This window comes from Typopeltis vanoorti, chromosome 14 (assembly GCF_054136105.1).
Source record: "Typopeltis vanoorti isolate ZY-2024b chromosome 14, IOZ_Tvanoo_1.0, whole genome shotgun sequence".
In the NCBI taxonomy this organism is placed as follows: Eukaryota; Metazoa; Arthropoda; class Arachnida; order Uropygi; family Thelyphonidae; genus Typopeltis; species Typopeltis vanoorti.
The window spans coordinates 14,322,735-14,466,913 of record NC_143562.1 but is presented as its reverse complement, the minus strand read 5'-3'; the positions used below and the strand labels follow the sequence as shown (position 1 = coordinate 14,466,913).

Sequence of the window (144,179 nt, the reverse complement as noted above, 5' to 3'; positions counted from 1 at the left end):
CAAAGCTGTGTTTTATTGTTTCTGTGGCAGTGGTTCTGTGTATATTGTCCAGCATTTCATTAATCAGGTGCCAGGTTTCCTTTATGTCATTCTGTGCTGTTGTTAATTTGTTGCTGTAATAGTTTCTTTTTGCCGTTCGAATCTGGGTTGTTAGGAGATTCCGTTTTCTTTTGTATTCAGCTTTTAAAGCGATATTGTTCGGTGACTTCTTAAGTTGTTTCCATAGGGCATCTTTTCTTTGTATGTCTGTTAGTATGATGTCTGTTATCCATGGATTTTGTTTCGTTTGGGGGCGTATTTTTATTTTTGTTAATGCTTTGTTGTATATTTTGTTAAATGCAAGTTTAAGATTATTATATACAGCTTCAGCAGAGTCTAAAGATGCTATCTGCATCCAGTCTGTTTTTCTGATTTCATCGTTCACTATTGCTTCGTTTACAATGCTATGATACTGTTTTGTAGTCTCAGTGATTTTTATGGGTTCTGGTTCAGTGTGTAACTGCAATGCTGTGAAATAATGGTCTGCTAGTTTGCATGTTATGACGGCTGCTGTGTGGCTGTTTGGAGGGGCCCTTATATTTATATGATCAATGCAGGTTGAGGTTGTTGTGTTTCCGATTATCTCTTCTCGTGTATACGACTGTATGGATGGGGTTATGTTATATGCCGATAATAGGTCTAGGTATTGTTCTGTGTTGTTATTTATGTTCCTAATGTTTATATTAATGTCTCCTATTATTATCAAGTATTTTGAGGTGCCTACTTTCGTGGCTGAAAGCCATCTGTTTAGTTCTTCTAGGAATTTTGTGGTGCTTAAGTTGGGTGGTCTGTATATTGCGTTTAATATCAGGGAGTTTTCTTGTTTGATGTTTTTAATTTCGATGCATATATTTTCTGCGTATTCTAATTTATAGTTTATTTCTGTTACTTCTAGTTTATATTTGGTAAATATTATTATACCACCGCCTCGTTTTGTTTGTCTGCAGTGTTTGTGTTGTTGGAAGTGTGGCATTTGGTAGGAGGATGCCTCTTCGTTTGTCGTAGATACTTCAGTCAGTATTAAAATGTCTATTTCGTCTATATCTTCCTTCAGATAAGCTTGCAGGGTCAGCCAGTATTTTTGAATGCTTCTGATGTTGATGTGGAGAATAGATAGTCCTTTTTTGGGGATTGTCAGTTGTTTCCATTCTGATATTGATTTCAGAATGTGGCAATTATCATGTTCCGGGGTGATTACGTCTGCTTGATGGTGTGCATTCATGTTGGTTGGGGTGCTGGTCCTTCTTTACGAGTTGTCAATATTCCTTTCAATGTGACAGCCTGTTGAGGTCATCTACGGATTTTATTTCGATTGGTTTTGAGTCTTGTGTCTTTCTAAGGAATATTTTGCTGTCTCTTATCCATATAAACTGGTAATTGTTTTCTGTTTTTACTTTCCTTGCTTGGTAGAATATTTTCTGATAGTGTGGAGTAAGGTATTCAGACAAGTATATTGGGGTGTTGTCGTGGTCTCCTTTCAGATCCTTTACTACTGGATTTTTAATCCTGCTAGCTTTTATAAGTGTAGTTTTTGTTAGGCTGTTGGTGAGTCGCACTACGACGGGAGAAGGACGGGTATTATTTTCTCTTTTCCTTTTTTGTGGTAACCGATGCACTGACTGGATGTCTCTTGGTTCAATGGGGGAGCCGAGTTTTTGGCTTAGTTGTATTACAGTGTCTCTTAGAGGTTCCGTAGCTATTTCTGGGAGACCATTTATGAGGAGGTCATTTTTGTGCTGCTGTTGGTTTGAGAGCTCGTACTGTTGCTTTAGAGAGTTTAGTTCTTGCCGTAGGTCCGTTGTCTCTTTAATTAAATTATGCTGTCTTTCAGTTAGCTCTTTGACGCAGTTTTTAATTTCTCTAACGGTCTGTAACATATCTTCTATCGAGTCATTATTAAATTTAATAAATGCCTCGTATTGGTTAAATTTTTCTGTAATTTGTGCGGTATGTTTTTTAAATAGTTCTCCAACAAAATCGATTAAACAGTCTTTTAGGTTTTGTAATCTATTTTCTAGTAAAGCATTTAAAGATGGCTCACCTGGGTTTCCGTTGTTGTGCGAATAATAATAATAATAATAATAATAATAATAATAATAATAATAATAATTTACCACTGGTATTAATTTCAGTCATCCTTGCAGATGCAAATCATTAATTACCTCCAATGAAAAACATGAAATACGCTGACTAGTGTCCGATTTTTCAAGGATAACCTCACCGACTATTTTCTTTTACCTGCAATCAGCTTACTTTACTTTTAATCCCTTTCTGATTAGGGACTATTAACGGATTAACTGCAAAGTAGTTGCATTATTTAAGAATACTTGACTGAAGCATTTTAACTGGGAATTTCTTTACCCCGGAATCTTCTTCCAGTATTTTTATTTCATTTTTTTAACTTTCTATTTTGTTTATTGATTAAGAGGAGATATGAATATGAATTTCTATTTTGGCAGCGTGAAGATGAGTGAAAAAAACTATTCAAATTGTATCCACTTCAAATATGTGAGATCGAATCAATCGCAGAAATAAATTTATTTATTACTGGAAATAAGTATAGAATTTTGTTTTTCAAATTATTGAAATAATTGTCAATGGAAAAGGATGTTTTATTCCAATTCTTTGTTCTCTATTACAAGGAATTTGAAAAGAAAAAAAAACGATAAAAAATTATATCTACTGGTAACCTATATGTCCCCTTTCAGAAGTTTATTCATGAATGAGAGATGTATCTATCTATCTATCTTTATAATCTACTGTTTCCTTAGCTAAACCACTGAGAATGGTGTGTTATTTGTAGTCACTTTGTAAGCTATCAGCATGCGTTTTGAAATAGATTTCAAACGTTATACTCATCAGAGCTAGCTTGAGTTTTCCAAAGAGTTCCAAGTAGAAAAACAGCATTTGATCAACAGTTAAATAAGTCATAATTGCCTGACTCTTCATAAAGAGAAAAAACAACAATAAATTTAGTTTAATTCTTTATCCAAGTGTGAGCAAACAAAGTCTGCGCCACTGAAGAGACCTCAATAAAGGTCGAAACTAGTCTGGGTAGTGGCCCTTCCCTTAATTCATAACATTATACATATCCGCAAGGAGATGTGTTTTGCATTATGGGAGATACTGGGATAGGAGTGATGTTAGCTTGCTCCACCTTTTGCTACGAGTTTCCCGGTGTTGTACTACCTTGCCTCAGTCTTGAAGATATTTTCAAGCGCAAACTTTGTTTGCTCACACTTGGATAAAGGATTAAACTAAATTTATTATAGAAAAAAACAACAGTTGTGGAATAAACGAAAGACAGTTGCATCATAAAATAAGTTCAATAACGACTACACAGAAGGTTACGTCTGTCTGCAATGAAGCATTATGATCTAAAGCTCTTGTGAAGAAAGATCATGCGTGGACTCGGTGCTCACAGCACTTACATTTATAATTATAAACAGAAAAGAATTTTAAAGAAAAACAATTCATAATACTCCAGCATGATCAGATAATTTTTAGATTATATTCCTCCCCCTGTAAATTACTTTTATTCTTTTCCATGCTCCTCTTCGTCTTCGATCTTTGTGACTTCGCGCGAACTCAGTTTTCACAATATAGGAAGAATTTGCAGAAATGCTTGTAATTAGAAATTCCACAAATATATGCTGCAAATTATTATTTGGAGGATGTGTTCAAATATTCTGTCATCCAGTGGCACTTGAAGATTAAAAAAAAAAAATAAGAAAACATTCATATGGGGAGAATAAGGAAGGTCTCAATAACAACTGTTCCTTTTTTGACCAAATATTGATGCATACACAAAGCAGAGTGAGCAGATGCATAGTCGTGAAGAGAATGCAAATCTGCAATTAGATATCGTTATAAACGTTTCGAAGGCGTTGCAGAACATCTAATTAGAAATGTTGGTTCACAGTTTGATTCTCAAGAAATTTGATGGACGACCTCTTCATTAACAGACTCATTGATCCAATTATATATTTGAATTGTTTTCTCCTAACGTACATGAAAGTCTTCTTCAGTTCCTTCCCATCTGAAGAAGACTTTGATGAACACGCGATTTTGTTTGAGAGCTGATATTTCTGATATTTATCAAGAAATTCACAAAACACACGGAAAGAATGGTAACTGAGTCCCACACACTCCTGTTGATGGTGAAATAATGGCAAACGAACATCTGATGAGAATGCAATAACTGCATTATCCAAATGTAGTTTATTTTAAAGATAGTGTGAAATAATGACATTAAAAACCATAACAGAAACGAAACTAACTGAAGAAGGCTGTCCTCAAGGTTTTTGCTGAGAATCGAGATTCTAGAACATCATGTACGATTCGTTATTTCAGCTTTCTCATACTACGAAATAAAAGTTAAATCACTATCTTTTGATGGTCATGATTCAACGACGATGGCTTGCAAATAAAAGTAATACCAATGAAGAATCTTTAAAATTGTAGACTAAAATGCTTCAGATGTAAGCAAGGACCTTCTAGGTGCGACTGTGAATAAGCAACTCTAAACTTGTGCTCCCGCATTTTATCATCATTGTACGTGTTTTGCATTTAAATTAATCCTTAAACTGAAATCTTAACAGCGGATACTAAGGAGCCAATTATACTATTGGCTCCTTAAGGAGTTGTAGTTCATTAAATCATTAAGTCATGGAGTCTAGTAACCGACGTCCAATCTTCAATAGACTGTCCATCACCTGCTCTCTGAATCAGTTACTGGACTCCATCCGGATGAGTCGAATACAGCACATCGTCGCTTCGGGAGACGACCTACCCAAAGGTGTTTTTCAAAAATGCTTTAGTTTTCAAACAGGATCATTTCTAATTGTTGTGTCCTAACATTTAATTATATATACTGTATATAATAGAAAATAAACATTCTACATTTCAAATAACATTTAGAGCAGTTTACATTTAAAAGGAAAACGGAAACAAAAAGTGTATTTTCATTTTAATTGTCATTTTCTTAAAATGACTTACCTTTCCCATAAAATGAATCCATTGTCAGCGATCGTCGGAATAGTATGTTGAGGATTTATTTAAAAAATAAAGCATATTTGCAATTGCACTTATAAAGCATTCTAAAAAAATAATTATGAAAAAGAAAATAAAAAAAAATACCTAACACATCAGCTATCAGAATATCAAAATGTGAGACAATTTATGGAAGAAGCGTGAGCTTAAAATAGGTTGTAAGATGTGGCCAGTTTACTAAAGATACCTGCCTAGTTTAATGAGGGTGGGGGGAGAGCTTTGAGCCTTCAGAACAGCCTGGAGCAGTCTTCACAAACAATGAGTTGGTTAGTTGGAAATTATATTTCATGCTGGATCATCTATTTTACGGTAAGAATTGAGTTTTAATATATATACTTATTAATATGCTCTGTTGGTCTTATCCTCAGGCAAGGTACTAAGTATTTGGAAACTGGAAAGAGTTTGAGTATACGGAGTTACGTTTTAGGAGGGTGGGATTAGATCAACAGCCTGTAATGCACTGACCTTTTACTTACAATTCCTTAAACCTCTAATTACAACGTTTACAATATGGCACGATTGATGATAATGATGGAACTCATCTGGACCATTTTCACGTAAGGATCACAAAGAACTCCACTTAGAATTCTCCAAAATATCAATATAATGTTTGGTATTAATTTTTTCACACTATGTTTAATACAACAACAACAAAAAAAAAGTATTAACACGCTGTAATACTACCGCTATTCCTCTTAACAGTTGTAACAGTTGTTACATCTGTAACAACTGTTAAGTTGTTACAGATTATATCTTTATTTACAGATATAATCTGTAAATAAAGATTTCGTTTCACCCTCCACAACCAAGTAGCTGTAGGTCAGAATCCCAAATGGTTCATTTGTAAATGTACACTGCTTGGAAAGAAGACAACGGTCACCCCCCCTCCGAACCCATGGGCAGGGTGCATCGTGCCATGTAACGTGGCACGTGCTTGTAGATGGTAAAAACTGGAAGAATATAATACTCCCAAGTCAGTGTAACTGTGTCCCAGTAACATAGCTGCTAAAAGGGAACTGACAGAGTTCGAACGAGGCGATGTGATTCGTTGCCATCTCGTAAGCCTATCGTTTCGCAAGTTGTTGACAAACTGGGCCATCGTAGTGATACTATACTTACATGGAAACGCAGAGAGCCAACTACAAGTGCTAACCGAAGTAGACGACTCATCACACTCACTGAACATGACCGTAGGGTGCTACGAAAGATAATATGAAAAACCACCATTTGTTGCGCGATATGCTGAATGCTGTGTTCCAGCATCAACTGGAACAGGAATGAGCAGAAAAAACTCCATTCCCCAGGTTCGCAATCATGGGTTTCCATGGTAGGATTGCTATTTGCAAGCCCCACATTACCCGAACCAACATGCAGCGTGTACAGCTCGATGTGGAAGCTTGGAAAGCTGTGCAATGGATCGACGAATCACGCTGCATTCTGTACCAAGCAGATGAACGTGTGTGTGTGAGTGTGGTGGATGCCTGGGGAACGCTTCTTACCTGAGTGCGTAATCCCAACTAGAAAATTCGGAGGTGGCGGTGTGATGGAATGGTCCTATTTTTCCTGGTATGGCCTCGAACGTCTGTTTGTGGTGTCACAAACATCGGACTCCGAGAGGTATCTGAACATTACGGACATTGCAATGCTTCCTACGGAATTGACCATTGTTTATTTGATTGTGCCATAAGGCTGCTACTATTACTATCTGGTTTGTGGGTTTGGGAACATGAACGTCACCACACTTGACGGGATTCTATAGAGTTCTGATCTCAATCCTATTAAACATTTGTGGGATGAATTGGAGCGTCGGGTAAGATCAAGGGACGGCCGCCCCACAACAACCCAGGACCTCGTTACATGCCTACAGGACTGCTGCAGCCATCGCAGCAAAAAGAGGTCACACATCTTATTAAGGTGGGGACCATGGCTGTTTGTTCCTCATAATGTGGTGTCTGTTAACTTTTTCCAAGTAGTGTATTTAGATAGGAGACGTTCATCGCTTCGAGCTAGATCTCCTTCCTACTTATCGAAGGTGTGAAGTGACTTGAGAAAAAAGTTTTCTGCTTGTTCTGTAGCGCAGGGGTTCAGCTTTTCCTAACCCTTAGAGAATAAGGAATGGAATAATCAAGACTAGTAACTACACATGATAGTTCCAGTAATGGAAATTAGCGCCCAGGGAAAGGAATAAAATTTTCCCCGTTCTGGTAATTTAAAGAATTATGGTCTGAACACTGAAGTGGAAGAGTAGCAGCATGCGTTTTAGCTAACTACATATATGCAGTCTTGTATTGGAGATTGTCTGGTTTGTTGGCAATTGGAAACTGAGTGGCTAATTTATTTATAATTAAATTAATTTTTTAATAATTAATGAAATAAAACTTTTATATATGCTATAATGTACTCTCTATTGCTATTTCATTTCTACTGTTTGTCTCAGCAATTCTTCTGCGCCCTCTAAAATCTTTAACATTTCTTATATGCTTTGTATATCTCACCTTTCTCATAGCATTTCTCGCGGGAAGTCAGTTATTCGCTGGTGCCCGATATCGGATTTCTTCTCAATCCGTAGTGTGAGCCAACCAATGCAACTTTTTTCTAAGCATTTCTTCAATTTGTTCCTATGATAATCTCAGATACAAAAAAGCAGGATTTTCTTCACAGAACTTACAGGTTTCTGATCCTGCAACCCAAGAAAATTGTTCAGAGAACCCACTCTATTTTAGGCAATAATATATTGTGTTAGGGTTAAGGTCACGTGGCGGTACTTGTCTGCTGTCTCTTCACGGGATGCCCTTTAACATTATGATAGTCTTGGGCAGAGTAACTTTGGCTAAGGGTGGAGACCCTTAGTCTACAAAAGTTAGACAGGGATAAAAACAGCTTCATCTACTCCATTTGGGGAATAAAATACATTAGCTGATTAGCATCACCCACCTTTGGATACAAGCTCTGGAAAACTTCGAAGACACTCGAATAGTCATCGATATTGCCAAGGCATTTGATCGAGTCTGGCATTCTGCATTTTCTTGTTTGATGGAAAGTGTCACTTGAAGATCGATTTAATTTATTTTATTTTTTATTCCCCCATGGTATTATTACACCAGATCATAGAGGTCAAGTTCATGTATTTTATACAGCACCTTTTCTGGGTTGTTATTGAGTTAACATTTGGAAATATTCATACAGTTTAGCAAATGCATTGGTGATGCTTCTTCGATGTTACAGATTTTGCAGGTGGGGAAGACTTTTATGCCATTGCTAAACTTGATTGGTCTTGAGGCGAGAGATCATGGTAGTGGCACTGTGATTAAACTTGGAGTTGATGGTAGCTCATGGATTTTCTGCTGAGTACCAGTGGTGAGTCATGTCCTGAAGAATTGTTCTTTTTATGTTTTCTTTTTGGGTGGTTTTAAAAAGATCGAAATCTGTGGTATCACTTGATGTTGATGTTGAGGCCATTTTTGCTACTTCATCTGCAGTTTCGTTTCCCTTTAATCCCACATGGGATGGGATCGATTGGAAGATTATTTTGGAATCCTTATGTTTGTTTATGTTTTTTGCTATGTCTAAGTATTTCTTGATGGCTAGTGTAGCAGTTCTTAATAGCTTGAAGGGCTGCTAATGAATATGTGAAAAATATAAACTCCTTCGGGTTTTGTTTGTCCAAATATTGCAGTGCTGTGTTAATGGCTATTAATTCAATTTAATTTAAATGACATTAGCAAATAAATCCCATCATAAATTCCAGCAGCGTATGCGATAATATCATGTTTATTGTTGCCTAGGGTGAGATGTTCCCGTGATTTTTTTTTTCTTTCAGATATTCATCATTTCTCCCTTTTCTTAATAACGTTTACTTAGTAGAATATAAACCTCCACAAAACTTCACGTAATTCCTATATATGTATGGAACTTCTTTAAGATATTCCGGTTTAAATTGTTCCTTTGTAAGAAAATTCAGTTCCTTGAATTTCAGATCGATTCCAAGATGTTTAGCTGCCATTTCAACAGCGAAGCAGGGACGACTTCCCTTATGTCTATAAAGCAAGACAGTCATACTTGGTGTCCTTATCTACTCAAAGAAGGATTGTGGATAAACTAGAAGAGTTGAAAACAAAAATGAGTTTCAAAGTAATCTCCATAAAAGCTTTTTTTTTTTTTTTGGATGAAAGCCAAAAAAAAAAAAAAATCAGCTAACGCCTTTATATTCCCGTATACGGGAGTAGGCGAGGCCATTTAGCCCTATCTAACTTTTGGAGACTGAGTGGGCAGTTCAATCTCCACTGGTACCCAATCAGAGACAGATGGCCCAAGGCTATCACTAATTAAGCGGTACGCAATGAAGAGAGACGGCTCAAATGTGCCGCCATCTCGTGGTCCCTAACCCTAACACAATATATTTAATGTCTGAAATAATGTGGGTTCTACGGTCGATTTTCTTGAGTTTTACAGGACGAAAAACCCGAGTTTCCGGGAGGAAAAACCTGCTTGCCCGTGCCAGAGATCGACTAACTCGGGAACCGGTCGAAAAAAGGCTTAGAAAAATTTCTTCTAGTCGCCGACTAGACTCGAAACCAAGTCTTCCTTCGTGCGGCCAAGCGCCGTGGTTGGCAAACGCCACATCCACTGAGCTACACAGGCTCTTGGATGAAAGCCAAGGACGAAATTCAATCGCTGTTGTCATCAACCATTGGATGGAGGTATCAGGTGATCAGAAATAAGGATGAAACAGGGATTGAATAAAATTATATTTTCCTTCTTGGAAGATTTCATGTTGACTGATTTGATTGTTTTATTTATTTTTTATGTTTTATTTCTTTATTTTTTTCAAATACAAATAAGATTAAATCACGAGAGACATAAACCAAGGGGTCCGACAGGGATATCTCCCCTCTCAGCAATTCTTTTTAATATCTACTTAATGAAATAATAATAAAATGGAATAAAACTTTACATCAAAGAATTAAACTCTCTCCGACTGTGGACTTAAACACTCTCCTTTTTGTCGACGACCAAATAATAATAACAAATTCTGAAGATAACTTACAGAAAGCCAGTTTAGATTTAAATGAGATAGCTAAAGATTATGGAATGATAATATCAACAGAAAAATCAAAAACTATGGCCTTTAAAGGACAAGATCCAATAAGAACTAAATTAGAAATAGATAACAATATTTTAGAACAGGTGAATTCATTTAACTACCTAGGATGTATGAACACATATGAAAATAAAAAAGATATAAACGTAAAAATTGCAAAATATTTAAAAATAACAGGTGTAATTAACTCTATATTGAAACCAAACCTAGTTCAAAAACAAACCAGACTAAAAGTATACAATACATTAGCCTTACCGGTCTTAATGTATGGAAGCGAAATCTGGATAATACAACAAAAAAGACAAACAATGATTAATAACAGCAGAAACGAAGTTTATGAGAAAAACTGCAAAGTATACCCTATTTGATCACAAAAGAAACGAAGATATTATGAAAGAATTAAACCAAGAACCAGTAATTGAAAAAATTAAAAAATATAAACATAAATGGATGGAACACGTTCAAAGAATGAAAACAGAAAGATTACCAAAACAAGCCTTAAAGTACAAGCCATTAGGAAAAAGAAAACCAGGACGTCCTCTTAAACGATTCAACGATGACTTTTAAGGCCTGAACAGGCCATGCTAGGCCTAAATCCTTGATACGCATGATGATGATGATGAAAAAATATATATATAATTACTGTGAAATTAATGCCAGGAATGAAAAAAAAAAAAACACATACCTGAAAAAAAAAAAAAAAAACTCATCTTACTTTTCAGAATTCCATACGCTAACCAATACCAAGGATTCCATATTCTAACCATCACCCAAAGTTCCACACACAGGAAGTCACACATACCAATGATAAAAACATCCCCTTTTCACTTCAACTCAGTGACATCACATTGCAGTAATTGAGTGCATTTTCAGTTTATTTACTACAATGTGATTTCATTCTTTCAGGCTGCTGATCTTGTGTGTGTGTGTGTGTGTGTGTGTGTGTGTGTGTGTGTGTGTGTGTGTGTGTGTGTGTGTGTGTGTGTGTGTGTGTGTGTGTGTGTGTGTGTGTGTGTGTTGCTGCACTGTGCTGTTTCATGTATCCCTTAAAGTAAAATAAAAAAATAACATGAAGGAACCCAAAGCCCTTTGGAATTTTTCTTTCTTCAGGAAAATAGCAATAGAGACAACTCATGTGAAATATTTCTAGGTGTATTTGTAATGTGTATTTGTAAACTTAAATGAACAATTAAGTTTACAAATGAAATATTGTTGTCCATGTGTTCTCCATATTTAAGAATATTTATTCTGCTTAAAATTTTGTAATAAAGGTAACATTTATGTTTCAATAAGGAAATATGATGAGTAGACAATAATTAAAATTATGATAATGGCATTAAATCATAAAATATTATTTATTATATTATATAATAAATAATATTTATTATGTAATTTATTATATAAATTATATAATAAAACATTTTTGCCTGAGTATCACTGGCATGTTGACAGTGATACTCAAGCAAAAATTCTACTAATAAATAATACTCTAAGTGAGTTAATTCCGTTATAATTTTAGGTAAGGTAGCATTTAATTAGTTTTAGAAAATGTGAACATGAAAGATAAAAATTGTGTGTGTGTGTGTGTGTGTGTGTGTGTGTGTGTGTGTGTGTGTGTGTGTGTGTGTGTGTGTGTGTGTTTTGTTTATGGGGGGATGAGGAGAACACCACTGATGACCTGTAATTAATTATTTTAAAAAATGTGAACATTAAAGAAAAAAAGATGAGTGCGTGTTTGATGGGTGGGGGTGAGGGGAACACCACTGATATCCAGTAATTAATTATTTCAGAAAATGCAAACACGAAGAAAAAAAATGTATTTGTGTGTTTGAGAGGGGTGAGGAGGTCACCAGTGATATCCAGTAACTAATTATTTTAGAAAATGTCTACTGGTATATTGACAAATATTTTCTAGTTCCACAATCGAACCAAAGACTCCAACACATGACCAAATATCCTCCCAGAATTCAAATCTCTAATCATTACCCATAATGCCACACATGAACAAAAACCTCATCTCACGTCACTGACATATACTGACACACCCCAGAATTTCACACTCTGACCATTACCCACAAGTCCACACTCGAACCAAACCACAACATGATGTGACTTATCTAATTCTTATCTTATCAACATTAGAATCTTATCAGAATTCCCTACTCTAACCAATACCCAGGATTCCATACTCTAACCATCACCCACAATTCCATTCTCGAACCTTTACCCACAATTCCACACTCGAATCAAACACACAATGTGACTTCAGCGATGGATATGTAACCCTTGTAAATTCCAAGCATTCCATACTCGATCTTATATTTAACATAACCGACAATTCTAAACGTGAAGACGTCAGCTTTTGCTGATGCCCTGGAGCTACAATGCAGCCCAAACATGAACATGCGGACTTAATATTGATTGAAAAATTCACTGGCACGTTTGTTGCGCACTTCTTCAATTCAGTAGCTGTGAAAGTATCTATCATACCTCACTTAATGAAGTTTTATACTGTCATTACTAAAGAACAATGAAAAGGCCCCAGGACCTTACGAGATTTCCAATGATTAGATTAGGAGGGTTTCGATGCGGATAGACATGTTTTACTTATTGTGAAAACCACACTCTTCTAGGCTGTACTACACAATTTACAGAGGTATTCTGTGAATCTTGCATTGCACTGGCTCTAACCCTCCCCGAATTCCTACTATCTCCAGATCCCTATACACGAAATGTGTATGAGGTCAATGGTCACGTAGGCTCCACCCACAGTTGATGACCAGTGGTCGATGTATGGTTTTAGGGAGGTAGGAAATCTGAGATGAGCCAAGCAACTTTACGGTCTATTCCCACAACACTACAACACAACACTGCTCCTCGATCTTTGCTAGTTGACATTTCTGTCAATAGGATTGTGCTGGCAGGTCCTTAGGCCTACAGGAATATAATTGTAGGCTCACCATCCTACTTTATTACCAAGTCTTTCACAGCTCTCAAATCCCCCTCGTCTCCCGTTCCAGGAGACGAGGGGATCTGTTCCTTGAGGGCATCAAGGAAGAGATCCAGACTCTAAACATAGAGGAGTCACTGAGTCACTAGAAGTGCTAAAGTTCATCATGACAAAGTCTGAGCCTGACTGGCTGGGTTATTTAAAACCTGCATGCCCAAACAAACGATCCAGTAGGAGAGGATGAGGAATCTCAAGGGGATTTCATTACTGTTCAGTCACCTAAAATCCACCGCCATAATAACTCACAAGGAAAGCATTCAGACAAATGGACTCACCCACACAGGACGTTCCGAAATATTCGAAGAAGTCATATTATAGGATAAGGAGAAATGGACTGCTGTCACATTGGCCCTCAGGGAGCACAGCATCACATACTCTTGGGCAAAAATCTCAGATTAGGGAGTCAAAATCCAGCCATATAATCTTAGTAAATGAAACACATCTCAGGCTAGACAATAACCTTAAATTATGTAGCTATAATACACATTGTACAAAACAGACAGATTCACCACCATTGGAGGAGGTACAGCCGTGTACATTAAAAACTATCTAAGTCCCAACGTCCTGACTAATCCACAAACCTAGAACCTAGAGATGACAGGTTTTGAAGTTCATACAAACAATGCAGGCAGTATCAAAATCTATGCTGTATACAATCAACCAAGCATTCCATTACTGGTATCTGACTTTGACTCCATTCTCGGCTCCACAGACTCCACCATCATGGCTTAAGACTTTAATGCCAAGCATTCAGCTTGGTTCAGCTCCACAATCAATGACAAAAATCGTATATTAAATCATTACTCAACGCGAAACACTATTGTTATAGCCGGACCCATAAAGCCCACTCATCACAGCTCAGATGTACTCTTCATCGCCATTCTCAGAAATATCAGATACCAATACCAGCTGGAAACGTTAAACGAGTTATCTTCTGATCACAACCCCATTCTACTTAAGTTCGGTATGCAGGAGCAATTCTTTTCTCTGCACTCCTTTATATCTTGGGACAAGCTCTCCAGAACTGTCTCAGATCACATCGGCCCAGTATACCTATTATCCACAAAAAAGATGAAATAGACATAGCCGTAAACAATCTTACCAGCCAAATCAAAAAAGCAATAGCATTGGCTACTCAAACCACAGACTTTCACCCTAGCGGTCGGATCCCTGAGGAAATAATGGACCTAATCAGATTAAAAAACAAAGCTAGAAAGTGGTACTATAATACAAGAGCCCAAGAAGATAAAACCACTCTGAATAATTTAAATACACAAGTCCGAGAAGCTGCCGTGTCAAGCAGGTCTTAAAAAAACAAAGGATAACTCAAAACCTATCACACACTCTTCTCCAGCAGAAGTTACAAATATCATAACCCATTTGAACAACAACAATGCTCCAGGTCTAGATGGAATCACAAACAAAATAATCAAACTACTCCCCAGAAAAGCCATTGCGCATCTAGTCAACATAATCAATGGCATCCTCAGATTCAATCATTTTACCATAACTTGGAAGAAGGCGGATATCACGCCAGTCAAAAAGATTGGAAAGAGCTCTCGACTCCTCGAAAGCTACAGACCTATCAGTCTTCTTCCAGCCTTGGAAAGGTTGCGAAAATAGTCGTCCTTACAAGGCTTTAATCAGCAACTGATAAATTAGGTATTATTCCAAATTAGAAGTTCGGATTCAAAAACACCATAGCGCTATACAACAAATACACCGATTGGTCGAATATCTCACAAAAGGTTTCAACTGGAATCTCCACACAGCTGCAGTCTTTTGAGATACTGCGAAGGATTTAGATAAAGTACGACATCAGAGTCTTATCTAAAAATCATCAAATTCAATATACCAATTATTCTAATAAAAATAATTCATGATATATGAAGGTCAAAATAAATGAAACTGTATCAACCAGATGGAAGATCCTAGCAGGTGTCTCGTGGGGCTCACTTCCGGCTCCTGCTATATTCTATCTACGTAGCTGATATCCCTCAAAACCAAACTTCAACATCACTGCATTATATGCAAATGATACTGCTTTATTAGCAAGATCTCTTAGCCCCAAACTGGCTATCAGAAGACTCCAATGCTGTATTCATACACTTGGGAAGTGGCTGATGGACTGTAGGATCCAAGCAAACCCCCAGAAGAGTTCAGCCATACTGTTCTCCAAAAGGAAGGTCCAGACCAAGAAGGACATACACCTGCTAGGAGTCGAGATTCCATTACAGACTAAAGTCAAATATATCGGCGTGATGCTTGTCAAAAAATTCCAATTCATCAGGGTCTTATCTAAAAAACCTTATCTAAAAACAAATTATTCTAATAAAAATAATTGATGATACATGGAGGTCAAAATAAATGAAACTGTATCAACCAGATGCAAGATCCTAGCAGGTGTCTCGCGGGGCTCACTTCAGGCCCCTGCTATATTCTATCTACATAGCCGATATCCCTCAAAACCAAAGTTCAACAATCACTGCATTATATGCAAATGATACTGCTTTATTAGCAAGATCTCTTAGCCCCAAAATGGCTATCAGAAGACTCCAATGCAGTATTCATACACTTGAGAAGTGGCTGATGGACTGTTGAAACCAACAGTCCATCAGCCAGAAGAGTTCAGCCATACTGTTCTCCAAAAAGAAGGTCCAGAACAAGAAGGACATACACCTGCTAGGAGTCGAGATTCCATGACAGACTAAAGTCAAATATCTCGGCGTGATGCTTGACAAAAAATTCCAATTCACCAGTCATATAAAACACACAAGCTCGAATATTTCCAAAGTAATTGCGCAACTCTACCCCATGATCAACAGAAAAGCAAACTGGATACTCGGATCAAACTACTCATAGATAGGATGTGATACGACCTGTTTTCATTTACGCATCTCCTGCATGCAGCCATATCTCGGATACAAAGATTCAAACACTGCAGAGGATACAGAACTTGACGAAGTTCAAGATGGCGGTATCGATCGAGTTTGGATTTTGATAGTTGACATAAAATGTGATTTAAGGAATTTTGACTAGCTAATTTACTAGTAGTAAATAGTTTTACTACTATAATCAATCGCTTTAGTTTTCAAAAAGGCCTTTTATATACACCAAAGAATCAGCTACCTAGGTAAGTCAACAAATTTCAAAATAAGGGCGATACAGAGGCCTACTGCCATTAGCATCGCCATTGTTTCATTGCTTCATTCACTTCATTAGAAACCGTATACTTATTATTGTTGAAAAGGTAAGACATGTTCTGCTCTACAGAACAAGGCTTGGGTCTAACCATGGATTCCCCATATGAAGAACTTAATTTTAAACAGCTTGTGGCAATATTTAAACACGTAAGCAATCTGCTTCACGCAAAATGGCCAGGAAAAGTGTAGTTCATGAAATAAAATAAGTTGATACAGATGACTCTCAACTCTTATAACTTCTTCAAGACCGCAGCGAAATAGCAACAACTGCTGAGGTAATCCCCTTACTGACCACCCCGATTATCAGAAGGTTCGCACTCGCAAAAAATGCAAAACTCCAGCTTCTGAACCACCCAATGCGGATGAAATGGAAGAAGATGGCCCTGTCCTGGACTCTCCTACCTCTTCAAGGGAAAAGATACTCCCCGATTATTCTGCGTGAAAAGAATAAATGGATGTCCCTAATGACTACGATGTACAACTTACAGTCTCATACAGCAAAGCGAAGAATGTCACAGACGGTATTAAAATCCAACCCAGGACAGTGATGGATTATCGACGGTTAACCTCTGAATTGAATACAACTCTGAATTGAATACAATGTGGTACTGAATACTGAGGTATTCAGTACCACACTTTCTCAGTAAGATCAGAAAAATACGTCAAGGTAGTGATTAGAGGTGTATCTGAAGATGTTTCCACAGAAGAAATCACTGCAGGTCTACACCAGCAAGATTTTCCACTTGTAAAGGTCAGCAGAATGACCAGGAGAGACAGGACTCCAATGCCACTGGTATCAGTAGAGATCAGTCAAACCTACAAGCACATATATGATCTGACGTCCATCTGTAGACTGAAAATTACTATAGAACCATTAAGGAAAATAGCTTCAACAGGGCAATGCTACAGATGTAAAAGTTTGGTCATGCCCAGAAAATGTGTAAGGCTGAATTTAAATGTATAAAATATGGGGTCAGCCACCTAACAAATACATGCTATAAGCCAAAATCCACCCCGACTAAGTTTGCCAACTGTGGCAGTCCTCACACTGCCAACTACAGAGGTTCCGCACACAATCCAAGAAATAGAAAATCAGAAGGAACATACTCTATCTCTCTTAGCACACCTACATCAGAGACTACTTCACAACCTCCGAAAGATCAACATAAAGGGTCAGAAGCCCATCTGCTGAAGTCAGAGGCCCCTAAAAGAACAATTCAGCAACAACAGTCTAGGACATATGCGGATGTAACTCGCCCTAAACAGACATCCCTAGAACAGGATGTGATGTTGTCCAAATCTGACAGCTATCATTACCTCTTCCTTGACAAATATGCTGTTGGATTTTAGCAGATCCAACCCCTCACCATGCTGTACAAATAGATTTCTAAAAGACACACAAGTCATTATCTCAGCGCGCACTCATGAACTGAAATAAAATAAAACCAGATTCTTTACAGATCATAGCATGGAATTCGAACGGATTAAGAGGTAAAATCCTGCAGCTCCGGGAGTTCGTCCAAAGCCGTCAGCCAGATATACTCTTGATAGGTGAAACCGATCTCCGACCATCCAATAATCCGAAAATGAATAGATATCAGCCAGATTATCCTGCAGAGGAGTCGGCACTGCTATTTATATTAAAAATTACATCAATCAGCACTCTATAAATATTCCATCCACCATTAATCTTGAGATTACAGGCATAGAAATTCCCACGTGCACGGTGGACAAACTAAAGATTTTCGCAGCATATAATCCTCCGCAAAAAACATTACTGTTTTCAGATCTGAACTGTACTGATCAACAGGGAGCCTGTCATCATAGCTGGCTTAAACGCCAAGCATCCTATCTGGAATAGCCGTTCCACTAACTACTCTGTATCCAACAATGTGGTTGTGCAGGCCCCACAGTGCCTACCCATCACAACACATACGGTCGGGCTGATGTACTAGACATAACTATCCTACAGAATGTAAGACTCCAGTACAGTGTAGTTACACTGAATGTTCTTTCATCTGACCACAATCCCATTCTATTAAAGCTGGGAAACCAGGATAACCTGTCTCCCCCCTACACACTCACACACACACGCATATATATACCTTGTGATAAGCTATCCAAGGTAGTCCCAAAATACATCGGTACTGTACCATTGATTAAATCGACAGAGGAAACTGAAACAGCTATAAAGGATCAAACTAAACAAATCAACACTGCCTTTGCAGCAGTAACTATTTCCAGAACTACCAACATTTCTAACCACTTGCCAGAAGACATTATGAACTTTATCAGAGAAAAGAACAGAACAAGAAAAAGATATCACAACACGCGAGCACCTCAAGATAAAAGATTCTTGAACAGATTTAACTCTGAAAGTTAGAGATGCCCTCACAGCGCACAGAAATTAAATTTGGGAAGGAAAATTGACTTCTATCTCTCCCGACAATCACTACATATGGAATCTTATCAAAAACATCAAGAATAAAAACAAACCTCTTCCTCCTCTCCAAACAGACACTGGCCTTATCCATACCGATGCAGAGAAAGCCGAGGCAATAGTAACATTTCTAAAAAAGCAATGCAAACCCTTATATTACCATCTCGAATTCAATCACACATACAAGGTCCATCGACATGTCAGATCTTCGCTCAAATTTTCTATCACATGCCCTAGTCAAATTGCACCCACATCTTCTGCAGAATTATACGACATAATCAAGAAGCTTAAAAACAAAAAGACTCCTGGACCTGATGGAATCACAAACAGGGTGATAAAGCTACTACTCCGCACAGCTATTGTGTATCTGACTAACATTATAAACTCCATCTTACACTATAAATATTTTACTTCCTACTGGAAAGTAGCAGATGTAATCCCAATCCATAAACCTGGAAATGACCAGCGATCACCTCAAAACTACAGACCAATTAGCCTCATCTCTAACCTAGGCAAAATTGCCAAGAAAGTCATTCTCACTAGACTCCAAGAACTAGTGCACAAACTAAACATTCTTCCTGAGGAGCAATTTGGATTCCGACAATTTCACAGTACTGCACAACAAGTATACACATTAGTAGAGTATGTCACCATGGGATTTAACTGGCGTCAATGCACGGGCTGTTTTCCTTGACATAGCAGTGCATTCGACAAAGTCTGGCATTATGGCTTGCTATATAAAATGATAACATCTGAAATACCATTGGAAGTGGTACATCTGATCAGATCATACCACTATGATAGGTGCATGCAAGTTAAGTTATATGGCACACTCTACATACAAAAATCCATCTTGGCTGGTGTCCCACAAGGATCACTACTGACACCGACTCTTTTCTTCATTTATATGTCTGATATTCCGCACAACCCACTGTCATCTATCAAATCCTTATATGCAGATGATACTGCATATGTTAGCCAGATCTTTAAAACCGCACCTAGCAATCAAAAAACTGCAGGAAAATCTACTGATAGTTGAACAATATTTCACCAAATGGCGACTGAAAATAAATCCTCAGAAAAGCATAACCATACTGTTCACCAGAAGATCAATGCTTTGTACTCGATATATTATCCTGTTTAACACAAAAATTCCTTTGGCAGTCTGAGATCAAATATCTTGGCATATTGTTGGATAGAAAATTGACTTTCAGCTCCCATATCAAGTCTCAATGTCTAAAGAAGTCAAAAATCATTGCACAGCTCTATCCTCTAATAAACAGAAACAGCAAATTGAGCACGAGAATCAAGCCACTTATATATATATATATATATAAATTGATGATTTGTGCTATACTCATCTACGCTTCTCCGGCTTGGAGTCATACTGCTAATACTAATATCCTTAAACTACAAGGTGTGCAGAATAAATGTCTCAGAATAATCCTGTACGCACCATGGTTCATATGCACTATGCATCTTCACCGGGACACATAAATCCCCTATATTTATACCTTCATGCAGACTATAGTAACTAAGTTCTTTTCAATAGCATCTGTGCATCCTAATAATCTAATTCACTAGCTGCAAATTACGACGCAACAGGTTACACCAAGTACAAATGACCAAAAGTTATTTTAAACTGCAACCTCAATGATTAATCCTCAGGGCGAGCAACAGGCTCATTAATATTTTCCCTCTCACAGTTTTCCTCATCAGATAGCGAGGAATATGAAAGCATCCACTTCACCCTTTAAGCCAATAAAGTTAAAAATTGAAAGGATACAGAACAAATGAATGAGAATGAATGAATCTGGACGCCCCATGGTTCATTAGAAACTCCCAGATTCACAGAGAAGTCAACATTCCCTACATCACATTCCTCTTTTATGATCTAGCAGAAAAGTTCTTCACCAAGACAAGTAATCATCTAAAGCCATTGATAGCAAGCTTCAGACTGAAATGAAGCAGAATTCTAAATATACAAAAGACCCAAGTCAATCCTAAGCCCAGCTGAAAACAGCTAATCTCACTGCTCTTCCAGGGAGAGCTTAAAGATCAATAACTCTCCACTTGAATAATTTCCCACTTAGACAAAGGGAAATATGAAAAGCATAAATGCTTCACCCATCAAACCAGTAACGTTCTGCGTCTGCATACGAGATTTTCAACAAAATTATAAAAGCTCTCCCTCATAAAGCTCTCATGCATATAGTAACCATTAATAATGCAATGCTAAGCTTCAATTATTTCCCCTGAAACTGGCAGATATTATCCTAGTCCACAAACCCTGGACAGCTCCTCAGTTCGCTTAGAACTACAGGCCCATCAAACTCTTATGATGCCTAGGTAAATTTGCCGGAAAAAAATCCTTAACCGTCTGCATGATGAGACTACCAAAATCAATTTTATCCCTGAAGAGCAATTAGGATTTCGCACAGGTCACAGCACAACTCAGCAGGTCCAGAGATTAATTGGATACATTACAACTGGGTTTATTTGGAGACCAAATAAACCCAGTTGTAATGTATCAAATAAACCCAAGGAATACTGCTCTTTTACAAGAGCAGTATTCCTTGATGTGGCAAAAGCATTTGAAAACGTTTGGCGCAAAGGCCTCATTTACAAATTTTTAATTGCTAATTTTCCATTATACCTCACAAAACTCATTGATTCCTACCTCAAAATCCGGAAAGTCCAAATTAAACTGCTCGGATCCTCTGCGAGAAGAATTACAGTAGGTGTCCCGCAAGGATCCCTGCTGTCCACGCTACTTTTCAATATCTACTTTGCAGAAATTCCAAACACAACATTAACCACAATGGCTTTCTATGCGCACGACATGGTGATTATGACCAGATCACTCAGACCGCACTTAAAAACGCAGCGATTATAAAAAGCAGCAACTAACTTTGAAAAATGGTTCAAGAAATGGAGAATTGATGTCAATGCTGATGAAAGCTCTGTTATACTTTTTTCCAACAAGAAAAACATCGCATCATTGAGAAATTAAAATGTGCAATGTTACACTCCCATGGCACACCAAAGTTAAATACTTAGGACTACAACTAGATAGTCTCCTTAGTTTTAATCCCAACTTTCTAAATGTTTGCAAAAAACCAATGCAGCAAGTACCAAGCTGTGTCTTCTCTTAACTGGGGAAGTAAAGTTAGCACTGAGACCAAGTTACGAATTTATAAAACAGTCATCAGTTGCACTTTAACTTATGGATCAGCTGCTTGGGGTCACACTTCCCCAATTAACATCAAAAAAACTGCAAATGCTACAAAACAAATGCCTCCAAATGATTTTTGAGACCCAGTGGTTTGTCAGAAACGCTCTCCTCCATCGTGATGCAGCCATACAGAGATTTGTACGCTATTCCATGAGATCAACTCCAAATACTTCGGACAGGTGGCTCCATCCCACTCAACTCGTTCAAGAGGAATCCAGTCACAGTGAAAACAACAGATGGAAACATAAGCACCCGAAGGCAGCTCTGCACGTTGGTACTAGCGCTCTCACACAGCCCTAATCTGGACGAGATAGGTACTCAATAAACCTTTCTGTACATAATCAACTCCTAAAGGATGAAGGGATCAAAATCAACGGCATTGTTTTCCGTGTTGCTAGAACAGTCAATAAATCTTGAGAAATTCGTGCAGGTCTGGCTTGGGATGAGTTCTGTGTCCCCACCTAGACTTAATATTATGGGTTGTGGTCAGAACCGAGATAATTTTTTACCTGTAACTGGAATTGATGTGAGGTGTTCCTGAATATGACTATTTACCTCGCCTACTCCCTATAAGGGAACAAAAAGCCGTTAGATTAGCTGATTTATTATTATTATTATTATTATTATTATTATTATTATTATTATTATTATTATTATTATTATTATTACCTATCGTCTTCAGGGAGTCCAAGGACTATACCCAATTCATCAGGTCTGCCTTAATGTCCCTAGGGCGTTGTTTGAACTGGAACTACAACGACGACGTTTCTTAACACAGCAAAGTTGTAGAGGCACGCTATTATTATTAAAGCTTTTACTTTTCCGCATGGGATCCACGATTATCGCTTCATTAGTGTCGAGGTGCTGAGATAGAGATCCGATGTTAGGAGTGGTTTGCCAGGAGGATTGCAAACTGAGTATAATATTTCAGGCTACCTGCGTTGTTGGTATCGATTTCAATTCCGGTTTCTTCTAGATATGTGGTTGTAGCCTTTTTGATTTCATTGCATGGGATGCTTTTCTTAACAAATATATCTATGCCACCTCCTCTGCTATTCAGACTCTCATTTCTTAGCAGTGAATAATTTTTGAGCTTTCGGTTATCACAGGGCCGAAGGTGAGATTCATTAATTAAGAGGATGTCAATTCTGAAGCGGTCTGCATATTTTTGGAGATCATGAAGTTTGTTACTGAGACCGTTAGCATTTCAGTATGTTATCTGTATGGAGTCATTTGAGATTGTCGGATTATCCATTATTAAGCATTGAAAATATGACTTGGGTATTTTTTAGAAACTTGTTTGTATCGCTCTGGTTGGGGTTGGTTTTTCTAAATGTGGTGAGCATCTCTCTCTCACTCTCTCTCTCTCCTAAGGTAGCAGCTAGGATATCAGCAGAGTTTTCACTACTAGGAATGCGTTCTGCAGGTTTAGTATGCGAGATAACCGCTGCGACATAAGAGGTTTGCATTGTTGACCACAGACGGTTTTCTGCTACAGGATGTGTTGCATGCTTCGGTGTTGGAGGATTTTTTGCTTCTCCAGACTTAGAAATATTGGTTGGGTGGAGTCTGAAGCGTTTGTTGTTCGCCAGATGCTGGTAACCGCAATTTGCGCATTTGGCAGAAGTAGTATGTGGTTTGGAGCACGTGTAAGGAGGATGCCTGTCTCCGCATTTGACACATTTGTATTCCATCCCACAGAGCTTCTGTGATTGTTCATACTTCTGGCAGCGGTGATGCATAATACATGACGTTACTGATTCCAACAGTGAAGGTAATGCGTTTTATATTCCCCACTATCTGATAGCAATACAGTGAGAGAAATTTATGAGCTGTTTGCATGCCCTGAAAGGGCATGGAGATTATACATCAATACTGGAAATTAGTATGGCTTCTGATCATTTGTGTTTGAATAGATCCGTTTTGTCGTAGTTTACAGTGTGGGGTGTTTGGACGTTTTTGGAGAACTTTGTAGCCTTCACGTTACACGCGAAATCTGCAGACAATCTGGAAAGAATTTAATTCTGTTAATCGATACGTGCAGTGAATATGGTTTGAGTTTCGTGTAGGAATCTTTTTGTTGAGGTCAATGAAGGGCTGAATTTGCTGAAATCTTTTAACATATATGCCAGAGAGGCAGTGATGATGGATGTTAAATCTGAATATGCTGTTGGTTGATTCTGCTCCTGTGTTGTCTTCTTTGAGCGGGCAACGTTAGTATATGTGCTTGACTGTTGATGAGAAATTAATCTCCTGGTAGTCTCAGACTGTGGTAGATGAGCATCTGTAGCGCTCTATACTTAATAATGGAGGGCTGTGGATTTGGAGTTTCTGAAGATTTCATTCTAGATAAAAGGGTAGAGTGTTTGTTTGGCTCAGCCGTCTATTCTTTGGGTGATGAGTACATCCTCTTTTGTTAGCACAGTGAGGCCCACTGCAGTTACCAGCCCTTGCAGGGTGGTTTTTGGCTTGTTGCTGGCGTTAGTGGGGTGGCTCTCAATGCATTTCAAGCACATGTACTCCGCTGTACATAACTTCTGGGCATGACTAAACTTCTGATATCTGTGGCACTGCCCAGTTGATGACTATTTTCTCAGAGATTCTGGGGTAACTTTAAGCCCACAGACTGATTTTAACTCATAAATGCTTTTATAAGAATTATGGATCCCTATTAGGACGATTTGCATCAGGCTCTTGTCAGCTATAACCATTCTGCTGACCTTAGTAGTTGGCAGGTTTTGGTAGCAGAGATTAGCAGTTATTTCACCTGTATTAAGTCCTGTGGTACAACTCTCAGGACTACTTTCAGATTCTTCTCCAATCCGAGGGAGATGGTGTGATATTATGTACCAATGGAGTGTAATGCTTTTGTCAATTTTCTGTAATCCATGACGGTGGCGGGATGGATCTTAACGCCATCGTCCACATTCTCTGCAGAAGTGTGTTGTATTTGAAGTTTAGTCATGGGTGACCTTAAGGATGTCATATTTGTTTCTCTTGGAGAACGATCGGGCACCCTATCTTTGGGGGATGCAGAGGAATCGGAGATGGGACCGTTTTATTTCAATTCCATGTCTTTGGGTGGCTCTGTAATTGTAGTATTGGCCTTCTTACGCACGTGAGTCGCTCCACTGTCGGTGGGAGCAGAGGCCAGCAATTCTAGTTTCTCCTCCATTTGGGCATTGTCTTCTCCTTCATCATCATCTTCGTACAGATAGTATGAATTGAGGATGCCAGGAACTCTACTTTAAACTTTTTAGAAGCCATTTTTAAAATGCTGAGCGCCAGCCCTTTGTCGAGCGACTCTATGTAGTCTGGATCAATCTCACTAGTGATGTTGACAGCGTGATTAGTAGTAGGTGAAAATTCGCAGGTTCGAGAACTTACCAGCACAATTCTGTAGACCCGGGAGGTCTACTTGCAGCAGTTGGAGAAACAGAACTATTTGTATCAGGCTCTTGTCAGCTCTAATCATTCTGCTGACCGTAATAGGTGGCAGGTTTTGGTAGCAGAGATCAGCAGTTATTTCACCTGTAGTTTAAAGTTCTACTTAGTGTTGTTTGTGTGTATGTGTGTGGTGGTGGTGGGGGGGGTGATTCCGTGAACTCGCTTGGCTCAGCTCGAATTACCTGCCTCCCTAGAAACCAAAAAAACACATCTGGTCCTCTTCTCGGGTTTGGCCTATGTGGCCATTGACCTCGTACACATTTCGTGCAGAGGGGGAGACTGTAGGAATTCGAGCTGTGTTAGAGCCAGTGCAATACAAGAAACAGTTAGTTAGCAGAAAGAAGAGAACACGCCCGTCCCCGTCAATCGTCCAAGCGAAACTCCTCAGAATTCTCAATATGCCAGAATTCTCAATCGGCAGTGGTGACATTGTCCTGCTGATGTTTTTTCCCTAAGTGTTTCAGTTTTTATCATTAGATTATATGCAGTTTTCAGATTGTAATCCACTCTCTGTTCCTTACTGATTTCCACCAGAACCAGCGGCATTGGACATTTGTCAGCATGATACATACGTAAAACCGTTATGGGCTCTACACCTTGTGACTTCAGGTAATTAGCTACCTCTTTTGATGTTATTGTTTCAACTCTTCCTCTTCTAATAACTACTTTAAGGTTTTTTCCCCCTCTTCAGTTCGAAAGTGTGGTATAGGATCTCCACTTCATTCAGAAGTTTAGTAAGCCGACCATAGTCCGTTGCTTTTTCCGGCTGAATGCGGACTCCTTAATCCGAGATTTTGCCGATGTGAATTTAATCTCGGAGTTTTTCATAATCTCTGCGACTGTCGACCATTGATCTTTCGCTCTGAGAATTACTGGTGGGATACGTTCTTTAGTTTATGCTGCAGTGTCCATTGGTGCTTCAGGCTCCACAGCTGGTGTCTCCTTTCGTCTCGTTTTTCTAGTGACTACCTGATAATCATCAGGGTCATCCAAACATTGAACTTCGGCTGCTGAAATGGAGTTACTTGTGCTATTTTAGGCAGTACTGATGAAAAGGTCAGAGGGGTTGTTTTCCTCTGCTACAGCTGTCGGTATCTTGTGGTGCTGCACTCTGCCAGGCCATTTGGTGTTGAGTATTATTCCGACTTTTCGGAAAATTGAAAGAAGTTCTACAAAATCTAGTTCATCAAAAGGAGAGTTCTCCTTATTGAGACTAATGATAATTTTGTAGATATATATATATATATATATATATATATATATATATGTAAATCGCTTACCGTAGGGTAGAGAGTGTTGTGAACTCACTTTCCGCTAGCTCTAATCCCTACCTCCCTAAGAAACCAAGAATCCACCACTGGCCCTCGTAGCGGGTGGGACCTACACAGCCATTTGATCTCGTACACTTTTCGTGCAGAGGGGGAAGAATGTAGGTTTCGAGTTGGGTTGTACCCAGTGCAATGTGAGCAACACTAAACTCCTCAAAAATAATTAAAATCACAATCACAAGAAATACTGTGCTAACTCTTCATCGGTCACATCCAAACTCCCAGTCAATCTAATAGCAGCAAGTTCAATGTGGTGACGGTTAAGGATGCATTCTAGATTCTCACCGAATTCCAAAATGTTACTTTCAGCTATAGATCCCTATTTACGGGAATAAAAATGTGTTAGCTGATTTTTTTCTGACTTTGAGCTAAAAGAGTTCCTACTATTACATTTGAAAATAAAAAGGTGTTAGAGGATTTTTTTTTTTTCCAATTTTGAAATATCATTTTGAAATTTAAGTCGGCAGAGGTCACGGGATACTGCTGGAAACATGTTGGTTGTTTGAGGTGTTATTTGTTGCCTTTTGCCGCGTTTTATAAAATCTATGACTAGTAACATCCTAAGGATGGAATAAATTGTTAATAACGGGAAGATAAAGAAATTACAATACTGGTTTTGAGAGTAAGTGATGTTACAGATTAAACAGCTCTTAGCTCTTTGTAAGAATTATGTTTATGAAGCAGTTATTTAAATCAAATATCACAGAATTATGTCAACATTATAGTGCTGCTTTAATATTGAATTGTTTAGGGTCATTCATAAATGAAATTCTAAGAGCAAATGACTAAATTTAGTAATAACTGCTAAGTTCACTTCTGTGGGATGCAATTCTGAATTTTTTTCGGGGAATTAAAAATGGGAAATCGTAAAAAAAAAAAAAAAAAAAGCCCGTATAACTATTCTTGCCATGACAGGAATCAAACTTGAATCATTTTCACATTTTCCACAAACCCTGTTGTAATAGCATCTGTAATATTACATATTGCATTCATCATGTTGAATGAGACTTAGATCTCTTCCGTAAAATTGTCATAATGCAGAAACACTTGTATTATGCAGAATGTTGCACACTAGTTGGCATTTATTTGTTCAGGCACTTCTTGAGTATTCTGCAATTGAGCAGGTTCTTCTTTTAGTAGCAGAATCTTTCCTTTCACTCTCTTCTGTTCTGAGCCTTCTCTTTCAAGGTTGTACCTGTCTCCATTCAGCATGTCATCTAGCATTGTTTTCCTTACTCTTCCTCTGGGTCTTTTCCCTTCTATTTCAGGCACTACAACTCCTTATAATGATACATGCAGCAAGATTCAACAGATATGCTTTCCCATTCATCTGTGGCAAGTAGCTGCAACTGGATAAGTAGATGACAAATAAAAAATGATAGTTTTTTTTTTTAATCTGATTAAAAATAACTTTCTCAACTTTTTTTTTTTAATTTTAAGAAAATGCAAGGAAGTATGCATAATGTAAAGTGATATTTTAGTAACAAAAACTAATGTAATAAATAATAGTTTCCAAAAAATCAGTATCATTTTCACTATGTTTTTCCTATTTTTTTTTATTATTGACTTCTCCTTGGAATGGTTTGCACCCAAGGGAAGTGTCTCAACAATGATATAGCATCACTTAATGGAATTCCTTTGACTTATTGGGACATATCATTAAGAATGGGGTGGGGTCTTTGGTGAGTATATTGTTTTTCATGGCAAGTATGATTTTATCTAATTTGTTGAGTCCTGATATTTGCTACTTTCAGCACAGAACCGAAACTGGTGTGTTTCATTGTCCAGAATTCTACAAAGTATAACTCTAGGTAGTACTGATAAGAGGAGGTAGTATTTGATTAAGAAGCTAGTGGATTTTCGTTCTATTCTTAGGAGCACCCTGAAGTCTCTTATTGTTATTTTTGTAATAGATTTCACGGTTTGATATGAACACAGATGGATAAGAAAATAACTATTTATTAACTTTTTATAAGTTAATAAATAGTGATTTATTAACTATTTATAAGTTATTTTCTTATCCGTCTGTGTTCATATCAAACCGTGAAATCTATTACAAAAATGTCTGACAAACACATAAGCCCATCCATGCATATAAATATTCTCTTATTGTTAACTTTTGGATTTCTTAGCTGACATGGCACTTACACTTCTACCTTCTAATGGTGCTGCCTCCCACTGATTTTTGGTGATAGGCTCTTATATCTGTCATGAGTTGATAGGGCATATTGATATGACATCCCATCATATGGTGCATCTTTCTGAGTCTTTTTTTTTTTTTTTTTTTTAAGGAATATACTTTCATCCTAAAACAAGAGAATGTTTCAGTACTTATTTTGCCCTATACAAAAATAAACGAGTAAAGTCTTCACTCCAAACACTAAATTTTTCTTTTATAAAAACAAAACCAAAAAAAAAAAAAAAATTAACTGGTACTGCTGGTGCAGCTAATTTTTACAATAATTTCATTTATTATTAACATAGTTACTCAAGGAACAAACAGGGTCTTAGTTTAGTTCAGGTAGGTCAATTACAAATGAACTCTTATTTATGGTGGATGTTTATAAAGGATTACTCTGTGGCCAGTAAAGAGTATTGTTATATGAGCTGCGTTAACTGAGTGGGAGAAAGTGATTAGGATGTTGTCAGGTTTCTCTATGGGTTGTTTGTTCTTTGGAGGTTGCAGCACTAGCTTCTGGTACTTAAGTATCTGTTATGTTAAAAATATGTAATCATGCACTTAGTGCCGGCATGGATGAAACAGTATTAGTTGTGCCAATCTTTGTTATGAGCTAATGCAGAGAAAACCCCGCAAGTTTTCTCATTCATTCATAGCCTACTCTTTTGATCCATTGTATGATTGATGTTTGCAATCTGGTCAAACATAGCTGGAGAATGTTTTATTTTTATTTATTTTTTTTATTTTTATTGCATATCCACCCATGATCAAGCCCTAACCACTGAACTAAATCACATCCTTAACACTTTCTCAGCCAATGGCTATCCCTCCCCAAAAAAATCCAAAAAATACTTAAACCAGTTATCCACAACCCACCTCCCCCCCTTCACAAAAAAGATTACTCTAAATCCATCACCATCCCCAACATCCAAGGCACCTCGGAAAAAATCAACAAAATCCTAAAAAAACATGACTTAACCGCCTGTTACAGACCATATAGAAAATTGACATCCCTTATCCACTCCACTAAAGACCAACCACTTCCCCTAGACCTACCTGGTGTATACCAGGTCCCTTGCAGCTGTAAATTGTCCTACTTTGGCCAAACAGGCAGGACAGCAAATATCAGAATCTCAGAACACAAGGACTACATCCGATTTCACCAGTACAGCCACTCAGTGCTTGCAGACCATGCTCTGGATACCCGCCACAGAATAAGGTGGAAGAAAGCCACAGTAATACACCACAGCAAGTTCAAATATGAAAAACTATTCATGGAATCAGCCTCAGCCCTTAGGAACATGCCAAACCTCAACAAATTTGGGTGCATAAGACTGCTCCAAATTTGGTAAGCATATATCAGAAGAACTTCAGCCCAAAGGCCAATAACTACCAATATCGCCTGCCAGAGGACACCATCAGGACTTTAGGAAAACGGTAGCTTCCTCGCTTCGTTTCTCATTTGCTGTTATGTAGTACTTGCATGCACCTGTTCTTTATTTTACGTTCCCAAGAAGATGGCAACGTGACGTTGCCGAAATATCGGAAAGTATTTATTAAAGTTGTTTTAATTTATATTTCTAATGTATGCTGTCAATTCCTTAATTATTAATTATCATGTTTAACCAGCGTATAAGCCTGTCAACAAGAATTACATATCCACCCAAGAATCAAATTTACGTAAGAAAAACTCAATTTGGCTCCTAGCATTTTTGAAAATCCTCTTTTGGGAAATAGATGCCTCTTTTCATCTCCACATGTTGTAAACCATTGTTTACATTATAAAACTTGGAATTCTGTATATAATCCAGGTGGCATAGTTAAGATCTTACTAAACAGAATATACAATTATTATATTATTCTTATTTTGCCTTTTTGCTAAGAGATGTTACCTCATATCTAGTGTGGCAACAAGGCGAAATGAATTAGCCAATTCCTGGCATTTACGAAAATAAACTTAACTACAAAAATGTGCTTAAGGCAAGAGAATTTTGAGAGGAAAATGAGCAACTGGAAAATAACCAACTCAAAAAACCGTAGCCCAAGACTAGCTACAGCAACTCCCACTTGGGCTATGGTTAGGAGAATCATATGATAGCTTGCAACTGTAATTCAATAAAACTGGCAGATAATTCAAACTTTTACTTTGTATAGCTGGCTTGCTTTAGAAAGTGTACAAGATTGGTGGAGACATAATTCAAAAGCAATTCTAAGCTGTTCAACTCAGGTGCTTGGTGAAACATCCAGAAAGATTAGTGAGCAGAAGGAGGATTGGTGATGGTGGAATAATAATGTACAAGAAGCGGTGATGGCTAAGAGGAAGGCAAAGCAGAAGTGGGATGAGTCAAGAGTGGAAGAGGACAGAGAGGAGTACAGAGAGAAAAAGTGAGAAGCCAAGAGAGTTATTGCACAGGCGAAGGCCATGGCATATCAAGACCTTTATGATCAATTAGAAACAAAGGAAGGACAGAGAAAGCTTTATCGATTGGCAAAATGTAGAAACAAGGCATCAAAGGGCATCGTACATATGAGGCAGATAAAAGACTCTGGAGGAAGGGTATTAAGGAGGGACGTGGATATAAGAAACAGATGGAGAATATACTTGCAGGGCTTTTGATTGAAGAAATGGCAAGGACTCACAGAGAAGATGAGGAGCCTAATGAGGGGATGGTGCAGAACATACATTAGTAGAGTGAAAGTGAAGAAGGCCATGGGGAGGATGAAGAATGAAAAATCGGTGGGCCCCGACAGGATCCCAGTGGAGGCATGGAAGGCACTGGGGGAAGAGGGAATTGACCTGCTGTGGGACCTGTTAATAAAAGTTTGTCAATAGGAAAATATACCCGAGGAATGGAGGGAAAGTACTCTTGTCCCCATCTACAAGAGTAAAGGGGATGCACAAGACTGTAAGAATTACAGAGGAATAAAGTTGATGTCCCACACAATGAAAATCCCAGAGAGGGTTCTTGATGGAAGACTGAGGAACGAGGTGGAGATTGCAAAGGATCAATTTGGCTTCATACCTGGTCGATCGACGACAGATGCTATCTTTGGGTTACGACGAGTGATGGAAAAGTTTTGAGAGAAGCAGTGGGAACTACATCTGGTATTTATTGATCTGGAGAAAGCGTATGATAGAGTGCCAAGGCAAGAAGTCTGGAGGTGTCTGAGGGAGAAGAAGTTACCGGAGAAATACGTCAGACTGTGCAGGAGATGTACTGAAATGTGAAGACAAGAGTTTGGACCTGCCTGGGAGAGAGAAAGTTTTCCAGTGACAGTTGGCTTGTACGAAGGGTCAGCATTATGTCTGTTCCTGTTTAATATTTTGATGGAGGTGGTGACGGAGGAGGTGAGAGAAGACGTGCCTTTGACTATGTTGTATGCAGATGACATCATGCTGTGTGCAGAATCAAGAGAAGAAGTGGCAGCTAAACTGGAAAGTACTGGAAGAGAGAGGCATGAGACTGAGTCTCATGCCTCTCTTCCTGATGAGGAAATATCATCAGGAAGGTCAGTGACTTGAGATACTTTGGTTCAACAATGAAAGAGGATGGTGAGGCTGAGAAGGAATTGGGATGCAGGGTACAAGCAGAATGAAGGAACTGGAGTGCTATGCGATAAGAGGATGCCGATCAATCTAAAAGGCAAAATCTACAGGACAGTAGTGAGACCAGTTGTGATGTATGCTATGGAAACTGTGGCCCTGAGGAAAAATCACATCAGCAGGATGGTGGTAGCGGAGATGAGAATGCTTAGGTGGATGTGCAGTGTGACCAGAAAGCATCATCTGAGAAATGACTATGTAAGGGGAACGGCGAAAGTTATGAACTTAGGAGCAAAGATACAGGAGGCAAGGTTGAGATGGTTTGGTCATGTGTTGAGGAGGGAGGAAGAGTATGTGGGAAGAAAGGTCATGCAGATGGATATGCAGGGGAGGAGGAAGTGCAGGTAGCCAAAGAAGAGATGGAGGAGGACTTGAGGATGAACAACTTGGATGTGGCTACAAGACAGGAGGTTGTGGAGGAGATTCACTACTAACAGCGACCCTACTTAGGTGGGAAAAGCTGAAGAAGAAGATAGGCTTGCTTTCTACTACTACAGTCTTGCTTTCTACTTTTACTCTTGTTGTTCTTTATATTATGGTTCTCCCAGAGGGTCCAAAGACTCATAGAGGGAGGGCCAGTTGAAATCAGTTATGGTTAAATACCTATCGTATCTCTCCTTAATTTAAGGCATAAATAACATATGCCTTAATTAAATGCGCTCACCAAAGATGTACTCAACTTCTAATGCTAACCCACTTATACTCTGCAGTGAGTGTGTGGTCCAGGTTCTTCTCATGTTTCTTAACCATGTCTTTAGTTATTTTCAGGGATAACCCCAACCATAACTTGTAAAACTCATTTGTATTTATACCGAAAGATCTCCTTATTACCTTCCCTTTAGCAAATGGACCCCTTATACTTAATTCTCTGTCCACTATAACCCTGAAGTCTAGCTTTATTGATTACTTGCAGAAAATTCTAATTATTATAGTACTCTGCTTGCAGCATTTCCATCCATAATGCATGGCCTTGCACTTAGCAACATAAACATTTTGAAGGATTTGACTTTAACTGCCTTTAACTTTTTGAAGGATTTTTCTATTCTTGCAAACGACCTCACTTGTTACCCTAGCTGAATAAGTGTTCTTCAGAATTTACCACTAAGATGCCAGTGTTTTTTTATTATTAATATTCTGTTTGCAATATCCTCCATTCCAAATGCATAACCTTGCACTTGGCAACAAACTACTCCTCAGTAACATGTGCATATTGAATCATTCTGTTTAATTCAGCCTGCAGGGATTCTTTAATTATCACATTCCCCATATCATTTGGATCAGTAACATCAGGAAATCAATGATAATTTCCACAGTTCTCTATGGCTCAGAATGCTGGATCTTAAGAAAAAAGAAATGGAAAAACTCAATGCTTTTGAAATGAAATGCCTAAGAAAAATCAATAGAACGAACTGGACACAAAGAAAAACAAATGAAAAAGTTAGAGAAGAACTTAACTTTAAAAAAACAATAATTAAGTGATAATTACAATAATTACACTAAAAATGAGTCAACTAAGCTGTTTGGACATGTTTCAAGAATGAACCCAGAAAGACTACCAAACATATAACCCAAACATATTAAATGGTTGAATTGAAGGACAGCCCAGCAAAGAAAGCACCCACTCCATAATAGAACTTTATAATAAAAACAGCAGACAGAAAGAAATGGCAAAAATTCATCTTTGAGGAACTCAATCTGCCATCAGTGGAAGAGAAGAAGACAACATCAGGAAATCACTATCTTGAAATCAACTGGATATCACCCTCTAGACCAGCGTTTCCCAAATTTTTCCTACGACAGAACACTTCACAAATCCTGAAATTTTAATGGAACACCTTGGTTAGAGTCGCAGCATTTAAAACCATTCCAGGCTCATATTAATATTAATTTTGATAATTTTTCATGGAACACTTATTCACTTTCACAGAACACAATTTGGGAAATCCTGCTCTAGACCAACCTCAATGTTATTAATATGCAAGTTAAAGAACAGTGGCCCAAGTACAGACCCCTGAGATACAGTAACTCCTCTTAGGCTCAGCATATCTATACACTTTCATTCAGCCACTATCCTGTCCATGTTAAAAGTCTGTTTTTTACACCACTTCCTTTGGTTTGTATAACATCTTTGTGCAATGAGATTGTTTTTTATTTATTCTGTCTCTATAATGAGATTTTTATTCTGTGTGTTTATTAATTACACAAGGGTTCAATTCCAATTGGTGCAATCACTTTTATTTCTTTTAGAATCCGGAAAATCACTGACTCAAGACCAAATTAAAAAAAAATTAAATGCATTTAATAGAATTAAAACAATATATATACACTTTAAATAAAATTACATAACTACAAAAATAACTGGATTGAAAGCCTACTAAAATAAATCTACACCTCAGAAATTTTCTTATCCAAAAATATTAGAATCATTCACTCTGTGACTCATTCTATTATTTCATTGTCTGACATAACTTAATCAAGTCTACTAGACTAAACACCTTGATTTCAGATCAAAAGAAATGTTCATCAGAGTTAGTTTCTTTGTTAGGTCCTTTCCAGAAATATAAAAATTTTCTTCTTTTCCATGGGATCTTTTTTTAATCTCCCTTATGTAGCATACAATATTATTCCTCTTGTGTCACTGAAGAGATAAATACTCTTACCACTTGCAGTTCAATTTGATGCACAATCTAATAATGTTTGTACTACAGAAAGAAGTTTCCTCTACTACTTCATAAACAACAGATCTGAGTAGAGCTCTTCATGTTAAGTCACTTTACAGTTTCAAATTTCACTAATTGCTTTTTCATAGTAATCCAGTGTCCTTAAGGCAGAAGATGAAACATTCCATTCAGTGTTATCTTGAACATTCAATTAGAACTTGGACTGCAATATTCTTTTATTTATTAAATATTTATTGACAGTCTCAACCCCTCCAGTTTAAAAACTCACAGTTCTATGATTCCTTTTCAGAATCTTCTATTAATATTCTCCCTATTGTCACGGAAAACTTAAAAACTTCTTAAGAACAAAATTTATCTGGTTGCCATCCTCAAATTTCCATTAGCTCAGTGTTGTTTTCCTCATTACCCCGATACCAAATGCTCTTTCTGTCAGCTGTCAATCACCCATCAATCTCCTCAGCAGGCATTCGCACTCCATGTAAAATGGCAAGCGATTAGTTAAGTATAATGGCTGATACATTGTCTCCGTTAGCATAATAAGAATGTCTTCACAAACAACAACAACAAATATCTTAAGATAACTATCAGAATCAGTAAGTACATCAATTTCAATGGTTTATATTTGTTTTTGACAACAATAATATCAATAACAGAACATCGCAAGTGCCAATATGTGTGTTATGAAACCAAAACTAATAATATATTAACATAGAGAAATAATTGTAAATTATGATTATTTTTACACTTGCATTAGAATACCATCAAATTTTTTGATAACATTCAAAAGTATCATATTTTTATTCTCCTTTCCAATTTTGCTGTCAATGTTATAGAATGTGAGCAGGTTACTAAAGCAATACCTACTTTTAACAAAAACCATGCTCTCCCTTCTGTAAGGTATTGCTACTTATTCATCTCCACTGTTGGATGAAATTCTGAATCATCCTTTCCAGTTCTCTGAAGACCACCCTAGAATTATAGACATTTGAAATGTATTAAATTATTATTATTATTATCACGAAAGACCCCTTGGAGTCAAAGACTCATCTAGGAGGTCCTTTTATCATACACAGCTCATCATACCATGTTTTAAACACACTCAAATTTTCTGCAGACACCACACTCTCACTCAAGGTATTCCAATCATTCACAACTATGAATGCAAAAAACCTGTTTGTTATTCCCCTGCTCATACCCTCTTTATTCAGTTTCCAGGGATGACTTCTGGTTCTCCCCTGATCTACCACTGTTTTCTGTAGAACCTCTCCAACATTCATCTATAACAACCCCTTACTAACTTGTAGGTCTCTATCATATATCCCTTCTTCATCCTATCCACCAGACTCTGTAAATTGCATCTTCTCAATCTTTCCTCATTCGACATTCCAGAGGTCAAAAACTACCTTAGTCACCTCTGGACCCTTTCCAACATCTCTTCATCCTTCTGAAAACCAGGTGACCAAATCTGGGCAAAGTAGTCCATGTGTGGCCTAATCAAAGCCTTATACAATGGAACAAGAATCTCCTTTTTAGAATCTAGGGTAAGTACACTCAGGAATTGCAGACCATGCACTAGTTTCCCACCACAGAATATGCTGGAAGAAAGTCACTTTAGCATACCATTGCAAATATACGAGGGTGGTCTGAAACATTCTTAGCTGCAACATAGATGGCAACACTATCGCCCCAGTTTTTTTTTTCCTAAGTTGGTACATCTGTGATGAGGAGGGAGGACGAATATGTGGGAAGAAGGGTCATGCAGATGGATGTGCAAGGAAGGAGGAAGCATGGGTGGCCAAAGAAGAGATGAAGGGAGCTGGTAGAAGAAGACTTCAGGATGAAGAACTTGGATGTGGTGACAGCCCAAGACAGGAGGATGTGGAGGAGACTCATCATCAACAGTGACCCCACTTAAGTGGGAGAAGCTGCAGAAGAAGAGAAGTACATGTCATAAGCACCCATGTGAAATTGCAAGTCATTTTATCAAGTAGTTTGTTTTATACAGCTGTCTGAAGCAAAAGTGTTGTCCGTATCCCTTGAAATGGAAAAAAAATTGAGTATGGTGTGGTTATAAACTTCTTTGTAAAAGAAGGCTTAACGTCAAAAGAAATTCATTCAAAGTTCATAAAAGTTTATGGGCACTCTTCTCTTTAGTTTTCGACAATTAAGAAATGGGCTATCGAGTATAAACGTGGCCACGCCAGCATTTAAGATGATCCATATGAAGGATGTCTAAAAAGTGTAACAACACCACTAGTGGATATGCTAGTGGTGTTGGAAAGGGCTGTAGAGCGTATCCGCTCATCATCCCTTTGGCTGGAGAGCGGATACGCTAACCACTTAATCAATGGAAATCATTGATTAAGTGCATGATATGGTATTGGATGACTGGTGATTCAAAGTGCGTGAAATTGCTGAGACTATAGGCATTTCAAAGAACGTCTAGGATATATTTTGCATGAAGAATTGCAAATGAAAAAGCTTTGCACAAGATGGGTGCTGCGCTTGCTCACAGCAGATCAAAAACTCTCATGAAAATCTCTGAACAGTGCTCGGAGTATTTTAACAAGAATAAACCTAATTTTGTGTGTCAATTTATTACTCTGGATGAGTCTTGGATTCACCATTACACGAAATAATCCAAACAGCGGTCAAAACAGTAGACAGAAGGCGTATGTTCAGCTCCAAAGAAGACAATTTGTTCCATCATCATCATCAGGAAAGGTCATGGCATTGGTGTTTTGGGATGCTGAAGGCATTTTTGTAAAACAATAACTAGGAAATATTATTCTGATCTTCTAACCAGACTAGACAAAAAAATTGGTGAGAAAAGACCCGGTTTGCAGAAGAAAAAAATCATCTTTCATCAAGACAATGCACCTGCCCACAAAGGTGTTTTGTGAATGGGAAAATTAAGGGATCTGCACTATGAATTGTTGGAACATCCACCCTATTCCCCAGATTTGGCTCCCTCTGACATATCTCTTTCTAAAACTCTTCCTCACTGGTCAGTGTGTTTCTTCGAATCAAGAGATGATTGCAGCTTTAGAGGGGTATTTTGCAGATTTTACTGAGACTACAGGGATGAGATATTAAAAATAATTTTGAAATTAGAAATTTGTTTTTTCATTGTTAGGCCGAGAACTTTTCAGAGTTCTCGGCCTAACAATGTACCACTTTTATCTTATAGATCTGAGAACTGTATTAGAAATAAAATACTGGAGACTTCTGATATGAGAGTTTTGAGAAAGATCAGTGGAGTGAACAGATGGCATCAATGGCAGTATGACATTAACAATGAGGATATTAGGAAAAAACTTGGCATTGTTAGCATTCAGAAATGTGCATGTATAGCTAATCTCAGGTAGTATGGTCACTTAAACAGAATGGGAGAGGATGGATTAACAGAACAAATGTTCCTTGCCAGGTTGTCAGGGAAAAGACCCATGAGAAAACCAAGACATAGATGGATTGATACAATGAAAAGCACCTTATAAGACAGAAATATAAGATCTTGACAGATAACAGAATAATTTGGAGGAAAATCATTAATCAGAGGTTAGTAATGTTGTAAATTTTTCATATGGTACTATCATATTTATCCTGTACACATCCTGAGGATACATATCAGGAATTTTTTAATGAAGATGAAGTCATTAAAGTTAGAATGGTATTCCAATTTTCAAGAATTTGGATTGGCAAAAATAGATGGAGAGTTTTAATCTACCTAATCTTACAGATTGCTTTTTGGCATGATTGATAATACTTTCCCTTGTTACAGTTATACTCTGAAGAGCATAATTGTAATTAGCTGTCCATGCCACATACATATGAAGTCTGGCTGCATATCTAGATAAAATGTGATTGGAAAATGGTGGCCAGTAACAAGCTAGATCACTCATAGTACACTTAGTTTCTCAGTTCAGTTTAAGTTGTTGAAGAAGAATAGTTAAATATCCTGTTAAATGAAAGATGTCAACCATTTCAACTTAAAGACAGGAATGGGCTTTTAAAACAAGTAGATAAAGTTATATAGTTTTATAAACTTATTGAATGTAAGAATCTAAAAATTATTTTTCTTCTAATATTATATTGAAAATATTAATAAATTCATCGAATATTCATAAAAAAGTTTGGTAGTGGAAATAAGTGGACTGCTGCACATCCTTTTAACTTGGATTGTTAGCCTCTTATCGAAGTCCATGGTATATATTCCATTTCTATGTCCTCTAATTTATTCAACCGTCCAAACCATTTGGTTGGAAAGACCTAGGTTCAAATCCTGTCTAAGACACAAAGAACCATTATCAGGACTTTTCAGCCAAAGAGGAGTTAGCTTGTTTTCATACAGAGATGGCATAGTTTTTCCACAAAACAGACAAACTGGCCAGAAGAAGAGACAGCATTTACTGTCATTGCATACGTTGCCGATAGGATCAACTGCCTTATCATAAGGAGTATGAGTTTTATAGTAAACTAAATTACTGGACTGTAAAAAGTCATTGAGCCTAACACGGAAGAATAGATCATGATGAAATGATATAATGTAAAATGTTACTAATTATTGAGATTACATCAACTGCACTGAGTCAGAGGGTGAGAGTTGAAGAGCATTCACTTATTCATGTCACAGCTGCTTTATTATCACAATAATTAGTCCATTACCTGTCTTTTATGACAGAAAGAAAGATATGTAACTGTAGCATTTTGAACAGCTTTTCAGTTGGCACCTAGTTATATAGTTTTTCAAGATTTATAAAACTTAAATATAGATTCTCGTAATATTCCCATGATTTCTCAACTATTTGTCTTACAGTGAAACATGATTCTGACAACCTGTATTTGGCCTGACCCCAGTTTTATACTTCTCCTAGCTTCCCTTCCACAATTTTTTTAGCCTTTTTCTCAAGTATATTTGCATAAATATTACCAAAAATATTCAGAAGGGAAATTCCTCTGTAATTCACACAGATTTATTCCCTCCCCCCTCCTTTTTTTATAATAGATGCATACTATGCAGCAGTGATGGCAAAACTTTTTACCCATGTGTGTCAAACATCTTTTTTTTTTTTTTTTTAATATTGACGTTGTTGATGTGCCACTTGCATACATGCATTATAAAGTTAACTACATAATTATAGATGGTGACTTATATCATATTAGGCTATTTATTTAATAGGACATTGATATAAAATCTATGAATTCATATTATACAATTAATTTAATAAAGTGAAATTACAAACTTACATTACATTTAATGATTTTTCTGTTGCTGAGTACTGGTAGAAAGTTGCTTTATAGAAGGGCTATAGTGTGTACATTTTAATGCTACACAGGCAGTGCCCAAATCATTGCTCAATCTATTTCTCCCTTTCAATTTGATATTATTTAAGGCAGAAAATAGTGTTTCACAAGAGTATGTAGAAGAGAAAATTGTTAAAGAGCTTTAGCAAAGATTTTAAGAGCATGAAAGTTTTTGGGAAGGCTATTTCACAGTCTGAATTTTTATTTACATGCGGTATCATGCAGACGTTCCCGCTCAAGTAATTCATTTCTAAGAGCAATAAACTTTCTTTTCCAGATAAGATTACACTGGAAGTCGGCTAGTTGCATTTCTAGATCTTTTAAATCCAACCACTCAAAGCCATCTAATTTAAGATCCATGAATTCTGTTTCATCAGATTACTTTATGAAGTGGATTGTTTGTTCCAACATTCGAAATTGCTCAAATCTAGAAGAAAACTGCTCAATTACTGACTTTAGAACTTTGATAGATTGGTTGATATGTTGTTCACTATTTTTGGGACTGGTTTTATTAAAAAAAAATTTTCACTCTTGGGAAATACTTAAAATTGTTACTTTCTAAATCACATTGAAATATTTTGAGTTAATTCTCAAAGCTCTTGATCGTGCCAAACATAACATCGACAGATTTTCCGAAACCTTGCAATTGTATATTAAGTTCATTCAGGTGCAATGAAAAATCTGTGAAAAACATCAGCTTACTGAGCCAAGCAGAATCGTTCAACTGAGAAAATTCGTGCTCCATGCCCTTCGTATTAAATATAATTTAATTTCATTTGAACATTCAGCAAACTGTTCAAGTACTTGGCCACAACTCAATCATCGAATATTATTGTACATTAATAGACCATTGTACATTAATAGACTAGACTCAACTTCGCTTAAAAGTGAATTAAATTCTTGTTTGTGTAAAGCCCTGGCAGTAATAAAATTAGTTTCCTTTGTCACAATTCTCATCACATCATCCAAATCCTTTAAGTCTGATTTCGCACACAGTGTCTCCTGATGTATAATACAATGGAAACAAACCAGGGGATGACCAACATATTCTGTAAATTGTTTGATAAAACCGACATTACGGCCAACCATCTTAGGCGCACCATCAGTTGTAATCGAAAATATTTTCGATAAATCTGTTTCTCATGGAACACTTTAACAACACAGTCACATGTCTTTACCTGTCGTGTTTTAAGATAAATTTTCTAACTTTATCAATTGCTTGTGCATAGAATCACCGTGAACATACCTTGCAATAATAGCCAATCGAGCTGATGACGTAATATCTGTAGTTTCATCTAGACAAATAGAAAAACAATGGCATGAGTTCAAGTCTTGTTGTATTTGATTTTCTATACTAGCATTCATTGATATAACTCTGTCTTTAATAGTATTCCTACTTAATGGTAACTCTTTCATGCACTTTACAATAGCTTCCTTATTATGAAAGTCCTCAAATAAAAATGGTGCACACTTTACGAAAGCTTCTTTAATATAATCGCCATCATTAAGTGGTTTCCCATGTTCAACAATAGTATGTGAAATACTGTAACTTGTGGCTACTAAATTTGAAGGTCCTGAAACAAATTTAACTAAAGTCCCTGATTGTGATTCTGCCAGTTTTAGATGTTGCGATATGTATTCTTTGCGTTCTTCAAAAGTTTTTTCTAGGAGCCATTTGTGCTTAGTTTCAAAATGTCTTCTTACATTCCAAGTTCTACTCACAAATAGCTCACGACACAATTTACAGAGAACTTTATCGCCTCTATCAATAACATATTGCTCAGTCCAGGCATCTTGGAAATTTCTTCTACTTCCTTTCTGTGATAATTTTAGTTTTTTATTAGTGCTAGCTGCCATTGTAAAAGCATTCACAAATTAAAAAAGAGCAGAGTACAATTATATACAGCAGCAATTAAACATTATTAATTAATAAGAACTAACAATTACTGGAAATGAATTATACACCAGCAACTCAAATTACTTAAGTGGCAGACAATGCAAGACTACCACTACTTCTTTCAGCAGGGTTGCCAGATTTATTACCGGTACGTTTGTAGCAACCGTGTTACGTTTTACTCTCTATCATGCTACAAAATAGCATCTATTTATTATTATTATTATTATTATTCCAGGCAACTCCAAAGAGTCGACAGACTCATCGAGGGAGGCCCTAACATCATGTCAAGAACAACTATTCGACATTCACACATTATCTATTGTACCTTGCCTTGAACTCATTCATGGTCGTAGCACGCACAACAGACTCTGGCAGCATATTCCACTCATTCACCACTCTCCAAGTAAAAAACCTAGCTCTAACACCCTTGTCAACCACATTCTTGGCCAGCTTCTATGGATGGCCCCTAGTCCTCCCACCACCAGTCCTATTTTCAAAGATATCTTCTGGATTAATCTTATAGAAACCCTTCAGTAACTTGAATGTCTCAATCATATCACCCCTCTTCTGCCTATCGATCAATTTCTGTAACCCACAAATCTTCAACCTATTCTCATAAGGTTCATTCCACAGACCTGCTATCATCTTGGTCACTCGTCTCTGGATCCTCTCCACTTCATCCCCATCACGAAGAAACCCTGGTGCCCATAATTGGGTGCAGTAGTCCAGATGAGGTCTTATCAAGGCTCGATACAGAGGAACAAAAACTTGATTGTCTCTGCATGTTAAAGTATTTTTCAGAAGCCAAGTGATTCGATGAGCTGATTTAGCCGCTTTTGCACTGTGCCTCCTAAACTTCAATTCCTTATCCACCAACACTCCCAAATCCCTGGCCTCAACAATCTCCTGGAGTTCCACCAATGTGATATACTGCTGCTATTCTTTTCACCCCAAAGTGCATAACCTTACCCTTTGCCACATTAAATTGACATCCATTTTTCCTAACCCAGTCGTCCAAACTATCCAAATCATCCTGTAAGATTTTGACATCCTGTGCGCTCACAATTGCTCTACCCAACTTTGCATCATCAGCAAACAAGTGAACACTTCCTCTCAGATCCTTACCTATGTCATTGATGAACAAATTGAAAAGCAGTGGTCTGAGAACAGAGCCCTGCGGCACACCACTAGTCACAAGCCATCTTTTAGACTCCACTCCTGAATAAACCACTCTCTGGTATCTCTCCATCAACCACCCTCCTATCCATCTCACCAACCCTATATCCATCCCCATCTGCTCCAGTTTACTGATTAGGGTTCCATGTGGTATCCTGGCAGAGGCCTTGGCAAGGTCCAGTAGAATCACTGTAAACCCATTACCCTTATCCAGTTCAGCCATCACTGTGTTATAAAACCTGAGCAAGTTACTGGGGCATGATCTACCCTTCACAAAACCATGTTGTCCCCCATAAAATATCCCATTTTCATCTATCCAATCCTGTATTCTTTCCTTGACTAATTTCTCTAAGAACTCGACAATGATTCCTGATATGCTAATCGGTCGGTAATTTACAACAGCAGTCTTGGAACCACCTTTATGCAGTGGAATTATTTTCCCCTCTTTCAGGGGAAAATAATTCATGGGACTAACTCAGACCCGAGATTCAAATTAAATAAAATGGTCAAGGGTACTGACAATTCTTTAGCCGCTTCTCGTACGACACGAGCTGGTATACCATCCAATTCCACAGATATATTGACATTGAGGTTATGCAATAGACTACTCACCTCCACTTCATTCACCACAATTCCCGTATAATCTACTGGTTCATTCGTTTCTGCAATGTCACCACCTGGATGATATATTCTTGCAAAGTGCTCACTCAGTAACTCAACTATATCAACTGATTTAGTTACCTCCCTACCATCGGCATTCTTTAAAATCATTCTGCCATATACATTTTTCCTTTTACTTGCCAGATATCTAAAAAACTGTTTAGGATTCTCTTTAGCCTGCATGGCCAATGTTCTTTCGTAATCCTTTTTTGCTTTTCTTACCACACTCGTTATCCTTCTGGCCTGCGCTTTATACCATTCATGTGCCTACCGGTCACCTTTCTCCTTAAATTCCCTCCATAGTTGTTTCTTTTTTTTGCAGCTCAAGCCCAATGGTGTTATTTATCCATTTAATCCCTACTTAATTTATTATTCGGACTCTAGGTATACAGTCAGCCATTGCTTCATGCAAACACTTCTTAACTGCCTCCCATGCACTATCAACTTTTAGTCCTTCCAGTTGTACATGCCACGGCACTGAACCAATCAATCTCCTAAGATTGTCATACTTTCCAGCCCGATAATTCCACACGTACCCTGTCTTAATTGTAAATTCCATACCTTTAGCCACCTCCCAAGTCAAGACCCTATGATCACTCTCACCAATTGGTGGTAATGTGGTCATATTTGTTACAGCCAAATCCTCAGATGTAATTACTAGGCCAATCACTCTCTGACCCCTAGTATTTTCCATTACATGCTGTCGCAGATAGTTATCCCTTAATAACCGCATAAAATCCAATTCCTTCCTCCTGGTCACATCTTCCTCACACCTCACAATTTAAGACCCCCACTCCAATCAATGCAACCATAGTTGAAATCTCCCATAATAATTACCCACCTTCCACTCATTTCTTCTATTTGCTTGTGCATACTGTCACCACCATCTTTTCCATCACCTAGTCTATAGCAGCACCCAATTGTATATTTTGTTCTGTTAGCCACAATCTCACACCAAATGGCCTCAAATGTGCTCTTTTCTCTATCCTCCTGCAATTCAACTTCTATTCTCCTTGGCTGTCAGCTCATCAGCTATCATCGACAATACTCCTCCCCCCCGTTTTATTCTCCCTGTCATTCCCGAACACACTATACCCATCACATTCAATCCCACTAGCTATATCATCTACAGTCAGCCATGATTCACTAACACTAATAACCTGTGGTCTGGAAGTGCCAACCATGGCCAAAAACTCTTCCTTCTTGTTCCTAATACTCCTAGCATTAGTGTACATGAATTTAAGACTCCCCATTAGCCCCAACCCTACCTTGATGCCCTATATTAACTATCCCATTCTGATTTGTTATCCTTATTCGCTCGGGCATATTATACTCATGCATACATTCAACTGCCTCCCTAAGGACTGTATATCTACTCCCCCTCCTTAATAAATCTAGTTTCCCTGATTTTGCACATCCACTACATTCAGCAACGCTTTTTCAAGTCTCCTCACACCGTATCCATTCAAATGCAAGCCATCCATCATATATAGATCCTTTTGCCCATTGAACTCACTCCACACATCCACAAATTCCACACCACTCATCATACATAACCCATGCATAAAGTCGTTTGCAATTATGGCCCCTCCTTTTAAGCATTTCACTGTCATACCGTGGCAAAAGACTAATCATTCTAACTCTCTCGCTCTTTTCTTTTGCTACCTTGAACAATTCATTCAGGTCCTCTATCATTTCCATTTTATCTCCTTTCAAATCATTTGTACCTGCCACAACAATCATTTCTTTCACCCTTTCCTTTTGCTCTCTAATAGACTCAGTTACATCCTTTATGGTCGCACCAGGTTGGTATGATTTTGTCAAATCCTCTACTAACACACCTCGTAGTAACGAGTCTCCATACAGCACTCTATTCTTCTTTTTTTCATGTTCACACTCATACGCTTATTTTTCTTATCATACTTTTTATTATTGGCTGGTTCATTCAGTCGTCTTTTGCTCATACGCTCTAGCTGCTGTTTTGCACTTTGTATCGCACCACTCAACAACGCGATCTCACTCATTGCATCTATCTCATCTTTTTTATTCTCTGTAAAACCATTAATATGCTCTGAATTACTACTATCATTCACACCCTCACAGTTCTCTGGTACAACCTTGCCATTTCTTGTCATATCACTATTTTCTTCATTCTGAAGTTTGACAAAAATATCACACTCACGACCGAAATACACTTTAATTCCTCATTCTCCCTACATTTTACACACACATTCACTCCTTTATTATCATCTAACCACACTCCGCAAAGCATACATCTCGCAGATAGTACACTGAATCATCTCCTTTATATTACCGTTCTTGAATAAAGATGGCAAACCATCATTACTGGCCGCCATTTTCCTTCGTACGGGAGCCATACTTACTTCTAACGTATTTTATCAAATTATAAAATGAAACACCAAAAACACACAAACAGGCACGCACTAAGATACTCAAGGCAAACAAAACTACGTAATCAAGTAATTTTATCAACGATAACTTAAAATAAAAAAAAAAAAAAAAATCAGCTAACGCCTTTTTATTCCCGTATATACGGGAGTAGGCGAGGCCATTTAGCCCTATCTAACTTTTGGAGACTGAGTGGGCAGTTCAATCTCCACTGGTACCCAATCAGAGACAGATGGCCCAAGGCTATCACTAATTAAGCAGTACGCAGTGAAGAGAGGCGGCTCAAATGTGCCGCCATCTCGTGGTCTCTAACCCTAACACAATATATTTTAATGTCTGAAATGATGTGGGTTCTACGGTCGATTTTCTTGAGTTTACAGGACGAAAAACCCGAGTTTCCGGGAGGAAACTCGGGTTTTTTTTAGTAGGTTTTTTTTTTTAGGTTTTATTTAGTAGGTTTTGTTGCGACGTCATCGTAAGTTATTACTATTTGCATTGTTTAACAAAATTTACTGAATTTATTGCAACTATAAAAATGTTTTCATTATTTACTCAGATAAAATCAATATTTAATGCTGTGAATTATATTTTCTGTTAAAGTGGTTTTAAATATGTTTAGAACTTGTATTACTCAGTCGAGAAACTTGGAATGCATGCATGAACGAATTTCACACAGAGGCCAAATAAAAACTTTAAGTTTATAATATATAAAGCATGTATTTATAAGTTTGTATCGTATAATATTGATAATAATTTTTATAAGTTTTTATAATATGACTATGCAGAAATTATAATGATTAAGAAAGAAAATATAAACTTAAAACGCTCGTTGTTTATAGGCTAGTTACAAAGTATAATAGAAATAAGCTAACCACAAAATAAAATAGAAATAGGCTAACTATAAAATATAATTCTTTCAATGAACTGAAACCTACTTTTGCCTTAACTGAGAGCAATCTTAGACGATTTATCGCAGTTTTCTCATCAGAATACCAATATCTTTCAACATCCAAGGTGTGTCACCTGAAACCCTCAAGTGTGTTAGTGCTGACATGCGTGTCATAGGTTCGCCATCACTGCTATACAGTATTATCATAACTTTAAATTTATTAGTGTAATAAATACTAATAGTACAATTACATAATATATTACAAATATTTACTTGTTAAAAGCTTTTTTTCTTCTTCTTTTCATCCTACACACAAATTGGATCATTTATAAATGGAGGCAAAAATGAATATTGATATCGAATTATAAGTTGTCCTAAATTTAGTGCAAAATAGTTCATTTGGTCTTCTATGAAGATATGAAATTAAATTGGTTTTTGTATAAAGGATAGTTATGGAGAAGTCTGAAAGTTGAGAATTCAATATTCTTTGCAAATACACAAGAGCAAGAGAAAAAGTTATGTCATGCTTGTAGAGAGACGTATAAACTGTCAGAAGAAGTGAAACTGCAATTTGCAATACAAGGTAATACTAATTAAGACACTTTTATTTGTGATGCTTGTAAGAAGTCATTTACACTTTGCAGTTACCTGGAACAACAGAAATTTGACACTGGTGAGCAACATCTATCATGCGAAACTATTGGAGAGTCATATAAACATTTAAACAATTTGAAACAGCACAGAAAACTTCATGCTACTCAGAGGCCTTTTACTTGTGAAGCTTGTGGTAAATCATTTATATTATATCAAGTCATTTGAAAAAAACATAAAAATTCACAAAAATGGGAGACCATTTACTTGTGATATTTGTGGGAAGTCATTTAACCAATCTGATTGTACACATGATGATCCACACTAAAGAAAAACCATTTATATATGAAGTTTGTGGCAAACAATTTATAATGTCAAGTCATCTGAAAGAACACATAAGAACTCACTCGAATGAGAACCCTTTTACTTGTGAATTTTGTGGAAAATTATTTTCAGAACCTGGTTATCTTCAAAAACATAAAAAAATTCACAGCAATGAAATGCAATTTATATGTGAAACATGTGGCAAGTCATTTGCATCATTACTTCAACTGAAAATGCACATACGAATTCACACAAATGAGAGACCTTTTAGATGCGAAACTTGTTGGAAATCATTTATATTCTCATGTGATCTGAAAAGACATATAAGAACACACACAAATGAGAGACCTTTTGGCTGTAAAATTTGTGGGAAATCATTTAAAGTATCAAGGCATCTGAAAGATCATGCAAGAACTCACACAAATGAGAGGGCATTTACATGTGAAACTTGTGGAAAATCATTTAAACAGGCACATCTGAAAGAACATGTAAAAGTTCATATAAATGTAGGTCTTTTTGTCTGTGAAAGTTGTGGGAAATCATTTAGGATATCACGTCATCTCAAAAAACACAAGAAATCACATGAATGAGAGATCTTTTATTTGAAACTTATTAAAAATTATTTCCAGTTGTCTGAAGCCAGAAAAGATTTCACTGTAAAGAGAAAGTTGTAATGGAAAACGTTTGTGAAGATGTTTAAGCAATCTGATTATCTGAAAGGAAACATGCATGCATCATCAAATTCCTGACATGTACCCTCAAGGGGTGCACAGGATATGACAGCACTACACAAAAAATTTACAACGTTACTAACTTCCTATCTACAATTTTCCTCCAAATCAGTCTGTTACTTGTCAAGACTACAACATTATCAGATCTTATATTTCTGTCGTCTAAGGCACTTTGTACCGTATCAATCCACCTATATCTTGTTCTTCCTCTGGGTCATTTTCTTGCCAACCTGGCAGAGAACACTTGTTTTGCTAATCTCTCCTTGTCCATTCTGTTTAAGTGACCATACCACCTGAGATTAGCTCTGCTAATACATTCCTGGATGCTGACAATGTTAAGTTCTTTCCTAATATCTTGTTTTTAATATGATATTGCCATTGATGCCATCTGTTCACCCTATAATCTTTCTCGGGACTCTCATATCTGCAGTCTCTAGTCTTTGGTCAAGTGTTTTACATGCATTCATTGAAAATAATAGTTTATTCACATCATGTCTTGAGATTCCGAACTTAGAACTGGATGTGATGAAATTGGAATTTATTTTCAAGAATATACTGTTTTAACACATTTGCAGATGTTCTTTGTACTATCAAAGAGGGATGGATACAGGATATGCCATAATAGTATTGCATGATAGTTAACATTATTATTTAACTATGAACAATTTTTTTCAAAATTAATCTGCTGTTTTTCATTATTAGAATATTGGTAATCATTATATTATCTTCTAAGGCAGGGGAGACCAACATTTTATGTTCAATGCACCAGTTTTTTCATGTACAAGTTCAGATGCACTATATAACTCTTGTATCCTTAAAAATTCCCAATAAAAATATGTTAATATAGATATAATATATAAACATTACTTACCCTAATGAGACTTCTGAATCCATTATGATTTTGCAAAGCGTTGAATGTTTCGAGTTAAATTGGTTACTGAGAGCAGCAAAGAATTCTTCAGATTTGAATCAGTCACACTTGACCTCATTTTGTTTTTAATCATTTTCAAGGCTGAAAATGCTTATTCACATCTGTGTGTTCTGAAATACAGATGTATCTATGGACAAATTTCCTTAATTCTGAAAAATTCTCACAGAATAATGATTGGCAGAATTTAATCATGTCTTAAGCATTTGGGACTGAGGGAAGCTCATGAAATTTCATGTTCAATTTAATTTGTTTTCAAAATAATAAGTTTCTTTGGTATGTTACTAGGCTACAGGGGAAAAAAATGTCACAGTCATGTTGTCCCTCTTCTGCCAGTTTACCGGAGTCTGCAAATTACATTTGCAGACTCTGGTAAACTGGAAATTACTAAAACCTACCTTTATTTCAGTATTCTACAATCCTGATAACTGCTTTTTGCAAATTGCATTGAAGCACCATTACATCTGCATCATTCTTAATAATTTTTCTCAACATAGCCTCACCTGTAAACAGCTGAATATGTGTGGTTCCCACCCATGAAACATTAGAAACCTATAGTACATTTTGTACCATGGGTGGGATAAAGATTTTTTTTTTTTTTCTTTCCACAGTCTGGAAACTTGACTCTAAAGCCCAAAAATGAAACATTTTCAAGCCACTTCAGGCTTCCAATAAACAGGGTGGTTTTCTATTTGCCAATCGCATTATCTATAATTTATACATCACTTCATTATGTGGTGATTGTCATATGCCTTTGCAATACCCAGATGTATTATCGTATATGAATCACCCATATCCAGAACTGTAGTTACCTTATCAAATATAAGTAAATTAGTAAAACAAGACATCCTTTTCACAAACCTATGTTAACTTCTATGTACATAATCTTTTCCTTATATACCCGATCCTGTATTCTTTTTCTAAACAGTTTCAAGGGTCAAAGTTGTATAACTGAGAGGAGACCTTCAAATATCATTTAAAGGATTGTAGAGAACTGACCGGGGCTTCTGACCTAATGTCCAATCCTCACCATCTTGTGATGCACCCTATTATGTATCTACCTGGATACTGAAAGAATGATGATGGAATTTGGGATTTTATCGACCAAATTGTATTCTAATTGGCTTAAACCAAAATATAAAATGATGGTACAACATGAGAGAATTTCATGCCGTTTGGGGCTTTACCAGGTTAAACAAGGCACCACCATTGTTTTTGCCCAGGTAAACAGCGAAAAGTTACCTACTGGAACAAATCCTGAAACACACTCCAACTCAGCATCACCAGAGTTCAAAATCGGTACTATCAACATAAGAAGCCTGAATGCCAAAGAAATGGAGCTGGCTGAAGATTTGGATAAGTATCTGATCAAGGGGTGACTGAAACAAAAAAAAACTGGTGAGATCTTTCTGAGCAATAAATGCAAAATATTATAATCAGGCAGTGACAATCAAGGATAAGGAGTAGTAGCCATAGTATTCTACACTAAATACAAGGTTAATCTTTTTGAATGGCAGGCAGTCTCAAGTAGAGCGATGTGGGCAAATATCAGAATGGGAACTGGACAATAAGACTTGTTTGTGCCTGTGGTCCCACAGAAGGTTCTACTAAGGTAGAGGTGGAGGAATTTTTTGAGACTTTAGAGAAAGCATCTGACACAATGAAAAAGGAAAAGTTTGTCCTTTTTGGGGATCTAAATAACAGAGTAGGAAATAATTGTTAGACACAAAATTATTTTGGGAAAATTTGGAGAAAAGAGGAAAGCTAATAATAATGGCAAATGCCTGTTTGATTTCTGCTCAGGATATGGACTGATTATTACTAACACAATGTTCCAACATAAAAATCTGCACAAATTCACATGGAGAGAAGATGCAAGGAATAAGAAAAGCCTCATTGACTATGTTATTGTTGATAGGAATGTTTTCTTCCTGTGCAGGACACCAGAGTGTACAGAAGATTTGAAATTGGAAGTAATCACCATTTAGTCTTGAGCAGGATAAAATTGTATTTCATATTGAAAAGAACATATAAGAAAGTTTTAAAGTGAATAAAAGTTGAACAGCTCACAGATGTGAACTATAGGCTAAAATACACAAACATTATTGAAGAAAAAAAATTGAAAGCGTTTGTGAACATGAACCAAACCTTGGAGATTCAGTGGCAAATCCTGAAGAAAACATTGATTGATTCATCCAGAGATGCATATAGTGAGGTTGTCTGCAAGGATAGAAAAATCAGAACTCCATCGTGGACACAGGAAGTTGAAGAGGCAGTGAAAGAAAAGAAGGAATCATATCAAAAGTTCTGGCAAATAAGTCAGTTTGTGCTTTTTGAGAATACAGAGAAAAATGTAAGAAAGCTAAACACTGTAAAACTAGCTAAACAAAAGTCATAGGAAGATGGTAAGAACATAGAAAATAAAAATTGAGAAGGTGGCAAGATATTCTTGAGGTTGTTAAAGAAGCTCAGAAAAGGAAGAAAGAGTGCTGTAAAAGGAATTAGAGATGATAAAGGTGACATGAAAGCTGGAGTAGAAGATATCCTTGAAGTATGAAGTGATTGCTTTGAAAAATGGCTAAATGAAACAAGCAGTGATAGTACAGTTGTAAAAAAACACTTAACAGGCATGCAGTCAGGAATACATATCCATATTTGAAGTAGAAAAAGTCATCAAAAGCCTGAAATGTGGAAAGGCAGCAGGAGTAGTAGATGATATTCAACCAGAAATGCTCCAGTATGGAGGTATAAAGGTCTTACAGTGGCTACACTGCATAGTTCAGAAGGCCTGAACAGAGGAACGAATTCCAGATGATTGGAGTAGAGTTCTCATGGTGCCCATATAAAAAGGGAAATAAAACTCAGTGTGAGAATTACAGAGGCATTTCTCTACTGAGTGTTCCTGGTAAGATTTATGCAAGTATACTTGAAGAATGGTTGAGAAGGATTGCAGAAGAGAAGCTTGGTGAAGAACAAGTTGGATTCAGGCCAAATAGAGGCTGTCAGGATCAGATTTTTACTTTACTACAAATAGTTGAGAACTCATTGGAATATAACAAAGATTTGTATTTTTAAGTTTTGTAGATCTGGAAACTTCATATAACAAGGTGCCAAGAGAAAATCTGTTCAAAAATGCTACAGTTGCATGATGTCAATGGGGCATTATATCAAGCAGTACTTAATCTTTATTTAGATGTAAGTCAGCAGTTAGAATTGAAGGAAATACAGGTTTAATGTTAAATCTGGTGTGAGAAAAGGATGTACATTATCCCCTCTGTTATTCATTATCTATATGGATCACATTATGAAAGAAAGTGGTATTAAACCTGATATCAGAATTGGAGATGTTAATCTCAGTTCTTTACTTTATGTAGACAATGTTATGCTTCTAAATAAATTCAGTACAAGTCTGCAAGATTCCCTGACTAAATTTGCTAACTTGTTGTAATAAATTTGGTATGAAAATCTATTACAACAGTTATCAACTGCATTGTGAATGGAGAATCTATAGAACAAGTGAAATATTTCAGCTACTTAGGCGTGATTTTTAGTGAAGGTGGTAAATTAAATATGGAAATAGCCAACAGAATCAACTGTTGGAACTGGTATGGTAGGAAGTCAACTGAATAATTTATATAAAATAAGAGAATTAGTCAAAACACTCAATTAAAACAAGGATATTATTATTGTTATTATCTGACTCCTCCAGGGAGGCAAGGATTCACCTAGCTCTTACCCCTTTCTTGACTGCAAAGAAATTTAACTTCCATGGATGCCCCCGTGTTGTCTCCCCACCTTTCATATAACGAAAAATTTCGTCAGTTATCCTATAACACCATTCAAAAGTTTATAGACCTCTATCACATCACCCTCTTTCTCCTATTAATCAGAGTCTGCAATCCACATATTCTCAATCTGTCCTCATAATCTAAATTCCATAATCCAGATATAATCTTTGTAACTCTTCTTTGCACCCTTTCCACAGTTTCTTTGTCCTCTTGGAACCCAGGAGACCAAATCTGCATACAGTAATCCAGGTATGGTCTTATCAAAGCCTTATAAAGAGGCAAAATGACTTCCTTATCCTTATTTGTCAATGTTCGCTTCAACATTGCATCCTCAGAGTTGTATTTGCAACTTTTGCTATGTGACCTTTGAACTTTAAATTCCTATCAACCAATATGCCAAGATCCCTTTGCTCTTCAGTTTCTTATAGCAAAACCCCGTTAATATAATATGCCGCTGGAACTCTAATCATGCCAAAGTGCATAAGTTTACACTTACTAATATTAAATTGACAGCCGTTTTTGTTTGCCCAAATTTCCAGTCTCTTCATATCATTTTGTAATTGCTGAATATTAGTAGCATCCCTGATTACCCTGCCTATCTTCGCATCATTGGCAAACAGTTGCACATCTCATGTTAGATCCTTCCTGATGTCATTAATGTATAGGTTAAACAATAATTACCCAAGGACTAAACCGTGAGATACACCACTGTTCACCTTATATCTGGCAGATTTACACCCACTGTATACCACTTTTTGATATCTGTTCAACCATTCTCTGATCAAAGTCAAGAGTTTATATTCCAATTCCATATTCTCTAGTTTATGCAACAGCCTTTCGTATGGTATTCTATCAAATGTCTTAGAAAAATCCAACATTAACATAGTGTATCCATCCCTTAATCCAACTCAGCTGTAACATTCTTATAAAATATGAGAAAATTCCTAAAACGTGACCTTAATTTACTAAGGCCATGCTGTTCCTTGCAGAGTATAGCATGTTTGTCTACCCATTTCTGTATGTGAGTTCTTACCAAATTCTCTAAAATCTTCACTACCACCACACCAGAGATACTGATAGGTTGGTATAGTTCACCCACCATTTCCAGGTCCCTGCTTCGCGTCTTTCCAAGAATAGTCGATTCATGCTGAAGGGGAGAAAAAAATGAAGGACGTCCGAATTGGTCGCCAACACGCGAAATCACGTGCTTTATAGGTAAAATTTTCCAACTGTTATACAAGCAACATAGTTAACTACAATAATCATAAAAGAGAAGTTAATTTTCCGACCGGTAATAATAAACAACTCATCCCACTATACGGACTGATTACCCTATTATCGGAATGGATTCTTCTTTTTCTGAGATGCGCAGAAGTGTCGAGGGACCTCAAATCGGTGGGCGAACTATAGTTAAACACATCAGTTTTTGCACCACCTTTGTACACTGGAACTATCGTACATTCCTGTGGTATCATTCTTGAGCTGAGACTCAAGTTATACAAACATGTGAAAGGCATAGCCAATTCGGCTGAACATTCCTATAGCAAATGGGCTGATATTCCATCTGTACCTATAGACAAATTCTTATGCAGGTTATGCAATAGCTCTTCAACCTCATTTTCATGAACCCCTAACTCTTCATCCAATGTAGCAGTAGCACTGCACCATGTTACATTCACCTGGTTGATATATCTTAACAAAGTGAGCACTCATTAACTGAACAACTTCATTAGCTTCCGACACTCAAGTACCATCTGCATTCGATAAAGTTATTCTTCCACATTCATTCTTTCTTTTACTTGCAGCATAACGATAAAATTCTTTTGGATTGCCTTTAGCTTGCACGGTCAATTTCTTTTCATACTCCTGTTTAGCTTTCCTCAAAATACTCGTTACTTTTCTGGCTTGAGCTTTATATATTTCATAACTCCTCTCACTCTTATTCTCATGATATTCTTTCCACATCATCTTCTTCTTGTGGATTTCTTGCTTAATAAGGTTGGACAACCATTTTACTCCCAACCTATTTATTCCTTAAACACTAGGGATACATTCAGATACTGTCTCATTTAAGCACTTTTTTCAAAGATTCCCATGCATCAGTGATATTTTTCCCATTCAGTAACTGATACCATCGGACCAAAGATAGTATTCTCCTAAGTTAATCATAATTTCCAACCTTGTAGTGCAGCATGTAACCTGTTTTTATCAGAGATTAGTTACTTCCCAAGAAAGCACAGCATGGTGTTAAAATAGCCTATGAGCAAATCTGGTGATCTCAAGTTCCTTCTTTCACATTCTGCTTGAGAAAGGTGTCTCGCAATTCAATAAATTCCTCTTCTTTCTTATCATGAGATTTCTCTTCTACCCAATCAATGCTTGGAAAATTTAAAATCAACCATAATGATCATTTGTTTGGTACATATAAAACTAAATTGGCAATGTATATTTCTTCGTCCCCCTGCAACTGAGTCATCGGGTCTGTAGCAACATCCCACCATATATTTCATTCTGTTAACCTCCACTTCACACCAGATAGAATCAAACTCACTGCTACATGGGACATTGTTACCATCATTGTTTTCTTGTGTTTCTACCTTAACTGGATTTAAGTCATGTCATCTGATATCATTAGTAGCACTCTACCTCCTCTCTTATCTCTTCAGTCATTCTTAAAAATAGTATACCCATTACACTGGATCCCACTTACCATATCTGATTCTGATAGCCAGGTTTCACTAATGCCAACAATCTCAGGCCACATCATTCAATAAATCAACGAACTCAACCCCTTCATTTTTAATGCTCCTGGCATTTGTGTATAGACACAATAAATTACCACCTAGTCTATTCTTATAATAAGATATGCAACCCAGAGGAAGATCAAGATATAAGTGGATTGATACAGTAAAAAGTGCCTTAGAAGATAGAATATGAGATCTGATAATGTTGGAGTCTTGCCAGGTAACAGACATTTGTATGAAAATTGTAGATAGGCAGTTACTGATGATGTAGTAAATTTTTTATGTAGTACTATCATATTCTGTACACCCCATGAGGGTATGTATATCAGGAATTTGATGATGATGATGACCCAATCCTGTATTCTATTTCTAAACAGTCTCTACAAAACCTTAAGTCACTCCAGAAATGCATATAGGCTTGTAATTACAAAAATCTGTTTTGCTCCACTTTTAAGCAGTGGAACAGTTTTGCCCTCTTTCCACTCATTAGGTGTTGAGAACACAAGACTGTTGTTAAACAACCAAATCAATGGAAATGTCATTTCCTTAGCACTTTATTTCACAACATGTGGAATCCTGTTCAGTCCAATAGTCTTATTCACATCAAGATACATAAATAATTGTAAGCTTTCACCTCATTCACTTTCAAGGAACTAAGTTTGAAGTATTGATTCCTCAACTTCCTGCTTCCTTAGAATAGTATCATTACCACCAGGATGAAAAAACTTTAGTGAAATGATCACTGAACAACTCCACAATAACTTCCTTAATCACTCTTATGCCATCTTAATCTAGTAGAGTTATCTTCCCATAATCAGTCTCTTGCTAGTTGCATAACAAAACTCCTTAGGATTTTACTTACCTGTTTCACTAGTCTGCTCTCATGATCTAATTTTACCCTTGTTGTGCATGTCACTCTTCTTGCTTATATTTTATAGATTTCATGTAACTTTCACTTCTTACAAGTTTATATTTTCATTGTAATCTTCTTTTCTTCTACAATTCCTGATTAATTTCCCTATTCATTTAACACCTATTTTATTCTTTTGATTTAGGCACACAGTCTGTTATTTCCATAATCAAATACTTCTTAATTAATGCCTGCACCATATGAATATCTTTTTCTTCAAGCTTCGTTTCCCATGAACTCTGCCAAGCTGTTTTCTGAACTTTCCATAATCTCCTGCCATTTAATTCCACATGTATCTTCTTATTTTGTATACCTTTGCATGCCTTCACACCTCCCAGGTCAGGACTATATGATCACTGTCACCAACTGTCATTTCTTCTTTTCCTCTTGCTCACACATGGCACTAATGTGCTATAGGTCTTGTGACCTTTCATGTGTTGATCAGATATATATATCTGTGGGTGGGTATCTGATCTATATATCTGGCCTTTCATGTGTGGATCAGATATATACATATTATATCTGATCCATGCATGAAATGCCACGACATATAGCACATTAGTGCCGCGTGTGAGTAAGAGGAAAAGAAGAAAGGAGGAATCTGTTCACATTTTGTTTGAACAGCTGATGGTTATATTCCTTGCAGAAAGCAGAGTGGGGAAGACTGTTTCAAAGAACAGACAATTCTTTGAAACAGTCTTCAATGTTTCAAATGATGGAATAAGAGGAGACATTGAAATTTTATGAGTCTCAATATGGACTAAAAGGAGGGTGTTGGTTAGCAGTAGTGGCTCTTGTTCTTATGATTTTTAAGGAAAGTGGAAGTAGCCAATTCAGCAGAGCACTCTCCTCTTCTACACATACTTTCATGGAGAGTGCTCTGCTGAATTGCACAAGGCAGAAAACAAACATCTGTGAGAGAGGGATAGAAGTGGGTATGTGAGAGCAATCATTAATTAGCTAGATTACCCTCTTCTCAATAGAATCAAACAATCTTAGAAAGTATTTTGGTGCACTATCCCAAATAAGGGAGCAATATTCCATAGCTGAGCAGATTAGGGATTTGTATAGTTAGTAGTTATGAAGTAGTGTTGTGCAAAAAAAGTACACAGTTTTTGAGTTACTGTAGAAGTTAAAGCTGAAATGCCAGAAAAGATCAGAGGTGAAGGTTAGTCAAACAAGGGAAATCTGATCATGGTTAGATATTTCAGTATTATTGAAGGTAAAGAAGAGGAATACGAGCCATTTCTTGTGAGAGATCAGACATGAACTGAGTTTTTGTGGCAAAGTTTACAAGGTTGTCCTTACTCCAGTTAAATGTAGCAAAGAGAGCAAAGTTCAAGCCAATGGTCATAGTGGATCCTGAGGATTTTAATACTTGAGCACCACAAGGTTTATCAAATGAAAAGGAGGAATGGAATGTATAGTCATCAGCAAAGCTATGGATAGGATTGGAAGTCTGAGAGAGAGCAGGTCATTTATGTACAAGAGGAAGGGAGTGGGTGAAAGAACAGACCCTTGGGGTACTACTGCATATTGAGGAAATCAGAGGAGAAGAAACTATCCACCATGACATGTAGCGAGTGGCCAGTGAGAAGGCTAGTGATTCAGTTGCAGAGTGGAAGTTTATATTTCTCACATATATATCTTCCTTAATCTCATACCATGTTTTTTGATTACCATATCCTTGAGTACTAGTAGCAGGGGAAAACAGATGTCATATCACTTATTCCATTAGTTAAACTTTGTGCACGCTCGCTTCAATCCTTTAAATTACCTGATGTTGTCCCTGTAATCTTGCTACTATGCTGCACAACCAAACTGATTGCTTTTCTTATTAGATGCTACTAACACATCTGGTTTTTATATCTTTAAGATTGTGGACTCAGTATCTTTGTTATCATCATGACAAATAGAATTACTAGTCTGCTGCTGCTTTTTATTAAATTTTCTCTTTTCCATTTCCTTTCTTCCTTTACTGGTAAAACTGCATCTGCTCTAATGTAAGTTTCTGGCAGAAGGCATGAAGGAAAGGCCAGGTAGTGTAGTTAAGGTGTTGAAATTATGAGTGAGTATCTGGTCACTCATTTTTTTAATATACAGTTTTATTTTATATATTGTGTTTACACAAACATACATTTGTTAATAAAATATATATATATATAAAAAAAAAAACAGTTTTCAAGTATGTTGCATACTGAAACACCAAATATATAGGCCTGGAGAAAGAACCTGTAAATTTAGTATAAACTGTTAGATGGTTTAATCAATAACAGAACAAATGTTGCAAGTCATGACGATTATGAACACATAGTACCTATAAATAAACAGTGAAACTATTAAATTCAGGAAGGGGGTCTGATGAGCAACTGCTCATAATACTGAAGTCTAAATCACAGGGTAAGGCTAACTAATTTTTATTTATTTTTAATTTTTTTTTGTACAACTCAAAGAGAGCTAGAGATGCATCTGATTATTCTTTAAGAAAATTTTGTTAAATGAATATTCCAGAAAGTTGGATTGAAAATTGACTGACTAGTCTTGTGTACAGTTATGAGTCAGATGAAAATGATACAGATTTCATTGATAGAATTTTATATTTTCAATTTATAAATGGATTGAAAATAGAACTTAATTCTATATATGGAAAAGAAGTACTGAATATTGGACAAGCATTAAAAATGGCTGAGAGAGCTTATTGCAAACCATGAATCCTTTTTCAATTAAAGTTATCAGCTTATCTGAACCTAATACTTCTAAGTTGACATCAACTAACCAGAAAAATATTAAAGATTCAGATTCTAGTGATTCTGAATCTATGAATTTTATTCAGGAATTGAATTCCTTAAAAGAAGAATTTAGTGTTTTGATAAAAGCTTTCTGAATTAACTAGACCCGAAGAACAGCTTACTTGTCTTGTTAAGAATCTCCAAGTTGAAAGTTGAGAGAGTAGAAGAGAAGAATGTTACAAACATTTTATAAAAATTTATAAAAATGTTTAAATAAAATATTAAGAATTTTATAAACATTTTAAAAAAAATGTATCAGTATAAACATTTTTAAAAAAATGTTTATACTGATACTCCCACTTGTATGAATTCTTCTGTTCCTGACAAAAGAGAACTTAAGTGGCATAGCTGTGATAAATTGCACTACATTCCTAGTTTTTGTTATGAAATATCCCTTGAAGATAATCATGGTGGTAGCCAATTCAGTCACAATATTACTAAATTTTGTCCTAATTTTACTCAAGATTCTGTTTCCACAAAATCTGTCCAAGTGGATTTTTCAAGAGAAACCACTTCCCTTCAACATAAAGGTGCTATACAAAAACTCTCGACTACATTAAATTCATGTGATGTTGAACCCTTCAATTTAATTAATGCTTCAGTAGCTGGTACTCCATGCAAAATATTTTTTCATAGTGAAACATCCATTTCTGTTATTACATGGGATTTCTTTCAAGATATAAAGGTCACTTACAGTGTGATATAAGAGATTTAGACCAAGATGCAAGGTTAAGAGGGATTTTCAATCCAGAGAAATTAGTAACGAAAGCGATAGCTGTTACAATTTATCATGTAGATTTTTACCTTTGTTTCTCACGATCTGTTCGTCTCTCAGGAAATTAATATTTAATCTTTCCATGTTATCTTGGGAGAAGAATTTTTATCGTTTCAAAAATATGCATGTAATAATGAGTCTGGTATGATTTTTCTTGATGTAATTTCTTTTCAGAGAACATGTTCTTTTAGATATGTTTCTCCATCCGTTGATGTTTGTTCTCCTAGGACATTGTCGAATCATATTGATCCTACAGAGAAAAAGATTTTGGATATTACCTCTGTTACTGTTTTATCATCAAATCCATTAAAGGATCCTACTTTAGAACCGTGAGATTCTGATTAAATTAGAAATCCTCAACAGCAGGATCCATTTCGAGAGAAGTCTATTCCTGTGCGCTACAGAGATGACATCTCACTTAATATCTAAAACTAAAATTTCTGTGTGAAAAGAATAATGGTTGATCAATTATGGTTACTCTAGCATACTCTCTGAATTGTAATGTAACTTATCCAGAGAAACCTTAAATGAAGACTGAAATGTTGGAAAATTAAAGTTATTCTTAACACATAGTAGTCTCTATAATTTTATTAATATGAATGCTGATCACAGTGTAACCTTAAAGATAGTAAAGAAATGCCACATTAATTTTAGATATTTGTAACCAAAATGGAGAATAGTATGGAACATCAGTATGTGTCTGTCTTTGAATCTGTTAATTCATCATCAAGGTTGTAGTCTTTATTCCTCTGTATGTCAGTAGAAAACTCAGTTATAGGATTCCTCCTTTTTCTCAAGAAAAAATTGCACTTCACTTCTATATGTAAAAGAAATATCTGTGTATTGCTGAAACTCCTGAGTAGTTTAATATTCATGTGGCATTTTTTCCTGGTCCAGAAAATAATTTTCTTTCTTCACTTGAAGCTAGACTTTTCCAACTTTACTGGCATTTCAGATAACAGATTCTGTGCTGTTGTGGTCATTTTGGACAATCTGTTCTTGCAAAATATGCCATCTCTGCTAAACACTTGGTTCTGTGGAAGACACAAAGTCTGAATAACATTCCTCATGGAAGAAAGCTCTGAAACATTATACTGTCCCAACTTTTTTTAGGAATTTACTGAGTGTTTATTATCTTACTAAAGCTGATTTGTTACTTTTTTGTATTATTTGTTTCTGATAAGTTTTATCTTGGTCTGTTTTTGTACTGATGATTCATGCGATACAAATGGTAAAATTTTACCAATAAAGAATTAATTTTACATAAGAACTGAATTGATGAAATTCAGCTCTTCTACTTCTAATTTAGTAACTAAATTAAATGTTAAATCACACGTTCCACTATATCAAGTCAATTTATAAAGTCTGAATTTCATAATTTTGCCTTACAAGTCACTCTATCTCCAGGTAGGGCATATTCGAGTGTTATGTATGTTAATTTCTTCTACTTTTGTCACTGCTTAATTATCACAGGTTTAATGCCAACAATTAAATCAGAATCTAATACTCAAGGATATTGCTTACTGGAATCCTTGCCATTGTATCTCATACCCCAGTTTCTGTTCTGTGTTTATATTTCTGAAGACGTAGTTCCTGTTCAGTGAAACTATTTCTACATTTAAATGATATGCCATTAATTTTTTTTGTTGTTGTTGCTCCCACCCATGGAAGGTTATTTACTAACCTATAGTACATTTTGTACTATGGATGGGCTAATGATTCTTTTCAATTTTTTATCTGTTTGCAGTTGGTAAACTGTACTGTTTGTGATTTTTTTTTGGTTTTCCTATCTGCAGTGTTTGTATTAATTCAGCTATTTCTATCTCAGGTTCTTCTCTTCTTTGAGTGCCATCTCCTATTGGAGGTCGGCGACCACCTTGGCAAATTTTGAGCAATTGTCAGCCACTCTGAGCAGTCTCTCAGATTTCATGCCTGTCTGATGTCTGCCAGCCAAGATTTTCTTCATCTTCCTTGTCCTCTTCTTCCATTTTATAATCAATTGAAGGATCTTATTCTCGTAGACAGGCTTATACATTAGTTATGCATTTCTAAATAAGGGAATTGAAACAATGTAGATTCGAATATAAATTAAATTATATTTTAATAAATATTTCCAATATTTCGGCAATGTCACATTGCCATTTTCAAAAGGAACTTACAAAAATGCATTTTTGGAAATTATGGAGACAACTACCGTGTTTGAATAAAAACTTTAGTTTACTATTACTAAAATTTTTTTACAATTCGACGTTTCGACCTTTATGTTAAGGTCATCTTCTGGAGCGTACAAATATACACAGGAAACAAGCTATACTACAATCATACTGGTTCGTTAAAGACACTGACTAACCGCTACCACAATTGTTGGCCTGACCTCTGGTGGGAAAAAAAAAAAAAAATTGTATCTCAGCGCTAAAGTCCTATTATTTGTGTTGTCTACTATATACATATATTAACATTTTATTAACATCATTCCAGCCAGTTGGAGTGGAATGGTTTCTAATAATAGCAGATTGGCTAGAGTCCTGACTTGTGTTGAATCTTTCAAATTAGGTTGGCTGAATGTGTGCCATCCAGATCCTTGGAATTTTCATACCATCTTTATTGTTGATATTTGGGTGGTTTATCAGGATTTCGCAGGATTCTTTAAATTTTCTTTCGTACCATGTTTTTGTACGGTGTAAGGAGCAGGTGCTTTTCCAGTTGATTTGGTGTAAGGTGTTGAGTGCGTGGTCTGAGAGGCCTGCTTCACCATAATGGTTATATTTAATGTGTCTAATGTGTTCTTTTTTGCGTATAGGGATTGTCCGTCCTGTTTCACCAATGTACGGTAAGTTACAGGTGCAGCGGATGCAGTAGACTCCAGGATGTGCTAATGGGAGGAGAGGGTCCTTAGAGGAGCTGAATATGGTTTTAAGTTTAGTGGGTGGTTTAAAGGTGGCATTAAGGTTATAATGTTGTAGGATTCTGTTGATTTTTTCTGATAACCCTTTAATGCATGGGATGGCTATGGTTTTACTGTAGTCTAGATTCGTTTTTGTTGTGGTTTTATAGAGTATTTTATTGACAGTATTTTTGTTATAGCCATTGTTTATGAATGTGTCACTAATGATTTTTAGTTCTTGTTTTAGGGCCTGCTGGTTAGAGCAAATCGTTGTGGCTCTGTTTTTAAGGGTGTTTATGACTCCATATTTTTGTGCTGGGTGGTGATATGAATTCGCATGTATGTATTGGCCCGTGTGTGTAGGTTTTCGGTAGACCGTGAAGGATAGATTGCCTGAAGGAAGACGTGTAACTAGTGTGTCTAGGAACGGGAGCGAATTTTGGTTTTCGATTTCGATGGTAAATTGTATGCGTTCGTGTTGTTTGTTTAGGTGGCTGAGGAATGTGTTTAGCGTTTGTCGACCGTGCGGCCAGATCGCGAACACGTCGTCAACGTATCTGAGCCAGATTGTCGGTCGAAGCGTGGCGGAATCAAGAGCCCTTTGCTCAAAGGTTTCCATGTAGAAGTTCGCGATTGGGGGGGATAATGGTGAGCCCATGGCCGTACCTTCCTTTTGTAGGTAGAATTTGTTTTGCCACACGAAGTAACCGGACTTTAGTACGTGGGCAAAGAGGGCCGTAATGTCGGGCGGAAATTTGTTCTGTAGTAGGAGAATTGTGTCATTGATGGGGACATTAGTGAAAAGGGCAGAAACGTCAAAACTGACTAATAAGTCGTCTTTGTCGAGTGTTATGTTTTTGATTATGTTTATAAAGTGTTGTGTGTTTTTTACGTAGGAGGGGGAATGACCTACCAACTCCTTGAGTGTTGCCGCTAATTTCTTGGCTAGGTGGTAATTGGGACTGTCTATTCCTTCCACTATTGGTCGAAGGGGCACATTTTGTTTGTGTATTTTCGGAACCCCATATATTCTGGGGGGGCGGGCGTAGTGGGGTTTGAGTTTTTTAACTGTGTCTGGTGGCCAAGAAGTGACGGACTTTAATAGTTTTTCTGTTTTGTCCTTTATCCTCTTTGTTGGGTTATAATTCACCATTTTATATGTGTTGTTATCGGCTACCAGTTGGTTCATTTGCAGTATGTATGTTGACCTGTCAAGGACAACAGTGGCACTGCCTTTATTCGCTTTCGTTATTATTATGTTTTGTTTGGCTTTTAACGATTTAATTGCTGCTAATTCTGTTTTAGTCAGGTTATTCTGTATGGTTTTCTTGGTATTTAGGACATTACTGGTTTCTAGTCGTATTTTGTCTGCTATGTTGTTAGGTAGGGATCTGATGCCTCTTTCAATGTGGTAGATAAAATCTAATTTGTTTACCTTTTTAGGCGCTATTGCGTAGTTCAGTCCTTTATTCAGCAGCGTGAGTTCGCCGTTGTTCAGGGTGTGGCTTGATAAGTTGATCACATGGTTCTTGCTTGTCGGTGGTTGGTCGCTTCTTGTCTCCCTTGTTTGTTGTTCATTGTTGTTTCTCGGGGAGGAAGTCCTCTGATTGGCCGCCATATTTTGTCGTTGTTTCAACCTGTGGAATTTTTTCTCGAGTTTTTCTTTGTTCTTTTCCAGGGTATGCTTGGCCGAATTGTCAGTAATTCTTTCAAGTGTTTGTAGAATGTCTTGGTTAACATAGTTGGATAGTTCTAATTGTAATTCAGAGACTAGATTTTGTGTTGTAGCTAGGTTTCGGCGGGCTGTTTGGATCTGTTCCCTAAGCATTGCTTTTTCTGTGCGGTCATAGATACGAAGTGCCTTAGCGGACGTAAATTTCTTTTTTAGCCTGATGCAGATCGGAATGAGGTTATTGTCTCTGCATCTCTTTAAAAAGGCCAGCCAATTGATCAGAAGAGAAATACGAATCTTTAGCTTACCATAGCGATTGCAGCGCTTGTGGGTATCATTTCCATTGATGATCTGAATCCTTTCTTTTAGGCTTGCACGGTGATCCGAATGCATTTTTGGAAATTATGGAGACAACTACCGTGTTTGAATAAAAACTTTAGTTTACTATTACTAAAATTTTTTTACAATTCGACGTTTCGACCTTTATGTTAAGGTCATCTTCTGGAGCGTACAAATATACACAGGAAACAAGCTATACTACAATCATACTGGTTCGTTAAAGACACTGACTAACCGCTACCACAATTGTTGGCCTGACCTCTGGTCAGGCCAACAATTGTGGCTTGTCGGCCAAGCATACCCTGGAAAAGAACAAAGAAAAACTCGAGAAAAAATTCCACAGGTTGAAACAACGACAAAATATGGCGGCCAATCAGAGGACTTCCTCCCCGAGAAACAACAATGAACAACAAACAAGGGAGACAAGGAGCGACCAACCACCGACAAGCAAGAACCATGTGATCAACTTATCAAGCCACACCCTGAACAACGGCGAACTCACGCTGCTGAATAAAGGACTGAACTACGCAATAGCGCCTAAAAAGGTAAACAAATTAGATTTTATCTACCACATTGAAAGAGGCATCAGATCCCTACCTAACAACATAGCAGACAAAATACGACTAGAAACCAGTAATGTCCTAAATACCAAGAAAACCATACAGAATAACCTGACTAAAACAGAATTAGCAGCAATTAAATCGTTAAAAGCCAAACAAAACATAATAATAACGAAAGCGGATAAAGGCAGTGCCACTGTTGTCCTTGACAGGTCAACATACATACTGCAAATGAACCAACTGGTAGCCGATAACAACACATATAAAATGGTGAATTATAACCCAACAAAGAGGATAAAGGACAAAACAGAAAAACTATTAAAGTCCGTCACTTCTTGGCCACCAGACACAGTTAAAAAACTCAAACCCCACTACGCCCGCCCCCCCAGAATATATGGGGTTCCGAAAATACACAAACAAAATGTGCCCCTTCGACCAATAGTGGAAGGAATAGACAGTCCCAATTACCACCTAGCCAAGAAATTAGCGGCAACACTCAAGGAGTTGGTAGGTCATTCCCCCTCCTACGTAAAAAAAACACACAACACTTTATAAACATAATCAAAAACATAACACTCGACAAAGACGACTTATTAGTCAGTTTTGACGTTTCTGCCCTTTTCACTAATGTCCCCATCAATGACACAATTCTCCTACTACAGAACAAATTTCCGCCCGACATTACAGCCCTCTTTGCCCACGTACTAAAGTCCGGTTACTTCGTGTGGCAAAACAAATTCTACCTACAAAAGGAAGGTACAGCCATGGGCTCACCATTATCCCCCCCAATCGCGAACTTCTACATGGAAACCTTTGAGCAAAGGGCTCTTGATTCCGCCACGCTTCGACCGACAATCTGGCTCAGATACGTTGACGACGTGTTCGCGATCTGGCCGCACGGTCGACAAACGCTAAACACATTCCTCAGCCACCTAAACAAACAACACGAACGCATACAATTTACCATCGAAATCGAAAACCAAAATTCGCTCCCGTTCCTAGACACACTAGTTACACGTCTTCCTTCAGGCAATCTATCCTTCACGGTCTACCGAAAACCTACACACACGGGCCAATACATACATGCGAATTCATATCACCACCCAGCACAAAAATATGGAGTCATAAACACCCTTAAAAACAGAGCCACAACGATTTGCTCTAACCAGCAGGCCCTAAAACAAGAACTAAAAATCATTAGTGACACATTCATAAACAATGGCTATAACAAAAATACTGTCAATAAAATACTCTATAAAACCACAACAAAAACGAATCTAGACTACAGTAAAACCATAGCTATCCCATACATTAAAGGGTTATCAGAAAAAATCAACAGAATCCTACAACATTATAACCTTAATGCCACCTTTAAACCACCCACTAAACTTAAAACCATATTCAGCTCCTCTAAGGACCCTCTCCTCCCATTAGCACATCCTGGAGTCTACTGCATCCGCTGCACCTGTAACTTACCGTACATTGGTGAAACAGGACGGACAATCCCTATACGCAAAAAAGAACACATTAGACACATTAAATATAACCATTATGGTGAAGCAGGCCTCTCAGACCACGCACTCAACACCTTACACCAAATCAACTGGAAAAGCACCTGCTCCTTACACCGTACAAAAACATGGTACGAAAGAAAATTTAAAGAATCCTGCGAAATCCTGATAAACCACCCAAATATCAACAATAAAGATGGTATGAAAATTCCAAGGATCTGGATGGCACACATGCAGCCAACCTAATTTGAAAGATTCAACACAAGTCAGGACTCTAGCCAATCTGCTATTATTAGAAACCATTCCACTCCAACTGGCTGGAATGATGTTAATAAAATGTTAATATATGTATATAGTAGACAACACAAATAATAGGACTTTAGCGCTGAGATACAATTTTTTTTTTTTTTTTTTTTTTTCCATCAGAGGTCAGGCCAACAATTGTGGTAGCGGTTAGTCAGTGTCTTTAACGAACCAGTATGATTGTAGTATAGCTTGTTTCCTGTGTATATTTGTACGCTCCAGAAGATGACCTTAACATAAAGGTCGAAACGTCGAATTGTAAAAAAATTTTAGTAATAGTAAACTAAAGTTTTTATTCAAACACGGTAGTTGTCTCCATAATTTCCAAAAATGCATTCGGATCACCGTGCAAGCCTAAAAGAAAGGAAAAGAACTTACAAAAAAGGCAGGTGCACACAGGCACTACAATATAGTAACTGAGAATGAAGATATGAAGCTATCGTTCTCCTAGAAGTCCTGATGATGCCCTCTGCTTGGCTAAGTAGGTGTTCTTGGCCGTTGGGCTGAAGGTCTGCTGATGTATGCCTCCCAAATTTGGGGCAGTCGCATACAACCAAATTTGTTGGGGTTTGGAGAGTTTCTTAGGGCTGAGGCTGATTCCATAAATAGTCTTTCGAATTTGTATTTGCTACGGTGTATTACTGTAGCTTTCTTCCACCGTATTCTGTGGCGTGTATCCAGAGCATGGTCTGCAAGACCAGAATGGCTGTACTTGTGAAACCGGATGTAGTCCTTGTGTTCAGAAATTCTGATATTTTCTGTCCTGACTGTTTGGCCAAAGTACGACAGTTTACAACTGCAAGGGACCTGGTATACACCAGGTAGGTATAGGGGAAGTGGTTGGTCTTTGGTGGAGCGGATAAGGTTGCCAATTTTCTGTAAGGCCTGTAATAGGAGGTGAGGTCATGTTTTTTTAGAATTTTGGTAATTTTTTCCGAGGTGCCTTGGATGTAGGGAATGGTGATGGATTTAGAGTAATCTTTGTTGTGGAGGGGGGCTGTGGTTTGTAAGTTTTAATATTTTTTGGATTTTTTTGGGGGGGATAGCCATTGGCTGAGAAAGTGTTGAGGATGTGATTTAGTTCAGTGTTAAGGGCCATGTCGTTAGAACAGATTACTTTAGCCCTGTTGTATAGTGTTTTCACCACTCCATATTGTTGTGAGGGGGTGGGGGATTGTTGGTGAATGTATCTGCCTGTATGGGTGGGTTTTCTATAAACTGAGAAAACCAAGGAGAACTTCTAGGAGAACGATAGCTTCATATCTTCATTCTCAGTTACTATATTGTAGTGCCTGTGTGCACCTGCCTTTTTGTAAGTTCCTTTTAAAAATGGCAATGTGACATTGCCGAAATATCGGAAATATTTATTAAAATATAATTTAATTTATATTTGGATCTATATTGTTTCAATTCCCTAAGTTATGAAGGATCTTATATTTTTCATTACGAAGTAGGTGACCAAGATATGCAGTTTTCCTTCTTTTTATGGTGTCTAAAAGTTCACGTGAAATCCCCATTTGTTCCAGTACTTCCTGATTGGACATTTTTGGTGTCCATGGGATTTTTAACATTCGTCTGTATAACCACATCTCAAAGGCTTCAAGTCTTTTTATTGATGTTGTCTTCAAGGTCCAAGTTTCTGCACCGTACAGCAGTACAAACCATACATAACATTTAGCCATGTGTACTCTAAGCTATAAATTTAAACTGCGGTTACACAGTGTTGATTTCATCAAGAGAAAATTTTTTACTGCCATTTCAATTCTAACTTTTATTTCCATTTCTGGATTGCAATCTTCATTTAACCAGCATCCGAGACATTTAAACTTTGCCACTCTTTCTATTTGTTTTCCATTTAAAGAAAGTGCTGAATTAAGTATTGGTTTCTTGCTTATGACCATGAATTTAGTTTTGGCGATATTTATTTTTAATTCCATTTTTTCACTCTCTTCATTCACTAGTTCCAGAAAATTTTGAACAGCCTGAATATTGTCATCCAGGAGAGAGCTGTGTCATCAACATATCGGATGTTACTGATGATTTCACTATTTACACTAGTCCCTTCCTTTCAAGACTTTTTGAAATATGGCTTCTGAGTATATGTTAAAAAGAATAGGTGAACAGCACATCCTTGCCTTACTCCTCATTTGTTAATGGAGTCTGTAATAATGTCATCAACTTGAACAGATGCCTTTTGGTTCCAATGTAAGTTTTCAATGATTCTGATGTCTCTACCATCTAATCCAATTCTTTTTATTAGTGCAATCATTTTAGCATGTTGGACTTTATCAAATGCTTTCTCGAAGTCGATGAAGCAAATGAATATTCCTTGTTTTGGTCAATACAATTTGGAATAAGATCTGAGAACAGAAAAGAGCCTCTCTTGTTCCTGAACCGTTTTTTAAAGCCGAATTGGGTATCACTGATGGTGTCTTCACATTTTCTGTATATTCCTTTTTTGAATTATTTTCAGAACCATTTTGAGAATGTGACTCATTAGGCTGATTACAAGTTTTCACATTTGCTTTTTTAGGTAGCATGATGAAGGTAGGCTGGAACCAGCTTGAGGGATTATGCCAGTATCGTAGATCTTAGTAAATAACTTTACTAATATATTAATGTTGTTTACTTCTAATAACTTTACTATTTCTGCTGGTATTCTATCCGAGCCTAAGGCTTTACCGTTTTTAGCTGAGTTTAGTGCACATTCTACCTCTGATTTTAGAATACATGGACCTTCCATGTGTTCATAAGTATTTTCTGGGTTCTGTCTGTTATCAGTAAAGAGTTCTTCTATATATTTCATCCATTCTTGTCATCCATTTCGGATATTATTTCTCCCTTTTTGTTTCGAAGGATACAGAATTGTTTTTTCTTAAATATACCTGAGGTCTCTTTCAGCTTTTTGTGTAGATTACAATTGTCATGCTTTTCCTGTAGAATTTCTATTTCTTTACATTTTTCATTCATCCAGATTTCTTTTGCTGCTTTGATCTTGCATTTAATAATTTTCTGAACCTCTTTATATTTTGTTGCACTATGATTTTTATATGACCTGCATTGATCCATGAGAGAAAGAATTTCATCAGTTATCCAATCTTTCTTTTTTACTGCTCCATTAGGACACAAGGTATTGTTACATTTCTCTATGAAGACACATTTTAATTTGTCACACGATTCATCAACCCTCATGATGTCATCATTCTTGATAAGTGCTAGCTCTTGATTCAGATCTTGACTCAATTTGTTTCTTATTTCTGCGTTTTTTAATTTTCCTAAATCAAACCTTTTTTGTTGATGTTTCTTAAGTATCACTTTCCGTATAAGTTTTAACTCTGCCACCAGTAGGTTATGATCAGAAGCAATATTTGCACTAGAATAGATGCCTTTTAGGATAGGATAGGTTTTTGTACTCTCTATAGAACTTTGAAATTGTTGATTAATTAGCAAGTAATCAGTTTGGTTTCTGCCTATATTCCCATTATTATTCTGTGGTGATCGCCAAGCATACAGCCTTCAGTTCATTACACATAAACTTAATATTACCTTTGTCACCTGCTTCAGACATTTTTCATATGCAAATCCTAACCCACAAAAGATTGCAAACTTTTAATACTTGAGTATCATTTGGATAGGCTGAAGGTTATTTCCATATTTCCATCACTGTTATAGAATGTGAGCAGGTTTCTAAAGCAAGACTTACTTTTAACAAAAACCATGCTTTCCTTTCTGTAAGGTATTGCTACTTACCTCCACCGTTGAATGAAATTCCAAATCATCCTCTCCAGTGCTTTGATGACCACCCTAGAATCAAAGACATTTGAATTGTATTAAATTAGAATACTATTGAAGAAATAGTTTTTGAATTCTTGATTGGAATAGTTTGAATGTGCAGAAAAGAATGAGTTTTTGGAAAGAATATATCGGGAAGAATATATATGAATGAGAAAGAAAAAAGACAGGAAAATCAGATAGGAAAAGATTTACAAAAATTAAGTCTTGAAAGTTGGAGGATGAGTTGATAAAATCAGGTGTGCAACAAGGGTGCACATTATCTCCACTTTTATTCATTATCTTTGTGGATCACATTATGAAGTAAAGTGGCATTAAATCTAATATCAAAATTGGTTATGTTAATCTTAACTCTTTACTTTATGCAGATGATGTTATTCTTTTAAATAAATCCAGTACAAGTCTACAAGATTCCTTGACTAAATTGAATAACTGTTGTAAAAAATTTGATATGAAAATCAGCAATTAAAAGACAAAGATAATGAAAATAGGCAAAAAAAACATTGAAAGCATCAACTGTATCTTGAATGATGAACCTATAAACAAGTAAGACAAAGTGCCTCTGTAGTGCAATTGGAAGAACACAGAACATTGTGCCCTTCGATTGGAAAAACCTTGGGTTCAATTTTCGTTGTCAAAAGGGGAATCATTATATGGGATTTTTCAACTGAAAGTGAGTTAGCCGATCTAATTCAAAGGTAGCAGGGTTTTTCATTCCACATGCAGACAAATCGGCTTTCAGAACACACAATTTACAGACAAAAAATGTTGTTGGTGATGACTGGGACTAGATGGCATTGATGGTACTAGGTCATAGTAGGAGAATCACACTATGCTATACTGTAGATCGCTGGTTAAAATTAAAAATAAAGAATTAAAAAGCTAACTGGGAACTGTTTTCAAGAGAATTAGACATAAACCTGACCAACATTTCACCCAGACCAGAAAATTATGGAAAGTTCATCAAAGCTATTAGATGATCTGCTATCAGGCACATCCCAAGAGGTTGTAGAACATGTTATATTCCAGATTTTACAGAGCACAATGGGAAAATATATGAAACATACTGTGACCTATATGATAAAGAGCCATTTTCATCAGAAACAATTGATGGAGGAGAGGAACTTATAGCAGCACTGTCTGATAAAAGAAGTCAACAATGGGCAGAGAAAATTAAAAGCTTAGATATGAAGCACAGTAGCAGGAAAGCCTGGCTCTTACTCAAAAAATTATCTGGTGACTCCACAACAGCAGCCACTGAAGTTAATATAAATGCAAAACAAATTGCAAGTCAACTATCTGAGTTGCAATTCGGTACTTGGTAAACCAAGTACTGAAGGAAAAATACATAAAAATTATATTAAAAAAGTTAGGGATTCAGAAAATAATATCTTCGAAGTACCATTTACTAAAGAGGAACTAGAAAAATGTCCTAAAAGCCTAAAACAAAGAAAAGCTCCCGGTATAGATGATATCAAAAATGAGATACTAAGTACTAAGTAATCTGGGAGAAAAGGCAACAGAGTGGTTGTTGGAAATTTGATAAAAATACCCAGCATATTGGAGGCAAACGAAAGTAATACCTATCCTGAAACCAGGTAAACCTGCTATGAATCCAAAGAGCCACAGGCCTATAGCTCTCCCTATACACAACACTGAAGTTGCATGAGAGGTTAATTTTGAACAGACTAAGTCCAGAAATAGAGAAGTGCTGATAAAAGAACAGGCAGGATTTAGACCAGGAAGATCATGCACTGGACAAGTATTAAACTTAACACAGTTTATTGAGGATGGCTTTGAAAGGGGGTTAGCAACAGGAGCTGTATTTATAGATTTGACAGCAGCATATGACACACTAAATCTTAGAAAGCTTATAGTCAAAATTTACAGCATGACAAACAGCTATCGGTTAGTGGAGATATTTAGGCAGCTGCTGTTCAGCAGGAGATTCTTTGTTGATTTTCAAGGAAAAAAAGAGAGATGGCACATCCAGAAAAATGGTCTACCTCAGAGAAGTGTGCTATCTCCCCTCCTCTTCAATATATATATATATATATATATATATATATACACACACTAATGACCAACCTATAAACCCATGGTCAACAACCTTCTTATATGCAGATGACTGGGCAATAGCTTATCAAGTAAAATCTTTTGATGACATTGAGAAGCAGTTCACACAAGAGCTAGAAACCCTTACAGTTTACTATAAAGAAAACCAACTGAAACATGTCTTTTCCATCTCAATAATAGGGAGATGAAGAGAGAGTTGAATATAGAATGGAATGGTATGAAACTGTTCAATTATACCTTACTTAGGTGTTACACTAGATAGGACCCTAAATTATAAGTGACACATAGAGAAGACATTACTGGCTGCCTTAAGCCTACAAAAATTGACCATCTATACTCGCTGTCTGGTATTTCCCCTCTCACAGCAGAAGGACTACACATAGTAGATATCAGCGTAAACAACAATTAAATGATTAAAGGCATCCTTTATAACGACATTGTTGGATCCTATGTTCTACTCTTATGTATATTCTTAGCTGTTGACTGACTCCATTCGAACACAGAGAAAATGTATTTTTTTGACTGCGCCACTCTATGTTTTGCATAAGTAACATTGTGAAATCAACCATCAGCTAGCTTAAATTCAGGCCAAAATTCTCCTTATTATATATATAGGATTCCTGCTAAGATTCAAACTATTTTAATGAGCAGTGCAATGAAAGAAATCCGGCAAACACAAGATTCAACTCAAAAAAAAAAAAAAAAAAAAATGTAATGCTTTAACACATAAATTTACATTAAAACAAAAATTTCTAGTAGGGATAATACAATTTAAGTATGAATAAGTTCTCATTAAGACATTAGTAATTTACTCAACCGAGTATATCATTTACGATTAGAATTTATGCACATAAATTCATCATCATCATCATGAAATTCCTGCCATGTACCCTCAAGGGGTATACAGGATATGATAGTACTGCATGAAAAAAATTACATCATTACTAACTTCTTACCTATAATTTTCCTCCAAATCAGTCTGTTACTTGTCAAGACTATAACATTATCAGATCTTATATTTCTATCGTCCACAGCACTTTGTACCGTATCAATCCACCTATATCTTGGTCTTCCTCTGGGTCGTTTTGCTGCCAACCTGGCAGAGAACACTTGTTTTGCTAATCTTTCTTCGCCCATTCTATTTAAGTGACCATACCACCTGAGATTAGCTCTGCTAACACATTCCTGGATGTTGACAATGTCAAGTTCTTTCCTAATATCCTCGTTTTTAATATGATATTGCCATTGATGCCATCTGTTCACGCCTATAATCTTTCTGAGGACTCTCATATCTGTCGTCTCTAGTCTTTGGTCAAGTGTTTTACTTCTGACCCAGCTCTCAGATCCATAAGTTAAAACTGGTTTGAACACTGTCTTGTATACAGCTAATTTAGTGTTCTGACTAATTTCTCTCTTATTCCATGTGAATTTATTCAATTGACTTCCTACCATACCAGCTTTGCTGATTCTGTTGTCTATTTCTATATTTAATTTACCATCTTCACTAAAAATCGTGCCTAAGTAGCTGAAATGTTTCACTTGTTCCACAGGTTCTCCATTCACACACAGTTGACATTTTCAGTGATTCTGCCTATTTTCATTGTCTTTGTCTTTTTATTGCTGACCTTCATACCATATCTATTACAACAGCTATTCAATTTAGTCAGAAAATTTAGGCACATAAATTCTACTCTTCTTATTATCCAAGATTCCAAAAACAATTTCACACTAAACAAAGCTATCGTTCAATGTACTTCAAATATTGATTCAGTTTAACTATTCAGAACACTTGCAAAGCACAAATCATCAGACGTTCATTCAGCAGCCTTTAAGTTTATCAAGTTTATCAATCTAACACAATAGTTCTCAGAAAATTCAATCTCAAATTTACATTGCGTTCTCTCGTAACAGGCTTATTTATATCACACATTCAATCTTGAACTATTAATCCAGAGATGCTTCATATATTACGTTTAAGAGGAAATGTTTCACTGTATCACACATTTGATCTTGAACTGTTAATTTCAGCAATACGAACTATATCATGTTCTCCAGAAAGAAGCTTCGCTACTTCACACAAGGCATAGAAAAGATATCCTTACAGTATAGCTTCTTCATTAACGAGAATCCTGGAAACTCTCCTTGATTCTTGAATACTTTCACTTTGAGAACACACAAATATTATAGAATCCTGGGTTTCAGTAACTGATTAATTAACTTGGGAGAATTTATCTTCTTGCTCGTAATTGCCTAACTTTCAATATTTCTTGCTCATTCTTATTATCCTTTTGTTCAACGCTATCCTTCTGCAAAGCGATAGGAAATTATAAAAGAATAAGAGCTTGAAGAAAGATAAGTCAAAATACAGAGCGGTTCCCAGTTCCTTCCTACTCCATTCAGCCCCAGGTTACCTCTCTCCTGCTTATTACTGTGTCACTTCTTTTTCAAGTACTACTCATGATATCCTACTCTCCTTTCCCTGATTCTAACTGATTTAGTTGATACCGAACTAGCTTCTTGTATATTGTATAGTAACGTGCGCTAAAGCACGCACTGGCTAAAAATAACATTATTTCTCACAACAACCAATCAAGTCTTATTTGAAGAATTTCTTGGATACATTACATTTTACTAATAACATAAAAGGCATAATTCACAATTTTTATCTCTGATTCAGCAATATTAATTTCATAATAATAAGCAATATTTAATACAAAGTTTTCACAATTGCACTTCATCTCAAAAAAAAATAAGTGAACAAATAAATATTAATAAACATAACTAAAATAATTATATGAACAACATACTATCAATAAGAGAGTATTAGTCTGATAAGCAAATATGGTTCAGGGAATGGCAGATTATGTTGGACTCTGAATGAAGCATTAATAATTTCCAATTCTCTTCATTCAGAATCCAACAACATGTTGCAGTACATAAGAGGCTAAGATCAAGGAAAGGTTTTATTCACTCAATGGAACCGTTGGTTGATTCCATAAAAGCTACAAGGCCAACAATGTGGCAAGAACAATCTCCAGAGGCTCTGAACTTAAACGAATCTCTTCCTTCCAGCTTGCATCTTGACTGGCAAAGATGGAAAACATTGAATAGATTTCGTTCCGGGATGAGCAGATCAAAGCAGAATATGACCAGATACAGACAATGACAGGTGCTCATGTGGTGAAACACAAACCATGGATCATCTTCTCCAATTCTGCTTAATAGACATTAATAATATATGTACCCGAGAAGATTTAATTCAGTGCAATGAAACAGCTTTAAAGTATGTTTGTCACTGGATGAGTGAAATTTGACATTTTATGTTTTTGCTTAATATTTCATGCAAGTGGCATTTTTGTCTTTTAATGTATGCTTTTAATCCCTATTCTTTTAATGTCTATTTTTTTTTAAATATATGCGTTTAATCATTTATGTGTATGTTCTTACATTTTCTGTAGTTCGCACACGAAATATATAAGTAGGAGAATTAAGAAGTAGTGGAGAGGGCGAGAGATAAGCTTCTGAGATAACAGTGTGTGTGTGTGTGTGCGCGCGCGCAGCGGTTTTAATGCTAACTTTTCTTCCTCTGCTAAATTAGTCTTGATTGAGTGCATTACTTCGTCTGATGCATATCCACATTACGACAGAGCAACCAGTCACAGTTGGAAACTAACAACTTAATCTCATAAGTACTTTTGGCTGTCACAGGTAAGTTACTCATCCATCTAACAGAAAAATATGTACAGTACTCATACATTTCCTGACACTACTGCTCGAATTTCTATTTTCCAAGATTTTAACCATCCTGTGGTCATGAGTGATGAATAGTAGGAATACCTAAGGAATAATGTTATGCGGAGTCATCACCTTTTGTCTCTCTCTTTCTCATTAATTTTTTTTTGGCGGGGGGGGGGGGGAGACATGTTCATTTTTAAAGCAAAAACTAAAAAGTAAAAAATTATGACAAACTTAGAAGGAAGCTTGAAATTATACCATTATTTGTTTCTCTCCCTTGAATTCACTTCAAACGAGGGAAGTGAATAACGCATGAAAAAGGGGAAAAAACAATGTCAGATTGCATTCCCATAGTAAATTGGATAAGGAAAGAATGAAGATCTGCATGAATAGCACAGAACTTAGGTTACAATAACAAAACTATGGTAAATTAAATAAAATAAAATCAGATTATTAGAGGAAACTAGTTGAGCAGCTTAGAGGAAATCTTAAGGAATGTTTTTCGTTACGTGACAAGTAAAAGGAATATTAAACATGGAAGAAAACCCGATGAATACTGATGGCAGAAAAGTGATTATAATAATAAAAAGTTATTGACTTATTGAACTTTTTTACCCACGAAATTTTATTTCCAAACCTGTAGTACCTTGGGCGGGCTAAGAATTTTTTTTTTTTACAAACCTGCATTTTGAATTTTTATGGAACTTTATATACATTTTGTTTTTTATTACTTTTTATTTATTTTTTACATAGTCCAAAAACCCTGCTCTAGAGACCAAACATGGAACTTTTTTCAAACCACTTCAGGTCTCCAATAAACTGCTTTCAACATCCAGTATATCATCCTGGTGGAAATTATGATCCTGAGGAGGTAAGGCAGATGATAAGGAATGATGGTGGATCAAGAAGAGGTCTAAAAGATGTTGCAAAATCTCAATATAAATGCGATAATGAGATTCAATGGAATATCACCACGTGGTGTGTTAAAGGAATGTGCAACGTACATCTGGCATAGATAGTGCCAAAGGAATGGAGGGGGGGGGGATTAAGTTAACCCTGGTTGCACAGGAGTAGTGCCAAAATGGAGGCATCAGATTATAGGAAACTTAGAATTTCTGGCATATTTTTTAAATTGGCAAAGCTGGTTAGGACAATAGTTCACACACACAGACTACAGTCATGAATACATTCCAGCCATATGCCGGTTCTGAGTCCGGATAAAAATTGGGGGATTGGGGAAAGCAATGGTGAACTACCCTGTTAAAATCTCACGAGGAATACTTTGTGGGCAATGTTTACAAAGTCACCTAGGGTCGGAAATGACTGAAAAAGGAAAATCAGTCAAGTCAGTCAGGAGAGGGCGAGATGTATTTAGCGAAGTAGAGTAGATTGCTCTCCTGCGAAGAGTCCTTGAACTACCTTGAGGTGTCATGCAATAATAATAATAAAAATAAATATCTCAGCTATTTAGGCACAATTTTTAATGAAGATGGCAAATTAAATATGAAAATAGACAACAGAATTAGTACAGCTGGCATAGTAAGAATTCAGCTGAATAAATTTATGTGGAATGAGAAAGAAATTAGTCCCAACACTGAATTAGTTGTATACAAAACAGTGTTCAAACCAATTTTAACTTGTGGATCTGAGAACTGGGATAGAAATAAAACACTTGATCAAATTACGGAGACCTCTGATATGAGAATTCTGAGAAAGATTAGAGATGGCATTCTCTTCTTTAGCAGTATCACATTAAAAATGAGGATATGAGGAAAGAATTTGACATTGTTAGACCATACAACTTGAGATTAGTTGAGCTAATCTCAGGTTGTATGGTCTAAACAGAATGGGAGAGGATGGATTAGCAGAACAAATGGTCTTTGCTAGGTTGACAGGGTAAAGACCCAGAGGAAAACCAAGATGTAATGGATTGATACAGTGAAAAACACCTTATAAGACAGAAATATAAGATCTGATAATATTGGAATCTTGACAGATAACAGAATAATTTGGAGGAAAATTGTTGATCAGAAGTTAATAATGGTGTAAATTTTTCATGCAGTAGTATTGTAATTATCATGTACACACCCTGAGGGTACATATCAGGAATTTGAAGATGAAGTCTTGAAAGTTAGAATAGTATTCCAGTTCTCAAGAATTTCGATGGGCAAAATCAGATGGAGAGTTTCAATCTTGTTGGAGGTTTTAACGGACTATTATCAGCACGCTTCCAATATTTCATCTGTCACAGAGACATCTTCAGGGATTACAAAAAACGTTTGGTAATAACACATGCAAATACATTACAACAGTGAGTGAAACTAAAGTCCTATCTAGGTGGTGCACCCTCTATGGGTGGTTTCAGATGGCCTAAGATGTAAAGAGGGATCTCTGATAATTAATGTTTCCCAAATTTGGGAAGTTTTATGCAACCATATTTGTTTAAATTAGGTTGATTCCTGAGTGCAGATGCAGATTCAAAGAACAGTCTTTCGTTTTTGAATTTACTATGGTGGAGCATGGTGGTTTTTTTTTCCAGGAGATCCTGTGGGTTGTATCCAAAACATTGACCATAATCGTGATTGTAGATATATGACTTGTGTTCTTCCAATCAAATGATTGCTGATCTGCCTGTCTGTCCGAAGTAAGCCAGTTTACAGGAACAAGGTACTCTATATACTCCAGGCACTGAGAGAGCAGGGAGCTGATCTTTGGTGGAACGGATAAGGGTAACTAGTTTACAGTGCGGCTTAAAAGTACAAGGACAGATTATTCCAAAGACCACTGACTACCTTTGTGAATCTTCTCTGTACCCTTCCAACATATCCTCTTCACCATGAAAACCCAGCAACCAAATCTGTGCACAATAATCCATATGAGGCCTGATCAAGACCTTATACAATGGAATCATAACCCCTCTATTTCTGCATGTCAGGGTTCTCCGAATCATTGCCATTATTCAATGTGATGTCTTCACGGCTTGTGCAGTGTGGCCCCTGAATTTCAGGTCCTTGTCCACCATCAATCCTAGATCTCTCATCTCCTCTATTTCCGTTAAAGTTTCCCCACCAAGTGTATACTTTGCATCCCATTGTTGCTTACCAAATCTCAAAACCTTACACTTGGTAACATTGAACTGGCATTTCCACTTATCTGCCGATTCATGCAATCTGTTCAAGTCCTCTTGTAAGGCATTAACATCAGCCTGGCTGTGCATTGCTCTCCCCAGTTTTGCATCATCTGCAAACAGCTAGATGTCACTAGATAAACCCAACCCAATATCATTAACATACAAATTGAACAACAATGGCAGCAAAACTGACCCCCTGTGGTACACCACTGGTTACCTTTCTCTTTCGAGATACTGCACCCCATATACAACTTTCTGATACCTATATGATAGCCAGTCACTGATCCAACACAGAAGTCTGTTATCCAATCCCATCTCTTTCAATTTATTTAAGAGCTTGTCATGTGGCAGTCTATCAAAAGCCTTTGCAAAATCCAAGTACACCATGGTATATGCATCTCCTCTGTCCAAGGTATTTGTCACCTTGTTATAGTACATAAGTAAGTTAGTGAAACACGATCTTCCCTTAACAAACCCATGCTAATAACCAAAGAGAATACTGCTGTTATCAACCCATTTCTGTATCCTACTTCTCACCAATCTCTCCAACACCTTCACCACAACTCCAGATATATAGACCTGTCTATAATTTGAAGCTACAGCCTTATCACCACCTTTATGCAGTAGAACAATTTTACCCTCCTTCCACTCCCCTGGAACCTGTTCTGTTGCAAAACTCTTGTTAAACAGGCATGCCAATGCTACTGCCAGTTCCCTGGAACATTCTCTTAAGATGCGTGGTGATATTTCATCAAATCCTATTGCCTTATTAACATCAAGGTTACTTATTTCCTCAAATACCTCCTGCTCACTTATAATTAAGCTATCCTCTCACATGTCCTCTATACTTAAGTTCCTCATGATTCCACCCTGATCAGGATGAAACACGCGTATAAATTGATCACTGAATACCTAAACAATGTCTTCTGCAGCAGTTATCATTCTACCACTTTCATCCCTTAACTTCATCTTTCCATGATCATTCTCCTACTTGCCACATATCTAAAAAATCTCTCTAGAGTTTTTCTTAGCCTGATTTGCCAATTTCTGCTCATACTCTACTTTTGTTTTTCTTACTGAGTCACTCTCCTGGCTTGTTCTTTATATTCTTCATGTGATTGATTACCATTATTCATCTTGTACTTCCTCCAAAGTGCTTTCTGTTTCCAGATTTCATGCTTAAGCTCCACATTCATCCATTTTACACCAACCTTATTCACCCTTTTGGCCTTTGGGATACATTCGTACATTAATGTTGTTATGTATTTCTTTGTAAGTTCTCATGCAGCATTTATTTCCTTACCGCTCAACTCCTCGTTCCATGTTATAGTTTGAAGTTGTCTCCTTAGCGTGTCATAATCACCAGCCTTATAATTCCAAATATATCTTTCCTCGCAAAAGCCTGCATATGACTAGCCACAACACAGGTGATTACTTCATGATCACTTTCACTAACTAGAGGAAAATGTGAAACCCCTCTAACAATTACATCCTCTGATGAAATGATGAGATCTAGAACTCTCGATTTTGCGTGCCTTTCTTTACATGCTGCCTGAGATAGTTATCTCTCAAGAACTCGATATGTTCACTTTCCTTATTCCTAAATGCTATCTCTTCATTCCAATCTCTATACGCCATAATTAAAATCACCCTTCCTTTGTTCACTAATCCAACTTGTTTATACATTTCTTCATCATCCCATTCCTATAGCAACATCAAACTAAATATTTCTTCCTCTCAACCTCCACGCTACACCACATTGCCTATAACCATTGCCACTATTTCCCCCTTTCATGTCTACCTTATGTGGACTTTAATTCCCCTGCTATCATCAGCAGCACTCCCCCTCCTTTTCTATCCTCATGAAAAATACTGTAACCTTCCATTTTCTAATCCAGTTACGATATCGTCTTCATTCAACCATGTTTCACTTATTCCAATGATTTGGGGACGACTAAACTCAATCACTGAAACCATTTCATCCTCTTTATTTCTGATACTTCTGGCATTTGTAGACAAACACAACAGTTCATTTTTAGGTCTATAGCCAGTTCTATCCAAGCCATATGTTGGTTATGATATCCCCACTACACCTGCCAATTCACAGCACACTTAAGCCTCAACACACAGTTTCAATCTGGTTAATCTTCCAGATTGTTTTTTGCCACAAGTGATAATGCTTTTCCTTGTTAGTTATACTCTGAAGAGCATAATTGTAATTAGGTGTCCATGCCACATACATGTGAGTTCAATTAGTATTGAAAGTCTGACTGCATATCTAGATAACACATTATTGGAAAATGGTGGCTAGTAACTAGTTGGATTACTATCTCCCTATGAGTGATCTTAGTTCATTAAGTTGTTGATGAAGCATACTTAAATATCGTGTTTATGAACAGGTGTCAACTGTTTCAACTTAAAGCAGGAATGGACAAGAGTTTAAAAATAAGTAGATAAAGTTTTACAATTTTATAAGCTTATTGTATGTAAGAATCTAAAAATTATTTTTCTGCTACTATTATATTGCAAATATTAATAAATTCATCAAATAGTTTGGTAATGGAAATAACTGGACTGCTGCAAATCGTTTTTTAACCTGGATATTAAGCCTCTTATTCTGTGTTCTCTGATTTACATAGCTATCGAAGCCATTTGGTTCGAATCCTGTCTAAGATGCAAAGAACAGTTACCAGGACTTTTCAGTCTAAGAGAAGTTAGCCAGTTTTCATACATAGATGGCATGGTTTTTCCACAAAAAAAAAAAAAACAAACTGGCAAAAATACATGCTGTTTACAGCCATAGCTCATGTTACCAATAGGATCAATTGCCTTACCATAAGCGGTATGAGGTTTATAGTAAGCTAAATTACTGGACTGTGACAAATCATTGAGCCTGACAGGAAAGAAAAGATGATGATGATGTAATATGAAATATCACTGATTATTAATAAACATCATAATGGGAAATTAGTTGGTACGGTGAGGGTAATTTGGTCCTATAAGAGTTGATGTCTCATTTATCATATGGGATTCTCTGTTATATAGGTGTACCGAATAGAATGCTGACTCAGTGTATCTTCAACAGCATATAACAATCAGTAAACGAATCCTGTTTTAAAAGTTGGGAGAGGGGAATTAATAGATTTAAATACTGCATATCCATTTGCTATCTCAGAAATATCTGTGAAACATCAGCTGAGATTACGTCAACTGAACTGAGTAAGATGGTGTGAGTTGAAGAGTATTCACTTATTCATGTTTTATTATGATAATTAGTCCATTAACTGTCTTATATGAGAGCAAGAAAGATATGTGACTAGCATTTTGAATAGCTTTTGTATTGGCATCTAGTTATAACCTTTTCAAGATCTACAAAACTTAAATATAGATCCTTGTCATATTCCCATGATTTCTTAACTAGTTTCACAATTTCAAAGTTTGTGTTTCAGTTAAACCTGATTCTAACCACCTGTATTTGGCTGAATCCAGTTTTGTTCTTCTCCAAGCTTCCCTTCCACAATTTTCCTTAGCCTTTTTCCCATGTATATTTGCACAAATCTTACCACAAATATTCAGAAGGGAAATTCTTCTGTAATTGACACGTTTTCATTGCTCCTTTTTTTTTAATAGATGCATACTATACAGTATTATCATGCCTTTAAATTTATCAGTGTAATAAATGTTTGTAGTATAATTGCATAATATATTACAAATATATTTACTTGTTAAAAGCAAGTTTTTTTTTTCCTTCCTAGACAAATTGGATCATTGGTAAAAGGAGTCAAGAATAAATATTGATATCAAATTATAAGTTATCCTGAATTTAGTGCAAAATAGTTCATTTGGTCTTCCTTGAAGATATAAAATTAAATTGTTTTTTGTATAAAGGATAGTTATGGAGAAGTCTCTGAAAGTTGAGAATTCAGTACTCTTCACAAATACAGAAGAGCAGATGAACAAAAAGCTGTTTTTATGTCATGCTTGTAGACAGACGTATAAACAGTCAGAAGTGCAAGTGCAATTTGCAGGTAATACTAATGAAGGCACTTTTATTTGTGATGCTTGTAAGAAGTCATTTACACTCTTCAGTTATCTGGAACAACAGAAATTTGACACTGGTGAGCAACATGTATCATGCGAAACTATTGGAGAGTCATATAAACATTTAAACAATTTGAAACAGCACAGAAAACTTCATGCTACTCAGAGGCCTTTTACTTGTGAAGCTTGTGGTAAATCATTTACATTATCAAGTCATTTGAAGAAACACATAAAAATTCACACAAATGGGAGACCTTTTACTTGTGATATTTGTGAGAAGTCATTTAAACAACCTGCTCATCTGAAAGTACACATGATGATCCACACTAATGAAAGACCATTTATATGTGAAGTTTGTGGCAAATCATTTATAATGTCAAGTCATCTGAAAGAACACATAAGAACTCACTCGAATGAGAACCCTTTTACTTGTGAATTTTGTGGAAAATTATTTTCAGAACCTGGTTATCTGAAAAAACATAAAAAAATTCACAGCAATGAAATGCAATTTATATGTGAAACATGTGGCAAGTCATTTGCATCATTATTTCAACTGAAAATGCACATACGAATTCACACAAATGAGAGACCTTTTAGATGTGAAACTTGTGGGAAATCATTTATATTCTCAAATGATCTGAAAAAACATATAAGAACGCACACAAATGAGAGACCTTATCGCTGTGAACTTTGTGGGAAATCATTTAAAGTATTAAGTTATCTGAAAGAACATATAAGAACACACACAAATGAGAGACCTTTTAGTTGTGAAATTTGTGGGAAATTATTTAAAGTATCCAGGCATCTAAAAGATCATGCAAAAACTCACACAAATGAGAGGGCATTTACGTGTGAAACTTGTGGAAAATCATTTAAATTGTCAAGTCATCTCAAAGTACACTTAAGAATTCACACAAATGAAAGACATTTTACTTGTGAAACTTGTGGAAAATCATTTAAAGTATCAAGTCAACTCACAGCACACATAAAAATTCACACAAATGAAAGACCTTTTACTTGTGAAACTTGTAGAAAATCATTTAAGCAGGCAAATCAACTGAAAGAACATACAGCACTTCATACAAATATGGGACTTTTTGCCTGTGAAAGTTGTGGGGAATCATTTAAGATATCAAGTCATCTAAAAAAACACAAGAAATCACATAAATGAGAGACCGTTTACTATTATTTGATACATGTTGAAAATTATTTCCAGTTGTCCGAAGGTAGAAAATATTTCACTGTAAAGAGAAAGTTGTAATGGAAAACCTTTGTGAAGATGTTTAAGCAATCACATTATCTGAAAGGACATATGCATGCATTAAAAATGACAGTTTATTCCCATCATGTCTTGCAATTCCTAACTTAGAACTGAATGTGAGGTAATGGGAATTTATTTCAAGAACATACTGTTTTAACACACTTGCAAATGTTCATACTAAGCCTATTGCCTCTGTTTCAGAAAGAAATCATGAAATTCCTGATACGTACCATCGAAAGGGGGCGGGTGTACAGGATATGCCATAATAGAACTGCCTGAATTACATTATTATTAAACTATCAACAATTTTTTCCCAAATTAATCTGTTGTTTTTCAGAATTACAATATTGGCAATCAATCTGAAAGGGGGTGACCAACCTTTTATGTTCAATGCACCAATTTTTTTCATGTACAAATTCTAGTATCCTTAAAAACTCCCAATAAAAATATGTTAATATATACATGATATATTGATTTAATATAAAATCAAGATAAACATTACTTTAATGAGACTTTTGTTTTCATTTTGCAAAGCATTTAATGTTTTAAGTTAAATTAGTTACTGAGAACAGCAGAGAATTCTTCAAATTTGAATCAGTCACATGTGACCTTTTTTTTGTTTTTAATCATTTTTAAGGCTGAAAATGCATAATTATTCACATCTGTATGTTGTTCTGAAAGACAGATGTATCTATTGGCAAATTTTCTTAATTCTGGAAAAGTCTTGCCGAATAATGATTACCAGAATTTAGTCATGTCTGAAGCATTTGGGACTGAGGGAAGCTCATGAAATTTCATGTTTAATAATGGATTTGTTTTCAAAATACTAAGTTCCATTTGTATGTTACTAGGTTATAGAAAAAAAAATTTCTCAGTCATGTTCGCCCTCTGCATATTCATTGGAGTGTGTAAAGTATATTCGTTCAGGGGCTTATCTGCCTCTGAACTTTTCAACTAGAAACACAGATGACCAAATTAGTGCACAGTATTCCAGATGTGATCTAATCAAAGTGTTGTACAATGAAATCACCACATCCTTATCTCTGCTTGTCAGTGTTCTTAGTATACTGGTATTTCTTTGTGCCTTTTTTTTTTTTTTTTTCAATCATGTTTGTCATCTATCCTTTGAACTTCAATGCTCTCTTCACCAACATTTCTCACTTTTTCTACCACCTATAATACCCCTCCAATGTGATACACATCATCACATTTTTGAGATCCAAAGTGCAAAAGCTTTCATTTACTGGTGTTGAATTGACATCCCCCACTTGTCTCCCGTCATAGCCACTCTGTTCAAATCGCTCTGAAGCACAAGTACATCTACATCATTCCTAATAATTTTTCTCAACTTACCATCACCTTCAAACAGTTGAATATGTGTGGGTTCCCACCCACGAAATATTAAAAACCTATAGTACATTTTGTAACACGGGTGGGATGAGCATTTTTTTTTTTTTTTTTGCCATTTTTATTAATTGTTTTTTGTAATTGTATTCTTTTTTTTTTTTACGTAGTCTGGAAACTCTACTCTAAAGACCAAACATGGAACTTTTTCAAGCCATTTCAGGCCTCCAATAAACAGGGTGGTTGTCTCTATTTGCCAATCGCATTATCTATAACTTTTACATCACTTTATTATGTGGTAGACTGTCAAATGCCTTTGCAATATCCAGAAGTATTATTGTATATGAAACACCCATATCCAGAACTGTAGTTACTTTATCAAAAGTAAGTAAATTAGTAAAACAAGACATCCTTTTCACAAACCTATGTTGACCACTATATACATAATCTTTTCCTTATATACCCAATCCTGTATTCTATTTCTAAACACTCAAAGTCAAAGCTGTATAACTGAGAGGAGACATCCGCATATTGTTTAAAGTATTGCAGGGAACCGACCAGGGCTTCTGACCTAATGTCCAATCCTCACCATCTTGTGTATCTACCTGGATACTGAAAGAATGAGGATGGGCTGGCAATTTGGAATTTTACTGACCTGATGGATATGTCTCTCAATGAATCCCAAAGTAAATTCTTTAAGATTAAAAATGGCCTACATCAGGGGTCAGTTCTTGCCCCATTGCTCTTTAACTTATATATTAGTGATATCCCAGAGACAGCATCACGGAGATTCGTGTATGCTGACGATATTGCCATTGCAACATTTCAAAAAGCTGAGAACACCTTAACTGAAGATCTGGCTGTACTTGATAAATACTTTAGATGATGCCGATTACAACCTAACCTGAACAAAACCGAAGTAGCATCCTTTCATTTAAGTAATATCCAGGCCAACTATATCCCAAAAGTTTACTTCAAAAATAAACAGGTGAAATTTAACAATCATCCAAAATACCTAGGAGTTACCCTAGACAGAAGTTTGACATTTAAATATCATCTAGAAAATATTGCTGGGAAATTAAAAACTCATAATAATATAATGCATAAACGTGCTGGTACTTCTTGGGGTGCTGATGCCAACACACTGCGTACTACCGCACTGCCTTTGGTCTATTCCACAGCAGAGTATTGTGCTCCTGTGTGGCTGAACAGCGCTCACGCTTCTTTAGTCAATGTCCAGCTGAATCAAACTATGAGGATAATCTCTGGAGCTTTAAGATCTGTTACTTGCTCCCAACTCTCAGTAATATAGCCCCTCCCTTGTTCTGCAGGACCCAAGCCTTAAGCGAACTATGGACAAAAATAACTGGAAACAGTTTCTTGCCTATCCATCAAGACATTTCCTTCCATACTTCACAAAGACTGAAATCCAGGCACCCTGCCTGGAGGAGTGCAATACAAATAAACTACCAGAACTTCGACTTATGCGAGTCATGGGGAGAGTATTGGTTTTCAACATAAATCTAATCTTCAAATACCCGTCTCAAATCCGACATCTCGTCTGGAGGACTTCAATCTCCCTAGACATGTATGGACCACTTTAAATCAGATCAGAACAGGACATGGGAGATGTAAGCATCTCTTGCATAAATGGAACTGGTTCGAAACTGTGAATGCGGAAGAGGGATCCAGACTATCAATCACATTGTGCTTGAGTATCCTATCTACTCATTCTCTGGTTCTAAAGAGGACTTTTTTAAACTGACCCCAGAATCCCTGGAGTGGATCCGGGATTTAAGCATTAAGCTCTGACTCCTGATTCTTAATTTTGATGTTTAATCATTTCAACCTAGTGTACCCCTTTTAATATGATTTTTACAATTGTTTTTATGCTGTTTTATGTAATTTGTATATTTTATTCTGAGACCTGTACATCATATGCTAAATAAATAAAAAAACTGACCAAATTGTATTCTGACTGGCTTAAACCAAAATGTAAAATGATGGTACAACATGACAGAATTTCATGCCAGCTGGAGCATTGCCTGGTTAAACAAGGTCCCCTGTTGTGTTCGCCAGGGCAAAAAGCAAAAGTCAGCTACTGGAATAAGTCCTGAAACACAGTCCAACTCAACATAATTAGAGTTCAAGATCAGTACTATCAACATAAGAAGCCTGAATGGGAAAAAAATGGAGCTAGCTGGGGATTTGGATAAGTACATGATCAACATAATAGGGTGACTGAAACAAAAAAGCCAAAAACTGGTGAGATCTTTCTAAGCAATAAATACAAAATATTATATTCAGGCAATGGCAATCAAGGAAAAGAAGGAGTAGCTATGGCATTCAACACTAAATATGAGGTTTATCTTTTTGAATGACAGGCAGTCCCGAGTAGAATGATGTGGGTAAATATCAGAATGGGGAACTGGACAATGAGACTTATTTGTGCCTATAGTCCCACAGAAGTTTCTACTAAGATAGAAGTGGAGGAATTTTTTTGAGCCTTTAGAGAAAACAACTGACACATTGAAAAAGGAAATGTTGCTCCTTGTTCTGGATCTAAATAGCAGAGTAGGAAATGATTGTCAGGCACAAAAATATTTGTGCCTGACATTTGTAAACGAATGTCTGCACTTCAGAGTGCACCTGAAATCAAGTGGCCTAGAAATAAATACATTCCCTCAACTTTCACAGAAAATTCGACAGGAAGCCCTGCAGTGTATATATCCCAATCTGGGCACTGCTGTTACGATTTTTCTGTGTAAGATGGCAACAAAGTGCTTAGCTGAACGATCGTGTTTTCCACCCTCAAAAGGTTGAAGGAGTACTATAGAACAACTATGACAGAAGAAAGGTTCAGCAACTTGGCAGTTCTACAAATTGAGAGCGATATTACGAAGGCACTGGACTACAAAGATGTGATAAATACCTTTGCCGAGCGAGTGGTAAGACGTAGAATATTCTAGGACATTTTTGGTGAGTTATAATATATATATATATATATATATTATCTCTATTTTCTATATAGAATGTAAATATATTTATATTATGAATTTACGATATAAATAGGTTATGCATGTAAATCAACATGTTCATTAAATATGAGGGGCGGCACTTTCTGCGGGCCTAGGGGTGGGAAATACCTAAATACGCCACTTGATGCCATGTATAATTGGTGATAGACTTGGGCCAGCTATCTCTGATTTGCTACCAGTGGAGAATGAACTCTCCCCCCCCCCCAGTCTCCAAAAGTATAGGACTAAAACAGCCTTGCCTACTCCCTATACAGGAATCAAAGGCTTATTTATTATTATTATTATAATGCAAACATCTCCTGGGGTCAAGACTCATTGAGGGAGGCAATAGTAAGATGCATTATAATAGAGATAATGTTTATCATAAATTGTCTTAAAATTGGTTCAATTTTTGTGTGCTCATCAACCACTCTCCATGCAAAACAGGCATGTCGCACTATGCACCACACCTTTATAACAGCCTCTAAGAATGACTTTTTCCCTCTATCCCATTCCCTTCTTCAATCCTTTGAAAATTATCCTAAATATCCATTGATAAGCACCTTTAACAATTTCTGTGTTATTAAACTTAGTTGACCAAGTTGTTAGCTTACCCACTCTCTAATGAACAGACTGTGAGTACGAATCCCACAATGGACATGGATGCTTGTGATTATCTTTAGATTGGAGATGAATTTCATCTCCTGGTGTGAGACCACTGCCCCACTTATTGGAGGCCTGAGGTAGCTTGAAAAAGTTCTATGTTTGGTGTCCTGTACAGGTTTCCTGGACTGTGTAAAAAAACTAAATTAAAAATAGAAAGAAATTTAAAATTGATTAAAAAAATGTTTTGCCTATCCATGGTACAAAGTGCACTATAGGTTTGCAACTATCCTTTCATGGGTGGAAGAAACATTACAGAAAAAAAGTCTGTCATGTTGCCCCTTCTCATCTGCCTATTTATCAGAGAATGCAAATTACATTCGCTCAACCTGCCTTTATAATCATTATTCGATAATCCCGATACTCCTTTTTTTTTTTTTTTTTTATCTGTCTCTTAACTTACCACCTAGAAACACAGGACCAAATCGGTGCACAGAAGTCCAGATGTGGTCTAATCAAAGTGTTGTACAATGGAATTACCACATCCTTATCTCTACTTGTCAGTGTTGTTCTTAGTATACTGGTATTTCTTTTGCTGTTTTTATCACGTTTGTCATATGTCCTTTGAACTTAAATTCTGTATTCACCAACATCCCTCGCTTCCTTTACCTTCTATAAAACACCCCTCCACAGCATTACATTTTTTAGATCCAAAGTGCAAAACGTTTTATTTGCTGATGTTGAATTGATATCTTCACTTGTCTGCTCACATAGCCACTCTGATCAAATCACTCTGAAGCACCAGTACATCTGCATCATTCCTAGTAATTTTTCTCAACTTAGCATCATCTGCAAATAGCTGAATATTTATGGTTCCCATCCATGAAACATTATTAAAAAGCCATAGTACATTTTGTACCATGGGCAGAATAAGAATTTTTTTTTTTTTTTTTGTCATTTTTATCAATTTAATATATTTTTTGTAATTTTGTATTGTTTTTTACATTCTCTGGAAACTCTACTCTAAAGAACAAACATGGATCTTTTTCAAGCCATTTCAGGCTTCTAATAAGCAGAGTGGTTGTCTCTATTGCCAGTTGGGTGATCTATAACTTATACATCATTTAATTCTGTGGTAGACTGTCAAATACATTTGCAAGATCCAGAACTATTATCTTATAAGAATCGCCCATATCCATAACTGTAGGCACCTTATCAAATGTAAGTAAATTAGTAAAACAAGACCTCCTTTTCACAAACCTATGATGACCTTTATGTACATAATCATTTCCTTATCTACCCAATCCTGTATTCTCTTTCTAAACAATCTCTCCAGAACCTTAACAGCCACTCCAGAAATGCAAACAGGCTTTTAATTTGAAAAATCTGTTTTGCTCCACCTTTAAGCAGTGGAACAATCTTGCTCTCTTTCCACTCATTAGTGAGTGTTGAGGACACAAGACTCTTGTTAAACAACCAAATCAATGGAAGTGTCATTTCCTTAGCACTTTTTTTCACATATTTCAGGATTTCACACGTGGCGAAATCCTGTCCAGTCCGATAGCCTTATTCACATCAGTATACATAAACAATTATAGACTTTTTCCTCATTCACCTTCGAGGAACTAAGTTGAAGTATTGATTCCTCAACTTCCCGCTTCCTTAGAATAGTATCATTACCACCAGGATGGAAAACCCTTAGCAAAATTATCACTGAACAGTTCCACAATAGCTTCCTTAATCACTATCATGCCATCTCAATCCAGCAGATTTATTCTCCCATAATCAGTTTCTTAGTTGCATGACAAAACTCATTATGATTTTTCTTAGCCTGTTTCACTAGTCTCCTCTCATGATCTAATTTTACCCTTGTTATGCATGTCACTCTTCTTGCCTACACTTCATAGATTTCATGTAACTTTCACTTCTTACACGTTTATATTTTCTCTGTAATCTACTTTTCTTTTCCAATTCCTGATTATTTTTCCTTTTCATCCACTTAACATCTATTTTATTAATCTTTTTTGATGTACGTACACAGTCTGTTATTCCCATAATCAAATACTTCTTAACTAATGCCCACCACGTTAATATCTTTTTCTTCAAGTTCCATTTCCCATGGAACTCATCCGAGGTGTTTTCTTAACTTTTCATAATCTCCTGCCATATAATTCTACAAATGTCCTCTTATTTTGTATACCTCTGCATTCCTTTATACCTCCCATGTAAGAAATATATGCCTACTGTCACCAACTGCCCTTTATTCTTTTCCTCTTGCTAACACAAGGCACTAATATGCTTTTGGATTTGTGGCCTTTCTTGTGTGTGTGTGTGTATATATAATATATATATATACATATATATATATATACACCGTATTTTCCGGTGTATAAGACGCACCTAAGAAATTTAATACAATTTTCTGGAAAAAACCTAAACTTTAAAGTATGATTTTAAAAAAAAAATGGATAAAATAATAGGTAATTTTTAATAGTAAACTGACCTTTCAGAAACCTGCAAAACCCATGTCACTGTCATCTGACTCTTCTCTATCATCACTAATTTCTTATCTTCTTCTTATTGTGCTATCTTCTATCGAAGGTCAGCGACCATCTTGGCGAACAAACTGCGGTCTTGTGCTAATCTGAGCAGTTGTGCACTGCTCTTTCCTGTCCACGTCTTGATGTTGTCAAACCATGATATTCTTTTTCTTCCTCTAGTTCCTTTGCCATCAATTCTTCCTACCAAAATAGTTTGTAGAAGTTGGTATTTGTTGTTTCTCATGATGTGGCCAAGATATGATGTTTTTCGTTTCTTGATTATTTGTACAAGATGTTTAGCTTTGCCAATGGATTTTAAGACATCTTCATTGGTAATTTTTTCTGTCCATGATATCTTTAGCATTCTTCTGTATAGCCACATCTCAAAGGCTTCGATTTTCTTGATGGTTGTCGCCTTCAATGTCCATGTTTCAACTCCATAGAGCAGAATAGACCACACGTAACATTTCAGCATTCTGCATCTGACTTCCATGTTTAGGTCTTTATTGCAGAATAGTGTTCTCATTTTCATGAAGGACTGCCATGCAACTTCAATCCTTGTCTTTATATCTATTTCTGGATCCCACCGTTCATGAAGCCAACAACCAAGATATTTATATCTTGACACTTGATCAATATTTTTCCCATTGAGTGTCAGTTTCATTGATGAGGCTGGATGTTTGCTGATGATCATGTATTTTGTCTTGTTGATGTTTATATTTATTCCCATTCTTTGGCTTTCTATGTGTACTCTGTCAATGAGTTTTTGGAGATCCATAATGTTTTCTGCAATTAGCACGGTGTCATCTGCATATCGTAGGTTGTTAACAATCTTTCCATTTATTGTGATTCCCTCTGGACATTCTTCCAATGCTTTTTTAAAGATTACCTCTGCGTATATGTTGAACAGGAGTGGTGAGAGCACACATCCTTGTCTCACTCCTCTTTTGATGTTAATATCACTGGTGGTAATGTTGTCTAATTGAATGGTAGCTGACTGATTCCAATACAGATTTGTTATTAGTCTTATGTCTTGTTCATCTAGCCTTATTTGTTGAAGGACTTCTATTAAGTTAGTGTGTCTGACTTTGTCGAATGCTTTTTCAAAATCTATGAAACACATAAAGACAGATTTCTGTTTTTCTATGCATTTTTGTATCAATATTTGGGTACAGAAAAGAGCCTCTCTAGTACCAAAACCATTCCGAAAGCCGAATTGTGTTTCACTTAGAGTTTCTTCACTTTTTCTATAAATGTGATTCTGAATTACTTTCAAAAATATTTTTAATGTTTGGCTCATTAGACTAATAAGTCGGAAGTCACCATAGGAATTCGCTTTGGGTTTCTTTGGGATAGTGATTAATGTAGATTTGAGCCAATCTGATGGAAATTCATCACTTTCATATATTTCATTAAATTGTTTTTCAAGAAGTTTGATGTTATCTGGTTCTATTAATTTTAAAAATTCTGTTTGCACACCATCTGGTACACTGACTTTTCCTGTTTTACTTGTTCGTATAGCATTCTCTATTTCGCATTTCATGATTGCTGGTCCTTGAATGTTATCTTTTATATTTATAGGCTTCTGTCTAGTATCATTGAAAAGTTCTGTTACATATTTTATCCAAATCTGTGCTTTATTCTCTTCTTCTAGAACTATTTTTCCATTTTCGTCTCTTAGAGACACTATTTGCTTTTTCCTCAGTTTTCCAGAAATTTCGTTGATTTTCTTATACAGATTGAAATTATCATGTTTCTTCTGAAGCAGTTCAATTTCAGTACATAAATTTTTCATCCAATTTTCCTTAGCTTCTTTTATTTTTTCTTGATGATGTTATGTGTTTCTGTATAGAGTCTTTGTTTTTGTACATTCTTCTTGTATCAATAAGAGAAAGAATCTCATCTGTCATCCATTCCTGTTGTTTTATATTATTCACATAACCTACTTCTTTAATACTTGTTGTTACGATGGCATTCTTTAAGCTATTCCAAAGAGATTCCACACTTTTATTTTCTTCTATGTTAATCTGTTGTAATCGCAGGTTAAGCTGTGTCTTGGCATTTTTATTTATGTTTGGGTCTTTCAGTTTTTCTACATCAATTTTCTTTTTCTTCTTTTGTGATTTTTTAGCTGATTTTAATCTAAGACGTACTTCTGCAACTATGGGATTGTGGTCTGATGAGATATCTGCTCCAGGATAAGTCTTTGCACTCTTTATACTACTGTGGAATCTTTTATTTATCAGTATATAATCAATTTGATTTCGGACAATGTTATGTTGGTTATCTTGAGGCGATTTCCAAGTGTACAGTCTTCTGGGTGGAAGTTTAAACCAGGTATTTGCTATTGTTAGATCTTCTTCCTGACAGAACTGGACTAGGCGATCTCCTCTGTCATTTCTGCCGCCTAAGCCATGTTCGCCAACAATTTCTCCATCACCCCCTCTTCCTACTTTTGCATTGAAATCACCCATCACTATGTTTATATCATGTTTCTTTGTTAAGTTTTTAATCTCTTTTAGGTGTTCATAAAACTCTTCAACATCTTCTTCACTTTTGTCAGCTGTGGGTGCATAAGCTTGGATGATCTTTATGTTAACGGGGTTTCCCTTAAGTTGTAACAGCAGCATTATCCTTTCAGAAAATGGAATCCAATTTATTACTGATTTATTGATTTCTTCATCTACTATTACAGCTACACCATGTCGATGTTTGTTCTCATCATTCCCAGAGTAATACATTGTTGTATTATCTTGTTGACACTTTCCAGATCCTGGCCATCTTGTCTCACAAATTCCCAAAATCCGGATGCCCAGCCTCTTCATTTCTCTTGTGGCATTTCTTAATTTGCCAGCTTCATACAGAGTTCTGATATTCCAAGTTGCAATTTTAAAAGTGGACACCATTTTGAGCCTGGAGATTCTTTGCACCCCTGTCCCATTTAAGGGACGCCGGGAACTTGGGGCTAGTTGTAAGGGTTTGCTCGCCATGGTGGGTGTTCTGGAGATAAGGTAGAGCAGTAGTTTCTCCATTTGCTTTCTGCTCCACAGTATTACAGACGTACACAATATAATCATATTGCCATCTGCAAATCTCTGATCACAAGCTTTTCCGTCATCATTTGGCTTCAACCTTGTGTCAGTACTGACAATGCTGCTTCCCAATGTCAGGGGCAGTGACCCCAGCCGGTGCTTATTTAATGGCGGCACTACTTGCCATGTCACCGAGTTGTCATTGGGCTTTGTGAGTTTTTAAGTGAGACAGAGTTGCCACTTCTGCTCCCCCACGCCCTGATAGCTCAGTCGCTGTTGGTCCACGGCTGCTTATTCGCCAGATTGCTCTGCTTATATCGCAGCTAGCCTCCATATCTGAAGGCTGTTCCCCGATCCGCCACCTGGGGACGCACCCAGTAGTAGTCAGCTCTGCCCCGGGTAATTTCTTATAAGAAAGAAATAATTTTGTCTTCATATTCTTTTGGCACATTTTGACTGATTTTTGTTTTTGTACGCATACAAAGTCCACTGCGTTTCATGAAATGGTAACACCATGATGCACCACCTTTAAAATCTTCAATGTTAAGCCCACAGGCTACTTTGACTGCATGTGTACGAATCATTTTTGTTGAAATGGCAATGCCATTTTGCCGATTTTCTTGCACCCATTTCAAAACTTCGATTTCTAGTTCTGGCCACATCACAATTTTTCCACATTCAAGCGTTTTTCTTTATGCAAATTGTACAAAATCTCCTTCTGACCACGCCAAGTTGGAAAACTTAGCCAATGACGCGCTAGAAGTCATGTGAAGGTCACGCATCAATTTGATTGCACCATTAACCGTGTACAAAGATCTTGGAACATAAAAGGGAGTGCATATGACTTTGAAAAGAGGAAACAATCTTTACCTTCATTATATAAGATGCACCCCATTTTTAAGATTAATTTTTAAGGTAAAAAAGTGCATCTTATACACCGGAAAATACAGTATTTATTTAATAGCTTTCCATGTTCTTAACGCCTGATGAAGTCGATCTCAACGAAACATATATATATATTATATATATATATACATACACACATATATATCTAATCCACACATGAAAGGCCACAAAACATAGCATATTAGTGCCGTGTGTTAGCAAAAGGTAAAGAATAAAGGGCAGTTCATGACAGTGATCATATATTTCTGAGATGAGGTCAGAAATGTGTGTGTACACACATGCACAATTACCAATTTACATGGTAGATTGGTTCCAGAAAAAACCATGTAAAAAAGAATACAGTGCAAATGAAGAAATAGAAAAATGGTTCCAGATTTGAAAATCATTGAATAAAACTAGTTGATCATCATCAAATTCTTGCCATGTACCCTCAAGGGGTGTAGAGGATATGATAGTACTACACGAAAAATTTACATCATTACTAACTTCCTATCTACAATTTTCCTCCAAATTAGTCTGTTACTTGTCAAGACTCCAACATTATCAGATCTTATATTTTCTATCGTCTAAGGCAGTGCTTCCCAAACTTCTCGATGTCAGGGATCCCCTTTGGAAAAATTAAAATATTTCACGCCCCCCCCCCGAGAAACAATCGTAATATAGGCATATTATTATAATATTAATTGTATTTTATATTCAATACAAAACATACACAGCTAATATTGCAAAAATCAAATCCAAATATTACATTTTTAGCATCTTACATACACATTTGACATGGCACATTATCTCATATTTTTATATAAATATATTGTTATTGTACATTTGCAGTACAAGCACATGAAACATAAAACGATTATTAATAAAGAAAGAATTAAAAACGTAAAAGAAGTTTAATAACAATTTAATGTGGTGGATGTGTTTCAATACTGCTACACAAAAAGTCATTATATCAGGTGAAATATTTCAAACTGCAATTCTTAGATTTCTGCTTTGAAATGAAACTTGCATAAATAAGCATATATGTACTAATATTCATTAACCGCCGAAATATGCAGGAAGCAAAATTTGTGAACCAATGAATGGTGATTTTTTCCATTAAAATATAACAAAAAAGAAATAATAAAAATTAAATACGTTTCTTTTAAGATAAAAAAATCTACTTAGTCTTAAAATATTTTAAATTTGTTTTCATTATTTCACGGCACCCCTCAACAAAACCTATGGCCCCCAAGGGGGCCGCAACCCACAATTTGGAAGTGCTGGTCTAAGGCACTTTGTACCGTATCAACCCACCTATATCTTGGTCTTCCTCTGGGTCATTTTCCTGCAAACCTCGCAGAGAACATTTGTTTTAATAATCTTTCCTTGCCCATTCTGTTTAAGTGACCATACCACCTGAGATTAGCTCTGCTAACGCATTCCTGGATGCTGATGATGTCAAGTTCTTTCCTAATATCCTCATTTTTAATATGATATTGCCATTGATGCCATCTGTTCACACCTCTAATCTTTCTCAGGACTCTCATATCTGCAGTCTCTAGTCTTTGGTCAAGTGTTTTACTTCTGACCCAGCTCTCTGATCCATAAGTTAAAACTGGTTTGAACACTGTCTTGTATACAGCTAATTTAGTGTTCCGACTAATTTCTCTCTTATTCCATATGAATTTATTCAATTGACTTCCTACCATACCAGCTTTGTTGATTCTGTTGTCTATTTCCATATTTAATTTACCATCTTCACTAAAAATCGTGCCTAAGTAGCTGAAATGTTTTACTTGTTCTATAGGTTCTCCATTCACAATACAGTTGATATTTTGTGTTTGTTTTGTGCTTGATATTCTGTCTATTTTCATTGTCTTTGCCTTTTTATTGCTGACCTTCATACCATATCTATTACATCAGTTATTCAATTTAGTCAGGGAATCTTGCAGACTTGTAGCAGATTTATTTAGAAGTATAACATTGTCCACATAAAGCAAAGAGCTGATATTAACATCTTCAATTTTGATATCAGGTTTAATATCACTTTCCTTCATAATGTGATCCATATAGATAATGAATAAAAGAGGGGATAATGTACATACTTGCCTGACACCAGATTTAACATTAAACCATCTTCCTGTACTTCAATTCTAACTGCTGACTTACAACTAAAAATACAAAACGATGGTAAAACTATTTAATTTTAATGAAATATTTTTTATTTGAAATACTTATTTAAATATATACATATGTATCTTTCTTAAGAAAATAGTTTGTCACTGATAAAACAGATTCGAAAAAGCCAAAATATACCTACGCACATGGTTATTAAATTTTATTCGCATGTCACTTTCTGACATTAGCAGCATTCTTCTGTGTGAGATTGGAATTAAATCACTTCCATCACTTGAAACACTTTGGCTGTCATATGCATACAGCAATGGCGAAATGTTTTATTCAGTATAAAGAAATGAATTAACACTCGTTTCTAATAATTCTAAAGGTTGATTTTTTTTTTTACCACGAACTCGGTAATAATTGTTGAGGTCCAGTTTTGATTAGATGTTTGTATATATTCTTCATATCGCACCATACGCGAATTCAGTTCACATTTAAGCTGTTCTCTTTCAGTATTTGAAACCCTTCTTTAATTAATCCTTCAGTGAGTGGAATCTCTTCATCAGCATCACTTTTTTCTTTTTTATCGAGATTCTTAAGGACAACTTTAATTATTTGGTCATCACTAACAACCTTGTCAACCATCAATTCTTCAATATCTGCAGATGAAAAATCAAATCCTTCTCTGCTGACTGCATGTGCAAATCTGATGATATTAGGATATTCAGTTGTAGGCAAAGGTACAGGGTTTTTCTTTTTCACACATTCTGGCCAAGTAGCTTTCCAGCATGCATTTAAAGTTGATGGTTTCAATTCTGATAATGCCAACATTACAAGTTTCATGCAATTCAGAATAGAAATTTTTCCACATATCAATTAACTGTGAGTAAATTATCCTCATCTAGTATATCCAAAATGTGTTGCAATGTTCTTATATTATAGTAAGTTTTGAAGATAGCGATCACAACCTTGATCTAGTGGTTGTATTAAGGATATTGTATTAGGTGGTAGAAAACAAAATTCCCATTCGGGTGTTCTAAAACAGGATGGCCAGGCTCCTTGTCTATAATCAATAAAACTTTAAAAGTCCAGATTTTTTTTCCATCAAATAGCATTTAACTTCTGGAAGAAAAATTCGATGGAACCTTCTTCTTTTGCAGCTTTTCCCACTTAAGTAGGGTCACTGTTTGTGGTGAGTCTTCTCCACAACCTCCTGTCTTGGGCTGTAGCTACATTCAAGTTCTTCATCCTCAAGTCCTCCTCCACCATATCCCTCCATCTCTTCTTTGGCCATACACGTTTCCTCCTCCCCTGCTCATCCATCTGCATGACCTTTCTTCCCACATACTCTTCCTCCCTCCTCATCACATGACCAAACCATCTCAATCTCGCCTCCTGTATCTTTGCTCCTAAGTTCGTAACTTTCACTGTTCCCCTTACATAGTCCTTTCTCAGACGATCCTTTCTGGTCACACTGCACATCCACATAAGCATTCTCATCTCCGCTACCTCCATCCTACTGATGTTATTTTTCCTCAGGACCACAGTATCCATAGCATACGTCATAGCTGGTCTCACTACTGTCCTGTAGATTTTGCATTTTAGATTGATCGTCACCCTCTTATCGCATAGCACTCCAGCCATCTCTCTTCAGTTCTTCCATCCTGCTTGTATCCTGCATCCCACTTCGTTCTCAACCTCACCATCTTCTTTCGTTGTTGAACCTAAGTATCTAAAGTCACTGACCTTCCTGGTGACATCTCCTTCCAGCTCTAGATCTGTCTCCTGATTGCCATCCACATTGCAACACATATACTCTGTCTTACTTCTGCTCAGTCTCATACCTCTCTTCCAGTACTTTCCTCCAACTTTCCAGTTTAGCTGCCACTTCCTCTTTTGATTCTGCATATAACATAGTCCATGGCGCGTCTTCTCTCACCACCTCCATCACAATATTAAACAGGAACAGACGTATTGCTGACCCTTGATGCAAGCCAACTGTTACTGGAACACTTTCTGTCTCTCCCAGGCAGGTTCGAACTCTTGTCTTCACATTTCTGTACATCATCTGCACCAACCTGACATATTTCTCCGGTACCTTCTTCTCCCTCAAACACCTCCAGACTTCTTGCCTTGGCACTCTATCATATGCTTTCTCCAGATCAATAAAAACCAGGTGTCACTCCCGTTGCTTCTATCGAAACTTTTCCATCATCTGTTGTAACCCAAAGATAGCATCTGTTGTCGATCGACCAGGCATAAAGCCAAATTGCTCCTTTGCAATCTCCACCTCTTTCCTCAGTCTTCCATCAAGAATCCTCTCTAGGATCTTCATTGTGTGGGACATCAACTTTATTCTTCTGTAATTCTTACAGTCTTGGGCATCTCCTTTTCTTTTGTAGATGGGGACAAGAGTACTTACCCTACATTCCTCAGGTATATTTTCCTGTTGACAAACTTTTATGAACAGGTCAATTCCCACTTCCCCTAGTGCCTTCCATGCCTCCACTGGGATCCTCTCAGAGCCTACCGATTTTTCATTCTTCATCCTCCCCATGGCCTTCTTCACTTTCACTCTACTAATGTATGTTCTGCACCATCCCCTCATTAGGCTCCCCATCTTCTCTGTGAGTCCTTGCCATTTCTTCATTCAAAAGCCCTGCAAGTATATTCTCCATCCGTTTCTTATATCCACGTCCCTCCTTAATACCCTTCCTCCAGAGTCTTTTATCTGCCTCATATGTATGATGCCCTTTGATGCCTTGTTTCTACATTTTGCCAATCGATAAAGCTTTCTCTGTCCTTCCTTTGTTTCTAATTGATCATAAAGGTCTTGATATGCCATGACCTTCGCCTGGGCAACAACTCTTTTGGCTTCTCACTTTTTCTCTCTGTATTCCTCTCTGTCCTCTACCACTCTGGACTTATCCCACTTCTGCTTTGCCTTCCTCTTAGCCATCACTGCATCTTACAAAATTTCTTTTGTAACTCAGCCTTTTTTTGTTTGCTTTCCAATGCACTGGTAACGTTAAAATCCACACCTGTCATTGTCTGCTGTCTTAGGGATCGATTAATGAGTAATGATTTAAATTGTGAGGACAACACAAAGACTTCTGGGAATGATGTGGAATAGACTGACTTGTTGAAGTAGGGAGATTCTAGTTCCATTGTATAACGCTTTAATTATGCACTACTGTGCATAATTAAACACATGCACTACTGTGCAGAGATTTGGTCACCTGGTTTTCAAAAGGACGAAGAGATGTTGGAAAGGGTCCAGAGGTGACTTGGGTAGTTTCTGACCTCTAGAATGTCGAATGTGATGAACGGTTGTGAAGATGCAATTTACAGAGTCTAGTGGTTAGGAGGAAGAGGGGATATATGATAGAGATCTACAAAGTTAGTAAGGGATTGTTATAGGATCAGTGTTGGAGAAGTACTACAGAAAACAGTGGGAGATCAGGGGAGAACCACAGGTCATCGCTGGAAGCAGTGTGAGCAGGGGAGTGAGAAGCAGGTTTTTTGCATGCAGAGTTGTGAATGATTGGAATGCCTTGCCTGAGAGTGTGGTGTCTGCAGAGAATTTAAGGTGCAGTATGGTGAGCTGTGTGTATGATAAAAGGACCTCCTAGATGACTCCATGGGATCTTGGAATAATAATATACAATCTCTTGAAGCATTGCTGCAAAATAATAGTCACACGATATTAGCTGCTTTAAAGCAGCTAAAAATTGTGATTTTGTTATATAAGTTCTACTTGGCATTTTTTGTCTGCACAATTGTCCACATTCTGTAGCATAGAGTAATTTCTGATTTAAACATCGAGGGGGTTTCTATTTCTTCCACAAAATTCACATTTAAGTACATATGTACCATTCTAGGAAACGATAATTATAATGGAAATACTCTTTCTAACAGAGCTGAATTCAAACAAAAATTTTAAAAATAAGCCCCATTTGAACCATGTAAAATCAAAATATACCATGTAAAAATAGAATTGTATTTGCATTCTAAATCTTGTTCTAAACCCCCTCTTCTGAATAGAATCGAACAATCTTAGAGATGATTTTGGTACACCATCCCAAATAAGGGAGAAATATTACATAGTTGAGCAGATTTAGGATTTGTATAGTTAGTAGGTGTGAAGTAGTGTCTTATGCAAAAATGTACACCAAGTTTTTTGGTTATTGGAGAAGTTACAGTTTAATTGCCAGTAAAGATCGTAGGTGAAGGTCAGTCAAAGAAGGGAAATCTGATCATTGTTGGATATTTCAGTAATATAGAATGTAAAGGAGGAAGAGGAATGCAAGCTCTTTCTTGTGAGAGATCAGCACAATGTTCGTTCTTCAAATGAAAAGGAGAAATGGAGTGTACTGGCATCAGCAAAGCTATGGATAAAATTGGAAGTCTGAGAGAGCAGGTCATTTATGTACAAAAGGAGAGAGTGGGTGAAAGAACAGAGCCCTGGAGTACTCCTTGTGATGGTGAGGAAATCAGGGGAGAAGAATCCATCCACCATGACATGCAGTAAGTGGCCAGTGTGAAGGCTGGTAATCCAGTTGCAGAGTGTGAAAGGCAGGCTATAGGATGGCAGTTTGCTAAGTAGGACCCTATTGGTGTGATTATAGTTTACAGTTACATTATCCAACGTTATTACTAATCTAATATATTTTGCCCATGAGTTCCTTCCATCACCAACCGTATGAGATATTGATTCCTTAAGCAGTCAAGAAATTCCCTTTCCTTTTTCCCAGAAGCTATTTCTTTCCAGTTTATATTTCAAAAAAATTGAAATCCACCATTATTATAACATTTTTTCAACTAGCTAAACTAATTTGCCTAAACATTTCTTTCACATCTCGTTGCTTATTTCCAGGTGTGTAATAGACCCCAACTAAATATGTTTCCAGTATTATTTATTTCACACCAAACACTTTCAAAATCACTCTCACTGTTACCCCATATTTTCTCAAACTTAAATGGATACAACTCATTAGCTGTCATCAGCTAATGAGTTGTATCCCTCCTTTTTTTTTTATAATTTCTGCCTTCTTTAAAAATACTATGAACTTCAATTCCAATTAAGATATCATTATCAGTCAACGTTTCCAGTATACCTATTATCTGAGACTGGACTGTAAGAACCAGTCTCTGAACTCTTCTGTCTTATTCTTTATACTTCTGGCTTTGCTGTATATGCAGAGGAGGATATTTTTAAACGTTTTCCCTGAATTTTCATTTTTTTCCTGTCAGTGTTATTTCTAACAACTATCCTAATAACTCCTGTTTCTGTGACCCACACATTTTCATTAAAGAGTAATTGTTGTAAACGTTAACTCCTGTACTGAAATGCAGGTGTTAGCATTTAAAATTATATCCATCTTCAGGATATAATTTTTTTTTCTCCCTTCAAACTCATCTCATACATTTACATTATCAAACCCTCTCTTCCTATACATTCTAACTGCCATTTTATTCATCATCAGTGTCCTTCTCACATATCTAGGTGGCACGTTGACTATCCTAGCACTCCTTACTCTTTAATCAAACAGTCTGTCTCCCTTAAATCCCTTGTCATATGATTTACACTGCTTCTCAAATCATTCATGCCAACCATCACAATCATTTCATCTACATTCTCACCTCCTCTTTATAGCTCTGGTCACACAATCTAAAGGGTCTCTTTAATGTTAGGGGATTCATTGATTCTCTAATGACATCTTTGCTCTTTACATTGCGAACCATCGAATCCCCTAGCATTATTTTCATAAGTTTTTTTCTGTACCCTTTTTTCCTCCCCTGGCTAACCATCTACCAAATTCATTCTTTCCATTCCATTTCCCAAAAATCTCACTCTGTGCTGTCTGCATGAGCCCCAGAGCACCCCAATTTTCTTTAAAATCTCACTCCAACACTTCCACTCTTTACTCATCCGAGAATCATTCTCACTTTCTTGCACATTTTGCTTTATGCTTTCATGTATCATCTCTTCAATAAGTTCTTGCTTAATCTCATACCAAGTTTTTATGATTACCATATCCTTGAGTACTTGTAGAAAGAAAAACAGATGTGTTATCACTTAGTATGTCAGTTAAACTTTCTGCACGTTTGCTAAAATCCTTTGAATTGTCTGATGTTGGTTAATCTTGCTGCCATACAAGATTTGCCCAAACAAACTGATTGCTTTTCTTATTAGATGTAGATGTTGATGCTAAAACATTTAGTTTTTTGTATATTTAAGATAATGGACTCAGTATCTGTAATGTTCTTCTTCTTATTATTATGGGTATCTTCATGGAGTCAGTAGACTCATCGCAGGAGACCCAAATTATCAAAACAATATCTCTTCTTGAATTCATTTATAGACGATTTACAGATGTTATCACCATACCAAATAGAATTACTTGATTTGGAAATATACTGCTGCTTTTTATTAAATTTTCTCTTTTCCTTTTCATTTCTTCCCTTCCCAGTAGAACCACACCTGTTGTCATGTAAGTTTCCAGCACAAGGCATGAAAGGAAAGCCAAAATGGATGATCACCCATTTTACTAAAAAAAAAAAAAAAAAAAAGGGCGATTATGAATATATAGTACACAGACCTATAAATTAACAATGGCACATTCGTATGCTGAGATTTTTGGAGTTTCACTGTTTTAAATGAGAATGTGTGTGTGTGTGTGTGTTGCCTAAATAATTAATATGGCTAACTTCTAATGGTGACTCAGCAGCATGCCAGCAAAATTAAGAATGCATAAAATGTATAAACTCAGCTCCATGCTGTACAGAATTTTAGTGGAAAAATTTCTGAGCTTTCTTTACTCAACTGAAAGCATTAAAATTTAAGAAGGCATTGAGCAACTGCTCATAATACTAAAGTCTAAATTGCATGAAAGGCTAAGTGTTTTTTGTAAAACTCAATGAGATATAGAGATGTATCTGATTATGCTTTATTTAAGAAAATTTTGTTAAATGAATATTCCAGAAAGTTGGATTGAGGATAGACTTGACTAGTCTCGTGTACAGTTTTAAGCCAGATGAAAATTATACAGATTTCATTCATAGAATTATATATTTTCAATTTAGAAATGGATTGAAAACAGAACTTAGGTCTATATATGGAAAAGAAGTACTGAATATTGGACAACCATTAAAAATGGCTGAGGAGAGCTTATTGCAAACCATGAATCTTTTTCAGTTGAACCTAATACCTCTCAGTTGACCTCAACTAATCAGAAAAATATTAAAGATTCAGATTCTAGTGATTGTGAATTTTTGAATTCACAATTAAGGAATTGAATTCCTTAAAAGAAAAATTTAAATCTTCTTCCTTCTATGTGTTAGGCCTACTGGTCTGTTACAGGGCTATCTGTAGCCCTTCTAAGATGGTAATCGAACCCAGGACACTCCTTTCCCAGGCATATGGTTGCAAAGTGCATAGCCACTAGACTAACTGCACAGACAAGACAAATTTAGTATTTTGATAAAAAGCTTTCTGAATTAACTAGATTAGAAGAACAGCTTACTTCTCTTGTTAAGGATCTCCAAGTTGAAAGAAAGCGTAGAACAGAAGAATTTTACAAACACATGTTTATAGTGATACTCCCACTTGAAAGAATTCTGTTTCTGACAGAAGAAAACTTAAATGGCATAGCTATGGAAAATTGCACCGCATTTTTATATTTTGTTATGAAATATCCCTTAAAGATAATCATGGTTTTGCCAATTCAATCACAATACTTGTAAATTTTCTCCTAATGTTACTCAAGATTCTGTTTCCACAAAATCTGTCCAAGTGGATTTTTCAAGAGAAACCACCTCCCTTGAACATAAAGCTGCTACACAAAAACTCTTGACTACATTAAATTCATCTGATGTTGAACCCTTCAATTTAAATTATAGCTGTCATCCATGCAAATTATTTTCTAATAGTGGAACATTAATTTCTGCTTTAACATGGGATTTCTTTAAAGGTATTGCTGAAATTCCTGAGCAGTTTAATATTCATGTGGCATTTTTTTCTTGTCCAGAAAATAATTTTCTTTCTTCACCTGAAGCTATACTTCCCAACTTTACAGGCATTTAGCAGAAAACAGACTGTTAAATGCCTGTTCTTCTAATCTGTGATCATTTTGCGCAATCTGTTCTATCTCTGCTCATGAGGAACATAAAGTGTACATCATCATCAATAAACCCGAACAATCTTGTCTTGCAAAATATGCCATCTCTGCTAAACACTGGGTTCTGTGGAAGAACACAAAGTCTGAATAAGATTCCCCATGGAAGAAAGCTCTGAAACATTATACTGTCCCAACTTGTGAACTGGTCTGTTGATCTACATTTGTCTCCCTTATGGGAAATGTTCTTCAGGCTGCCAATTTTTTTTTAATTCTAGAAATTTCATCATCATCACGAACCATGGGCTCACTGCCCGTTGATGTCTGATGCCTGTTTCACTATCTTCTTCCACCTTTCTTTGTCCAGTGCACAGTGTTGCAGTTTTTGTACACTCATTCCACACCAGTCTTTTATATCGTCTATCCATTCTCTGTATGGTCTACCTCTTCTGTTTAAACCATTCAAAATACCAAACATAAATGTCTTTATCTTCTGGTCCTCACTCATTCTACAAATGTGTCCAAATAATTGCAGCTTCCGTTTTATAATCTTCTGCATTAGATTCTCTTTTGGTTGTATCTTCTTATAGAGCCCTTCATTGGTGATTTTCTGTACCCATCCTGTTCTTAGAATCTTCCTGTAACAAGTTCTTTCAAATGCCAAAATTCTTTTTCTTGATTCTTTATTTATTTCCCACGTTTCAGATCCTTACAATACACCGCTGAAGATGCATGTTTCCAGTACTCTTAGTTTTGTTTGCAGACTGATCATTTTACTTTTCCAGATGTTATCCATGGCCTTCAGATTTGTTCTTCCCTTTGCAATCCTGATCTTTATTTCTTTTTTACAGTCCAAGTCATATGTCAGTTTACTTCCCAAATATGTGAATTGTTCTACATTTCCTATAGCAGTTCCATCCACTTGTATCTTTTGTTTCATGTTCTTCTCACCAAATACCATTGTCTTTGTTTTTTCCAAGTTCATAACAAGTCCAAATCTCTTCCCTTCCTCATTTAACAGTTCCAGTGGTTTTTGTAGTTCTCTTTCGTCTTCCTCAATAATAACAATGTCATCTGCAAATCTCAGATTGTTAATTCTCATTCCGTGTACAGATATCCCTTTGCCATCTTCCTTCAATTTGTCCATTGCTCTTTCTAAATGTGCGATGAAAATGCTTGGTGATATTGGGTCTCCCTGTCTAGTGCCTCTGCTTGTTTTAAACCATTTCCCCAAATCATCACCTATTCTAACTGCTGCAACTGCATTTTGATAAACATTTTTTAATATAGCTATTAGTTTTTTATCAGTTCCATAGGATTCCAGAACTGCTAATGTTTTCTTGTCAATACTGTCTAATGCTTTCTGAAAATCAACAAAGCAAGTATATATGTTTATGTTTTTTTTTCCTAGCTTTCTCTGCTATTAACCTCATTGTGAAAATCTGTTGAATTGTAGTTCTATCCTTTCTAAATCCTGCTTGCTCGTCTGCAAGGTATGCTTCCAATTGTGTTCTAATCTTTCTGTCAATATGATCATCATCACTTTACCAAGGTGACTTATCAAGACAATTGTTCTATAATTTTTACATTCTAGCTTATTTCCTTTCTTGTATAGTGTCACTAATATTGATTTCACCCACTCCTCTGGCATTTTCCCTTCTTTCCATACCATATTACATAGTTGGTGCATTTCTGTAACCATACTTTCACCACCATATTTAATCATTTCTCCAGTAATGTTATTGTTACCTGGACTCTTGTTGTATTTTAGCTGTCCTGTTGCTTTTTCTACCTCTCTTCTTAAAATGTCCATATCATGCTCATTACCTGGTGGTGATATTTGCTTCAATTCTTCAGTCAATTTCCCAATGTTATCTGAATCTAGTTTTTCTTCATATAACTCACTACAGTATCTTGTCCACCGCTGTACAATTTTTTCTTTATTCATCAATACTTTGCCTTTTTCATCTTTAATTGTGGTCTGTTTTGGTTGCCACTTTCTATTAATGGTTCTGATCATTTTGTATACCTCCCTTGTTTTATGCTATCCATAGTACTGTTCTATATTGTTGCATTGGGCTTCTAACCATTTCATCTTATCCATTCTGACTGCTTTTTTCACCTCATTACACTTTCTTCTATTTGTTCTGATGTATCCCTTCTTATCTTCAACATTCTTTTCTCCTGTACTAACTTCAGTGTTTCTTGTGTAATCCATTTCTTCTTGATCTTCTCTTCTTCTGGTACTCTTAAATTCAAGTTTTTTCTTTCTCCACACTTTTAAGTTTCTTTTCTAACACTGTTCTGTACCGTCTTCCTATTTCTGCTTCACTTATTCGTACTGTATCTCTTCTATTCTGATGTTGAGATTTATATTTCTTTTTTAATTTCAACTTGATGTTTGCAATCACTAAACTATGGTCCGAGTCTATATCCTCTCCTTGAAAAGTTCGACATTGCTGTACTGATGTTATCCATCTTCTTTTAATCATGATCATATCAATCATCTTTTTGGTTTTCCCATCATTTGATCGCCACATCCATTTTCTACACTCCTTTTGTTGGAATCTTGTGTTACAGATCATCATCTCGTGGTCCACAGCAAATTCTAACGATTTTTCACCTCGTTCATTTCTTTCTCCGAAACCATATTTTCCTATGACTCTTTCCTAACCATCATTATCTATTCCAACTTTGGCATTCCAATCTCCTTCAATAATTAGCACATCTTGCTTTGGTATTGTTTCTATTGTCTCTGTCAGATCTTTGTAGAATAAGTCAATATCCTCATGTGTGCTGTCAGATGTGGGTGCATATGTCTGGACTGTTGATATGTTGAATGGCTTTGCCTGAAATCTTGCTACTATGTTTCGTTCATTAACTGGTTTGTAGCCTAACAGTGCCTCTCGAGCTCTTTTGCTAAGAAGGAAGCCAACTCCTGCTTCATGCATGGTGTCATGTCCTGACCATATTACTTTGCGACCATATCTCTTCATTTCCTCATGAAGTAGTTCTAATTTTCCTGACATCCAGAGTGTCCGCACATTCCACATTCCTACTGATAACAGTTCTGTTTCTGTTTCCTTTCAGTATCCCACTTTTCGATCCAACCCTGATCGCTCGATTGGTATCGCGGGCCTTGTTTATCCGGGCGACGCCCAATCCGGCATGTTGTAGCTGTTGATTGTATAGGCATCAGATAACAATCGTGTTTTTTCTTTATGGTCAGAGCATCGACACTCATCTGACCGACCCTCCTCCTTTATCCAGGCTTGGGACTGGCATGAGACCCCTAAGGATCCCATGCTGGAGTTACTAGAAATTTACTGATCGTTTAATATCTTACTAAAGCTGTTTTGTTACTTTGTTGAATTATTTGTTTCTGATAAGTTTTATGTTGATCTATTTTTGTACTGATGATGCTTGTGATACAAATGCTGAAATTTTACCAATAAAGAATTAATTTTACATAAGAACTGAGTTGATGAAATTCAGCTCTTCTAATTTAGCAACTAAATTAAATGTTAAATTACACATTCCACTAGTATAAAGTCAGAATTTCACAATTTTGAAATTCTGAATATTCGAAAATATACTCCAGGTAGTATATTTTTGAATATAATAAGCAGTGACAATGGTAGGAGATATTAACATACATAATATCCCCTAACATTGTCACTGCTTAATTGCCATCGGTTTTCATGCCAACAATTAAATCTGAACCCAATAGTAAAGGATATTGCTTACTGGAATCCTTGCAATTGGATTCATTCACCAAAAGGCAGTAAATCTCTGTCCTCTTGATAAATTTGCTATTGTATCTTGCACCCCAGTTTCTGTTCTGTGTTTATATTTTTGAAGAAGTAGTTTCTGTTCAGTGAAACTATTTCTACATTTAAATGATATGACATAAATTTCTTTTTTTTCTTTTTTCTTTTTTTTTTTGTTGCTCCCACACGAAACGTTATTTAGAGACCTATAGTAAAATTTTGTACTGTGGATGGGCTCATGATTTCTTTCCAACTTTTTATCAATTTTATATTAAATCTATTTTAATTATCAGTCGTTCAGATACCCTTCTCTAGAGATCAAACATGGAACTTTTTTACGCCACTGAACACCTAAAATAAGCAATACTATGGTCTCACACTGGGCAATGAAATTCATCCAATTAAAACTGATCCAATATCAGGATAACTTTCAATGACTCCAACTCCCAAGTGTTTGCAGTTAATAAATTGTACTGTTTGTGACTTTTTGTTTTGTTCTGCAATTTATTTTAATTCAGCTATTTCTATCTCAGGTGCATTACACACAAACCTAATATTACCTTCGCCACCTGCTTCAGACATTTTTCTTATGCAAATCCTAACCCAGTGAAGATTGAAACTTTTAGAACTTGAGAATCATTTGGGTAGGTTGAAGGTTGGATATTTCCATATTTCTGTCACTTTGCTGTTATAGAATGTGAGCAGGTTGCTAAAGCAAGACCTACTTTTAACAAAAACCATGCCCTCCCTTCTGTAAGGTATTGCTACTTATCTCCACTGTTGGATAAAATTCCGCATCGTCTTCTCCAGTGCTTTGATGACCACCCTAGAATCAAAGATATTTGAATTGTATTAAATTAGAAGACTATTGAAGAAATAGTTTTTGAATTCTTGATTGGAATAATTTGAATGTGCAGAAAAGAATGAGTATTTGAAAAGAAAATATTGGAAGAATATATATGAAAATTGAGAAAAGAAAGACTGTGAGCAAGACCAGATAGGAAACGGTTTACAAAAATTAAGTCTTGAAAGTTAGAGGATGATATTTAGTGAAGTAGATTAAATTGCTCTCCCATGATGAGTTAACTACCTGGAGGTGTCATGTAATAACAATAATAATAATAAATATCTCGGCTATTTAGGCACCATTTTTAGTGTACATGGTAAATTAAATATGAAAATAGACATCACAATTAGCAAAGCTGGTATGGTAGGAATTCAGCTGTATAAATTTATATGGAATAAGAAAGAAATTAGTCAAAACACTAAATTAGCTATATACAAGACAGTGTTGAAACCAGTTTTAACTCATGGATCTGAGAGCTTGGTTACAAATAAAACACATGACCAAAGACTGGAGATCTCTGGTATTGAGAGTTCTGAGAAAGATTAGTAGAGTGAACAGATGTCATCAATGGCAGAATCACATGAAAAATTAGGATATGATTAAAGAACTTGATATTGTTAGCATTCAGAAATGCGTTAGTAGAGCTAATCTCAGGTAGTATTGCAACTTGAACAGAATGGGAGAGAAAGATTAGCAAAACAAATGTTCTCTGCTGGAATGGCAAGAAAAAGACCCAGAGGAAGACCAAGATGTGTAAATACATCAAATATAAGATCTGATAATATTGGTATCTTTACAAATGACAGATTAATTTGGATGAAAATTGTTGATCAGAAGGTAGTAATGGTATAAATTTTTGATGTAGCACTGTTGTAATTATTCTGTACACATCCTGATGCTACATATCAGGAATTTGATGATGAAGGAATGATGAGGAATTTGAAGATGAAGTCTTGAGAGTTAGAATGGTATTTAAGTTCTCTAGAATTTGGATTGGCAAAAACAGATGGAGAGTTTCAATCTACCTAATCTTCCAGATTGTTTTTTGCTAAAAGTGATAATGCTTTCCCTTGTTACAGTTATACTCTGAAGAGCATAATTGTAATTAGCTGTCTATGCCACATACATGAGAGTTCAATTAGTATTGACCAACTGAAGTCTCACTGCATTATCTAGATAAAATATGATTGGAAAATGGTGGTTAATAACAAGTTGGATTACTCATAGGGATTTAGTACAGTTAGTTTTTCAGTTGGTGATGAAGTGTACTTAAATATCCTGGTAATGAACAGGTGTCAACCATTTCAACTTAAAGCACGAATGGGCAAGAGTTTAAAAAGAAGTTACATTTATGCAATTTTATCAGCTTATTGCATGCAAGAATCTAAAAATTATTTTTCTGCTACTATTATATTGAAATGATTAATAAATTCATCAAATAGTTTGGTAGTGGAAAGTGGACTGCTGCACATCCTTTTTAACCTGGATGTTAAGCCTCTTATTCTGTGTTCTCTAATTTATAGAGCTATCAAAACCATTTGGTTGGAAAGGCTTAGGTTCAAATCCTGTCTAAGATGCAAAGAACCATTTTCAGGACTTTTAGTCGAAGAGGAGTTAGTTAGTTTTCATACAGATGGCATGGTTTTTCCACAAAACTGACAAACCAGCAAGAATGCATACCGTTTAATGCTATAGCACACTTTGCCAATAGGATCAACTGTCTTATGGTAAGGAGTATGAGGTTTAGAATAAGCTAAATTACTGGTCTGTGACAAGTCATCTTTTCTTCCCTGAGCCTAACTGGGAAGAAAAGATGATGATGAAAGGATGTAATATGAAATGTCACTCATTATTAATAAACAGCATGATAGGAAATTAGTTGGTGATGGGAGAACTTGGTCATGTAATAGTTGATGTCTCATTTATTATATTGGATTTTCTGTTATATAGGTGCACCTAATAGAGCGCTGAGTCAATGTATCTTCAACAGTGTATAACAAATCCTGTTTTAAAAGTTGGGAGTGGGGAATTAATAGATTTAAATACTGCATATCCATTTGCTGTCTTTGAAAGATCTGTGATACACATCAGCTGAGTTTACATCAACTGCTTTATTATCATGATAATTAGTCTATTAACTGTCTTATATGAGAGCAAGAAAGATTTGTAACTGTATCATTTTGAACAGCTTTTCTATTCGAACCTAGTTTTATATATCTTTTCAAGATCTATAAAACTTACATATAGATTCTTGTTATATTCCCATGATTTCTCAACTATTTGTCCTACAGTGAAACCTGATTCTAAAACCATTGGCCTGAACCCAGTTTTATTCTTCTCCAAGCCCCCTTTCACAATTTTTCTTAGCCTCTTTCCCAAGTATATTTGCATAAATGTTATCAGAAATATTCAGAAGAGAAATTCCTTTGTGATTCGCAACAGTTTTATTTCTTCCCCTCTTTTTTTTTTTTTAATAGATGCATACTATACAATATTATCATGCCTTTAAATTTATCAGTGTAATAAATGTTAGTGATACAATTGCATAATATATTACAAATATATTTACTTGTTAAAAGGATTTTTTTTTCTTTTCTTCCTAGATACCAATTGGTTCATTTATTAAAGGAGGCAAGAATGACTATTGATATCGAAATATAAGTTACCCTGAATTTAGTGCAAAAGCGTTCATTTGGTCTTCCATGAAGATATAAAATTAAATTGGTTTTTGTATAAAGGATAGTTATGGAGAAGTATCTGAAAGTTGAGAATTCAGTACCCTTCACAAATACAGAAGAACAGAGGCCTTTTACTTGTGAAGCTTGTGGTAAATCATTTACATTATCAAGTTATTTGAAGAAACACATAAAAATACACACAAATGGGAGACCTTTTACTTGCGATATTTGTGAGAAGTCATTTAAACAATCTGCTAATCTGAAAGTACACATGATGATCCACACTGATGAAAGACCATTTATATGTGAAGTTTGTGGTAAATCATTTACATTATCAAGTGGTTTGAAGAAACATATAAAACTTCACACAAATGTGAGACCTTTTACTTGTGATATTTGTGGAAAGTCATTTAAACAATCTTCTTGTCTAAAAGTACATGGGAGGGTCCACACTGACGAAAGACCTTTTAGATGTGAAGCTTGTGGCAAATCATTTAAGATGTCAAACTATCTGAAAGAACACATAAGAATTCATACGAATGAGAAACCTTTTAATTGTGAATTTTGTGGAAAATCATTTTCAGAACGTGTTCATCTGAACAAACATAAAAAAATTCACAGCAATGAAATGCAATTTGCATGTGAAACATGTGGCAAGTCTTTTGCATTATTAAATCGCCTGAAAATGCACCTACAAATTCACACAAATGAGAGACTTTTTACATGTGAAACTTGTGGGAAATCATTTATATTCTCAAATTATCTGAAAAAGCATATAAGAACACACACAAATGAGAGACCTTTTTGCTGTGAACATTGTGGGAAATCATTTAAAGTATTACAGCGTCTGAAAGATCATATAAGAACCCACACAAATGAGAGACCTTATAGCTGTGACATTTGTTGGAAATCATTTAGAGTATTCTCGGTTCTGAAAGTTCATGCAAGAACTCACACAAATGAAAGGGCATATACATGTGCAATTTGTGGAAAATCATTTACAACATCAAGCTCTCTCAAAACACACACAAAAACTCACACAAATGAAAGACCTTTTACTTGTGCAACTTGTGGAAGATTATTTAAAATGTCAAGTCATCTCAAAGACCACATAAGAACTCACACAAATGAAAGACCTTTTACTTGTGACACTTGTGGAAAATCATTTAGACATGCAAATTATCTGAAAGAACATACAGGAGTTCATACAAATGTAGGACCTTTTGTCTGTGAAAGCTGTGGAAAATCATTTAAGATATCAAATAATCTAGAAAAACACAAGAAATCACATAAATGAGAGACCTTTTATTTGAAACTTATTGAAAATTATTTCCAATTGTCTGAAGCTAGAAAATATTTCACTGTAAAGAGAAAGTTGTAATGGAAAATTTTTATGAAATTGTTTAAGGAATCAAATTATCTGAAAAGACACAAGTATGCTTTGAAAATGCATACTTGTGTCTTTTCTTGAAAATGCATGTCTTGAGATTCTGAGCTTAGAACTGGATGTGAGGGCATATGAATTTATTTTCAAGAACATACTGTTTTAACACACTTGCAGAATGTTCATATTAAGCCTTCTGCCTCTATTTCAGAAAGAAATCAAATTCTTGGTATGCACCACTGAAGAAGGGAGAGGGGTACAGGATATGCCATAATAGTACTGCCTGATAGTTTACATTATTATCAAACTATCAATTTTTTTTTCCCCAAATTAATCTTCTTTTTTGAGAATTACAATATCACTCATTACATTATCTTCTAAGGCAGGGATGGCCAAGCTTTTGTTTCATGCACCAATTTATTTAGTTACATATTCAGGTGCATTATACAACTCTTATACCTTTAAAAACTCTCAATAAAATATGTTAATATAAACATGATATATTTGTTTCTTTTTTAATATGAAAACAAGATAAATATTACTTACCTTAATGAGACTTCTAAGTCTGTTTGTGAAGCATTTAATGTTTGGAGTTAAATTAGCTACTGAGAACAGCAGAGAATTCTTCAGATTTGGATTAGTCACTTATGACCTCATTTTGTTTTTAATCAATTTCTTGGCTGAAAATGCTTCACATCTACATCGTTTTGAAATGACAGATATATCTATCTGCAAAATTTCTTAATTCTGGAAAATACTCATAGGATAATGATTGCCAAAATTAATCATGTCTGAAACATTTGGGACTGAGGGAAGCTCAGTAAATTTCATGTTCAATAATGAATTTGTTTTCAAAATAATAAATTCCATTTGTATGTTACTAGGCATCTTCATAATTTTTTGTTCACAAAGTGAAAATGGGTTTATCAATTCAAGTATGCCATTCTCTTTAGCAAAATTACAAAAACAACTTTCAACTGATTCTTGCAGTAACCTGATTTTTTCAATATATTTTATAAAATTGCCTCAGGATCAAACAAATTAATGTGCAAAAGATGTGCATGAAACAATAAAATGGCTAAAAAAAATAATTACTAAATTTTAACTATTTTTCTACACCTCAGTTTTTGGTTAATACTTCTTGCATAAATAGGCTTACATTTTTATTATTATTATTTGGGTCGAAACTTCCACTTCTAATCATCCAATGTGCTATATTTCTAAACCTCCACTTCTAATCATCCCTGTTCTAAGACAGTGTTTCTCAAAATATTTTTGGGTGAAGATTAGATGGAAGGCTATTCCCTGTTTATAGAATTAACAGTTGTCAAGTGAAAACACTGGAAGATTCCATATAGTTGTTTTCTGCTTCAGTTCTAGATTTCTGAATTTTAAGAAATAAACATTGTTTTAAGTTGTAACTGTGAATGTGTTTGAAGTATATGTTTAAGATACAGGTGTGAGCTGTCATTTTCTTGTGTAATTGTGTGCAAGAAAATTTGGTGCCTTAGTCAACTTAAGGATTGATGAAAAAGATGTTTTGATTTTCCAGGGCAAGATAGTCAAGTGTCTGTTATGTCTCTCTGAGTCTGACTAAAATATCTTAACTTCTGCCACTGTAGATATTTTGTAGCTCAGTGGAAGTGACATGTGTCATCCATAATACTAAATCACCCAAAAATAATATCGTAAGTTCAATTCTAGTTGACAACTAGAGGAACTTTTACTAACCTTTTTCAAATGGTTCATAAGTTAGTTGATCTCTGGCACAGGCAAGTGGGTTTTTCTCCCAGAAACTTTTTTTTTTTTTGTCTGATAAACTCAAGAAAATTGACTGTAAACCCACACTATTTTCAGACAGTAAATATAGTGTTGTTAGGATTAGGACCATGCTTATAATACAAACATCTCCTGGAGTCAAGACTCATTGAGGGAGGCGATAGAAAGATGCATTCTAACACAGATAATGTTTATCATACCTTGTCTTAAATTGGTTAAATTTTTGTGTGCTCACCAACCACTCTTCATGCAATACAGGCATGTCATGCTCTGTTATACATCACATCTTTATACAGCCTATAAGAATGACCTCTTTTTTCTATCCCCCCCTTCTCTCCTTATGCTGACCTGGTTGATCGAGTGTTAGTGTACCCACTGTGCAATGAACAGTGTGTGGGTTCGAATCCTACAATGGTCATGGACGTTCGTGATTATCTTTAGGCTGGAGATGAATTTCATCACTGGTGCGCAACTACTGGAGGCCTCAGGTGACTTGAAAAAGTTCCATGTTTGGTATCTAGAGCAGAGTTTCTGGACTATGTAAAAATTTAATTAAAAATAGAAAGAAATATAAAATCGAATATGAAACTTAAAATGTCTCAGTCATGTTGTCCCTCCTCTGCCCATTTACCAGATTCTGCAAATTACATTTGCTCAACCTGCCTTTATAGTCAGTATTCTACAATCCTCATAGTGTTGTTTTTTTTTTATCTGCCTCTGAACTTATCACCTAGAAACACAGGTGACAAAATCGGTGCACAGTAGTCCAGATGCGGTCTAATCAATGCTTTGTACAATGGAATAACCACATCCTTATCTCTACTTGTCAGTATTCCTACTACTCATATTGGTATTTCTTTGTGCTGTTTTTATCACGTTTGCCTATATATGTCCTTTGAACTTCATTTCTCTATTCACCGATATCCCTCATGTTTTCTACCACCTATAATAAACCACAATGTGATCCACAGCATCACATTTTTGGGATCCAAAGTGTGAATCCTTTAATTTACTGGTGTTGAATTGACATCTCCACTTGTCTGCCCACATAGCCACTCTGTTCAAATCGCTCTGAAGCACCAGTACATCTCCATCATTTCTAATAATTTTTCTCAACTTAGCATCATCTGCAAACATCTGAATATGCATGGCTTCCACCCATGAAACATTATTAACCCCCTAACTGGCCATTATGGATCAAATATGCATTCTTATACACTTCGTATCGATCATATATTTCAATGTAATATCAATAGTATTACAATTTTAATATGCACTTTGCATCCATGTTAACCTTGACGTCTATGGACATATTGGCCGGTAGCTTGGTTAAAAACCCATAGTACACTTTGTACCATGGGTGAAATAAGGATTTTTTTTTTTTTGCCATTTTTATCAAATTATCATCATCAAATTCCTGACATGCACCCTCAAGGGGCGTACAGGATATAATAGTACTACATGGAAAAATTTACATCATTACTAACTTCTTATCTATAATTTTCCTCCAAATCACATTGTTACTTGTCAAGACTCCAACACTATCAGATCTTTTATTTCTATCATCTAAGGCACTTTGCACCGTATCAATCCACCTATATCTTGGTCTTCCTCTGGGTCATTTTTCCTGCCAACCTGGCAGAGAACACTTGTTTTGCTAATCTTTCCTCGCCCATTCTGTTTAAGTGACCATACCACCTGAGATTAGTTCTGGTAATGCATTCCTGGATGCTGACAATGTCAAGTTCTTTCCTAATATCCTCATTTTTAATATGATATTGCCATTGATGCCATCTGTTCATGCCTCTAATCTTTCTCAGGACTCTCATATCTGCAGTCTCTAGTCTTTGGTCAAGTGTTTTACTTCTGATCCAGCTCTCTGATCCATAAGTTAAAACCGGTTTGAACACTGTCTTGTATACAGCTAATTTAGTGTTCCGACTAATTTCTCTCTTATTCCATATGAATTTATTCAATTGACTTCCCACCATACCAGCTTTGCTGATTCTGTTGTCTATTTCTATATTTAATTTACCATCTTCACTAAAAATTGTGCCTAAGTAGCTGAAATGTTTTACTTGTTCCACAGGTTCTCCATTCACAACACAGTTAACATTTTCAGTGATTCTGCCTATTTTCATTGTCTTTGTCTTTTTATTGCTGACCTTCATACCATATCTATTACAACAGCTATTCAATTTAGTCAGAGAATCTTGCAAACTTGTAACAGATTTATTTAGAAGTATAACATCATCCGCATAAAGCAAAGAGCTGACATTAACATCTCCAATTTTGATATCATGTTTAATACCACTTTCCTTCATAATGTGATCCATATAGATAATGAATAACAGAGGGGATAATGTACATCCTTGTCTCACACCAGATTTAACATTAAACCATCTTCCTGTACTTCCTTCAATTCTAACTGCTGACTTACAACTCAAATAAAGACTAAGTATTGCTTGATATAATGCCCCATTGACACCATATAACTGCAGTGTATTGAATAGCTTCTCTCTTGGCACCTTGTCATATGCCTTTTCCAAATCAACAAAACTTAAATACAGATCTTTGTTATATTCCCATGCTTTCTCGACTATTTGTCGTAAAGTGAAGATCTGATCCTGACAGCCTCTATTTGGCCTAAATCCAGCTTGTTCTTCACCAAACTTTTCTTCCACAATTCTTCTCAACCGTTTCTCAAGTATACTTGCATAGATCTTGCCAGGAACACTCATTAGGGAAATACCTATGTAATTCTCACAGTCAGTTTTATTTCCCTTTTTATATATGGGTACTATGAGAGCTCTACTCCAATCATCGGGAATTCGTCGCTTTGTCCAGCATTCTGAACTATGCAGTGCGGCCACTGTAAGCCACTGTTATACCACCATACTTCAGCATTTCTGGTCGAATATCATCTATCCTGCTGCCTTTCCACATTTCAAGCCTTTGATGGCTTTTTCTACTTCAAGTATGTATATGTATTCATGACTAACATGCCTGGTCAGTGTTTTTTACCATAGTGCTGTCATCACTGCTTGTTTCATTTAGCAGTTTTTCAAAGTAATTACTCCATACTTCAAAGATATCTTTTTCTCCCGTTTTCATGTCACCTTTATCATCTCTAACTCCTTTTATGGCAGTCTTTCCTTCATCCCTAAGCTTCTTCAACAACCTCCAGAATATTTTGCCACCTTCTTGATATTTAGTTTCTATATTCTTGCCAAAGTCCTCCCATGACTTTTGTTTAGCTAGTTTTACAGTGTTTAGCATTCTTGCATTTGTCTCTATATTCTCTAAGAGCACAAGCTGACTTATTTGACAAGAACTTTTAATATGCTTTCTTCTTTTCCTTCACTGCCTCTTTAACTTCTTGTGTCCACTAGGGAGTTCTGATTTTTTTATCCTTGCAGACAACCTCACCGCATGCCTCTCTGGCAGAATCAATCAGTTTTCTTCAGAGATTGTCACTGAATCTCCAAGATTTGATTCCTGTTCTCAAACTCTTTCATTTTTTCTTCAATAATCTTTGTGTATTTTAGTCTACAGTTCACATCTGAGAACTGCTCAACTTTAATTCACTTTAAAAGTTTCTTACATGTTATTCTTTTCAATAAGAAATTCAATTTTATCCTGCTCAAGAGTAAATAGTGATCACTTCCAATTTCAAATCCTCTATACACTCTCGTGTCCTGCACCAGGGAGAAAACATCACTATCAACAATAACATAGTCAATGAGACTTTTCTTATTCCTAGCCTCTTCTCTCCATGTGAATTTGTGCACATTTTTATGTTGGAACATGGTGTTAGTAATAACCAGTCCATGTCCTGAGCAGAAATCCGACAGATATTTGCCATTATTATTAGTTTCTCCAAATTTTCCCAAAATATTTTTGTATGTCTCACAATCATTTCCTACTCTGCTATTTAGAACCCCAACAAGGACCAACTTTTCCTTTTTCATTGTGTCAGTTGCTTTTTCTAAAGCCTCAAAAAATTCCTCCACTTCTACCTTAGTAGAACCTTCTGTGGGACATAGGCACAAATAAGTCTCTTTGTCCAGTTCCCCATTCTCATATTTTCCCACATTACTCTACTTGAGACTGACTGCCATTCAAGAAGATTAGCCTCGTATTTTGTGTTGAATACAATGGCTACTCCTTCTTTTCCTTGATTGTCATTGCCTGAATATAACTTTTTGTATTTATTGCTCAGAAAGATCTCACCAGTTTTGATCTTTTTTGTTTCAGTCACCCTTATTATGTCAATCTGGTACTTATCTAATTCCTCAGCTAGCTCCATTTTTTTGCCATTCAGGCTTCTTACATTGATAGTACCGATCTTCAACTCTGGTGATGTTGAGTTGGGGTGTGTTTTCAGATTTGTTCCAGTAGCTGACTTTTCGCTGTTTGCCCTGGTTCCCTGGCGAAAACAACGGGGGCCTTGTTTAACCGGGCGACGCCCCAGCCGGCATGAAATTTTGTCATGTTGTACCATCATTTTGTATTTTGGTTTAACTAATAAGAATACAATTTGGTCGGCTAAATCCCAAATTGCCAGTCCATCCTCGTTCGTTCAGTATCTACGTAAATACCCAACAGGGTGCACCACGAGAAGGTGAGAATTGGACATTAGGTCAGAAGCCCTGTTTGGTGCTCCGCATTCCTTTAAAGGCTATGTGGAGGTCTCCTCTCAGTTATACAGCTTTGCCCCTTAAGCACCCCTATTTCTAACCAGTCTCTTTAAAACTTTAACAGCCACAGCAGAAATACAGATGGGCTTGTAATTTGAAAAGTATCTTTTGTTCCACCTTTAAGTAGTGGAACAATCTTGCTCTCTTTCCACTCATTAGTGAGTGCTGAGGACACAAGACTCTTGTTAAACAGCCAAATCAATGGAATTGTCATTTCCTTAGCACCTTCTTTCACAACATGTGGTGAAATCTGTTCAGCCCAATAGCCTTATTCACATCAAGATTCATAAACAATTATAGACTTTCACCTCACTGACCTTCGAAGAACTAATTTAAAGTATTGATTACTCAACCTCCTGCTTCCTTAGAATAGTATCATCACCAGAATGAGAAAACCTTAGCAAAGTGATCACTGAACAGCTCCACAATAACTTCTTTGATCACTCTTATGCCATCTCAATCTAGCAGAGTTATCCGTCTATAATCAGTCTCTTGCTAGTTGCATAACAAAATTCCTTAGGATTGTTCTTAGCCTGTTTCACTAGCTCCTCTCATAATCTAATTTTACCCATGTTATGCTTGTCACTCTTCTTGCCTGTATTTTATACATTTCATGTAACTGTTTGATTCTTAGAAGTTTATATTTTCTCTGTAATCTTCTTTTCTTCTGCAATTCTCAATTAATTTCCCTATTCATTCATTTAACAACTATTTTACTCTTTGTGATTTAGGCACACAGTCTGTTATTCCTATAATAAAATACTTCTTAACTAATGTCCACACCATATAAATATCCTTTTCTTCAAGTTCCTCTTCCCATGGAACTCTGCCAAGCTGTTTTCTGAACTTTCCATAATCTCCTGCCATTTAATTACACATGTATCTTCTTATTTTGTATACCTCTGCATGTCTTCACACCTCCTAGGTCAGGACTATATGAACACTGTCACCAACTGTCCTTTCTTCTTTTCCTCTTGCTCATGCCTGGCACTAATGTGCTATAGCTCTTATAGCCTTTCATGTGTGGATACATACATATATATATATGATCTATGTGTGAAAGGCCACTAGACCTATAGCACATTAGTGCCATGTGTGAGCAAGAGGAAAAGAAGAAAGGAGGAATCTGTTCACATTTTGTTTGAACAGCTGAAGATTATATTCCTTGCAGAAGGCAGAGTGGGGAAAACTGTTCCAAAGAACAGACATAGATGGAATGAAAGAGGAGACAGTGAAATTGGAACAGTTTTCCCCACTCTGCCTTGTGCCTCCATCTACACATACTTTCATGGCCAGTTCAGCAGAGCACTTGCCATGAAAGTATGTGTAGATGGAGGCACAAGGCAGAAAATAAACATATGTGAGTGAAGGATTGAAGTGAGCATTTGAGAGAGGGATCATTATATAGCTGCATTACCCTCTTCTGGATACAACAGAACATTCTTAGAGGGTTTTGTTGCCCCTTCGCAAATAAGGGAGCAATATTACATAGCTGAGTAGATTTGGGATTTGTATAGTTAGTAGGTGTGAGGTAGTGTCTTTTGCAAAAAAAAGTTCTATAGTAACACTAAGTTTTGTGGTTACTGCGAAAGTTACAATTGAAGTGCCAGAAAAGATCAGAGGTAAAGGTCATTCGAAGAAGGAAAATCTGGTCATGGGTGGATATTTTAGTATTATTGAAGGTAAAGAGGAAGGATGCAAACCCTTTCTTGTGATAGATCAGACAGGACTGAGTTTTTGTGGCATTGAACTCTATGTGGTTGTCCTTACCCCAGTTAAATGTAGCAAGAAGATCAAAGTTCAAGCCAATGGTCATGGTGGATCCTGAGGATTTTAATACTTGAGCACACAAGGTTTATCAAATGAAAAGGAGGAATGGAATGTACAGCCATCAGCAAAGCTATGGATATGATTGGAATCCTGAGAGAGCAAGTCGTTTATGAACAACAAGAAATTGGTATAAGCATTAGAGTCCTGGGTACTCCTGCTGATGATCCAGTTGCAGAGTGTGAAGTTTATATTTCTCACATATATATCTTCCTTAATCTCATACCATGTTTTTTGATTACCATCTAGTAGCGGGGAAAAACAGATTACCTGATGTTATCCCTGTAATCTTGCCACCATGCTGCACAACCAAACTGATTGCTTTTCTTAGTAGATATTGCTAACACAGTTGGTTTTTATATCTTTAAGATAGTGGACTCAGTATCTTTAATGTTATTATCATACCAAATAGAATTACTTGATTTGGAAGTCTGCTGCCGCTTTTTATTAAATTTTTTCTTTTCATTGCCTTTCTTCCCTTACTGGTAAAACTGCACCTTCTTTAATGTAAGTTTCTGGCACAAGACATGAAGGGAAGGCCAGATAGTGTAGTTAAGGTTATGAATGTTAGTATCAGTGAATAGAGAGGTCATCCATTTTTTTAATATACAATTTTATATTTAATATATTGTGTTTACACACACATACACACATTTGTTAATAATATATATATATATATATATATATATATACACATACACACACACATACTAGGGAGGCTCTGGCACCTACGCTGTCCAACCCCCTGAGTTCCAGGCTGGTAAGCTGGAGACAAAATACGTGACATAAAAACATTTCAAATTTCGGCTTATCTTTTTATGTATATGGAGTAGATATCTATATATATAAACAGTTTTCAAGTATGTTGCATACTGAAACACCAAATATATAGACCTGGAGAAAGAACCTGTAAATTTAGTATAAACTGTTAGATGGCTTAATCAATAACAGAACAAATGTTGCAAGTCATGATGATTATGAACACAGTACCTATAAATAAACAATGATACAGTTGTATGCCAGGATTTTTGGAGTTTCACTGTTTTAAATCAGAATGCGTGTGTTGCCTAAATAATCAATATGGCTTCTTCTAATGGTGACTCAGCAGCTTGCCTGCAAAATAAAGAATTTATAAAATGTATAAACTTGGCTCCATGCTGTACAGAATTTTAGGTGGAGAAAATTCTGAACTCTCTTTACTCAGCTGAAACTATTAAATTTATGAAGGCCATCTGATGAGCAATTGCTTGTAATACTGAAGTCTAAATTGCAGGGAAAGGGGAAGTTTTTTTTTGTTGTTGTTAAACTCAAAGAGAGGTAGAGATGCATCTGATTATGCTTTAAGAAAATTTTGTTAAATGAATATTCCAGAAATTTGGATTGAGGATAGACTGACTAGTCTTGTGTACATTTTAAAGTCAGATGAAAATTATTCACCGATAGAATTATATATTTTCAATTTAGAAATGGATTGAAAACAGAACTTAGGTCTATATATGGAAAAAAAGTACTGAATATTGGACAAGCATTAAAAATGGCTGAGGGGAGATTATTGCAAACCATGAAACTTTTTTTAGTTGAAGATATCAGCATAGTTGAACCTAATACCTCTAAGTTGCCATCAACTATTCAGAAAAAAAAATATTAAAGATTCTGGTGATTATGACTTTAAATTTTATTAAGGAATTGAATTCCTTAAAAGAAGAATTTAGTGTGTTCATAAAAAACTTTCTGGAATAACAGCTTACTTCTCTTCTTAAATATCTACAAATTGAGAGAGTAGAAGAGAAGAATTTTACAAAAAATAAAAGGTTCATAGTGATACTCCCTTAAAAGAATTCTGTTTCTGACAAAAGAAAACTTAAGTGGCATAGCTGTGGTAAATTGTGCCACATCCCTATATTTTGGTATGAAATGTCCCATAAAGATTATCATTGTTGTAGCCAATTCAGTCACAATATTACTAAATTTCTCCTATTGTTACTCAAGATTCTGTTTCCACAAAATCAGTCCAAGTGGATTTTTCAAGAGAAAAGGGCCTGTGTAGCTCAGTAGAAGTGGCGTTTGCACTCTACAGTGCTTGACCGCACAACGAAAGGCGTTTGAATCTAGTTGCCGACTAGAGGAACTTTTTCTAAGCCTTTTCTTGACCTGTTCCAGAGTTAGTCGATCTCTGGCACGGGCTAGCGGGTTTTTCCTCCCGTAAACTAAAAAAAAATCGGCCATCGAACCCACACTTTTCAGACATTAAAAATATTATGTTAGGGTTAGGGACCACCAGAGGGCGGCACTTACTAGCTGCCGCCTTCACTGCATGCCGATTAATTAGTGATAGTTTTGGCCAGCTATCCCTGATTGGCTACCAGTAGAGATTGAACTGTCCACTCAGTCTGCAAAAGTTAGATATTGCTAAAAAAAACGGCCTCGCCTACTCCCTATATGGGAACAAAAAGACAGCTGATTTTTTTTTTTTACCACTTCTCTTGAACATGAAGATGCTACACAAAAACTTGACTACATTAAATTCATGTGATGTTCAACCCTTTAATTAATGCTTCAATAGCTGGTACTTAACATAAAGTATTTTTTGATACTGGAACATTAATTTCTGTTATTACATGGGATTTCTTTAAAGATCACTTGCAGTGTGATTTAATTGAAATTTAGACCAAGATGTAAGATTAAGAGGGATTTTCAATCCAGAGATATTAGTGATGAAAGCCTGTTACATCTTTTCATGTTATTTTGGGAAAAGTATTTTTATTACTTCAAAGATATGCATTTAATTATGAGTCTGGTATGATTTTTCTTGATGGAATTACTTTTTAGAGATGTTCATTAGATATGTTTTTCCATCCATTGAATTTGTTCTCCTAGGTTATTGTCAAAACATGTTGGTCCTACTCAGAAAAAGATTTTGGGCTATAAACTCTGTTACTGTTTCATCACTAAATCCATTCAAGTATCCTACTTTTTAACACTGAGATACTGATGAAATTAGAAATGGTCAACAGCAGGATCCATTTTGGAGAGAATTCTATTCCTATGCACTACTGAGATGTCATCACACTTAATATCTAAGACTAAAATTTCTGTGTGAAAAGAATAATGGTTGACCAATTAGGGTTACTCTAGCATACTGTCTGAATTGTAATGTAATCTGAAGCTATACTTTCCCAACTTTACAGGCATTTAACAGATAACAGACGTGTGCTGTTGTGGTTATTTTGGACAATTTGTTCTTCCTCTGCTCCTGAAGAATATAAAGTGTAAATTATCAATTAACCCAAACAATCTGGTCTTGCAAAATATGCCATCTCTGCTAAACACTGGGTTCTGAGGAAGAACACAGTCTGAATAAGATTTGTCATTGAAAGGTGTTAGAAAGAAAGCTATGAAACATTGTACTGTTCCAACTTGAACTGGTCTATTGATCTATGTTTGTCTCACTTATGGGAAACGTACTTCAGTCTGTCAACTCTTTATTTTTTCTAAGATATTTACTAATTGTTTATTATCTTACTAAAGCTGTTTTGTTAGTTTTTTGAATTATTTGTGTCTGAAAAGTTTTTTGTCCATCTATTTTTGTACTGATGATGCTTGCAATACAATGTTAAAATTTTATCAATAAAGAAATAATTTTAAATAAGAACCAAATTGATGAAATTCAGCTTTTCCACTTCTAAGTTAGTAACTAAATTAAATGTTAAATCACACATTCCACTAGTATAAAGTCGGAATTTCATTTCATAATTTTGTCTTAAACATCACTCTATCTGCAGGTAGGGCATATTTGAGTATCATCATCATCATCATGCATATCAAGGATTTAAGCCTAGCATGGCCTGTTCCGGCCTTAGAAGTCCTCGTTTAAGAGGATGTCCTGGTTTTCTTTTTCCTAATGGCTTGTACTTTAAGGCTTGTTTTGGTAATCTTTCTGTTTTCATTCTTTGAACGTGTTCCATCCATGTATGTTTATATTTTTTAATATTTTCTATTACTGGTTCTTGGTTTAATTCTTTCATAATTTCTTCGTTTCTTTTTTGATCAAATAGGGTATACTTTGCAGTTTTTCTCATAAACTTCATTTCTGCTGTTGTTAATCTTTGTCTTTTTGTTTTGTTGTCCCGATTTCGCTTCCATACATTAAATATACAATACATAGGTCTAATGTATTGTATACTTTTGGTCTGGTTGTTTTTGAACTCTGGTTTAAATATAGAGTTAATTACACCTGTTATTTTTAAACATTTTGCAATTTTTATGTTTATATCTTTTTCATTTTCATATGTGATCATACATCCTAGGTAGTTAAATGAATTCACCTGTTCTAAGATGATGTTATCTATTACTATTTTAGTTCTTGTATTCGAGTATTATGTACGTTAATATCTCCTATCATTGTCACTGCTTAATTGCATTGGTTTTCATGCCAGCAATTAAATCAGAATCTACTGTAATCCTTGTCATCGGATTCATTCAACAAAAGGCAGTAAATCTGTCCTATAGATAAATTTGCCATTGTATCTCGTACCCCAGTTTCTGTTCTGTGTTTATTTCTGAAGAAGTAGTAGTTCCTGTTCTGTGAGACTATTTCCACATTTAAATATGTCATCAATTTTATTATTTTTTTTTGTTGCTCACACCCACAAAAGGTTATTTACTAACTTATAGTACATTTTGTACTGTGGATGGGCTAAGTATTTCTATTAATTTTATATTATATATATATATTTTAATTTTCAGTAGTTCAGATACCCTTCTCCAGAGATAAAACCTGGAACTTTTTCACCCCCACTAAACACCTAAAATAAGTAAGGCTATGGTCTCACACTGGGCAATGAAATTCATCCAATTGAAACTGACCCAATATCAGGATAACCTTTAATGACTCCCACTCCCAAGTGTTTGCAGTTAGAAAATTAAAACAAACAAGTCACAAACAGTACAGTTTACTATTTCTATCTCAGATGTGTTACACAAACCTAATATTACCTTTGCCAGCAGCTCAGACATTTTTCATATGCAAATCCTAACCTGCAGAAGATTGCAAACCTTTAGTACTTGAGTATGATTTGGGTAAGCTGAAGATTGGACGGGGGTTGGATATTAGACTAGTACATTGGATTGGAGATTGGCTATCTGATAGGTATCACCATGTTGTGTATTGGGGAGCAATATCCTGAAGAAAGTTACTGGTGGTGTGCCTCAGGGATCTGTTTTAGGACCATTGCTGTTTAACCTGTATGGAAGATTTGGATGGGGATATATTGATACAAAGATAGGATGGACTATGAGAAGTAGAGCAGATGTTCTGGCTTTAGAATAAGACTTGAATAGATTGAGTGAGTTGGGATGCTAGTTTAAAATTTGGGATGTAGAATTTACACTTTGTGGGAATATATTGTTGGAGCTGGTGGAAATAAGATCTTGGGGTGATGGCAGATAAGGACCAAAAATTTAGAGCACATTGCCAAAATTATGAGGACAAGGAATTCTGGGAATGATGCAGAGGACACCAACTTGTGGAAGTAAGGACATTCTTTTTGCATTGTATAAGGCCTTGATCAGGCCACATATGAACTATGTACAGATTTGGTCACTTAGTTTTTCTAAAGGATGAGATGTTGGAAAGGGTCCAGAGGTGATTGACTAATATAGTTTTTTTTATCTGAAATGTTGAATATGAGGAGAGGTTGACAAGATGCAATTTATAGAGGTGTAGGAGGAAGAGGTGCGATGTGATAAACGTACAAATTTTTAAGGGGTTATAGGATCAATGTTGAGGTTTTTCCATAAAATGAGAGATCAGGAAGAGGTCATTGCTGGAAACTTTATAAGGAGGGTATGAGCAAGGGAATGTGATGCAGGGTTTTTGCATGCAGAGTTGTGAATGATTGGAATGGCTTTCCTGATACTGTTCTGTCTGCAGAGAATTTGAATGTGTTTAAGGCAAGGTATGAAAAGGGACCTTGTAGGTGTGTCTTAGGATAACAATTTGGAAATTCTACCTTGGAGTCCAAAACAGTATTCATAAGTTTCCTCTGGCCCTTGATAAGCAGGGTGATAGTCCTACAGGGACAACAGATAGTTTATCACGTGAAGGCATTTGGAAACATTCATGTCCAGGTTTTGAACCCACAGTTTGTTGAAGAGCTGATATGCTCTCTACCTCAGCCAACCAAGTACGTGTTGGCTGAGTGGTATGTGACTGTGATAATTGCCACATGCATAACTGGGCAGTTGGCTATTGTCAGATGCAGTTAGACCATGCTGTTCAATATAATGTTTTGAATAAATGTCTCCATTTGGTTTCCTGCCCATGCTATGAAAAATACAAATTATATAACCCTAATATGAACATATGCTAGCCTTCGACTACTTAACTTAAACTTCCTCTGAAGTAATCTTTTATGCAGTAAATCAGCAAAGTAGAATAAGTGGAATATAAAGCAAAGAATCCAAAAGCAGATTCTAGGTCTACTGACCAGAACATTTTCTAAGCCTTTCAACTGGTTCCAGAGTTTCAATCTGACAGGTGAAAACAGCTTTTACCATATGTCAGTAGTAGTTTGCCAAGTAGTATTCCCCAGTAGGAAGTGGGTGAAGCTGTTTTAATTCTATATGGAGCAGTTCAATCTCCACCACGAGCCAATGAAAAACAGTGGGCTCAAGACAGTAATCAAACTCAGCATCCAGTGAAGAGAGGTGGCTGACAATTGCCGTGATCTCGTGGTCCCTGATCCTATTTTTTTTCTGAATAGATGTTTGTTCTGTGGTCGATTTTCTTGAGTTTAAAGGACATAAACCTCTTGTCCATGCTAGTTATTGACTCTCCAGGGAACTGGTCAGAGATAATTTTTAATTTTGGATCTTAAAAAATAGAACATGTACTATTTCAAACAATGATATATTGCATTTGGGTACTTTTGGCCCTGTTTATAACCTTCACCTGATTGTACATTTTGCATTAGATGATATTTTTATAGCATGTTGCATGTGCTCTCATGCTTCATTTTATTATATACAAAATGGCACCTAAAAAGTTGTTCTCAATTGCTATTCAGAACTTCGAACAACATCCAACAATTCTTAGTTGCTGCTTTTTTTTTCTCAATTTACGAGGATTCCCAAAGATATTTGGAATCAGAACATGGATTGAGTGCAATTTCTAGTTATGGATGATGGCACTAGGCATCGTAAGTGCAGTTTTCCACGTGTTTCTGGCAAGTGGCATCATCTTGTGTGAACTGTTTGTTAATGCTTACAAGCAAGTTGGGCAATTTTGTGATGGCTGACTACAAGGAACAAAGTCTGTGCATGTGATTTTGCTTTCTTTTGGGTTAAACTACAGCTGAAGCTATTGTTATGCTTCGGCAAGCCTTTGAGGACAACACTTCAGGTAAAACGAAGGTCACCGAATGGCATGTCCCCATTTCAAAAATGAGAATGTGTCAGATGAAGACCAACCACAATCTGACTGACCATCGACATGCATAAATGATAAACATCGAAAAAGTTTGCCCGGCAGTCAATGTGAGAATCGTCGAAAGACCATTGAGCAACTTTTTGAAGAGGCGAGTTTGTTCCAGCAAACAGAATATTTGCAAATGAAACGTGTGTCCACTGAATTTGTGCCTCATTTGCTCAAAGAGGATAAAAAAACAAACATGTGAATGTGTTGCCACGATTTGAGGGAGAAATGTTAATTACCAGTACTTTGAAAATTTGTGACTGTGGATGAGTCTTGGTTTTATGTTTATGATCCAGAAACAAAACAGCATCAAGCCAATGGAAACATGCAAATTCACTGAGGCCCAAGAAGGCACACGAAGACTGCTGATTCTTTTATAAAAACATTTATGTTAATGAAACTACACAATCTGTACAGCGATTGGTTGCTGCACCATGACAATGCCCCAGCCCACATAGCCTTGTCTGTTCTACAGTTCTTGATGAAAAACAACGTGGCAGATGTTCTCCACCTTCTTACTCACCCAATCTCTTTCTATGTGACTTTTTTGATTGATTGATAGTATTTAGTCTTACAGCTGTTTGAGGGTAGCTATATATATATGCCACATCTAGGGAAATGATTATGAGCAATGTGGTTTCCCCTTGCTGTACTATATCCTATGACTGTAGCCTATGTGTTCATGGGGCCAGTTTGCCTGCTCGCAGGATGAAATAAAAAACCGCAATCCACACCCAAGACCTGCTAACTTGGCTATGGCTGAGAAAGATCCTTAAGCTCCTCATGCCAGCGACGGAAATCGAACCGGCATATGGTTGCGAAGCGCATAGCCATTAGACTAACGGCGCAGTCGTGACTTTTTATTCCCACAGAAAACCATGACAGGTAGTTATTCGTCGATGTTGAAGTGATAAAGTCGCTAGAGGATTAACAGTATTCCAGTTGAACAGTTTGAGACCTGTTTCCAGCAGCAAAAAAAACGTTGGGATATGCGTTAACTCACGTGGAGAGTACACTTTTAGAAAATAATTTCGGTTATGTGCGGGTATCATATATGAGATAACCGAACAAATTTTGCTATTATATAATAGCAAAATTTGTCTCAAATTACTAGTCACATTTAGGGGTTATGGACTTAACTGTAATAAGTATACTGTCATTTTAATTTTTAAACCTTATAGAACTACTGTGATTTACTGCAACTATAATCACCTAAATTTTCCTCTGCAATCACATCTTCATTACCTTCCCTATGTGAAGGATGCTGCAGCTCTTCTGGTGTAACCTTTTTTTTGTATATATGAAAATGTCCAATGTGCATCACTTGTTTCTCTTCTTTTCATCATAAATTTGTTTATAACAGCAAACACACATGTACTTTCGTTTCTATTAATAAGTAGCATTCAGCAATGGGGTCCATGTCTTCAGCCATTTTGAGAACATCGCTAACTCCAGAGAAAATTTCTGCAAGACCCTCCACTATGAATTGTTTATCTACCTTTTCTTGTTTCTCTTTTCCCTCTTTCTTTTCTTGGTCTTCCTCTTCTGAAACACATTGTTTCTCCAGTTCGACCAATTCTTAGTTGGTCACCTCTTCAGGGGCTCTTTCTATAAGTTGAACTACGTCGTCGTTATTCACTTCGAGATTCAGATTGTCTGCTAGGCCCACTCTTTCTTCATTCAATTTACAAAGGTCTTCATTTTTTTCAAAACTTCCAAAATCGTGCACAAACCTTTTTAATGTATTTTTCCATATGTTCCTCTACATTGTGTTAGATCTTGAATGGAGGACTCTTTTAACAAAAGAATCACTCATACAAGATCGAACAGGAAACACAATACTGAATAAGAACATACTTGTGCTCCTAGCGATCAAGCTCGTTTTATCAGAAACCCATGTCATGTTTAACATAGAAAACGAGATAATAAATCTGAGACTTGAATATGTCATCTGAAACTATGCTATTGAAATAATATGTTTGGATTATGTATAATAATATTTAAATATTAGAATTAAAACTGTGTCCTATACAAGAAAGTAAAGGTACTGCCAACAAAAGTCCAAAGGTTGCGGGGTAACCACTATCGGTGACGTAACGCTCGAAGCTAGGGTATTCGTAGAAGGTGAACGGGGCACGCGTTCCCCGAAAGGCGGCGGAATGACATTACCTCGTCGGGACGAATAGGGAGGCTCCGTTGAATAAGATTCCAGCATGGAAAGGGGGAAAAATACGGTTACACAAGTCTGGTACCCCCCCCCCCCCCGGTTTTTATCAGCGCTCCTTGTATTATTACAGCAGTGATTAAGTTTTGTTTTTAATGAATTGAATGTGATGCCTTCAACTGATCGTGAACTACGAACTGATCTTTCGAATTTGGATTATTCTGCTTCTCTTTACCAAGGGAACTGTTACCAGCGAGATAGCGAAGAGACTCTGAAGACTGCAATACCTATGTCCTTACCAGCACCCACCCAGGTAAAGGTAAGCTTTAAGATTTTTACGAAAGTTCCATGCGAATTTACCATCGTTTTTGAACCCCTACACACACACACACACTAGAAATGGACAACGTTAAAGATTTTCTTCAACACATAAACAGAGACGAAGCCTTAGAACTATTTAAGGAACTCCTTCAAAAGTTCGAAACGGAATGGCCAGGCTACCTTAAACTGTATACACAGGCAGAGGAACCCGAAGAGGAAGAGGACGATATCACAGAACAAAACATTACCCTCCCCACACCCGAGGACAACAGACAGACAGAACCAACAGCAGATGAACACACAAACAAAAGGCGAAGGACCGCGGACGATCCCACGGAAGAAAATGCGCCCACACAAGCAGTATCGGGAAATAAAGAAAAAGTACCCCCGGTAATCCTCCGAGACAAATATAAGTGGACCTCAGTCTCGAAATCGCTCAGAGAACAGAACATCAACTACTCCTGGGCCAGAAACACAGATGAAGGGGTAAAGATACAACCCGAATCAGTCGCAGACTACCGCATGATTACAAAAATGCTGGACAACTCCATGCTGCCTTTTCACACATTTGCATTGGCCAGCGAAAAGAACCTTAAAGTGGTGTTCAGGGGGGTTGCCGAGGGAATCACGACCGACGAGGTCAATGCCGATCTCATCAACCAAGGCCTGACCCCAGTTAAAATGAGCAGAATGCTAAGATCGGATAAAAACCTATGCCACTAGTTCTGGTAGAGATATCAAACACGCAAAAAAGCATATACGAATTAAAAAATATATGTGGGCTCAAAATCACAACTGAGCCACTAAGAAGGAAGGCATTGGCAGGACAATGCCAAACGTTTGGGCATGCCCAAAAGCTCTGCAAAGCACCCTACAGATGCCTAAAATGCGGCAAAGAACATCTGACTAGCACCTGCACCAAGCCAAAAACAACGCCGGCATGCGGTGCTAACTGTGGAGGACCTCACCCTGCCAATTACAAGGGGTGCATGTCCCACCCAAGAAATCGTGGGATAACAAAAACTAGCCTCAGACCCCCTCCCGGTAACAACTCCGCTACCAAGCAGGCAACTCACCCCTCGTCTCAGTTCACACCAACAACACAGCCAACCAACATGACAAAAACGTATGCTGAGGCTGCACTACCTAAGAACCCCACATCCTACGAACACCGAGGCTCCAACTTAGAAAAAATCTTAACTGCCTCGCTTGCCACCATGCTGCAGGAATTTAGCATGACAAGCCCCTCACCTTCCTCCAGAAAGAGATTCCTACAAGGAACACAAACCATCCTAACAGCCCTCTGTCATGAATAGAAAACACAAACCAAACTCACTAAAGATTGTAGCTTGGAATGCAAATGGAATAACAAATAAAATCATAGAACTCCAAGAATTTGCATCCAGATACAAACCTGACATCATTCTAGTCAACGAGACTCACCTCAGACCAGCAAATAACCCAAGACTCCGAGGCTTTATCATGTACAGAAAGGATCGACTTGGTGCAAAAGGAGGAGGCACTGCTGTCTACATAAAAAGTTACTTAAACCATAACACAGTAACTGACCTCCCAACTATGAACCTAGAGGTGACAGGAGTGGAGGTACACACCAGTAACGCAGGCAGTCTAAAGATCTACACAGCGTACAACCCACCTGGAATCCCACTACTCATATCTGACCTAGACTCTATCCTCGGATCCAAAGACTCCATAATCTTAGCAGGAGATCTCAACTCCAAGCATACAGCCTGGTTTAGCTCATCCATTAACACCAAAGGACACATTTTATACAACTATGCAATGCACAACTCTGCCATTGTGGTTGGGCCTACTGAGCCCACTCACCACAGCCCAACAGGAAGATCAGATGTTTTGGACATCGTAATACTTAAAAACATCCCATACCAATACCAACTAGAAACAATAGAAGAACTTTTATCAGACCACAACCCCAATCAGCTCAGGCTAGGCAATCAAGAACAGTTCTCACCCCAGCAAACTTGCAAAAACTCTACCAGAATACATTGGTCCACCACCCATCATACAGAAAAAAGAAGAAATAGATATAGCCATAATCAATCTAACAAGCCAAATGCAGAAAGCAATAGCCTCAGTAAAGCAAACCACTCTCCACCACACCACCAACAGGATCCCAGAAGAAATCATGGACCTGATTAGAACCAAGAACAAAGCAAGAAAGAGATATCACAACACTAGAGCACCACAGGACAAAACAACACTAAATAAACTCAACAGAAAAGTCAGAGAAGCTCTACAAAACCACCGAAATCAAGAATGGGAAACCAAATTAACCACACTCAACCCAGATGATCACTCCATATGGAAACTCTTAAAAATCCTACGCACCAAAAGGCAGCCCTTACCTCCTATACAAACCAAACAAGGAATAGTACACACAGACAAGGAAAAGGCAGAAGCCCTCATAGACAACCTGGAGGAGCAGTGCAGCCCATCGTACAAAAGTCTTAACATTAATTTCTTCTATAAAGTTCATCGCCATGTCAGGAAAGCATTAAATCTCGCTGATACCTCAGAACCCATCTCCCCCACTACCCCAGGGGAAATAACCAAAATCATAGCACAACTGAACAACAAAAAGGCTCCAGGCCCTGATGGCATCACCAACAGAACACTAAAGTTGCTTCCAAGAAAAGCAATAATACATATTGTTAATATAACAAACGCGATCATCAGATTTCAGCACTTACCGACAACCTGGAAAACAGCAGATATCATACCTATAAAAAAGGCAGGCAAGAATCCTCAACTTCCAGAAAGCTACAGACCCATTAGCCTCTTATCAAGTCTTGGAAAAGTCACTGAAAAAGTTATACTCACAAGGCTACAAGCAATCACTGACAAGCTCAGAATCATCCCAAACGAGCAATTCGGATTCCGCAGAGAACACTCCACAGCACAACAAATACACCGTCTGGTAGAATACATAGCAGGAGGCTTTAACTGGAATCTCCAGACGGCTGCAGTCTTCATCGACATAGCGAAGGCCTTTGATAAGGTATGGCATCAGGGACTTCTCTACAAACTTATACAATTTAACTTCCCAATAAAACTAGTCAAATAGCGAAGGCCTTTGATAAGGTATGGCATCAGGGACTTCTCTACAAACTTATACAATTTAACTTCCCAATAAAACTAGTCAAACTAATTAAAGCATACCTAAGTGACAGACACATGCAAATCCAACTAAATGGAACAGTGTCATCCAGACGCAAGATCCGTGCAGGAGTGCCACAGGGTTCCCTCTTAGCACCTCTACTGTTCTCGATCTATACAGCTGATATCCCCCCAAACCCGAGAAATATTACAGCATTATATGCGGATGACACCGCGATACTTTCAAGATCTCGCAGCCCTCAGCTAGCAATTAGAAGGCTGCAAGGTAGCATCAACACACTAGAAACTTGGCTAACAGATTGGAGGATCCAGATAAACCCCCTGAAAAGTTCTGCTGTGCTGTTCTCCAGAAGAAAAGTCACCAGCAAGGATGACATCCAGCTCCACGGACTCAAGATCCCATGGGTAACAGAAGTAACGTATCTTGGTGTGAAACTGGATAGCAAACTGCTATTTAGTAATCACATCAATCTAACAGGAGTGAAGACATCCAGAGTAATTGCACAACTCTACCCCCTGATCAACCGCAAAAGCAAACTAGATGTAAGAAACAAGCTAACGCTGTACAAAACTGTAATTCGCCCAGTTATCACTTACGCCTCTCCAGCATGGAGTCATACCTCAGAATCCAACATACAAAAACTACAAAGAATCCAGAACAAGTGCCTAAGAATGATCCTAGATGCCCCATGGTACATAAGAAACTCCCAGATCCACCGAGAAGTAAACATCCCTTACATCCGCTCGCATCTCCACGACTTAGCTGAGAAATTCTTTTCCAAGGCAACCCTGCACTCAAATCCACTGATCAAACAAGCCAACAACTACAGTGAAGCAATACACTGCAAATACAGAAGACCAAAATCTATTCTACTACACACCGACCATAACTAACTTCAGGCCCCAAGAGGGCGAGCAGGTAGCTCAATAATACCTCATTCACAGTATCACTTACAGAGATAAAGGGGAAAAAGAAAAGCATTTTTGCTTCACCCATCCAGCCAGTAACGTTATGCGTGGTACCCCTCCCCCCCTTTTTTTCTGTTCCTGTTTCCCTCGTGCTGACCGGCGATGACCAGTATCAACTCTCCCGTGGCTGACTAGCGCCAGTCCCGCAAGGCTATGCACAAGACGACGGCAGATACCAAACGCGGGCCATCGGTGAAACTGTGCTGATGAAAGACAGCAAAGGACTCCCTTTGAAGAAGGTCGGGTTAAGCAGTAGCGACTTACGTGTTAAGCGAATGTCCAGCAAGAAAGAGTGGCCATTTCGAAATGAGCACGTGACCTCCACGTGGTAGCAGTTTGCAGCAGCGGTGATATCCCACAACAAAGGACGATCGAAAGGGTCCCAACGTCAACACTGCAGAGTGGTAAAGTACTGTGACTTTTCTTGCTTTATAATGATAAGATTTTGTAAAACTTTAATGATAATACATCTTCAGGGACTCTAATCTTATTAGACTAGTAGTCTGAGAACCCAAGTATTGTATGGTTCCAAGAATATCGTAAGGGGATTGTTAATTAATAATTCATAAGTTCAGAACTAGAACAGTGTCTTGTACCATATACGTATCAAATTGTATGTGAATAATATGCTAACTATTTAGTAGATGAATTGTGTATAATAGTGAATTATATGCCTAAAGTATGAATGTTGTGCGTGTGATTTAAATCATTCCTTTTAGTATTGCTTTGCTTGAGGTAGAATGCTAACCTCGTATTGTATCTAGCCTTTTTAGCCATATAATAAACATGCTTTCTTATGTAAGCCTGTGTGTGTGTGATCTAAGCATGAGACTGACTTCACCAAACATTAAATTTCGGACCTATGTGTAAGCGGAATATACAAACAGTTTTAGAGTTAATAGGCCATGACTGCAAAGTTAAGATATCTATAGCTTCCTAATTTACTTGACAAATTTGGTAACACTTAATTTCTGGGATCTTTCCTAGGACAAGAGAATTCTTTCCATATGCTCTGGCTGGTGCAGGAAATCAAACAAATTTGTCAGAGTCCGAAAAGGGAAACGGCTCCAAGAGAACCAGTTTATAGATAATCTTAGAAGGCACTAGAGTGATAAAATAAATAAAAATAACAGAAAGTAACAACCTAACAATTGAGAGGTCACTTCGTCCCAAGCGACAGCAATATTTTTAATAGCATGATAAATATTATTATTCCTGATACCTCCAACGAGTCCAAAGACATCGCGGGAGAACACCTGGACATCCTCTTAAGAGATTCAATGATGACTTCTAAGGCCGGAAAAAGCCACTGTAGGTCTAAATCCTTGACAAGCATGATGATGATGATGATGATGATGATGAGATCCTCACACAGATTCTACGATTTTATCCCAATTTTTCAAAATGGTTGTCGCTGTAGAATGAGACCATCCAAAGTCGTGCGATCACACTGACTGGCTTAGCACCTTCACGTTGCTTTATAACTTGCAACTCCTTTTCAAGATGAATTGCTCACCTCTTTTTCTGTGATTCTTCACTAGGTATTTCGATTAGGCGTGTAAGCGACATGATGCACAAAATATCGCGAAATATTTAACGATAAATGCATAACCTTTCTCAAACACAAAATCAATAGAGGAACTGTTGAAGACACGTGCAGACTGCCAACTGAGGTTGACGCTGAATGTGTTGTTGCCACTGTGCATGATGCAATGTTGCTAAATAGAAACCTTTTCACTTTACTCTCGCTCGAAAATGTTATTTATTCCGTTATGGGATCACGGACGTATCTTAGAATGAACGTAAGTCAAGGGATGACTGTACAGCCTGATTTCACCTCTATAAATTGTTCGTCCATTGAAAATTGCATTTCCGTCTGTAAGACTGAGCCACCCAGAAAAAAAGCGACGAGAATCAAAATAAGTTCGATTATAGTCACCAACTACAGGACATTTTTTCTAATTTGTAGTTTATCGTTCTTTGGATCGTGCAAGTGGAGATTTTTCCTCCCAGAAGCTGAGTTTTTAACTACCCCTCATCTTGAATCTGTTGTAGATATTGCTCTTTGGCAGATAATAATACTAGAGTTTAAGACAACGAAATGGTTGTATTTTCCGTGTGCTCTCTTGAAAAGCAAAGCTTTTCAAGAGAGCACAATACCAAAATTCCTAGGAAGTAAATACAAGGGGTGTTTGAAAAGTTCTCGGCCTCGACTATAGATGGCAACACTATCGGCACGAATTTCTTTTTCTAACTTGGTACATCTGTCATAAGCATCCACGTGAAATTGCAAGTCATTCTATCAAATAGTTTGTTCTATACAGCTGTCTGAAGCAAAATTGTTGCCTGTATCCCTTGAAATGGATAAAATTCAGTATCGTGCTGTTATAAAATTCATTGTAAAAGAAGGTTTGACGCTAAAAGAAATTCATTCGAAGTTCATGAACGTTTATGGGAGCGCTTCTCCTTCGTTTTCGACAATTAAGAAATGGGCTGCCGAGTTTAAACGTGGTCTTACCAGTCTTGAGAATGATCCACGTGAAGAGCGCCCAAAAAGTGTAAAACCAGAAATCGTTAATCAAGTGCAGCATATGGTATTGGATGGCCGGCGAGTCAGAGTGCATGAAATTGCTGAGATTGGGCATTTTAAAAGAACGTATAGGATTTATTTTGCATGAAGAATTGCAAATCAAAATGCTTTGCGCAAGATGGATGCCACGTTTGCTCACAGGCAGATCAAAAACGCACTCCCATGAAAATCTCTGAACAGTGCTTGGAGCGTTTTAACAAGAATAAAACTGATTTTGTGCATCGATTTATTGCTATGGATGAGATTTGGATTCACCATTGCACACCAGAATCCAAACAGCAGTCAAAACAGTGGACAGATGCCGGTTGTTCAGTGCCAAAGAAGATAAAGTCTGTTCCATCAGCAGGAAAGGTCATGGCATTGCTGTTTTGGGATGCTAGAGGCATTTTGTTTATTATCTTGAAAAGGATAAAACAATAACCAGGGATTTATTTCGATCTTGTAACCAGAGTAGAGGAAAAAATTCGTGAGAAAAGACCCGGTTTGCAGAAGGAAAAAAAATCATCTTTCATCAAGCCTGCCTACAAATGTGTTTTTGCAATGGGAAAATTAAGGGATCTGCACTATGAATTGTTGGAATATCTACCCTATTCGCCAGATTTGGCTCCCTCTGACTTCTATCTCTTCCCAAAACTAAAACTCTTCCTCGCTGGTCAGCGTTTTTCTTCGAATCAAGAGGTCATTGCAGCTATTGAGGGGTAATTTGCAGATTTTACAGAGAACCACTACAGGGACAGGCAAATGGCGCCGGAGCATCGGTGGAATAAATGTATTAGTCTTAAGGGAGATTATGTTGAAAAATAAAAATAATTTTGAAATTATAAATTCGTTTTTTCATTGTTAGGCCGACAACCTTTCAGACCACTCTTGTAAGCAAATGACTAAAGAGAATGAAGAGAAAAATGGAAGGAAGTTATGTGTAAAAGTTGCTAAAGAAATCCTAGGAAGACTTGAGTAAGAATATAGAAGGTAAGAGAGAAAATCCAAAACGATTTGGGTTATTTAAAACGCTTAAGAAAGGAAAAGATTACAGAAAAAGGAGTCTGAGATTATTATGAAGGTAACTTTAAAAACAAACTAAACATATTAAATGGAACAAGCATTGACAGAACCGTGGTAGAAAATATTTAGAAGCAATGCAATCAGGAATACATATCAATACTTGATGTAGGGAAAAATTGTCAAAAGCCTGAAATGTAGAAAAGCATCTGGAACAAGCAATATTCGATCAGAAATACTCAGATGTGGAGATATAAAAGTTTATCATGGCTACACTGCACAAATTCAGAAAGTCCTGGTCAGAAGGTGAAATATATAATTTTCACCTATAAAAAGGAGAAATAAAACTGAAAGTAAGATTTACACTTGAATTTGTCTATTAAGTGTTCTGGGTAAGCTTCATGCAGGTACTATTTGAGAAGAGGCTAAGAAAAATTTAGAAGGAAATTTTCAACAACAAGCTGGGTTCAAGCCAAATAGATGTCAAAATAGGATTTTCACTCTACAACAAGCAGTTGAGAAATCGTGGAAAATGTGAAAAGTTGTAAGCACTTAGAAAGTAAGAATTTAATTTGCAAAGGAAAATGGCAACAATGTTTTTTTTCCTGACCAACTTTTTAGAGATCCGTAGCTGGTCTTCATCCTAGGGTCATCATGGATAATGAGCTCCAGTCGAGATATCAACGATACAAGGCTTTTGGGCGAAAAAGCTTAACAGAAGTATTACAAAGTAATATATAGTTTGATACCTTTGTTCTGCAATCACCTTTATTCAATGACCATCCTATCCTCTTCACCTCAGGAAAACTTTTCGAGTTGCAAAGCTTTCAATACAAGTGACGTTTTTAAATTCCTTAGCGCACTTCCATAAAGTACGTGGCGAATTCTCTAGTCTGACTAGCTTGGTGGAACGCAAATTACTAATTTGCCTTCCAACAATAATAAAGTATTCATTAAGTAACTACTATGCCTTCCAGGTTGTTCACTCGATGACATCTTTCATCCAGGAAGGCCATTGTTTCACACTTAATCTTCATTCTAGCCACAATTGTGGAATACCGATTATGAAGACCTATTGAGAATTTGTAGACTGCAGACATTAGCAAACAGGAGAACGATGGAGGTGATATGATTGAGACAAACTTCTGAAAGGGTCATACAGGATTTCATTTCATGGAATCTTTTAATTTATGGAGGGTGGGGAAAGGAAAAGAGGGCATCCTTGGAAGTGGAGAATGAATGCCGCTAAGAAGGGGAAGAGAACCAGATTTTTCTCTCAAGCACTGCGTGATTGGAATGGATTGCCATTGAATGTGTG

The 144,179-nt window shown here is 36.5% G+C and overlaps 1 protein-coding gene across 1 annotated transcript; it reads left to right on the top strand.

Moving 5' to 3' along the window:
- Positions 1-27,351: 27,351 nt before the first annotated feature.
- On the top strand, positions 27,352-117,324 carry LOC150099242 (uncharacterized). Its single transcript, XM_090404021.1, has 2 exons — positions 27,352-27,477; positions 115,421-117,324. Exon 2 carries the CDS (start codon positions 115,563-115,565, stop codon positions 116,790-116,792), a length of 1,230 nt encoding a protein of 409 aa, XP_090260147.1. The 5' UTR covers positions 27,352-27,477; positions 115,421-115,562; the 3' UTR covers positions 116,793-117,324.
- Positions 117,325-144,179: the final 26,855 nt, after the last annotated feature.

What these genes read in the sequence shown, in the direction of transcription:
- LOC150099242 (XM_090404021.1), top strand. Translation starts at nt 115,563, where the DNA reads ATGGAGAAGTATCTGAAAGTTGAGAATTCAGTACCCTTCACAAATACA.